This window comes from Meriones unguiculatus, chromosome 10, assembly GCF_030254825.1.
Source record: "Meriones unguiculatus strain TT.TT164.6M chromosome 10, Bangor_MerUng_6.1, whole genome shotgun sequence".
Lineage (NCBI taxonomy): Eukaryota > Metazoa > Chordata > Mammalia > Rodentia > Muridae > Meriones > Meriones unguiculatus.
Window position 1 is genome coordinate 6,047,457 of NC_083358.1, and position 127,689 is coordinate 6,175,145.

The following is a 127,689-nucleotide window of genomic DNA, read 5'->3' on the forward strand; positions in this document are numbered from 1 at the left end:
AGTTTGGACACTAGCCAGGTGGCGGTGGCAACAGTGGACTCCTTTAATCCCAGCATTCCTGAGGCAGAGGCAGGCAGATCTCTGAATAAGGTCAGCCTGGTCTACAAAGTGAGCTTCAGGACAGCCAGAATTACACAGAGAAACCCTGTCTCAAAAAAAAAAAAAGTTTAGACGCTAAAGTTTAAAAATGACAGCATAATAATTCCTTTGTGAAATTAATGCCGAGTTGGTGCCATTTTTAGACTAAGAAACAATTTGTTCTGCTTTGGTATTTCTGCTTATTTTGAGACCCAGAAACGGCTCTTCTTTGCCGTGAAGGGCGCATAGGGATTCTGGAAAAAGCAGCCATTTGCTGGCTTGCAGCCCCGTTGGGAGATCAGAGCCAGGGAGAGTCCTATCTGCACATCCAGCCACTGGAACCCTGTTTCCCTTCCTGTAAAGCACCACTGGTGGGGCCATCTCTGTCATGAATGAAGAGTGAAGCAGATGTCATGCAGACACAGTGACATCCAAGGCTATCTGTGTGTGTGTGTGTGTGTGTGTGTGTGTGTGTGTGTATACACGCAGATGCAAGAGGAGGCCAGAGGTTGATGTCAGAAACAGTTGAGACTGTTAATTCCAATAATGAAAAAATTAAAATCAGTGTGTCTGACAAAAAAATAAGAAAGTACAGCAAGACAGAACCCTGTGTAACCTGAAGTGGCTACTGACAGCTCTCTGGGTTGTGTAGTCAGGGGACTTGGGCCCTGTGGGCTGGGGATTGTCCTTTCTCTCTTCTCTCTCTCTCTCTCTCTCTCTCTCTCTCTCTCTCTCTCTCTCTCTGCTGGGAACTGAACTCAGGACCTTTGGAAGAGCAGCCAGCGTTCTTAACCTCCGAGCCGTCTCTCCAGCCCTGGGGATTGTCCTTTCTAACCTCAACTCTCAGGACTCAGCCTGGCTCTTAATCCTCTTTGATGAACTAAGTAAGATAGGGTCTCATGTAGCCCCGTGAGTGTGGGGGTCTTGGCTGTCCAATCTTGCAGAGTGGAGGGTCATTCCTGACAGCGCAGCCAGTGTTTAGGGTGCAGCTCTGCTGTCCCACAGGTCACCGCAGAGTGAGGGACCTCCAGCCCCTGCCCTTTGCCAGAGCACCACACCCAACTCCACCCCACTGTGATTCTCAAGGGAGAGGGACCCGTTTTCCTTCACAGAGGCAGTCATCCCGCCTCCCCGCCCGCCGCCTCCTTCTGAGGGATGGCCCAGGGTGGCTGGCAGACAGACACAGCTTGATTAGTACAACTGTGGAAGCAGCAGCAGGCAGGTGACCTGTTTGCCCACGTAGGCAGGGGCTCACTTTCCTCTGGGGACAGAGCTAAAAATGGAGCTCCAGGGAGCAGCTATAATTCTGTGATGTGTACCCTCCCTCCCTCCTCTCTCCCTGCCCCCTTCCTCCATCCTCTATTTTCTTCACTCCCATAGTCCTTTCTCTTTCTTCCCCCAATTTCTTCATGGACCCTCTGCTTTTGAAACACCTTTCTTTTTTCCTTCTTTCTCTCTCTCTTTCTCTCTCTCTTTCTTTCTTTCTCTCTTTCCTCCCAAACCTGGGAAATGGAGACTAAAAACATCAAGGCTGATCTGACAGAGGGTTCTGCATGCTGGCTCTCCCTGTAGCCTTGTGAGGAGGATGAGGCCACGCTGCTGAGAAGGGGCTGGCCGCTCATAGGGCTGTGATGGACAGGCCTGGATCCACCAGGTTGTGGCCCCTCACTCTGATGAGGCTGAGGAGTCAGCTGTGAGGCTCACGCTTGTTACCACTCTCTCTGTACCGGTAGCCCCACGTGTCTGGCCTAGCCACCCCCTGAGCAGCTAGAGAGTGCAACTCCTGGTAAATCCGCTAGATACCTACAGTCCTCTGGAGTAGACGTAGTGGGGACCGTCTTGTTATTTCGGGACAGTCCTCTGAGCTGCCTTTTCCATCCCCACCACACAGTCCATTGTACCTCCAAGGATTGTGGGCCCTCAGGACAAAGTGCTCCTCCTAGGCTTTTACCACTGCTCCGGGGCTCTGTCCCATGAGGGATCTTTGTGTTAGGAGAGGAATTGGTGTGTATATCCCTGTCTGGGATCTGGGGCCTGGATGGAGAATGTCCAAGCCCTCCACCCCAACTCCAGGTCTTGTGATAGTCTAGCTCTCTTGGCCTGGCCATGCTGTGGGCTGGGCTGACATGTCCAGTGTTCATTTGCGGAGGATGTGGAGTCCTGCTGCGCAGAAAGCCTTGGTGCACAGAGGGCCTTTCTCTCACGAAGCCCAAGGAGCTGGGCAGTGTCCCCCCAGGAATCGTGCTCACCTACCTCCCCAGCCTGCTCTATTGACAATAAGGGCTTAGAAGGCACAAGAAGGCAAGAGTGGAGGTGGAGCAAAGAGAGAGGGTCCTCTGTTCCAAGGCTGTCAGGAGAGGCAGGCCAGGAGGGGCAAAGGAAAGAGGTTTGGAAACGGAGAGCTAGAGACCCCTGGGAGGGAGTGTGGCAGGATCGTCCCTGAAAGCATGGGCCTGGTGATGATGAGGGCAGGACTCTCAGGGCTATGGGGCGGGGGGGCTCCACTAGGAAAGAGGATCCCCAGGGCAGTCTTTCGGAACTGGAGCAGGTGTCTGTGGTTGACAGTGGGCATGGCAGGGCCGGGGACCAGGTCCTGCACTGTGGAACCTGCCAGCTGTGACTCAGCAGTGGGAACAGGAGGCGGCTCTTTGTCTCCACTTCTCCCTACCATCCACATGCACAGTCACAAACCTGTTTACCCCAGTGGATACCCACAACACTTCCCAGAAAGGAACAGGGATACAGCAATGAGGAGGGAGGCCCAGGGGCCATGCCCATCCACCACCCAGACCCTGAAGCTTTGGGGAGAGGTCTGTCCTTGGATGCCCAGTAATTTCCCCTAGAAAGTAGGGTGTCTCATGGGAGCCCCAGCAGGCTTCCACGTCTAAGTCTCAGGATTCTGTGGTTGATGTATTTTATTAGGCCCCTGGAAGAAACACAGCTGACTGCGGAGCTGTCAGTGACTCTGAATATTGTGCAGTGTGACTCTGAGATGCTGTTAATGTGAGCTTCAGCCTTGCTGCCGGCACTGCCTGGCTGCACTGGGGTTCTCTGTCCTTGGCTAGCCTCAGGGGAAGAAAGACTGCTCCGGAAGCATACTGTAGCCCTCCTCCTCCTCCCTGGCCAGCGAGTGTTCTTAGAGGGCTGAAGCGAGCCACAAATACCTGTGAAAAGGCAGGACAACAGGAACAGAGGCCCCCTAGCTGAGTACACAGACATCTACCGGGGCTGTGCCCTGGTGAGCTGGGATAGAAAGTCACCTTCCACAGCAAGCCAGCCACACCCCTGTCCACTCCTGGCGGGTGCTTCCGTGATGACTTTGGTCTAATGCTGAGTAGGAAGAGAGCTGTCAGCACACACATACACATATCATGCCTGCGCATAGGCTGTATTGAACACGCTGGGGGGGGGACACGACACTGGGCTTGTCCTAACGGAGGGAAATGGAGACTCTGTGCCATTGCAGTGCCCTCCAGCAGTGTAGGCATGTAGTCCTATAGAGAGCCTGGGCTTCCTGGCAGGCCCCAGCCCAGCCCCATTGCCCTTGTGCAGCTGGGACCGTAACCCTGTGGCTGGGTGTTTTTTTGGGTTCCAAGATGTGACAGGCACATTGCTCAGGAGCCTATGAGTGCAGGGACAGGAGTTTGGAAGCAAATTTCTAATGTAACGAGGAAGTAACAGACTCTGCAGTCTTTCCCCAGGTACCCCGCCACAGCCCAGCTCCTGCAGCTGACAAGAATGCCATTTGTTATCCAGGTGCAAGATGAGGTGGTGCAGGCTCAGCGTGAAATAGGGGGCTGTGCTCCTGAGAAGAACAGGAGAGCCGTGACTCAGCACAGGGAACCTTAGCAACGACACCGCGCAGGGCACGTGGGCGCCCAGATGCCCACTCAGACACATGCAGCAAATGCATTCAAAGAGAGAGAGGTGTGGGCGGCGGAGTGACCTCAAAGCTGCCTACAGCCCGTCTGGGTTGAAGTGGAATAGCTATTCCTCCGAAGCTGATGCTGGGTGAGTGAGAGGTGACAAGGCTCTTATCAGTAGAGGAAGGGGGAGGGCGAGAAGAGTCTTGGCTCTGAAGAGGGAGGAGCCGCTGGCTCAGGAGTGCAGAGGCTTCTAGAGCTTGGTTCCCAACTCTCCTCATGCTGCTGCCCTCCTACCACTAAGGAGGAAGAGGCAAGCAGGTGGATCTCTGTGAGTTTGAGGCCATCCTGGTCTACATACCAAGTTCTTGGCCAGTCAGGGCTCCTTAGCCATACCCTGTCTCAAGAAGACAAAAAGCAGGAGTTGGGGAGATGGCTCAGTGGTTAAGAGCACTTGCTGCTCTTGCAGAGGACCCAGGGTTAGTTCCCAGCATGCACATGGTGGCTCACAACTCCATCTCCAGTGGATTGATTACCCTCTCCTGACCTCAACTGGCACCAGGCATGCATGTGGTACACATGTATACATGCAGGCAAAACACCACACAATAAAATAAAATACATCTAAAACAACCCAACATTAAGTAAAAATTTAAAATTTAAGGAAGGCGGCTAGGGAAAAGGCCTAATGAGTTCCAAGGAAAACAGGAAAATAAAACAGAGGTGTAGGTAAAATAGGGTTAAAATATATGTAAACATAAGGGAGCGGGATACAGCTGGGATACAGAGTTAATAAAATGTAACTAATAATAAAAAAATAAAATTAAATTAAAAAATATATATGTAAACAAGATGGCAGGAACCTCTTTAAGTGTATCTGGAGCCAACATGGCTCTAGTCCTAAAATGGACACTGAGGACAAGCAGATGGATGCTGTCCCCATGGGCACCCAGGCCTCACTGCCCACACCTATGGACCCGTGAGATTCCAAGGCTAAAGGAAGCAGGAAGAGCACCCTAAAGTACTTGGGAGTCCCACTGTGGTAGGAGGGTCCTCATGCATGGGTGGGAGAGGCTGGGTTCCACCCCAAGTTGGTTGCGTGTGCCCTCGTGTAGACCATCTGACCTCTGGGGAAGCCGGCTGTGCTAATGGATCCCAGAGTTTCAGAATGAAGTTAGCGTACAAGGTCCACTCCCGCCCCTACTCTCTGACCGCTTGGGACTTGGGGGCCAACCTGAAGCAATTCGAATGCACAGGCCGCTTCAAGCACACCCGGATGTGACTCTGCCCCTCCCCCTAATCCCTGGTAAACTCACTCTGATCAGTTCCAGGACAAGCCTCCTCCAGCTGTCCTCTGGTGTGCCTCAGTGGGCCTGCTTCCTGGATGTCCCGTGCCCTTGGCGAGGGCAGAGGCTTCTCATGTTCATGCCCAGGATGGGTGAAGGACAGAAGGTCAGAGTGGAGCTGCCGTGTAAGCGGCCATGTTACCTTGGATGAAAGTTCGGGTCCCTCCCCCGGGGCTGAGGAAAGTGTTTCCAGCAGGTGGGCTCTATACCTGCTCATGAGGTTTTCAAGGACGGAGCTAGCAGTGAGCACCTGTGCAGCAGCCTGGGCAGGTGACGGAGGTCCCTGAGCAGGCTGGAACCCTGCGTCTAAAAGCTCCCGTGGCATGTGTGTGCTCAGGCATTGCTAGGCACACGATGCAGACAAGCGTGCTCTCTGAGGATCTGCCCACCTCTACCCTTCGCCTCGAGGAGCCGCCAGCCCAAATGCTGGGCTCATAATTTTCTTCTCGGGCCTGCTGGGCTTGCTCCTCTGTATTTCACAGCTCCTCCAGGAGTCTGGGAGGCATTGGCAGGGTATGAAGAGGGTGGTGGGGGTGCCTTTCCCTTCCCTCCTTTCTCTTCCTCAGGGCTCATGACGTACTTAATGACGGGCAGGCAGCACTAGCTAAGTGTGTTGGCAGGCCATCACTGCCCTCTACTGTCCTGGGTCCCACTAGTGTTGAAACCAAGAGCAGTGCTTTGGAGGAGGGGGTATGGTCTGCTCTAGATGGGGTCCCCAGAAGATCCAACGGATGGTACATATTACCTCAGACATGTAGGTGGGGCCTTCAGTGGGGGACACGCTGGCAGCAGCATGGGGCTGCAATCCAGCCCTTCCCTGGTCAGCTAGGTGGATTTCTACAGGGCTGAGCTCTACCGTGTTGTCTCATGGGCACTCACATGCCCAGCATCATGAGGTGGTGAGATGGTCCAGGGGCAGATGGACTCCTTCAAGCCCTGGTGCCAGCTGCTTGGCCAGCAGAGGCCTACAGCAGAGGCCTCTGAGTGGAGTATTGTGAAGGGAAGGCAGAGGCTGCTTGCAGGGCCTTGGTTACAGGCAGACCGTGGTGCTCTGGGGCTCTGTGGACGGGAGGGTGTGACAGGCAAGGCCGAAGGAGGCCACCGTGGCTTAGCAGGCTCCTAGGAACTCGTGCAGCTCTGTCTGTGGTGCTCATAGATAGTGGACTGGGAACACGTTTATAGGAGGGTGGTCTGATGTCACATGAGAGGTGACATGCATGGGTGGTTTACTCGGGAGGCAGGTAGACCCAGGCAGACCATTTAGGAGGGCTGATGGTGACTGACTGGGAACTAACTGCTGGGTGTAGAAGAAGGTGGCTAGTGAGTGTGAACTCAATGGTTAGGGGTTCTTCTCTCAGGAACAGGCCAATGAGGGGCTAGAAAAGAGCTTGCCACCTTGAATGACCCTCATAACGATGTTAATGTAGCAGGAGGCCCATTGAGAGGTGCAAAGCTCATGTGGAGGGGAATCCCTTGGAGGCACTGTGGGGACCTGCAGCAGAGGAATATGGTGGCCTGAGCAGGGTTGGGCTTCTGACAGGGGACCACAGACAGTCTGTCCCTCTTGCAGTGGACCCCTACATTGTGAAGGCAAGGAAAGGAGTCTGCAGTGCAAGGGTGGAGAAAGGGGTTTACGGGGCAACTGAGGCCAGAGGCCAGGCCTTGGACATGGGCATCAGGAAGGCGGGAGAAAGTATGGCATGCTGGGGCGATGTGGATGGGGCCTCTAAGAGGAGACCTGGAGGAGTGTTCCAGACTGGAGGAATGGGATGTAGATATGGGATGTAGACCAATATCGAGTTACATCTACAAAAAGTGCAGCAGGTGAGCTGGTGCCTTCATCACCATAGCATGAGGGGCAGAGGTTCACAGTGGGGTGGAATAAGTCCTAGGGAAACTTTGGATATGCTTCCTGGGCAGGAAGTCAAGAGCCCAAATGAAGAGAAATGATCAGACTTGACAAACTCAAGGGTGTGCCCACAGCCCCTTCAAATCTTTAAAAGAAGGGAGGCTGAGACAGATCTTTCATAGAGTACAGCCCCCAGGAAGCAGGGGCGGACACCCAGGGGAGGCGTGTGGAGTGTCAGTTGGCTGTCTCCTTATGGTAGCTACGCCTGTAAGGGGCGAAGGCCATAGAGCAGGGGTTGAAAACCCCTTGGGCCAAGGTGATCTCGGGGAGAGCAGAGTGGGACATGGACTTGAGGGCACACAGGAATTGTTGTCATCTGTGGAAGCCCGCCAGGACGGAGCGAGTTCTAAGCATAGGTGTTTTTGGACCGAGCACATGCGCAGGGGTGAGCAGCTGGTTCCCGGCCACACACTGTGGGAAGCTGCCCATTGCAGTGTCCACAGGAAGCTCACAGGACTGCTCAAGAGCCTTCTATCAGCCATGGCAACACTCTCTTACAGCCCAAGGTGGGGACAGTGGGTGGCAGGAGGGACCTCCTGGTGCCAGCCTGCGGCCAGACCTGCAGCTCAGCTTGAATGACATCACAGGGTCCCTTCCCTGAGTTTCCAATCCTGTTTTACAGGCATGGAAACTGAGGCAGGGCTGGACACGGCGAGCCTGTGGTACAGGGCCTTGTCTTCAGTTCTGCAGCTGTGTATGGGATGGGGATCAAGGCAGGGGTCACCTTGGGCTTTCTCTCATTCAAGCATCTATTACCCATGGGGCTATCTCCCTCATGTTCTCCATCACCTTGAAGCAGCTTCAGGTCCACACTGTGAAACTATTGTCTGAACTGCTAGGGGATAGTGGGAGCAGACTTGGAAGGCATTTGCCTTCTACCAGGCTGTGAACGGAAACCAGAACCCTTCATGTAAATTCATACACACAATGGAGATGGGTAGGGCAGAGGGTCTGTGGCTTCTGTGATTTCCCGCTGGCTTTTGTGAAAAGGGGACCAAGATAGAGGCTGCCTGATTTCTCAGGGCCCTTGGCTAGCCGTCACCCTTCCCCTGCAGTTGGGGGTGTGTGGCTACTGGAAAGGTGTGGCTTTTACTGTGCCCCCTGTGGAAAGTTGGGCCTGTGAATGCCTCTCAGGAACATTTATCTATTCTTGTATAAACCCAGACCCAGCAGCAGGTCACCTTAGAGGGCTGGGTGAGAGGCAGACTGGCCAGCAGGTCCCCAGGGGTACTTCCTGAGTTCACTTTCAGCCTTCAGAGCTGCTGGTTAAGACTTAGAGTTGGAGAACAGGCATGTTTGCTTTCCCAGGGGACCAAGCAGAGGCCAAGGCAATGGCTAGACTGCAGTTGATTTGGTTCTGCCAGACATGGCCTACAGCCAGGCAGCGACAGGCTACAGGTGGTACACCCAGTGCCAACTCAGTAGTCATGGGTACCCACCCAGGTTGTGACGGGCCCTTTGGGACTTGGTGCCCTTCCTTGAGGACTCAGCAAATGCAACACGGTTTCATTCTCCCTAACGGTTTGCAGTTGGATACACACAGTAGCAGGGCTGGGGGTGAGCTGGAAGCAGAGGAAAAGAGCTCTGCGTTGGGCGGTTGAGCCCCCGGAGTGGGCTAGGTCCTGGAGGAAACAGTGGGGTGCCCGTTGCAGGTATGCGTGGGCTGGGGTATGGACCGAGGCCCACCGGATCTAAGACAACAGGCTGGCCCGCCAGCGAACTTAACACACTGAACGTCTTTATTAAGTGCCAAGGGTCCGGGTGGTGCGGCCCCGCAGGCTCACTTCACGTGCTCAGCGGCGTGAGAGGAGCAGTAATACTTCTTATGTGCGATGAAGGTGGACAGGCTGCTGAACCTGATGTTGCACAGGCGACAGTAGCGGTGGCCGCCGCCGCCACCAGCCGGCGCAAGTGTAGGCGCAGACTGGCCCTTGCAGGGCGCCCGCGCGCCTTGATCGACTGGGTCAGAAGGCGTGTTCTCAGGAGCCGGGGACGGGGACGGGGACGGGGAGCGCGGCGCGCGGCCGTCGGGGCTGTCACGCGGGGCACGCTCGGCAGGTGTGCGGGGCTCAGCGCCCGAGCTGGCCGCCGGCTTGGTCACCTGCAGGCCGTGTGCCTGGCGCAAATGCTCGACCAGGTCGCCGCGAACGCGCCCGTTGGGCGGGCAGTAGGGGCAGAGGGCGGCGGTGCGCAGAGGCGCGGAAGGACACGAGTACTTCTTGTGAGCCAGATAAGCTTCGAGGCTGTGGAAGCTTACGCGACAGGCGGTGCACTCGTGGTAGTCGGCCAGCGCAGGCAGAACTGCAGGCGTGTCCGGGGTCTGGCGGCGCGGCCGCTTGCTCAAGTCTATGGGCCCGTCGGGCGCCGGGCTAGGAGAGGGCGTGGGGGCGGGGCCGGCGCTCGCGCTCGCTGGTCTGGGAGGAGACGGCAACTCCGCCGCAGGGGCCGGGACAGCGGGCACGGGGGCGGGGCCTGCTGCGGGGGGCGGGGCGCCGGCTGCGGGCAGCTCGTACAGCTTGCGACGCCGGCGCGTGCGCACGGGCGGAGCTGTCAGCGCGGGAGCTGCGGCTCCCGCGGCCGGCGTGGGTGCGGGTGGCCGGCGCGGTGGCGGGTCGTGGCGGGAGGCGCAGTAGTAGCGCTTGTGCACAATGTAGGTTTCGTGGCGGCTGAACCGGATGTTGCAGGCCTCGCACAACGTACGGCTGGGGTCGTCCTCGGCGTCGTCCACCGAGCTGCTCGGGCTCTGGCTGCCCTCGCTGCCCCGGCCCGCGGCCTCGGCCTCTGGAGTGGTGGCGCCACTCGCCTCTTCTTCTCGTGGCCCGGGCCCCGGCGGTGAGCGTGGCGGGTCTGGCTCTGCAGCGGCACCTGGGGGCGCGCGGGCTGGCCCCGTGGCTGCCTTGGGTCTGCGCGCAGCGGGCGGGTCCTCGGGCGCGCGGCGGCCCGAGCAGTAGAGGCGCTTGTGCACGTAATAGTTGTTGATGTTGTTGAAGGTGATCTCGCACTCGAAGCACGTGGCGCCCTTAGTGCCAGCGAAGAGGCCGGTGGGCGTTCCGGCCGCGGCCGGACTCCCCACGCCCTGCTGCAGCCGGCCTTGCACCATCTCGGACATCTTGGCCAAGATATCTGAGGCCTGCGGCGCTGCAGGGATGGTGGTCGTGCCTGCGTCCGGACCGAACACATACTGTGGCAGGAAGAGCGTCCCGGCCACTGTTAGCTCTCCCGGCCCCGGGCTGGAGCCAGGCGTGGGGCTGGACAGTTCTGCCTTCACCCTGACTGGAGTGGGGCTGTGTGGTGAAGGTGTCCGAGACGGTGCCTGGGGACCTGGCTCTCCCGGACCTGAGGCACGGGTGGCTTCGGGCTCCTCTGCGGCTTCCACTTTGATGGTCTTGGGGGCTGCGGGAGAGTCGCTGCTACCTCCGTTTTGGGGGGACACTCTGGTCTCTCCGTTGGTGACTTCGGCCAAGGCCTTACTGTCCAGGCCTGAGGATGGGGTGGGTACCTTGTCAGCGGGAGCCAGGGGGCTGTGCATCAGAGAGTGCTGTTGGAAGCCTGCCAGGCTGTCTACAAAAACACAGGAGGACTGCACGTCAGGCCTTGGGCAGGCCCAAAGTGGGCTGGGGTAGGCAGAAGGGATTTAGGGCCATGGCTGACGAGGTCACCACTTGCTGCCTATGGACAAGTCCCCTCCCCTCCCACTCATCAGGGCCCACGAAGCCACAGCACGGCAGCTTACCTGGAGGAAGTTTGGCCGCTGGGTGTCCAGCCCCCGGAGCGTAGATCTCGCCTTTAGAGCCTGGCTGGCACACCATGTGACTTGTCACCAGGTGGCTGTAGAGGATGTCCCTTGTGGTGGATATGAAGCCACAGTTGTGACAGACACCTGCAGGCCATGCTTTTGTGGTCAGGTTCTAGGGACTGAGCCATGCCCCGGAGACCCCATCCCAACCCTCTCCAGCCCACCTACCGCTGAGCGTGTCTGTGTGCACCTTGAGGTGGCGTTCACAGTTGGCCTTGGTGGTGAAGGCTGACAGGCAGATGAGACACACAAAGGGGCGCTCTCCTGGAACACAGAGCGGTTGGCTTGGGTCCCAGTGACAAGGAAGGAACACTGGACCCCGGCCCTTTTTAGTTTGACACCAGCCGCATGCCTCCCAGGGTCTGCCGTATACCCAGCCAGTATTGTGTGCAGGTTGCCACAAGTAAGCCTTGTGTGAGGCTGTGGAAGAGGGACAGGAGAGCTGCATGGCACACGGTGGCAGAGCAGGCTTTCCTGAGCGCCCGTCTGGCTTGGTGCTCGGCTATGCCAGGGCGGTGAGGGGCACTCACCACTGTGGCTGCGCATGTGGATCTCCAGCGAGCTGGCACTGGGGCAGCTCTTTCGGCACTGGGGGAAGGGGCAGACACGCTCATTGGGGTAGGACTCCTTGGGCTTTTCCTCAGCGGCCGACACCGGGGAGCCTGCGCGCTGGCGGCTGGCGCAGTAGTAGAGCAGGTGGGCTTGCAGGTTCCGCTCACTGCGGTACCAGATCCCGCAGTCTTTGCAGGGGAAGACGTCTTCTGGTGGGGGTGGAAGTGGGGGTAAGGTACCGCCCAATGGTGGGGACCTGGCAGCAGGGAGGTTCTGGCTTTTGTTGTCCCCGATGGCTAGGGTCCTACCAGGAGTGGGATCTCTGACTGATCGCCCAGGTCACCCCTGTCTCATTTTAGGACTCACCCAGGCTCTGGGGATTCCTCCTGCCTCTGCACTGGAGACTCAGCTCCTTCTGTTGCCTTAGGGCAAACATATGCCCCACCCTCGGTCTTCCTACTGGGTGTTTCTCATGGGACCTGCACCCAGATCCCCCAGAGGCTGAGCCTTCCCTACCTTAGCAGGCCACATGCAACCTTCTGGCACTCAGGTCACCCTGCATTAGCGAGGTACTGTGTGTGTGTGTGTCTGTGTCTGTAAGCTGGACTTCTTGCATGCTGAACACCCAGAACCTCTAAGTTAGGCTGCAGCCCTGCTCTTTGACTTGAGCGTCACCCGAAGTCTGCCCCAGGGAGACTTACTGTTGATGACTGCGGTAGCGAGGATGGATGCCATGCCAGCCTGCTGGGGCAGCAGCTGGATGTCTGTGTGCACCGGGGCTGAGCCTCCAGGGTCTACTGGTTCCTGCACAGGGAGTCTGGGAGGACTGTGGGGCTCGGTCACGAGGAGCGCTCGTAGTAGTCCGCCGGAGGGCACCGCCTTGGTAACCCTGCACCAGAGGGCGTCATCTGTAGGGTGGAGGCATTTATGATGATGGGACCAATGATTCTGGGCTTACAATTGGGGCCCTTCCCTGTGTCTCCACATTGGGGCCTGCTGTACTGCCAGGGATGGGTGAGGCCAGGCAAATGGCAGGAAGTGGGCTGTGTTCAGGTTCACAGTTGTGGCTGGCTATTGTGTACCTGAGAAAGGATTAGGGGATGTTCCATTTCCAGTAAAAGAGTGGACATGGGGCTGGCAGAGATAATTGAGGGGGTCTTGCGTAGCCACTTGGCTGGCGTAGAGGAGTGTCCTGATGTCGCCCCCCCACCCCCCAAGACCCAGCCCTTCATACTGTTGGGAATGGCCAGGTGCTGTTCCCATAATAGCCTGTAGAGGGCAGCCTCCATCAACAAAACCCAGGTGTCCTGGGCCCGCAGTTTACCTCCTGGCCCGAAGTCCTTCCCTGTGAGGTGTGGGCAGGGACACTGCTTCCAGCCCCAGCCCAAAGCCACTCCCAGCCAGCAGAAAGTGGGAAAAGAAAGGGGAGTGTGTCTGTCCTAAGGCAGGAGTAGGAGCTGAGCTGCAGTGTAAAGCCTGGGTAAGTCCCATTATAGGGGTAAGGGTGATATAGAAAAAAAAAAAAAAAAAAAAAAAAAAAAAACCACTCATCAAAGTCCATAGGATTTCTGTGGTCATTATGACCCAGTCTGCTTGGCTTGGATTTTCCAAAGCTCAAGCCCAGATCATGTCACTTTTATTAGCATCAGCCCTATAAGGACCCTTGTCTTTTGTAGAAAGTACACTTGGGCAGGGGCAGGCTTGTTTTTGCAAGAACATGGCTGACTGCTTGCCAGCATCCAATCGGGTGTTAGGGCGTGTTCCTTCCTATTACAGACTGCCTTCTGGCTGCTCCCTCCAGTCCCATTGGCAGGGTTGGGAACATGATCCTCTCTCCCTACAGAGAGCACCAAAGCTACACACACACACACACACACACGATGAAGGTTGGCACAGGTCCCATATACCTGACCCCAACTCTCAATACCTTTGGACCTTGGGAAGGTGCTCTGCTTCCGCTGAGGGCCTACTCAGGAGTTGACTTTAAGGACAAAACTTCCAGAACATTTTAGCAAATAGGATGAGCTGAGGGGAGACCTCTTTCGCAACCCCCAGTCTTAGAAGGTTGGACAGAGGGGGTCAGTTAGGATGAAATAATTTGGCCACAGCTAGACCACCTCTTCCATTTTCTAGATGGAACAACAACCTGGAAGTCAAGGGACTTAGCCTTGGTAGTAAAGGGCGGGTCTGGGTCTGAACACAGCTGGTCTCACAGAACCCAGGCTCTGCCTAAGCCCAGGAGAAGAAGCAGTGATCTCAGTGGCCACAGAGGGGCCCAGGGCAGTCCATCTAGCTCTGTGTCAATAGATATTATTCGTAGCTCCTAAGATTGTCATCCTCTCACATCGGGTTCTGGGCGTTCTCTCAGTCAGGTTGACTGTCACCCAGATAGCCTTTAAGTGCTGGGCCATACAGAGCTGAGTGACCCCCACCCTCTGAAAGACCTTGGAGGGGAGGGAGGCAAGCAGGTGAGGCACAGACCCTTCCTGTAGATCTCTGAGTTGGCTTCAGCTTCCGTCAGGGCCTGGGGTAGCACCCTTAGCCAGCAGGACTCATCCACCTGCAGGGTCACAGCCGGGCCCTAGGGGAGAGCAGGGATAAGAGAGGATCAGCCCACATAAGAGTGCCTAATGAGGTTTTGCTGTGCAGTGGTACTCTAGCCTGGCAGCTCATAGGGCTGTGTGCAGTCCAAACACTGTGATCCTGGGAGGCACAGGAGGGACCTCTGCTCCCCAAGGTTAGGCATTAGTCTGTCTTGGAAACAAAGGTCCAGAGAGATGAAGCAGTGTGCCCAAGGGCACACAGCTCAAGATTCTAGAGCCTGCAGATGTGTGTTCCGCACTGCAGCAGTGGAGCTGCTGGCACCAGGGGTATGGGCCATGCCATATAGCTGCTGGATGCCTGCAGGGATACCAGTTCTGAGAGAGAGAGAGAGAGGAGAGAGAGAGGTAGGGGAGCTACAAGGGAGAGCCAGCCTTGTATCTCCCTAAAGTAGAGCTTTCCTCTGGTGCATGTTGGACCTTTTATCCCTGTCCATTCATTGGCAGCACTGTCCCTTCCCTGTGGTTGGCCACCCCAGCCCAAGACAAGCTGTGTTACTGAAGCAGAGTAAAGGGGAGGGAGTAGCCGAGGCTCTATGCCCTCTTGACCATTATATAGGCAAGGAAGCTGAGGCAAGAGTAGGGGTTGGGGGTAGAATGTCTATCTAGCTTAGGGCTACCATGCACTTCCTCTGCAGCTCTGTCTGAACCTGGAAGAAAAGAGCTCTGGGCTCAGTCCCCCAGGGCCACCAAAGCTGCTAGCTTCCTGCCCCTTACACCCTGGCTCTCAGCCCAGCAGCAGAGGAAGTATACATGGCCATGTCTCAGCGCAGACCAGGCTAGAAGGCTGGGCTGGGGTTTAGTCTCCCGTGGAGGACGAGGCACAGCCAGTGGCAGACAGGGGCAGCACAAGCCAGTCCTGTTGATGCTTGGAGGGTGGGTGACTATTGCCATCTAAGGCATCTCCTCGCTGCGGAGCTGGATCTGAGTTCCTGGACCCAGCTACGGGGGCACATGTTTAAAAGTACAGAGCATGCCCATGTATTATTCTGTCAGCCACTTGCTGTTTTATTCAAATAAATCAGAAACCTGCACCTCGTGAACTTTTACCGGAAGGCTCAGAGCCACTGCTCATTCTTAAGAACCCCTGTGGTGTTCATGGCAATTGGCTCACTGGGTAGGAAAGATAAACAACTGGCTGGGATAGCGGGAGAATCAGGCTGCTGATTATGTGGGGCACCACCCTGCCAGGGCTATGTTTGGCATTCCTGGGCTTCCTTGTGTGTGGTGTCCGTATACGGGCCAACCATGAGGGTCTGGTTGAGGTTTGGTCTTTCCCCTGTGGCTCTTGTAGACCAACTCTTCAGAGACCCCATTCACACAGCATATACGGAGCCAGCAAGATAAGGCCTACTAGCTGGGAACTCCCAGTGACCATGTACCATGAGCTCACGACAGTCCAGCCAGGTGGCTTCCACGTCACCTGCTTGCTGCCACGTGGCTTGTCCTAGAGCAGAGAGTGGAGATAAGCTGGTTCTGCAGGGGAACCCTGGAGTCCTGGCAGAAGACACCTGCACCTGTGGTCTCAGTTTTCCATATACCAGCAGGTGAGGCCCACATGACAACGTTGTTGTGAAGATAGGGGGAGGGAATCCCCTGCTGGCTGTGGACTCCTCCTTGTCCTGCCATCAGGAGTGGGGCAGGCAGGCCCTTTCTGCCCTGGACACATAAGTATGGGCATGCAGGGAGCCCTCGGAGCTGCACATACTAGCATGGCTGCCTTACTTATGCACTGCTTGAAGGATGCCAAGAACAGGAAGGTATCTCTGGGCCTGGGTATGAGCTTAGGTCCTGGGCCAGGCTGACAATTGCCAGAAGCCCACTGAGGGAGTGCATTCTACCCAAGAGCCTGCCTCAGGTCTGTTGGTGTCAGGATGGTGGCTCACTCTTAATGGGTATCTTGCTGACTCCCAGGGATGGAGGGGATTGGTGTGCCTTCAGGGTCACAGTTGGATACCCCTAGAGCAGACCCCAGGGGTTTGCAGCACGTGGGATGTGGCACCCACGTTGGGGACTGAGCAGCTGGCTGTCAGCGAGGTGGCTGGATCTGGCCCTCCCTGCCTCAGCCTTCCACGTCTCTAATGAATATTAATGAGCGGAGGAGGGTGAGAAAATTAATCTGCCTGATCCTCTGATGGGTGCTGTGGTAACGATATGAAATCTAATTATTCGTCCCAATATTTCTAAACCCTCAAACTGAGATTGACAGCCTCGCGGTCGGTTTAACGCTTATCGCTCTCTGGAGCAGCATGTTCACGGCATGATAAAAACACGCGAGCGCGCACGCCACTTTGCTGACGCTGCACAAGCTGCTCTTTCTGTGGAGGTCCCACTGCAGGGAACACCATACCACCCCCCCGTCCCCCGCTGCAGCATTGTGGCATGGGGTACACCCTTAGGGAGCAGAGCAAGGGGGCTAGGGGCTGCTGTGTATAATCCCATCAACAACCTGGGGAGACAGGTAATGCGATCCTGGCCGCCCCCAAACACACGTCCTGGGCCTCCATCCGTGGTCCCTTCTCTGTTTCCAGGGGGCCTGTCGTCCCAGTGTCAGGATGTCCATGTCAGGGGTTGGGACAGGGCTTTACATTTACTCTTCTTCCTGTCTGGTTCTCTTAGGCCCCGGAGGAGTGAGTTCAACTCGACCCCACCTGACATCCAGGGCCAGCTCCCTGCCTGGCCCAGCCTCCACTGGGTCTGTGGAGGTGTGTCTAGGGTCAGAGAAGGGCCTTGGCATTCATCTCACATGCTACCCCTCAAGTCATCATTTGTCTCTCCCTCCTGGCTCCAACTCCCCCTACCCCCAGCCTAGGATGACGTCAGGCACTTTAAATTCTCCTGTGGATCTGAGCCTGCTCCTGTTCCCCTAACAAAGAGGTCAGTGTCTCGATTCTGTGGGCTGATAACTATCGGGAAACCGTATCTGTGCACCATCCGCTATGACAACTTTATCTGAGGCTGTTCCCAAACCTTGCTGTCCAACTCGTAAAGCCATTTATAGGGAAGGTAGGCCCTTTCAGGTGGGCAGCTTAGCTCAGAAATGCTATCCCAAACGGCTGCCTGGTCCTCATGTCTCCACAGGCTGGAGAACCAGGGCTGAGTCCTGTGGCCACAGGGTGACTCCAATTAGGACCCCTCTCCTGACCCATTGACCTGTGCTAAGATTTTATTGATCCACTCATCTTCCACAGTGATGGCAGCTCCTTTCTTCTCCCCAGATGCCCATGGCCCACCTCACAGGTGCAGGGCCGAGGCCCACTGAGACTATGAACACTCTGCACATAGGACTAGAACCAAGGTCTGAGAAGCTCTGCCCCATCCCACTGGCCTTACAGTCATATTTGTTCATTCATGCTCTCACCCCTCAGACAGTCCCTGAAGGCCAGCTGTGTCAGGTGCTGGGGACACAGTAAAGAGGAAGGACCAGGGCCTATCAAGGGCCAGGGACAATAGGACCAGCAAGTGTCAGGCCTGGGCTTGCTGTTAACTGGGCTCTGTGTTGGGAAAAGAAGCAAGGATGGTGCTGAGCCATCACAGGCAGAGAACTGCAGTGACTGACCCAGGGAAGGTCACAGGTGTTATGATTTATGCCATCCTTGCCAGCCATCCTTCTGGCTCCCAGCCTTTTATCTCAGGGTGGCTTTGGGGTCCAAGGACGGAGCTGGCTGCAGGAGGGCCTGAGGCCATAGTTCCCCTGGCAAAGGAGCAATTTGGAGAGGCGGGAGCCCGAGGTATTTCCTAAGCTTCTACCACACCAGACAGGGAAACTGAGGCATGGAGAAGAAGGGCCCCAGGCCCCCACAAGGCCAGCAGCAAGCCTGGACTATAAGTCCATTTCTACTTCTGCCTGGTGTCCCAACCAAATGATACCCCTGACCATCCTAGTCTCTGTAGAGTCGGCAGAATGGTGGCTTCACAGATGATACCAGAATTGTGACAGCGTTGTCACTTAGAGAAAGGGTCTTTGCAAATCTGAGTTCAGAATCTCAAAATGAAAATATGAAAGTATCTGGAACATGGTAGTCCCAGGCCCAATAATGAGTGACATAAAATGAGGCAAGGGGAGACGGGAGCCACATGCAGACAGCAGCAGACAGACAAGGCCAAGGGTCCTGGGCCACCAGAGGCCTCAGGCAGACTCTGCCTCAGAGACCCAGAGGACCTGCTCTGCCCCTTAGGACAGTGGCCTCTTCAGGCATGAAGAGTGTAACTGAGACGCCAGGTTGTAGCCCCAGGGTCCATCTATGGGAGGTCCTGCCTGCTGTCAGGGTACATCAGACGGCCATTTTCCAGCTGAGGTTCCTAAGGCTGGGCTGCAGTCTCTAAGGCAGGGCCTGGGATGCCTCAGCAGGCGAGCAAAGCAGGGCTCAAACTTAGTACCTCCCTGTCTGGGTAAAGCAGCAGTGTGCACAGCTGGGCTGCGTGTCCTGGAGGGGAGGGTGTCCTGGGCACTTTTCCCTTCCCGTTTAGAGTTGTGGCTAAAAACCAAGTTCCCCCAGTACCCCTAAAGTCCCAGCTAGGATGGGACCCAAGGTGAGTTTGGGCTTTACCATGCCAGCCGAGGCTCTCTAGCTCCATCCCCAGGTGTGAGGGCCCTAGATCATGAGGGGTTGACCTAAAGGCTGTTCCACACTCACTTAAGTGAACACTTGCCCAAAGCCATGTGAAGGCTGGGCCCAGATGGTCCCACTTCAGTCTCGCTAGCATCTTTTCTTACTGTGTCCACCACCCTGCCTTGCAGTCATGGGCTATCCCCTGGCCTCACTGATGCTATGGTGGGCTCTGGGACAAAGTAAGTAAGTGGAGGGGGACAATGATGAGGCAGAAGCAGCGTGGCCAGGTTGGGGTAAATGGCTGTGCACTCACCATTCATCTATCCGTCCACCCATTTATGAATATGTCTACACATAATTATCCATTGATGCATCCACTATTCATTCACCCACTCATCTAAAATCATCTACTCATCTTTCCATCCATTTCTATTCATTCATCCATCCACTTACCACCCATCTTCTCGTGCACCCAGTCTTTATCTGTGCACCATCCATCCACCCATCTACTCTAATTTACCCATTCACTCCCTCATGCATTCACTTTACCCAACTTTCTGTGCTCTCCCACTCGTTCATCCATCCACCATCAATCCAGCCATCCACAGCCTCATCTTCCCCCTCATCATCCATTTATTCTGGGCTTCGACCCTAAGAAGCCTTTTCAACTGTCCTCTTTTACAGGCATGGAAACCGTGTCAAATGATAGAGTCAAGACTACCGGCTCTCCACTCAGGGTGGTGTGACTCAGTTTCCTTCCTGGATACGAACCCTGGATATCTGATATGAATGGGAGCGTTGGGGGAGATTTCCCTTTCTACTTATCCCCATGGTGGGCAGCCCCCAACTTAAGAGAAGCCTGGGGAAGCAGCCGGCCATATCTACGTGTGCTCCCCCCTTCTTCTCTAAGGGGAGAGGAAGAACTGCCTGGCGGCTGATAGGGCCATGGGGCAGGAGGCGACTCCTTCCTCAGGCTGCGGGGAGAACTGGGGCCCATCAGCCGAACTTGATAAGAGCCCGCTGAATGTTAGCAAAAATATTTAGACAATAAACGAAGTATCGCAAAGGCGCCCATATCTTTCAGAAATCAATCATCTGTGCCGTGTGTCTGGACGCTTGGCGCCAAGGAGGAGATAGTGCCTTGCTGGGGAGATAAGGGTTAATCAAGGATTTAATTCTGTGAGATAGAGGGGAGTGAGGGAGGTGCTTCCTCCCTCTCTGGGAGCCTCAGAGGCATTGTGACTGCACTCCTTTGGCTAGCATCTCACACCTGGGTGGGGATTCTACCTTCCTGCCACCTTCTCGGGCTGAGCTATGCCAGGAGACAAACTAGATGCAGAGGGGGCAGGGGCAGGGGCTCTTGTGGAAAAGGGTGGCTTGCATATGGCAGGACAGGAGTTTCAGCACAGCTAGACTGGCTTCTAATTCTCCCTTAGCTCTCTGGATCCTGGTGACTTGGGCCAGAACCTCAGAGCCTTAGCTTTGTCACCTGTAAAATGGGGGCATTTGGGGCTAACGAGATGGCTCAGTGGGTAAAGCCTCTAAGGCTGGCAATAAGGGTTCAATACCCAGGGCCCACAAGGTAGGAAGAATAAATCAACTACTCTAAGTTGTTCTCTGACCTCTACGTAAGTGTGCTGGCATGTGTGGATGGATAGACGAAGAAAGAGAGAGAGAGAGAGAGAGAGAGAGAGAGAGAGAGAGAGAGAGAGAAATTAAAAAAAAATTCTGGACAGTGGTCTGCCTCCTACTCATCTTTCTATCCATTTCTATTCATTCATCCATCCACTTACCACCCATCTTCTCGTGCACCCAGTCTTTATCTGTGCACCATCCATCCACCCATCTACTCTAATTTACCCATTCACTCCCTCATGCATTCACTTTACCCTAGGGTCGGGGGAGGATGTCATGTGGAGTGTGCCTGGGGCATACTTAGTTGTCCTAACTTAGGCTGACCATACCAATGGGAACAGAGGAGACGGACACTGGGCACACGGAGGCCTGGGATCCAGTCCTGGGCAGACCTGCCTTTGCTGCTGTTGCTACATGTGGGTTTTGCTGACTGGAGTCTGGAGACAGGGGTTCCAGATTCCTGCCTGCACACGGACTCCTCCTTCTGCTAACCAGTGCCAATGGTCTCTAAGTCACTTGCTGACCACTGTACACAATGTCCCTGCAGAGCCACTCTGAGTGGCCTGGCTTCCTTCCTCCAGGACCTTAATCAGCTGTGCTGTGCATCATGACACTCCCTGGACCTTGGGCCAGTCTCCTTCCGCAGACTGTACTGAGCATGGACAGGGTTAAGTACCACCCCAGGCCTAGCTCACTTAATCCACAAAGCCACCAGCAGGCAAAGGGATCAATTCCTAACTCATAGAGCACAGCCTGGCCATGTCTTCTCTGCAGGCCTAGGCCTAAAGGAAGCCTCTGGGTTCCATGTGACCTGTCTGTGGTCCCAGGGAAACAGTGGCTCTGGGCAGGACAGGATCTGTCTGAGACAAAGCAAGAAGACCCCAGGTGGACAAGCTCTGTCCAGTGCCAGCTCCTGTTCTTACTGCACAGCCTGAGACAAGTGTATCACTCCTGTTGTGTTGGTGGTTGGTCTGATGCTTGTATTTTGATGCTAATTACTGGCCCTCAAGATCTGCCTGGATAAACCTATCCTTGTTGTGTGAACCTGCCTAAGACATTATACCTGAATGGTTGATTAAAGGCCTAAAACCTGGGCAGGGCAGAATGGGGTAGGCGTGGCTAAGGTTCCTGGGCTTGGGGTTCAAGAGAATCCTGGGAGAGAGATGGATAGGAAGAGAGGAGGAAGAAAGATGCCATGATGGGTTATCTAGGAAAAGGAACCATGTGGAATGGTAGGAGAGACTCCAAGGATGGCACGGATGGAGAGAACACCAAGATGAAAAATACAAGCAAGTCTCTTGGGATTATGGATGGAAGGTAGCCCAGATGAGAATGGTTAAGGCAGATGGCATCGGATGGGGGCTGGGAGGTGGATGGTGAGGTTATTGAGACAGTGCAGGTAGAATATCTGCCCAGCCCAAGGTAAATAAGGCTATTATAAAATCTAACAGGTGTCTATGTCTTATTTGATTGAAACAGTGGGTTAAATAATGCTGCTGTAATAATTATAGCCTAATAATAAACATTTGTTAGGCCACGCCTTTTAAATTTACAACAACACTGGTATCTGAAAGACAGTGTGGCCGGGCCACAAGCCTCAGTAGGTGGCATGTTTGAACCTACTGAGCCTTTTCCAACATGGGACAGCCTACCCCAACACAGAGATTTTGAGTCAGCTCATATGGCTAGTACAGCAGGGGCTGTGAGTGGTGGTGGTCTGCTGCTCCCCACCTGGACACTCCTGGGACGTTTCCAAAGATGACATTGTGTGCACACATGTGCGCAGCATCCTGGCCTCCAGGTGCAGGGGAAATACAGCCCTCAGCCTCACCTGCCAAGGGCACTAAGAAGGCAGCCTTAGACCCTCAGACCAAGGAACCCAGCAGCATGTGCCACTGGCCAGCCATGCACACAATGAGTATTTTGGATCAAGCCACACCCAAATGCCACATCAGAAAACAGGCCCTATACCACAGCACTCTGGCAGCAAGACACCTCATCCTAGGACTAGCCAAGGAACCTATGGCTGGCCCAGGCCTTTGCCATTCTATGTCTCTGGACATCACACAAGCCCCTCCAATTCCTGCTCATTTGTTGCCTACATGGCTGTCTCGTTTGTATTCCGATCTCTGTGTCCTGGTATCTGTTTCCTTCTGAAATGATTTCAAAGGAGCCCACACAGACCATCAGGAGGAAGCCAGGCCGACTTGCCATAACAGAAGCAGCCTCAGAAGCAAGTCCAAGACAAACGACAGTGTAGTCGTGTGTTGGGAAGGAGGCTGCCCTAGGAAATCTCTGCCCAGGCAGGGCTGCAGTGGTGAGCAAGCTGAGCCACTGCCTGAAAGCCACACCCACCCCAGCACCTGTTGCTGTGTGGGAAGGAACTTCTTACCTTCTGAGGCTCCCCTTCACTCAAGCTGCTGCCCAGCCCTGGCCACCTTTCCCTCCCAACTCAGTGGGCACCCTGTTCCTTGCTGCTTACTCCCTTTGGACCCCTCTTCCTTTTCTCTGTGGGGCTCCACTTCCTGTTCCTCTAGGATGTCCCCTTGGGATCCCCAAAGCACAGTATCAACCCCTTCAGAGGCTTCCTAGGAAGTCCCTCCCTCTTACTCTTGCCTCTTCGGGTTCCACCAAAGCTCCCCTCGGAAAGGCAAGAGGTTTGGTTGGTCAGTTGGGGTTCAGCTCCTTACCGGTTCTTCCTGCTCAGGGGATAAGGCTCTGGTCTGGAGGCTCCCGTGGAATGGGCCCCAGGACAGGCCCTCAGTGAGGCTCAGCCGGGCCCGCACACATCTCTGCCCATTCTGCAGTGCCAGCTCCAGCTCCTCTGAAGAGAAACAAGTGGGGTAAGGTGGCTGCTTGGTGACCCCAGCCCACTTCTATCCCATGACCCCCACTCTGGCCTGGTTCTAGACCCAGGCCTTTGCCCTTTCTGAAGACACACAGGGCTGCAGAATGACCATGGAGCAGCAGAGAGGCAGGCCACACCATGACCCTGGTCACAGTCTGCAGCTGTGTATGTGCTGCACACAAGGTGCAGGACCTTGTGTGCTAGGCTGAATGGTGGCCCTTCACGGGACATCACCCATGACTGTGAATGTCCCTTGCATGTAGGTTAAGGTCTGCAGGCATGACTGAATTAAAGATCATGAGATAAGATCACCCTGGATTAGCAGGTGCTTCTAAATAAAAGACAGTGTCCTTCAGAAAGGCTGATGGAGAAGACAGGGCAGAGGGTTCGCCACACGGGGCCTCTAGAACTTCTGGTAGATCATGGCCTGTAGAATACTGGGTGGGGCTGCTGGCCTCAGGCTGGAACAAGGAGACCCTTGGTTGTACTAATTGGTGTTAGCTGTGGAACACACAGACATCTGGCCAGCCACCTGCCCTACTTGAGCCTCCATTTCTTTAAAGGATGTGGGAGCGTGGTCATTCCCTCAAAGGGTGCTATTTCCCCAGGCCACACACCCTCGGCTACCCAGGCTGCCAGGCCTCACATGGCCTGGCCTGGTCCCCTGGCCAGAGTGCTGTGGCGGCCCCACTTCCTGGAGCCCCATCAGGCAGGCTGTGGCCTTAATGGGCGCGATCATCAGATAACTGGCCAGCTAATGGTGGAGATAAGGTGTAAATACGCCAGGAGGCCCCGTGGAGAGCTGTAACTAGGCCTTTGTCTTCCCCGGGCTGATAAGATGGCAGTGGACCAGGACTGGAGGCCAAGGAGGCCTGCGCCCCTTTATCAGCCTGGGAGTGGGAGAGGGGCTGAGGGGCCAGAAGGCAGGCTTTACCCTTCATAAAAGCGACCAATCCTCTGTAGCTCACCCAGGATGCTGTCCAGGTGCAGGGCTGTCCCACTGGCTCCCCCTCCCTCACTTTTTCTTGCCCCACAGGGCATGGCCCAAAGCTGACACCGGGATGGTCAGTGCCATCTACAGGAGCAGGGACAAGGTCTGGGCAGCACTGTCCTAGGAGAGATATAGAAACTGGCCCCTGTGAAGTTTATTTCCAGTGTAGAAGAGGAAACTGAGGCCCTAAAAGGCCCACTGCTGGCAGCAGGTGTCAGGACCCAAACCTGGCACTGACCACAGAGCCCTTTACCCGCTGCTGTGATGCGCCCTGCCACTCTCCCTTGTTTTCGGCGCCTTTCTTCCCTACCTGATCGCCCTCAGGGCAGAAATGGAATTAGAGTCCACGCTTACAGCTCGGCCACCTAGAATCCCACCCAGGTGTCGGAAAGGGCAGAGAAGCTCTATCCTGAGAAGGGTGTGCCTGGACCTTGAGACAGACAGCTAAGTCACCTACTCCCGCCTGATTCTACTCTGTGTTTAGAACATTCCGTGGGGGATGGGGCCTGGCCCCTGTCAGGAGCTCCCTCTTGCTCTGAGGCTGTGTCCTCAGAAACTGAGACACAAGGTGGAGAGGCAGTTGATGCAGGTCGCCCTGAGGGCGTGGTATGGCATGGGCAGACCCACAGACACACCCATCCAGGCTGCTACCCGTGGCAACCAGGCCCTCGTGGACTTGTCTGCAGCCCCCCTGGGGAAGGAGGCAGCCGGCGCCACCCCCTTGCTTACCCACCAGCAAACGGCCCCGCACCCTAATCAGAGTTCACGGCCATGGCCCAGCCTTCCAGATAAGAGCATGGCTGGCATTTCCCACGGCAGCCACCCCATCCTCTGGGTATCACGCACTGCCAGAGAGGGCTGGTTGTTGATAAGGGCTGTGGTCCCTCTCCCAGGGGAGCAGCACCACCATTCTGCCCTCGGGGACTGGGGAGGCCTGGGAGAGGTGCGGATTACAACAATCACTGTGGTAACATACCTCTCTGGCTCGGGGTCCAGGTCAGCCAGACCGAGGGTCCCTCTTGAGGCAGATTGATAAGGGGAGGGCAGCTGACGTCAGCCTCAGCTCACCCCAGCATTTTTTTATAGGGCAACCAGTGCAACTGTCCACAGCAGCTCTGGTGATATTCAACATTCAGTTACTTAGATAACCTAGTTCCTGCCCCAACCCCTTGCAGCCAAAAGAGAGTTAGCACCCCGAAAAGATGTGCCTGCAGCAAGTAAAACAACACAAGAAAAGCAGGGCTTGGAGAAGCTGTTCCTTTTCCAAGGACCCTGAGACTGAGAGCACAAGAAGAAAAGCCCAGGGCTTAGGGATGGGACGCCATACTGGGTGATTTGGCAGACATGAGGTCGGAAAGAGTTTTCCAGAAAAGCTCCACAGTGGTGACAGGGAACTTGGGCTGGATGAGGCATAATCTAGTCTTTGGGTTTGTGGCGCATGCTCACTATCACAGAACCCTAAGGGGTGACTGGGGTCCATGGCCTCTACCCTGGGGAATTCCAGCAACAAGATAATGTCCAGATGCCTTCAAAGGCACAGGAGCTCCCGTGGTAGGCTGTCATGGTGGGTTCCAACCTGGTTCAGGCTCTGGCCACCTATTCCCTCATATGGAGAATAGTGAGTGTGTCTTTGTCTCTTACAACTTGCAGTCCTAACGTGACCACTGGCCTCATCTTCTGTGCCACAGCCCATCGCCGGGCATGACTTGCAGGGTTCCTCCTGGCATACCTGGGAGGCTGAGGCTCAGAGCGAGCCTGGAGTGCACATGTCAGTGGGGCCTTGCCACACAGCGTCAGTATCTGTTTAAGGGATGAGGTGGAAGGGAGCAGCTGGCTTCTTCCAGGCCTGAAATATTCTGACTCTGGCCTCAGTTTCCCTATGCTCCCTGGCTGGACCCTTGACAGGAACCAGACTGTCATCACAGGTCCAGCACTGGGTCAAGGGTTAGTCTATTCAGGTAAACAACTGTACACATTGCTTCTAGAACACGTGCTGGGACTTAATTGCATTCCCCAGAAGCACCTTCAAGGAACCTAACGCATATTTATCTGTTGACAATGTCAGTCATGCATGGCCCCCGGGGCACTCACCCCGGCAGGAACAGAAGCCCAGGATTTACCTCCTCAGCTGGAGCCTGGCTGAAGATGGGGTAGCTCTGCACATTGTTGAGGTGCTGTGGGTGGCAGAACTGGTGTTCAAACCAACAGGCCGAGTCCTGACACTGCCCTAGTGTCTGTGGTCCTGTCCTGCCGGAGCCTCAGTTTACTGTGTTGTGGAAGGGGTACTCACACGTCATCTTGAAGAGTCTGTGTCTGTGAGGCTAAGGGGGCGTGTTTATTACAGGGCTGAGACCAGTCTCACAGGTGGTGCCCCTGGAGCCCCTCGACCTGACTTGAGGCCCCTGAACTCCAACCCTGCCTTGAAACCTAAGCGGTGTCCTCTGGCAGTGTGCACCACGCTACCTAGTACTGGTGTGGGCCTCCTCTCTCTGCAGGCGAAGGAGCCCAGTGATCTTAAGCAAATTCCCCAAGTTCTCATCCCCAAGGGGGCCACTCCTTTTCAAATGTTTTATTTATAGTGTGTGTATGTCTGTGTGTATGAATGCCACGTGTGTATCTAGGTGCCCACAGAGGCCAGAAGAGGATGTCAGATCCCTTGGGGCTGAAGCTTCCTGACACGATGGCTGAGAACAAAACTTGGGTCCCCTTAACCATTGAACCACCCCTCCAGCTCCCAAGTATGGCCACTCTCAAGCCCTGACCTTAGAATGCCCTTCTGATGGGACCCGAGTCACCCCAATTTGCCCATGTGAATCGTGGTTGACTTGCAAGTCTACAACAGGAGGCTTCGGTGTGTAGGAGAGTCAGGAAGGGGCTTCCTCAGCTCAAATGGGCCAGACCCCTTGTGCCAATAGCCAGGGCCTCTGGAGCACCAAGCCAACCACCCAAAGCCCCCAGCATGCCCTGTGGGGACTGTGGTTGGTATGTGGGTGCCCACCGGCTCACCACCAGCACCTACTTATCTAATCAGCCCATCGTTCCTGCCAACCCGCCCTGTGGCTCCCACAGGACCGCTGGGGAGTGGCCCCTATCACAAGGATCACCCTGTTTGCTTTTGATAAAAGTCATAGGAAAGAAAGAAAGAAAGAAAGAAAGAAAGAAAGAAAGAAAGAAAGAAAGAAAGAAAGAAAGAGACATGAAAGGGGAGGAAGGGAAGCCCCAGTCTGGTGGGTTCTAGAAGACTCTGCAGGTATGAACAGGGGAGGCAAACTGGCCCAGAAGACATCTGCTCCCACTAAAACTGAGGCCCAGAAAGGGCAAGTGACTCCCTAGAGTCACACAGCAGATGAAGAAAGGGTGAGAGAGCAGCTGGAATAGGCTCTCTGGATCAAGCCACACTGAAAGACAAATCTGGCTTTAAAGAGGGGCCTGTGTGTTATGTCTGCCCTTGCTCTGTTGCTGAGGCGTCAGATTCTCTGTCTGCTAAATAATTTTTAGGGAAGACAGGGGCGTTGAAAGCAATCTTCGAGAGGTCAAGGGAAGGGACTCTCCTGAAGTTATAGCCAGTAGAAGCTGGTTATGCCAGACCTTAACCACAACATTTCCCATTGACAGATAGGAATGTGAAAAGCAATAGGGGTAGGAAATGATCCTGAAAGCCCAGCAGGAACCCAGGCTCACTTGCAGGGAAGTAGACAGGGACTTCCAAGCCTGTGGCCACTGGCACAGCCAAGATGGAAAGAATTTCTGCTAGGTGTTCTGCAGAGGGATAAGATGGCTCCTGTCAGATAAGCTGCAGAGTAATAGACATTGTGGACACAAGCTTGAGCACCGCCTTCGGAAGCGGAGGGCTGACGTGAGCTCCCAGGGAAATGGCAGGGTCCTCTGCCCTGCCCTGCCCTTGGGGGCTAGTTTCTGACCTCACAGAGCACCTGGAGTTGCCAGTCACTAGGAAATGGGGATCAGTCAGTTGGTTTTGTTAAAGTCTGATTTCTGACACCATCTGGTATTTCTAGCCATGCTGAGATGACTGGAGGCCACTGGAAAGCTGGGTTCAAGCCCCGTAAGGATTTGACCCATTCCTACCAGGGAGCAGCTCTGCTCTGAAGCACACATCCCCTCTTGAGAAGGCAGCAAGGGATGGTGCAGAGCAGTGCCCACAACGGGTTAGGGTGGGCCTGTCCACGGGGCGCTGCGCCAGATCCTGGAAAGCCTCAGGCTGTACTCCTCTTCTCTTCGTGCCCGAGTCCTCTCACCTCACTGTTCTCAGAGGCTCAAACCTCAGAGGTAACAGGTGTCAGCTCCCTAGACTGCCATCCCTCAGGAATGTTCTGGGCACCGCAGGTCCCAGACCCAGGAGGGTGTCATGTCTGGGAGAAGGGGAAGCTGTCTCAGGGGGTGGACGAGCACCCCTGCTTCAGTTCCCTATCCATGTGAGCTTCGTTGCCTGGCCATCCAGCCTCTCCTCAGGTCCAGCCACCACTGTGGTGGCCCTGGGGAAGAAAAGGCCAGCCTCATGCTTCCTGTCTGGGGGAAAAATAAAAGATGCAGGATAGGATATGTGTGTGTGGTGTGTTTGGCCTGGGGTCTGGGTCACTGGGAAACCTAAACACTGGACACTGGTACTGGGTGGAGGGCTGGTCCAGGTGCTGGAGCCCTGTCCCTTCCAGGTAGCCCACGGCCCCTCCTTGGTCTCTGGGACTGTGCCTGTTGAGTATTGATTTTTTGACATGGAACAACAGCCAGCCAGCCTTTATCGGCTGAACCCTGGCCCTTGCTAATGGCAGATCTGGGTCCACCTGGGAAGAGCAGACTATACAGGGTGGGGCTTTCCCTTCCAGGGATCTGTAGGGGCCTCTCACCACCTGGGGTAACTGAGCTTGTTCTGGGGGAGGGTTGGCTCTCACAGAAGGTGCATCTGTAATGGGTCAAGGGATGTCTTCCCCTGTATGGTTCAGAGCCAGGATCTAGGTCTGATCACCACTGCTGAACCTGGAGGCAGGACTCCTTGGAGAGGGACACTACCTCTGTCCCTTCAGGGCACAACCAAAGCTGCCAGACCAGCGGGAAGAACCCTGGCAATAGTGACCTGAGCACCCACTACTCCCTCAACACACACACAGATACCTTAGCAGCTTATGTGCCTTCCCCAGGCAGAGAGCTCTTTCTTACCCACCCCACATGCCTGAGGAGGCTGAGAGTCATGGCTTCCAGGCTGCCTGAAGCACAGAGCTCTAAGCTAGACACTCCACCATCTTCCCCCTGGGATAGGGGCAGAGGAAACCCCATCAGCTTAGAGCCCCTCCCCCTCCTCCCTGCCTACTTTTGACAGCACGACACTCTGGTCTCGCCCGGGGCCTGGCTTCACCTGGCTCTGGCTCAGTGCACCCATCCACCTTGTCTTCATCCCTTCGCCCTCTGGTGCCACAGTTTCTGGTCTAAGTGGTCGGAGGGTGGGTATGAGGGCATGTGAAGGTCTGGGAAGTGGCTGCTCTCCTTCCTGGAGTGACAGCTGCCTGCCCTGCCTATAGCACTCACATCCTTGGGCCAACAGCTGACAGTGTGGCAGGTGATGGGAGGCCAGTAAGTCAGGAAAAGGCTACCACCTAGAGCACACTGGTCCCTCAGGGCCTGAGCACAAAGACCAGAGGCCCCTATAAAGGAGGTATACGCAAGTGGGGAGACTGAGGCCTTGGCTACAGGGTGAGTCAGGCAATGTGGAGGTTGGGAGACAAGGAGGACTAGGGGCTTGTTAGCATCTTCTCTCAGAAGAACCCTCTGTAATATCCTTTGTCTTCAAAGCCTGTCAACTTTACCTCACACTTGGAGGCTGGGGTCACAATGGGACACCAGCAGTTCAAGAGTTCAAACTGAAGCCTCTGTCCTTCCTCATGCTCCCTGACGGGGAAAGGGAAGAGGGATCCATGGCATGGGCAGGAACTGGTGCGTGCTCAGGAAAAGGGAGCACCAAGCAGGTTGGTCCTGGCCTAGATCCATGTGTCTCTTACAGCAGCTCCCTGCTGACCCTGGAATTGGGCACCCAGCATGGCTGGGCATTGGAGCTGGTGATCCTGGGGTACCTTCCCACAGTCTGCATGTGATCTAGAATACGTGGAGCCTTCAGGGTAGGCCTGGGGAGAGGGAAAACTGGGGCAGAACTAGCCAAAGGCAGGGATGGGATACCATGCAGCTTGGTGTCTCCATGTAAGGGCCAGCAGGGCTGTGGTCAAGCACAGGCTCAGGGGCTTCCTACAGCATCCTATGGAATCTGCATCTCTCAAAATGGTTTCTGCTCTCTTCCATTTTTTTTTTTTTCAAGACGGGGTTTCTCTGTATAGCCCTGGCTGTCCTGGATCTCGCTCTGTAGACCAGGCTGGCCTCGAACTCAGAGATCCGCCTGCCTCTGCCTCCTGAGTGCTGGGATTAAAGGTGTGCACCACCACTGCCCAACTCTTGTAGAGATGTTTTAAGAGTCAAATATGTCCTCTGGCTTTACTGCAATGGCCATCCTTGCAGTCCACACTCATGGTCTTTCTGGATAAAGTCCCAGGGCCCCATCAAGTGCCTGCTTAGGCAGCAAAGGGCTGTGGCAGGTCTTGGTTAGTGTGCCCTAATACACTCCACAGCACTAGTCACGTGGGGTGGGGCATGAAGGCTCAGTGGATTGAAGGACGAATCCAAGGCCTATAGTGATTCCAGAGGACCTGGATATCCCAGCTGGGGGCAGGGCCGGGTGGGCAGGGCCCCATGAGACACAATAAGGTATGATAGCATCTAGACTCATCTCAGGCCGCGCTGGGCCCTTGCGTGCAGGATATGACCAGCCCTCGAGCCGACGGCGGCCCCTTTGTCCCATCTCTGGGGACCGATCTTATCGGCTTCGTCCACCGCCTCCATAATGGAAAAAAAGCAGCGAGGAAATCAAAAGTTACGCACAGAGATAGAGAGGTAATAAATAAATAAATAAATAAGGAGCTGTCGTGGCTATGGGGAAGGGGTGCCTCTCAAAGAACAGCAATGTCACAGGGCTGGCTGGGAGTGGGTGGGGGCTGCTTCCTGGCTCCTATCCTGGGTCTGGGTGAATCTTGACAGCATGCTTGGTCTCATGGCAGAGGTCAGGGAGGTTCTCATAAATGCTGCTCACACGAGGGCAGTGTTACCCACAACAAAGCAGAACTGCCTCAGTGTCCCTTCTGAGGCAGCGGAAGACTAAGAGAGAGGAGGGAACATGTCTCAGTATCCGTGGGTCTCAGTACTGTGCCTCGGACCCCGGACCCATATGGATCCCAGTCGTGGGTATAGGGAAGTGCAAGTTTGCCCCACTTCTGCAGCTGTGCCTTGCTGCAGTCACCCTGTCCATATCCCACAGAGAAAGGGCAGCTTTCTGGATGAGGCGATCACTGCTACCGGTAGAAATGAGGACGCAGACCCGAGGTCACCTCGTACCCATATCTTATTTCTACTAGGTACTGTGGTCATGGTAGAAATAATTGGTGCAGATGTGGCTCAGGCCAGGATGGGGCATGAGGGCCAGAAAAGAAGAGCGGGCTGGCTGGCAGGCAGAGTTGGCTCTGACACCTGTGATGATGGTGCCACCAAGAGTGATTTGCCAGCGATGGCCACGGTGCTGGGGGCTCTGATCATCAGGGCACCCGTGGCCAGTGAGCCAGCATCAGTGTTAAAGACAGTCACAACACCGGGGCTGAGAGCAGTGGCCGTGACCACACAATAGCTGTCCCCTACCACACACACTGCTCATCCAGCGCAGCCCAGCCTTTGTGGGTCCCAAGGCAGACCTATGCCACCATTCTGGGGAGGCCATGACTCTTGGGGTTGAAATGACACGTGGACCTTATAAGCAGGGAGGGGACAGGAGGGAAACTGCTGGGAGGCAGTGGTTGAAGCTCCCCTGGCAAGGATGGGACCTGCCTGGCTGATGTCTGGGCCAGCTGTGGGGCCACTAGCTGGGCAGGAAGCCGGTGGGAGGGTGGAGAAGGAAGCAACTTGATTAGTGCCGCCACCAAGATAGCCTGCCCTGGCCACAGACAGCGGCTCCCGGAAGCGGGTGAGGTCAGTAGGCCACGCGTGGTGGGCAGCCAGGCCTGGGGACCCCTCTAGGGCTCCACCTGCATTTTCCACTAGTTGTCCTATTGTCTGTGCACTTACCCTCTGCCTACAGTGTCCACTGGGAGCTTCTTGGGCTGAGACTTCATGGTAGGTAACAGACACTCCTAAGTAGTTCGACCCAGTCTTCCCCAGAGCTGCCCATCTTGCTTGTCTGCCTCAGTTTCTACATCTGTAATGGGGTACGACAGTGCCTCCTGCTGCCTGGACAGTGTGCTCTCACGTTTTCTGAGTGGTCTTCTGGGTTCCATTTCTACCCATGCAGCAGTCAGTGGGAGCTGCTTCCAGAGCAGGCCTGCCTGGCATGCTTGGTCCCCTTCTGCTCCTGATGCCATTACCAGCTGTGCCTTAGGGGCCATTCATCAAGTGTCAGAAGGAGCTCTGTGAGAATCCTGGGCACTGGAATGCATAACCATTGGCCCTGTCTCCATGTCTCAGCTGTGTTTCTGTTCCTCGGTGATTGGCTGCTGCCCAGATGGAGTCATCAACCCCAAGATCTGTCATGTACTAGAAGCTCAGTGCATGAGAAGACAGGAAGAGACCACATGGGGAGAAGGGCAGTCTGATGGGTTGTCTGTGTGTAATATTACTAGTGTGAGCCCCCTCCTCTGCAGTTTCTGGGTGCAAGGCCCAAGGCCAGTTGTCAAGGTGGAATCTGAGCCAGAGATAGCCCAGGACTCATGTGGACAGGCCAGCAGACAGCCAGGGTGTCCATCTCCATCTGTCAGCTATCCTCCTATGGCCTATGCTGAACCAAGGCTGTGACCTCTAAACCTTGTTTCAAGGACAATCACCTACTTACCACCACCTCGATGGGGGTCCCCTACCTCTGAGCCAATTTTCTCCTCACCCTGCATTTAGACCCAGCTGTGTACACTCGGCTTAGGCCCTTCATAGCGTCTTCTGCCCCAACCCACATTCCTGATGTGGTAGCTGATGGCGTGCTGGGCAGAAAGCCCCACTTCAACAGCATCTAGAATCATCTCTGGCCTTGGACACTGGGGTGGTGGTGTTTCCAATGCATCCCGGGAGGGCAAGGCCATCCTTGTGTGTCTCCAGCCCCTGAGTGTGCCTGCCCCTGGAGATGCTCATGACTGTTCAGGAAGAATATTCCTGAGAGTAAAGATACAATTTCCTTAGGTCTTTTCACTCATCTCCTAGCTTTAGATTGTTCATAGCAACCCTGGGGTCTCAGAAAAACATGAGTCTTCAAAGGGGCTCGAAGCTGCTGGGCTGGTCTCTGAGGCTGACCCTAAAGTGACCCCTATCATCTACCAGTACCCCATCCCCCGCTGACTAATCTTAGACAAATAGACCTATCACCCGCCACGCCAGGCCCCATGATAACGCAAAATAGCTGGAATGATTTTTCCCACCCACACATGCCAGCCAGTCGGTCTCGGGGAGGGGAGCATGGCCAGCTATCGGCCCATCTCCCAGGCTGTCCATCAGGACGAGCCGTCCTGCCTCAGCCGCCAGATAACAGGCCTTGAGGTTCACACAGAAACCCCGGGCCTGTGAGATTAGTCAGCCGGACACAGTCTAGATAACAAGCTACCGCTCCATGGGAGGGAGGGGTCCCCGTCTCCAGCTTCCCTGGGACCCTGGGCAGAAGATCTGACCAGGGCCTTCAACAGGAAATGGCTAACAACACCTCCTGTGGTCCTAGCAGCAGCCCCCTCCACTCCAAGACCCTGGGATGCTCAAACTCTGATCTGTTCTCCCAGGCAGCTGATCAAATACCCCCAATGTCTTTCAGCATCTTCACTGTGTAGCCAAGAATTCTGGGATTGGGCATGGTTCAGAGGTGAAGTGCTTTCCTAGTGTGTTTGAGAGCCAGGATTCTAGTACAAGACAAGGTTGTGAGGGCTGTACCCAGGTCTATGGCTCATAACCTGGATCCTGACCCGTCTGTGCCCTGCACTATCTCTCCCCATGCTCGCTCTAGCCCTAAGGCTCCATCATGCTATGACCCCAATGCCTCAGGACCTTTGCACATTCCAGACCCTTGCCTGAGTATCTCCCTCCATGCTAATTTGCCTTTCAGTCATCAGCTTAGAGATGGGGATCATCTCCAGTGCTGCCACCCGCTCTCCACTTGGCCTTGACACTCAGGCACCCCTGTGCTGACTGACATTGCTCAGGGACACAATGGCCTGGTACACGGCCAGCCTTCCTGGCCCTGCCTCTAGGAACTAGGATGGACTGAATGGCTCTCACTCAGTTCATAGCAGCTCCTGGAAAGAGTTCTGGGCTCCAAAAAACTGGGTGGAAGAAACACAGACCTTTTGGCTTTTTCTTTCCTCTATATCCTGCCCTAGTTAGGCAGCCTGACTCTGGAGCCTCAGCACAACAGCTGGGCTCCCTCAAGCCAGGACTGTGGGGTCAGCTGGGCGACTTGATCTCAGCTGGAAGGAACCACAGGGCTCTCCTTCCCTGCTCTCCTTGGTTTCTGGAGCCGGGAGCATGGCATCCTTACAAGTCCTAACCCTTCCCAAGGACCACGTGCTCCGTTAAGGATTCTCCTGTCATGTCCTTTCCAAAAATGTGCATGGGAAGGTGCTGCCTGTCTCCAGCCAACTCTCCCCTCTTCCACATCCTCCCTAGGCCTCAGGATGCTGCCAGACCTTGACCTAGCACCTGACCCTGGGGAAGCCACCCTACCCTCATGGCTTGTCTGCTTATTCTCTCTGTCCCTGGCCCTCAACCCCGAAGGCCTGACTCTCTGTCGAGATCCTCCCAGAAGGCCAGGCTAGTATGCAACTAGCCCACTGTGTATCCTCACATGGATTCAGGGCAGTGAGCCTGTGGGGGTTGGGTGGCTCTCCTGCTGACTTGGGTTGGGTGAAGCGATGGTCCTGGGCCACCTGGCACATTCATGTGGTGCTGGTGTGCTCAGTGTAGCCTTCCTAAGTTATCCTGTGGTCCTCTTGCACGTCACTTTATGGTCTGCCTTAATTTCAGGCTCCGACCCTGGATCCTGCTCTCAGAGAGTGGGGACCAGAATTAGTTCCATGCTCAGACACTCATAGGGCAGAAGAACACCGCTGAAACCCTGGGGATAATGACAGCTGGAGGACTCTTTGAGCCTCTCCATTCACTTTACAGGAAAGCACACCCCAGCGGACGGTTTGGAGGTCCCGTAGGGACTCAGTTTACCCTCCCATCCTAGCACCTGCACTGGCTTTCCAGACAGACACTCAGAGGGGCCTGGAGAGAGGCTCATTATAGATGGAGTGTCATTTTGCTGACAGGCAGACATCACATTGGTGTACTGATGGCATGCATGCAACCTCTGGGGGACCTGGGAAGGTCATGGTACCTCTGTGTCCCACATTCCCCAGGTCTGAGGAGTCTTTTGGAAGGAACTAGGTGGTCTGTCAATTCCTTGGCCGAGGCCAACCCTGAGGGAATCCCTAGGAAGAGGACCCCACACAGTGATACCTGACAGGAGCCTCTGGGCCTGTTTCAGTCACTATTCAAGACATGCCAGGGGGCTAGGGGTGAGTGACAGGGTTGGATGGGACTTGTATCCTGACAGGGCTGGTGTGTTTGCAAGTCATGTCCTTCTGACTTAAGGGGAAGGTAATAGAAAGAGTATGACATTAGGTGGCACCAAGCACCGGGGACAGGTCCCCACATCCCGCAGCAAAGCAGCTAGCTATGCCAGGTTTCAGATACTACTTCCAAGTCACCTGCATGGCTGGATCTGAAACAACCATCGCACCTGCACATAAGGTCATTACAAAGACAACAACTCAGACTCTCTCCCTCTCTCTTCTTCCCAGTTAGAATTCAGCTGAGAGCCAAGGGAAGCCAGCCATGGGGCTCAGCAAGGGCATCCCTGAGCCCTGGACACAATTTTCCAGAGTGGTCTGTGGCCCATCACACCCAGGGTGTGGCCCTGATGTGCCCCCCTGGGGCACAGAAGCCCTCTTGCCCTGGTTCCTCCTATCTTCCCCTCATCTGTTGGGCTGAGACTCAAAACCACAGGGCCCTGGGCTGAAGCCCCTCCAGCTCTACTCTCCCTTGGCTCATGGACTGAGCAGGCTCCAAGTCAGAGGGGCCTTTGCATGGCCATTCCTTTCTTGTAGGCTCCCCTCTGTGGCATCTCCAAACCCCTCTGACAGCAAGATGCAGCATGCCTTAGAAGGCCCATCCAGGCCACTCTCCTCTGGCAGAGCACTAACAGCAAGGCTGCCCTGTTTTGTGCACTTAATGGGCTTTTGTCACACGGACTCGGAAGGCTCTTTCCTGGCATCTTCCTTGGGTTTTATAAACTGTTTGGGGCTACACCATTCCCACTGCCCAGAGGAACGTACTGAGACCATACTGTGGGGTCACTGCGAAGCAGGACTCTGGGCAGAGTGTGGCCATCAGAGCTACAGACAAGACATTGTCCACTGTGTTGCTCTGGTGGAAATGTAATACAAAATCAGCTGCTGGAGGGGTTTCTGAATTTGCTTGTACCCCCAAGTGAGGAAAACGACGCTGTCTAGTTGGAAGCCACAAAGATTCTTCCCATCTCTATTTTAAAGAACATGAAAGTGAGGTCTAGAGGTAGGTCTTCAGTCCACCACACTCAGCAGAGCAAGGCTCCTGCCTCTCACAGCAGCAGCGCTGAAGAACAGAGTGGCCGGTATCTGCAGAGCAAGACAAAACTCTTGACCACAGACAAAAACTTCATCGTGCCCTACCCAGACTGCACAGCGCTACAGTCACCGAGGACCAGGCCAGGGCTGGGCCGCAACAGAGCCAGGAGAGGAGAGGAATCACAACAGTGAGGGTGATTTATACAACTTTGGGGCTGCACTCTAGTGTTTATAGAAAAACGCTCTTGAGCAAGTAAGACTATGCTTGGGTCTGCAGCAGTCAAGTGAGCGTTCCTGGACATCACCTGGCAGCATGGGAACTAGGGGGCCAATGGGGGGGGGTCCCAGGGGGTGTTTTTTTCCCTTTTTCCATGTGTGCATGTAGGCCCAAGGTTGATGCTGGGAGTCATCCTTGCTCACTCTCCCACCTTATTCACTGAGGCAGGGTCTCTCAAGCAGAGGTTACTAATATGGCCAGTACTGATAGCTACCTTACTCTGTGGATCCTCTGTCTCCACCTGCAACTACAGGTGGGTAGCTACATCTACCTGGCACTTACGTAAAACACCAATCTTCATGGTTATGTGGCAAACACTTTAACTGCTAAGCCATTTGCCAGCCCTTCCTGGCCTGGACCATCAGATGAGTTGTCTCGTGGACGCACAGCTGCTATGAGGAAGCAACAAGATCAGGCTCTGTGATACCTGCTTTCTGGGGCCTGGTTAAGTCATGTGTCATGTAGACAGGAGCTTGGTGGGTGCCCCTGGATACTTACAAGCCTGAGAGCATCCTCAGATGGTGAGGATGAGCAGAGCCCTCTGGAGATCCCAGCCCTGGACTCTCAGCTCTGTCATGGGTCCAGGGACCACCTCATCTCAGGCAGAGCAGATGGGAACAGAGCCAGACGGCCAGAGGAAGACTTGGAGTCCAAGCCAGCTCTGTACCTTCTCTCTAGAGAGGGACAGTAGCAGATGCTTCTCAGGCAGGGTCCCTGGGACAGGCAGGGTGGATGCTGGGACCTGCTGGGGCAGGGCTACAGGCCAGAGGTCAGGAAGAGTCACAGGCAACCAATAAGGCAAAAGTGACCACTTGGTCTGTCACCAGGCTGGGCACTGCCTTCAGGCCTTAACCCTACAACCCATCACAGGCTTGGGCGGCCCTGGAGATAAGAGGCCCCTGGGCCTCTCCAGCAGCTTCCCTACTGGGTGATAAGCGCAGTCTGTGCGGGAGCTGATAGGCAATGGCTACCACGGCGGTTGGCCAGCGGCCACTTATCAACCCCATCGCTGCCCACTGCACAGAAATTCCTATCTGTGGGAGCTGATAGGGCACCGCCTGGCCCCTGAGGATGCAAATAACTCTGGAAGCCGGGGTGCACCCTGACCCCAAACCACAGCCCATGAGGCATGGCTTTCACAGGGGGCAGGGCCGGCCTTGCTTTTCCATCTAAGAAAAGAAGTAATAACGCTTATGTTGGTGAGGACGGTGGTAATGTTTGACACTGTGGTAGATGACCTCGCATCTGGACGTCTGTAGCAACATGCATTTCCTAGCCAGTGATGTGGACTGCCTTTCCCTGCCCTCCACTCAAGTGGGCATGACACTGTGTGGCTCCATGAGGCTGATGTAAGGACCATTCTTGCCTTCAACCTACTTAGCAGCCACTGAGGTCCATAGACACACAAGGATCCCTGTCCTGCCCAGCAGGCATTCTCCACTTTATGCGTGTGGACACGGAATAGGACCCACAGGGCTCCTGGTGCTGGGTCAGTGCTCATGGAACCCCTTCTGTCTGGAGAAGCTGAGTCAGCTTAGGGCTGGTTAGAAGCTGGGCAGTCTGAACACAAGGCTGTGCCCAGCTCCATGGCTTTGGACACTGACCTGAGTGGAAAAGGCTCTGGGACTCATGTGATCTGGTACAATTACTCCCACCATGGTACTGAGATCTGGGGACACTGGCCTCTACTGAGACAGGACCCTGGGTCAGTACCCAACTCCTCCCAGGAACTCCAGGAGGAATGGACATCTTCACCATACACTTCCACCAGGCCACCTAGAGCCCTGCAAGGTGGCTAAGCATCTGGCCTGCTAAGGGGTGGCAGAGGGGAGTACTCTGTGACAAGCAGCTATGGGACATTCTGAGTGGATCAATTTCCACACAGGGTCCAAGTCCCCATTCTGGCTGTGGCCTTCTAGGTCAGCCCTCCCTCTCTGGTCTCAGGCTGTCACTCCACTGCGCACCCCTCAGCTATACCTGCCACTCATTTTCTTTCACACTGGTGGCAGACATCATCAATTGACCTCTGCACTCTTCTAATGCCTTAGGACTCCACAAAAACGTCCATATGTTCAGTTAAGAGTCCGTTTCTATCCCTTTTCAATTTGGTTCTCAAGTTCTCCAGAGGAGGGGCAGAGTGTCTGACCTGGGAAAGCATTCTCTGATCCTTCAGCAAGACAAGACCCTTGGCATGCCCCCTATCTGCAGGCCGGAGTCTGGATGTGATCCGCCCACGCAGGAACTGTGCGCACATGTGCCGCCCACCCAGGTGCTCAGCACCTGTCCCGCTCCTCCCTCATTGAGGACCACACCACTTAACCTTCTTCACCTACTTGCGCTGTACAGTGGCTCTCGGCCCTCAGTAAGAGCCCTGGAAACCACTGAAGCCCCAACTATGCTCCCAGGCCATGGCATCTGTTTATCAGATGCAAGGGCACCATGACTGCCACATTCTGGGGCCTGCGAGGTCTGAGATCCAGCTGCCGATGTGACCAGCAGCACACACTGCCTGAAGATGTGCAGAGGTACAGGCTTGACTGGCTTTTTGTGGGGCAGGTGGTAACCAGGAACCTCAGATGGGCTGCAGCCCCCAAGAAGAGCAGGTCTCCATCTCACGCAAACCTGAGCCCACCTGGGCACTAGCCAGCTTAGAATATCAACCATCTGCTGCTGGGAAGGCCTCAGACCAGCAGCTCCAGACACATCCTCTAGATACCCCTCCAGGCACCTGTTCCTGCCATCTCTCAGTTTTCATGGCCAGCCACACCAGACCTTCCAAATGCTTCTGTCTACACCACAGGCTCTGGGCATGGGCACCCTGGAAACCAACTCATACCACATTGCTTGGGCCAACTACATAAAGATGGGCACCAGTGGTCTCCAAGAACCCAAGATCCCTGGATAGCCTAGTCCCCAGCTGTCCAAGGTACACTGGGGGTCCCAGAACTGCTGTATTGGGCTAGTCGGCCTGGTTACCTGGCCCACTCCAGGGACTAGCCATGGCTGCCTCTTCTTTTTTTTCCTCTCCCTCTTCATCCTGGGGCCTCATCTCCAACTCCTGCTCCTCCACATCCTCAGGATCTTCTGGGGACTCAAGGGGTGCTGGCACTGTCGGTGGACTCACATCTGTAGAGAGAAAAATATTGTCAGGTCCTTGCTGGGCTAGCCTGTGACCAGGAGGGAAACTAAGGCTAGGGGGAAGTCACCTGCCCTCCTGCCTTATCTAACACTTCAGGTTTCCTCTGAGCCTTGTAAAGTCCTCAGCCCCACTGATACGGCAGTAATAATTGTCCCTTAGCTGCTGTCTGTCACAGCCCAGCGCCCACCCGGTGCACCTAGGCCTGTGGCCTCTGACTCACTGGTCTCTGCAACAGCTGGGCCCCTCCATCAGCCCTGCACCCAATTCTAGCCCAAAGGGCATGTTTGCCTTCCTGGCGGGCCAGATAACCAGTGTGGCCCCCGATCGATGAGCTCCTGTAAAGCCCCCTGGATGACGTCATGGGACCAGCAGATTATTAATACCACGATAAGGCTGTGATTAACATCAAATAAATCAATCCCACGGTATAAAAGTCCTATTATTTTTGGCTATAAATCAAAGTGGCTGGCATCTGAGCTCCAGCCACCGAGAGGAGCCGTGCTGGACCCGCCTGAACGTCAGATATGCTCTTGCACCGTTATCACGCCCATCACTGCTTTATCACGGCTGCGGTGCCAGGTGCAGGCCTGGCTGTTTGTCCCAGATCCTTCCCGGCCCCACCCGCCTACCCCCTCAGCAGCCCCAAGTCCCCAATCAGATAAAGGCCAGCTCCCCAGGAAGCTATGGGTCAAAGTCCAGCAGCCGCCAGCCACTTGCCCTTTGGCAGCTCGGCCACGGGCTGCATTAGTGTAGCTCCTGCTGGTAGCGCTGATGGTGAAGGAGATAAGGTGCTATGAGCATGGCACCTGCTCTCCCGGAGGCCACCCAGTAGAAGCTGAGGCTGAGAGGTGGTCTAGGCCCAGCCATAGCTTCATCCCTCATGCTGTATGCCAGGAAAAGAAAAGAAAACAGCAACAGTGAATAAGGTCTCGACCAGAGACTGGCCTGGCACCTGTCACCCACCTGGGTGGGTGACCCCAGGAAGCTGAGGGTGATGGAAGTCAGGGTTTGACCCCCAGGGCTGTTGCCAAGGAGAAGCCAGACTCTTAGGCTGGGTGCTGGGCTTGGAATGAAAAAGGGAAGGAGGAGGGACCCTGGCCTGTAGCCACTCTGTCAGGGACTGATACACTGGTGGGGTGCACAGTGAGGAGCCTCCAGGGATGAAGGACTGTCTGGAATATCTGTTCCCATTCAGACTCCTGAAGATCTCCCTGATGAACCCTTCTGTCATCACTGTCATCCTAGCCCTCTTCCTCCCTCCTCCCCTCCACACTTTGTGTTTGTGTATATGTGTGTGCGCCTTTTCATGTGTGGTGGCTAAAGAACAAACTTGGAAGTCCTTCCTTAGATACTGTCTGTCATTGGCTTAGGACTCGCCAATCTGGCCAGACTGGCTAGTGAACCCCAGGGACACACCATGTCCACCTTCCCAGTGTGGAGATCATAAGATGCAGCATGCACCTGGACTTTGCAGAAATGCTGAGGCTCAAATCAGGTCCTCAAGCCAGTGTGGCAAGCATGTTGCTAACTGAGCCCTTTCCCCAGCCAGGCCCAGAGCACACTGCCATCCCTCTTGAACTCAGTGGCCTCCAAAACACAGGCGAAGTGCTGATCTCCCAAATACTCTGCCTCCTCGAGGTCCTTTTTCCCAGGGCCTCAGGGGGCATCTGAAGTCTCAATGCTCTACATCCAGCACCTGGCCTGAACTGGTCTCCTAGAGTCTGGGTGGTGTGGGGGTCTGTGGGGTTTTATTCTGTGGCCTCTTCTCAGCTTCAGAAATGCGCTGACCTGGAAAACGGCAACCAGGAGGCCCTATTGAGTCTGAAGAGGTCACGTGGGTGAGAAAAGGAGTTGATGTGACAGTGGGGTGCATCTAAATCCAGACCTAGATTGGATCCTTGTTAGAGTGTGGGCTGTGTGACCCCAGACAAGCCTCTTAACCCTTCCGGGCCTCAGTCCTGCAGTGCGGCACACACAGTATGTTCCTTTCTTCTATAGAGCCTCACACTCTATAGACGAGTGTGCAGCTTGATGCTGGGTATGGAGCCCGAGCCACAGCCAGCAGATCTGATGGACACCCTTTCACAGATGTAAACAGGCTATACCAGGTGGCTGTGTGGCTCAGTCATCTTAGCATAAGTCTGAACCTCAAACTCTTGCTTGCCCAGCAGATGCCCTCCCTACCCTGGCTCCCTCTAGGTCCTAAGGGCAGCAGCCTGCTGAGACCCTCTGTCCTCCCATGAGCTCTAGGCAGGATGTTGATCTGCACACTCACCTTCTCCGGGTGGACTTGGGGGCTCCTCTATGGCCGGGGGCTCTGGAGCTGTGGCTTTCTGCTCCATGGTGCTGATGTCCATGGCTTGGGCTTCCTCTCCAGCCTCCATGTCTCTGAGGGAACCTGTGGACATGAGCCCCAGGAAATCATAAGCTGCTTCTGGATAAGGCTACCCTGGTTTCACACAGCCTCAGCTTTGGTGCCCTGGGTGGAGTGGGTAGCAGGATAAGGGCAAGGCCAGCCACCCACTGAGACAAAGGCTATGACATCTTCTGGGTTCCCTGGCACCTAGCATGTGAGCTTCACTTCATGTTTTCTCCCACTCCACAACAATTCCCAAGCTTTGGGGTCACCTGATACATGTTCTGTCCTTGCCCTTCCTGTTGTCTGTCACCCACCCACCCCCAACAGCAGGTAATGGACACCCTTCTTGCCCTTCCCAACCAGACCCTACCAACAGAAATCAACATGGGGTCCTTGTGGGCTCAGACGGGTGCTGCAGGCCTTCCTGCCTCACAGGCTCACACAGACTCATAGGGCCACACGGTAGGCGTGTCTGCTTACGGCTTTCTGCAGGAAAACTCTCAGGCCCCACAAGTCAAGCCACCCTGCACTTGGGGTTTGGTCCAGGGTTCCCCCAAGAGTAAGTTCTTGTGCCCACAATATTGGGAAAAACACGATGGACACAAACGTGGCAAATGTATGACGTGTGCACTGGGTCAGAATGCAGGTAACCTTCACAGAGGTGGGCTAAGCATCTTCCCTCCCTCCAGAGGAGCTGGGGCATCCATCGTACAGTGGGAGATGGGTAGGCTGGAATAGGCCCCCATAGTTCCACAATGACTCCCAGAGGACCCAGGCTAGGAGCGATGCAATCAATGAAGTCACCATAGGGTTTCAGCGACGGGGACAGAGAACTGAAGCTCACATGGAATCCTCACCTAGCCTGGCCCCTACTTCATGCTCTTTAGCCACAGCTTCCAGGGGGCTACACCTGTCCTGACATTTTGTGGTCACTGAGGAGGGAAGAGCCTGAGTCTTGGACACACCCATTGGCATGGGAGAAGCCTTGAGTCTCACAGCAGCCAGACCTCAGGGCACTAGAGAAAATAAACCACAAGGCCATGTGTCAGAGTGCCTGAGGACACCTGAGGGTGAGGTGCCTGCTCCAGGGTAGAGAGGCAGGCAGAGGGCATGCAAGGGCCATCTTTGGTTTTTTTTTTTTCAGACAGGGTCCCATGTATTCCAGGCTGGCCTTGACCTTACTGTGTCAGTGGTTCTCAACCTGTGGGTCGCAAATCCTTTTGAGGGGATTGAATGATCCTTTCACATTGGTCCCCTAAGACCACTGGAAAACACAGATATTTACATTACGATTCATAACAGTAGCAAAATTACAGTTATAAAGTAGAATGAAAGTAATTTTATGGTTGGGGGGTTCTCCACAACATGAGGAATGGTATTGACGGGCTGCAGGATTAGGAGGTTGGGAATCTCTGTTCTGTGTAGCAGAGGCTCCCACTTCCACCCCTGAGTGCTGCTGGGATTACAGGCATGCACCATCACACTGCAGTGCGGGGGACCTAGCCCAGGGCTTTGTGGATGGTAGACAAGTGCTCTACCAACTAAGCCATGGTCCTCACCACTTCAGAGGCATTTCTGGAGGTCAGCCAGGGGATGGACTAGGATGCACCCCTTTGATGCTTAGGGGTTCCCAGCCTTTCCCAGCCAATGAAACCTGACTCTCCCCAGAACCATGGCTCAGACTGCCCCTTCTCAGGAGGAATGAAGGTTCCATGGGAAACCTGCAGGCTTGTGATAGGGCCATCAATGTCAACACGTTTTAGCCTGCACCCAATACTGAAGCCAGTGTGGGATCCATGGTATTGGTCATGTCAATGGCATGGGGACCCATGAGGATGGAATAGAGGCCATCTTTCAGATGGGGGGGGGGCAGATTTCTGTGTCTGAAGGACTATGGTGGCTGTAATCCTGACCACACAACTGGGGTCAGTGCCGTTCTGTTCACACTGGCCTCACATGGCCAGAAACCATTCTAGGGTATGGGGTCTCATGTCACTGGACATTGCTTGTGGCTGGGTGCAGGACAACCAAAGAACCACAGTTGCTCCTAAGCCAGGATTAAGCACAAGTACAGGGGGTGAGGCCAGGGGCTATGATGTGTGGGAGAAGGTAGCTGTGACGGTGTGTGGTGGGCGGGAGTGAGAGGTTCAAGTCAGGTACTGTTGGGCTCTGAGGTCTAGAAAGGAGGGAGTCTGTCTTCAGCCGGGGCACGGAGGTGCCATCACAAGTCTCAGGAAGGTGCAATAAGGTAGGTTTCTTAGCTGTAATTGTGTGGGTGCTAGTTCTAGGCCCAGCCTCCTAGAATCTGTCCCAGCTATACTGCTATAGAAGGGTGGCAGGCAGGACCCAGGTCTTCCAGAAACAGGGCTACGGCCCACAGTGGCAGACTCAGGGTAGGCTGGACACATGCCTTGACCCTTATGACCTCACACCAGGGCTGGAAAACAGTGCTGTGGGGGGGGACCCACCCTGAGCAGAGCCACTGTTTAGGCTGCTCAAGACTGTCTTGCTGAAAGCCATGCACCTGTCCCCCTGAAGGAGCTTTTTGCCTCTCCAGGGGCTGGAAGACACCCAGAGTCTCAGTTGCCTGTTCCAGCAAATGGGATTAAGCCTGTTCTCAGGAACTCTGGGGCTGACACTGAGCTGGATCAATGAGGGGCACAGCTGAAGCATCCTTCCCCTGTAATGTTATAGAGACCAACCTGCTGCCCACCCAGGTGGCTCTCCCACACCCAGGCGCCTGGAGCTGGGATGTTCCTCCATTTACAAGAACAAAGGCGACCGTTCCTCACAAAGCCGTGTGGATGAGCGTGGAGAAAGGAGCCGGGCTGCAAGGCGGCTCATTCTGATGTTGTTAATTCAGTTCCAGAACAATTAAAATAGCTCTGATAATTCAGGAGACAATCACCACTGGCAAACAGAGTGAGCCCATGGATGAGACGTGACACTCCTGCCTGGGGAACCATGGCTTCCTGAGCCCTCATTTGGTTCCAATGGAGCCTAAGCTGGCACTGGGCCCTCAGGCACACCTAGAACAGGGGAGGCTATCGGGAGTAGAAAAGGGGGAACTTGGCCCTCTGTGAACCATGGCTGGACACTGACCCCCCCCCAGATGTCCTGTGCTAGGGTCCCTTGGGGAACCTTACTGTCCCCAACCAGGCAGAATGACAGATAAAAATGGTGTCCTTGCTCTGTGACCTTGGGCAAGCTGCTCTACCTTTCTGTACTCCATCTCCTCAGCTACGAATGGAAACTACACAGCTGCAGCCTCCCAGGAGGGCTTGCCGGCACTATCAGAGTGAAGCTTAGGGTGCTGGGGGCCAGTGCTTTGCAAACACCAGCTGTCACTGGTTACTGCCACCAATAGCTCAACAGGGCCAAGAGATGGGGAAAGCAGTTACTAAGCACAAACTGTGTACTAGGGGCCTTGGCTCAGAACTTCAAAAATGTCCTTCTTTGACCCTTCCCACTTACATAGCCTAGTGAGGTCATCTTACAGTCCTGTCTCAGATGGGGAAACTAAGGCACAGAGGGTTCATGCTGGATTAGATCTTGGAATGTAGAGGTCATACACAATATGTAATATGAGCCAGACTGGGTGCCATGGGAGTGGGGGCAAAGAAAATCGAGGGTGTACAGTGGGGAACCTGAGGCCAGTCCCATCTAAATTCCATTTCCATAAGCAGCCAATCACCACCCCCTCCAAGGGAAGTCTGAGTCATACCAACTTTATGGATGGGTACACTGAGGCCCATCCAACTAAGGCAAGACAGCTTGCCCATGGTCCTCAAGGAAGAGGCAAGTGGATGCTGCCAGGAGAGAAAGGAATTGGGACCACATTCAGATGTGCAGAGGCAGACAGGCTGCCTCTGCAGCACAGTGTGGAGCCATGCCTCCTATTACCTGTAGTGAGGCCCTGCTGTGTGGCTGCTCTCCAGGCTGGAGAGGTCTGAGTACAAGACTGCACTTCTCAGCGGCATCCACAGGCTACCATGGTGGTCACCCACAGCCAGGGCAGCGCTGGGAGCAGCCCCCATAGTGCCCTGAGCCCCTTGGTTATCACAAGGCACAGACGCCCAAGCGCCCATCCGTCTCCTGCTCATTAAGCCGGACGCCGCTTGGGAATGAAAACATAATAGCTATTTGATTGGGGGTGAGATATTTTGCATATTGGCTCGGAGCTGATAGCGGAATTTCATCAACTCCCTTTTTCATGCTTTAAAACTGAATTATGGAGACAGCTCCGTGTGGCAGGCTGATGGCCACTGCCTTCCAAGTCCCTGTACATGTGAGGACGAGGACAGCCCTTCTCCCAGCTTTGAGGAAGGGTGGTGGTGGTCATTTTGAAACCGCCACATGGAGGTCACTGTAGATCCTGGAAGAGGGACTAAATCTGTGTCCCCCAGGCAGCATGGAGGGGTGTCCTTAGCCCAGGTAGGATTCTTCTCCTCATGGGTGAGCCTCCTATAGAGCACCATGTGGGCATGGGAACCCCTTAAGAGCCACAGCAGCCCCCATCTTTCCAAACTCAGCTGGAGTCACCAGGCCACAGCCCCCACTGAGCCCTGCCAGGCACAGGGTCCTTCCTTAGGGTCACCCAGAGATTCTCTCTTCCCTTCCCAAAGACAGAACAAAGACGATCAGCAACAGCTGCCTGCCCATCTGGGGCAACAGATCTCAGATCTCAGATCTCAGAGAGGGATCCCAGGAAGACACCGGAGAACAGGCAGTCTCATTCCTAATCACGGTGGTTTCACCTACGTAGATTCACCGATTCATCCATCAAACCTCTCTCATGCCCTCGTGCCAGATTCAGGACCAGGAGCTGGAGGCGAGGCACTGACTAAACTTCTTTCCCCAAAGGGGGGAAAAAAAAGGTGCTAATGTGCATGGCCAAGAAGGGGAGGAGAGGTATTGTGAGAGGAGGCTTCCTGGAGGAGGTGGCAAAGACTGACAAGAGGAGAGGTTCTGTGCCAAGGCAGCCAGGGAAAAAACAGTGAGGTCCAGGCACATGCAAGGCAGGACCATTCTCCCATGGAAAATGACAGCAGGCTCTTGTGGAGGCTGGAGTCCACATAGCCATATGGGATAGTGGCTGGGGGCACAGCCCGGGGGCTATTGTGACAGGACTGGGGAGGACCATTAGGAGGAATAGGAAGCCCCCACCTTGGTTGGTAGAACCTCCTCACTTCACTGGAATGGCTTGGCACTGCCAGGAGGGAGACCCTGGCCTCCAGCACGACCCAGCTGCCAGATAAGGCCCTGATAGCAGAGAGAAAATAGCAACAGATACAGACTTTCCCACCACTTGGCAGCGGGCAGCTAGAGCCACGGTGGGGACAGACAGGCGGCAAGATAGCCCTGCCCTCCCTGAGGAGCTGAGTTTAGGGAGCTTGGCATCACAGGACTCAGCCCAGTGGAGACTATGGCTAAACAGCTATGGGCCTGCATCTCAGGTCTAAGTTCTAAAGCCTTACTTCTTGGCTGGCAGCCACCATGACCTCTGACGGTAGGTCCTGGTCAGCAGGACTAGCTGGAATCCAGGCCCCATCTACATAGGGATTCTGATCTAGGGCATGGAAACTGAGGCACCTGGCATCCTAGAGCTGCACTGGTACACAGCCCAAGCTCCTCAGACAGGCTTGGCTTCACTTTAGTTCTAATAGCTGATACCTCCTCAGTCAAAAAGCACTGGCAGGGGTGTGCTGAGGAGCCTTGGAGGTAACTCCAGTCCCATTGCCTCAGGTCCTCAGGATCATCTCAGGCCACATTATGTATATCCAGTGCAGTGGGGGCAGGGCTCTCACGGTAGAGTCCCCTTCACCTCCAGTCATGGCCCAAAGCTGTCCTGCCAGTGAGGGAAGGTCCAGGACCCTCAGCATACCCCCAGTTTACATGCTTTCCACATAGGGCGTCCGTCACCAGTGTCCAGACCTGTCCTTGAATGGCTGCTGACCTCTGCACTGCATCCCCTCAGCCTATTTAAGGACTCCTTTCCTTCAGAGTCCACACACCCAGTGAGGTGGTCTGTCTCTTCCTGGACTACCAGCTTGTCACAGTTGCACACGATAGATTCAGAGACCCTTGTGGTCCTCAAGGCTTAGCAGGTGCTCAGTGTGCCTGGGAAGGGTGAAGGGCCACCTGAAGGTCAGTGTTCATCTCAACCTTGACCTCAACCAACTTTGGATGCCACTGAGGAGGTGCTAAAGAGATAGCACCAGCGGTAGTTGAGATGAGGATGCTGTTGGAGGTACGCCATCATACAGAGCTGGGAGGGGGCACTGCCCACAACCAGGCTGCTAGAGAGCATTGCTTGCTCGCTTGAGCACACACTCTGCTTCAGCAAGGAGAGGCACGTCCGCTCTCCGGGGTTCCCAAAGATTGCAGTCAAGCTGGAGCTGCCATCCAGAGTCCACCATCTTTGAGTCTGTGACCTGGACACTGATACTGTTCGTTGTGTGAGTGGCACCGGGGTTGTACAGATATGGATTGGGACAGTAGACTTTGTTTCTCATCCAGTGTATCACAGAGGGTGCTCCCACAGATCACGGGGCGGGGAGCTCACTTCTCTTTCTGAGGAGTCTAAGTCCTATGACCGTCTATGTCTTGCCTGACTCTCTCTCCCCTGTTGTGGACTGACCTGCTGACTGTTTCTGTGCCTGGCTGTGAGCATCAGGAGAGCCTATTCCAGTTGGCATGGGCCTCAGGACACCCTGGAAGGTGATACTTACCTTCTTCCTCAGTCACTGGGCCGTCTCACAGAGGCACCAAGCAGGGGGTCTGACCGAGAGTCAAGACTCAACATCCTAGTAAACACGGGCCCAGACAGACCTCAGCATTCAAACCCTGAAAAGATCCTATCGAGATAGGATTCACACACAATAAAATACAGGCTTTTCCTGCTTCTTGGCTTTTAAAGGCATGGATCCTACTGGAAAAAAAAAAAAAAAAAAACGGGTGTGTGTGGGTGGCACGCAGCCCAAATAAAACGCAGAGCTCTGCGTGACACTGTCTCATGAAAAGAAACACACTCTGGTGACCTGAGGTCAAATTGGTTCCAAAACCTTTAAAAGGAATCTCTGAAAATCTCTGCCATCAATCAACTTCCCTTGCCTGTCTCCAGAGGGCCCAGGGCTTCACACAGCTGTGAACCTACCCAGGGCGTGGGCTGCCCAGTGCTCTCCCCTCCTGGAAAGTTGTTCCCCTCCTGTTCCCAACCTTCACAGAGAAGCCAGCTCTGTTAATGGACCGAAGGTGGCGGGTTCATATTATCCAATCCGTATTTGTACAAGCTCTATGCCACTCAATCAATGAACAGCTGTTGCTGTTGTGGCTAGTCCAAGTGTAGTCAGTGGCCCTCTGGAAGCCTCCAAGGACCTGAGCACCTCAGGCACGTGCTTCAAGTGTCTTCACACTGTACCAGTGACCAGAGACAGTGCCAGGGAACTCTGGCCCGGGCCTTGCGATGAGGAAGGGCTGCCAGAGCCCTGGGCTTTCTAACGCTAATGGCCTTGACTTGTACTAGCTCTCCAACTTAGTGCTACCCGGCTTTAAGTATGGGACATAGGCACAGAGTAAGAAGGTCTTGACCGGTGAATCCTGCCTTCTGCAGGCCTGGTTCAAGGTGATGAGAAGTAGGGAGGGCCTTGCCTAGAGTTACTGAGTAGGATTCAGACACAGGTCCATGAGGTTTTTGGAACTAAGGTCTTGCTGCTCTCCTTGTTGGGCCTTAGTTTAACCTCCCTAATCCCTCATCCTCCTTCTCAGCTCAGCTTCTGACCACCATTGGTCCAATCTCTGTTCCTGGAACCAGAGTCTGGGCTCTGCCAGCTGCTCCTGGCACAGTTGGAGTCAGGACACCCCTCTGTTCTGTGAGGGTGTCCCCTGCCCCCTCCTTCAGCTACGGCTCCTTCAGCCCAGATCCCTGCAGACACACGCACATTGCCCTCAACTGCTCCCTTGGGTCTGTCAGCACCTTACCAGCACCACGTGCAGGAATTTTGATTCCATAAACAGATGAGGAAACTGAGGCAGAAGGCAGCTATCCTAGCCACCACCTGGCCTAATGGCAGCTGCCTGCACTGCTATTCAGGGACATAAAGAATGGAGACCCAGCTGGGCTGCAAGGTCTGGGGACCTACATCTGACCTTCCAGGGCCCTGGTGAAGAGTGGATAGAGGGGCACTGGAGGCATCAGGAAGTTCCAGGAAGGGTCCCTCCCTGGCTGGGGACTGACTGTGCAGACGAGAGAGAGGGCATTTAGTCTGGGAAAGAGCAGAGATGTAGACCTCTGTACCTAGGAGGCCTGGCTCCATCCACAGGGGGTGTGGGAGTACTGGGGCTTCTCGAGGAAGTGGCATTTAAACTAAGAGACCACCTCAGGGAGGACACTCACAAATTGTATACAGAAAGACCTAGGGTGGGGAGCAGGCATAGAAAGTCCCAATTGAGCTTCCAGGGCTAAAGGCCTGGGAGGGAGCTGAGGTTTACTCGGGTTCAGTGAGCAGCACTACCATACCCCAAGCCTAAAGACACAGGACCTGTCAAGGGTGAGGTGTGTACTGGGCCCTTGCTCCCTGAGGTTTCAACAACTGCCTCTGTGAGCTCCCTCAGGATCTTCCTCTTGGCCTGAGCCTGGTTCCTCTCTCAGGACAGATCTAACCAGCAATCTGGTCCCCTATCCTGTCCCCAAGGACAGGGGCCTGGGTGGGGCAAGGCTGAGAGAAAAAGAGGCTAGGAGGAGGGAAGAGGGCTGGGGGCCTGAGAAAGCCCAGCCTGGCTGATAGAGAGAGATTGGTTTCAGCCGGAGCCTAGGGCCTGCCAAGTCCACATCCTATCTGCGGCCTGCGCTTACTCAACATTCATCACAGCTGAACTCGGAAACTTTATCAACGCTAAAGGTTGGCGCCATCTCTAGGCCCAGCCACTCCCGTCCCTCCCCTCGATGGGCCTGATAGCCACTGATAGATTACACAAGATTGTTTCACTCCGGGAACCCATGGCCTGTGCTTCTGGGGGAGGGGTGGCATGGGGGAGGACCCAGGATATCATAGAGGCTGGAGTTGTGTGTCCCAAGGATGGTCAGTGCACTGGGGGCCCTGTGCTAGGATGGGGTCTGGGGCTGTTGAGGCCATGTGCCAGGCAAGGGCGGCTGAGGCCACAGCTCAGGGCCTGGAGCAAAAGAGAAGGAAACAAAACAGTGGAGATGGGCGCTGAGGCCTGGAGTGATCCTTTCTCTAGATGGGTGATAAGAGCTGAGCGATGTGAGCAGGTTTCACTAATGGAGCCGTCGCTGCACGGCACGGGTCAGAGGGGTGGAGGCAGATGGCTGCTCGGGAGGGGGTGGTCCTGTGTGACAAGCCTTCTGCTCAGCACTCCTCCCCACCTGGAGCCCGCAGTGGCTGTGGCAGCCAGGCACAGCACAGTGCTCCCAGCACTTAGCCCAAACCCACCGTGGGTACTCCGTCCTCTGAGTGCCCGCTTACACCCGAGGCCCTGCGCTATGCGTCGTTCACATCCTCGCCATCAGTGCCCCAGTCATGGCTCCTACCCTCTCTATCAGAGCGCTTGGTCAGTCCCTCAGGGCTCCTCAGGCTCCTCTGTCTGTGGTGATGCCAGCTTCTCAGACTGACCTGACCCCTAGTTCCTTTCCTCCTTCCTTTTCCTCTAGAGACAGGCAAGGCTGATCCAGAAACCAAGCAGGTAGCTTTTATCCAGTAATATGCGCTCTGTGCTTTTGGGGGAGGGCAGAGCTGCCCAAGGGAGTGTGCTTTTGGGGGAGGGCAGAGCTGCCCAAGGGAGCCAGAGGCCCTTTGGCAGAGACTGGAAGGCTGCCTGGAAGGCCTTGTGATGGGAGTATAGGCATGTGCTTCTTCTGACCCTCACACACAGTTTATAAAAACAGGCGACAGAGACCCAGAGTGTGGTGGCCAGGACTGAGGTCATGACATCATGAAGTCACTCCTGACCCTTCTTCACCCTTACATCTCAGTCCAAGCTCTCCAGTGGACCTTGTCCCACCATTATTTTGCACTTACACATAAAAAACAACCAACCAACCAACCAACCAACAACAAAAAACACCCATAACTGTGGTTGTCGGATCAGAGGCTCGATGGTGCTGTGGGAGTCAACTCCCCCCCTCCCCCGCTGTGACTATGGCTCCAATTCTGCCGTGCAGTACATTGAGTGGAAAGGATGGAGGCAGAGCAGATTCCCATCTCCACAGGCATAAGAACAGGTATGGAATGGGCAACTCTAGAATGGCCCCATGACGTGGGTGGGGAAACTGAGGCCTGGCGCAGGGTAGGGGTCCAGAAACCATCCTGGCAGTGGAGGGACTGGGTTCCTTTCCCGTTTTTTTCTTTTTTTTTTTTTTACTGATTAGGAAACTGAGATGTAACAAATGGGGAGCCCTGGCCTGGCCAGAGCCTGGGGCCACAGGGGTCTGACCAGCAAGTGAATCAGGGGGGATGAGGAGGAGATGGGGACAACATGGGTAGGGATGGAGGGAGGGAGGAGAGCCGCCCCCCCTTTGCTGTCTGTTCCCGCTTCATTTCTCACCTCCCCGTTCTCATTTGGCACGGGAGGTGACTGCACTGTTTGTGGAATGCCCAGGTCCTGGCGTCTGAGGGCGTGAGGTTAGAAGAGGTTACTCAAAGGCCGGCCTGTCCAAGGCAAACACAAGGTTTCTGAAGAAGGTTCAGAAGCCTGGGAGGACTTCCACTCTGTGGGTCTAGGATGGACAGGTATACACTCGCAATTCAAGGTAAGGCCACGCCCTCTCCCTGGAACTTTAGCCAATCCCCGAGCCTCCAGTCTTCTCATTTGCACACTCTATTTTCATTGGCTGCTAGCAGGGGGCGGGGGCTCAGCGGGGCTGCTCTTGGGAACCCAGGAAGTTGTTAAGACAATGGAAAGGGCTTTGGAGTTTTCAGGGGAGGCAAAGATGGGACTGGACCTTGGGGATGTTCTAGGAAGTTTTAGATGTGTGACCCGAGGAAGATTCAGGCAGAAAGGAACTTTGTGGGGAAAGCTGGTCTCACCCAGGCCCTACTAAACCTATCCTAGAAACTTAAATCCATCCTGGGTGCCTCAGAGGGAAGATACTGACCCAAGGTCACACAGCTGTGGGAACCTCCCCCATCCCTAGGCAACCCCTCCTGGACAAGTCCATCTCAGCTGCCATGTCTCAGAATGGGCCATTTGGGTTTTCCTTTTACAGAATGATGAGGGTAAGGAACCTCAACTTTCCCTTTAGATTTCGGGGCCATCTTTCCTGGCAGCCCTGAGTTGGGCCATGGGCTTGGCAATATGTGTAAGTCTGCAACGCTTTTGTTCCTGGCATTTGGAGGGGTGAGATAAGGGGAAAGAACCGCGAGTGAGCAGGCAGATAGATGGGGCGATAGCGGCTCCTCCACGCATGGCGCCTATCGCTCTTTTTATCAAGGTTCCCTTTCTTTCTTCTTTTTGTTGGGGGCCTGGGAGGGCGGAACACACCCACCCCGTTCCCTCCCACACCCGTGGAGCTTAAGGAGGAGGCCTCTCTCTTTTTCAGGCACCAGGCAGAAAGGCAGACACAGGCCTTGAGAAGAACCTGGGGGGAGAGGGTGTCCCACCTATCTGCCAGGATCCCAGGGTTCCCAAGGTCTGTCTCATCAGCTCCTCACAAGGACCCCCAAGGACACTCACCGCCTTGTTTTATGTGTGAGGTAGCCAGGCCCAGTGAAGTGAAGTGCCTGGACCAAGGTCACACAGCCAGGGCAGATGGAGCTGAGAGCCTAGCAGTGCCTCTCTGGCGGCCAGCAGTATGGTTAGGAACTGGTGGGCGCAGCTGTGGGTAGCAGACCGATGGGATAGCCAGAGAATATGGATAGAGGTTCTGAGGAGCAGGTCCAAGACTGTAGGGCAATCTTAGCATCCATAGCCCTGTTTTACAGATATGGAAACTGAGGTTCAGAACAGGGAGCTGCCTGAAGGGTGATGGGCAGGCTGGACCCTAACCATCCCCCAGTCCCTGGGCTGGGTGGTTCAGTGTGTGTGAATCCTGTGACACTCCAGGTATGATATTCTAGTGATTAATGAGGGGAGGATAATGACCCAGGGTGACAAAGACAAGCCTAGAATTATGCAGGTGGCAGTGGTCAGAAACCCTGAACCTGACACCTGAGTGGGATACCCTCAGCACTGGGACTAGAGGTACATACTCCCATGCCTGGCTCTTTTATATGGGGGCCCAGTGAGCTGAACTCAGGTCCTTACACTTGTATGGAGAGCACATTACCGACCAAGTTGTCTCTCCAGCCCCTCGAGCCAACTTTCTCACTGAAGGAGCCTATTTTGTGGGAGCAAATGAAATGGTTACAGTAAGCAAGAGTAAAGACACACCATTTTAGCCAAGCATGGTGGTGCTCGGGAGGCAGAGACAGGAGGGTCCCTGAATCCAAGGCCAGCCAGATCAGTTCTAAATTGATCCAGAGACAGAGCTGGGTAATCCTGAACATTTGCCTTCTCTGTGCCCATGCCTCCTTCCCTTTGAAGTGGAGGGACCAGGCCCCTTTACAGAGGTGTGTGTGTGTCTGCAAATACCCCCAAACCTCCAGGTAGATGGAGACTCAGATCTGGACAGAGCCCCTGGTCAGGGTGCCCTGCCACTCCCATGCTGTGTGACCTTGAGTCATTAGAAGAGAAGTGAGGGATAATGGGAGAACTCAGTGCCATAGGCAGGATAAGCCCAAGGGTGCATACACAACTCAGGTGAGATGGCTATCCTCAGTGTGGCCATCACTGGAATCATTATATCTGGGGAGACCCAGGGCCACACAGGAAAGTCCCTGCCCTCCTCAGGCCTTCCCCTTTCTGGGACTCCAGAGTTTCGGTTCTCGGGAATGATTTTACATACACAGGATAGGGAAAAATGCTGAGTGACCCCACTGGGCCCAGCAGGGCTTGTGCGGCGCTCTCTTTCAGTGGGGCTAGCTTGGCCTGGCTACCACCCCAAGTGGTGTCTAAGGCCGACAGACTTTGGTTTCTGTTCTCACACAGCAGGTGCCTCACTCCCCCATGGCTGCCTCACCTGTCCCTCAGCAGGAGGATTAGCCTGGCGCAGCCCTAATCTTGGCGCATCACACCATCAGCGAGGATCTCGGATCAGCTGAAGGAGGCAGCTTTATCCAGACAAGCTCGCAATGGCACCTGAGTCCCATCTGGGTGCTGCCTGTCACAAGTGGCAGCTGGGCCGAGCTGGGAGGCACGATGGCTGGGGACAGGCCTGGAGCTCATTGGGCTTCTGAGTGCTGTGGGGCCCTCACAGCTGGTGGGCATGGCTGTGCATGGGCACACTGATACTTACTGAGCCACCTATGGTCTAAACAGGCATGGCAGGGTAGCAGGGCACACAGGCTAAGCTGCCTGGCGAGGTTGCAGAGGCACCGTGTCTGCTGCTCAAACAAGGCCATGTTGGATCTGTCCAAAGATGTGTGTGTGCTGGGCGGACAGCTACCAGTCCTGCAGGCTGGGCCCTATGGTCTGGGAGTCTCTGGATCAGAATCTGCTCTGAGTGGAGCCTGCTGGGCCTAACTGGGTCTGGCCCCAGTTTCAGTGACATTTGGTGGCTACCAGCTTGGGCTAGAGGCTGGGAGGGCCATCTCCTGAGAGTCGGCCAAGGGCTCCCCTCTAGGGCCCCCTTCTTTCCACCCTCCTCCCTACCTTCCTTTTCAAAAACATAATTTATCTGTGTATTATCAAGAAATCCAGACACTTTAATCAGCGAGCTATGAAGTCAGAATTTCCATTCTTATCTGCGGGAGGAGTGGAAGGAGAGGAGATAGCGCGGCTCGCTGGTGGGGAATGTTAATGGGCGGGAGCCCAGGCCGCTGGCCACCGAGACGTGGGTATCTCCTCCATTATCGAGCCATATCTTGCCAACCATCTCAGTGCAGTAATGGGGCCAGTTCAACTTTCCGAGTTATCTCAGGAGCTGAAACCTGCGCCGGAGGAGGCCGGGACCGGAGACAGTACAAGGGAGGACCAGGTTGCGGCTGCTTCAGGAGAGGGCTGGCTGGCCAACTAGGTGAAGGCCTGGTGCCCATGGACTGTCCAGGCTGCCTGTCCAGTGTTGGGATGTCCCTGTCCTTGTGCAGCTGTACTTGGTCAAGCTGCGTGTGGGACTCAGTAGGGAGACCGAAGCAGGAGGTGCTGCGGTGGACTGGGATGTGGGACGGAAAACCTCATAAAGGCAGTAGAGGAGTGAAACCCAGCTCGTCTGCTGCAGCTCTGATCTTTACTAAAACCTTGGCCCAAAGTCACACATAGTGGAGAGCAGTGTTGAGACCAGAGCTGGCTGTGGTTTAGACCGGCTTGAGAGCCTCAGACTCTGGGCTTGAAAATGGGTGTGGCTGTCCCCCACCCCCGCTGCCCCGGCAACCAGTGGCCACTGCTCTTTCCCTCACCAAACATCCACATGGCGGCTCTCCCACGGATCTGATCTTTGAAAGTTCTAAGCCTTGGTCTGCTCAGACTGGTGGGACCCAGACACAAAGCTGGGCTGGAATGCAGTCAGTGTGTGCTTGCAAGGATACCCGGAAGCTGAGCTGAGCGTGGGGAGACTGGGTGAGGTGCCCAGGGCTTTGAACCTCAGCTTTCCTTCCCATCACAAATCTCTGTGTGCCAGAAGCCGGATGGGTGTTAGAGAGGTAGCTGCAGGCCTTGACCCTCACTGGGGGCCTGTCCAGCAAGGTAGGGATAAATATCTTGTCCCTGAACATCAATGAAGTTCTGCAGGAAGGAACCAAGACCCTTAGCCCGGGCCCCTTCCTCCTAGGATGAGAAAATAGGCAGCTGAGGCAGGTGTAAGCCTAGGGGCAGATGGGAAAGCTATAGGACTCGAAGTCAGATGTCAAGAGGAACTGGCAAGCTGTCTCAGGGGACAAAGAATTGCAGATACCCGAAAGCTGGCCATCAGCGACAGGGGGAGAGGACAGTGGCCCCTTTCCTTCCTCATTGGCTCTAGAGTCCATGTCTCCTCTGCAGTTCTCTTTAATCCTTGCTTCCCACCAGGTAGGCATCACAGTGCCATATGTAGCAGGGAAACAGAGGCTCAGAAGGTTGGGACTTGCATAAGGGCCCAAGAGGCCCTACAGTGCACCCACCCTACAGTGGGAGCAGACAGGGCTGCACATACCATCCCAGGCAGGCTCTGTCATCATGCATGGCTGTGACACCCTGGGGCAGCCTCTCCGATATTCCACGTCTTGTGGGAGAAATAAAGAGAAAAAAGATAACCGATCCTCTATTTCTTCTGTGTGAAGGGGAGGACCCCAACCCAAGGAAGTCCCTAGAGAGATGCATAGGGATGGTGACACGGCCAGGGGCTATGGCAGTCCTTGCTCAGGACATGGACCAGCCTATGCCTCACTGCACTCCACACTCACTCCACACCACCACTCACTCCACAGATGGAAGAGCTGAGGCTTAGAGGTCACAGTGAGTTGGAGCAGGTAAGGGGCAAGGGGTACTTGAGGTGTGTGCATGGGAAGAGTGGCCGCTGAGGGAGAGAGGGAGAGGTCAGCTTGCAGACAGGCTCCAGAGACATGCCAGATGGGGCTAAGCCTGTGGGCTATAGGCTGCTCAGGAGCTCTCCACCCTGGCCACAGACCCAGCTTCTGTGATAGTTGGCCTCAGAGTGCCTTGATGTTCTCATCCAGAACAGGGCCGGGAAAAGGCCACGAGGCTTCTGCATATGCCAGCACCGAAAGTCAGCAGGTGCCCAGCTGGTAACAAGTCATCTGGCACTTCAGTGTTTACCTCTAAGCTCCTCCTATGGCTCTAACAAGGAGGTGCTCTTCTTATGTAGAAAGTGAGGTGGGAGGGGCCCTTCCACACAGGTCTCCTGAGAAGCCAGGCTGACCCCTGGTCTGTGGGGGACCCCTCTGTGGCTGTGAGGGCTAGCTTGTAGTCCAGAGTCCACAGGCGATGGGAGTCCCATCATCAAGGGTCCTTTGGTTGAGTCTACTCTGAATGGCGAGTGATCCTTAAGAAGCTATTGTATACCACTCCCACCTAGGTGGGGAACACCACTGGGCAGGGCAGGACCTGCTGTCCCACTCCATAGGTGAGAGAACTGGGCTGCTGGGCACCAGGATGTCAGACTGAGGCCCCTGGGAAGAAGCTGAGGCTGGGAGCTGAGTGTCTTAAAGTTAGGGCCATAGAGTAAGGATGAACAGCTGGAATGGGAAGGCAGGGGAGACAGGCCTCTTAGAAACAGCCCTCAAGGCTGACATGGGGACAGCCCTAGCCAGCACTGCTGGCATCACCAGACTCCAGTGTGGGGCTGCTTCTGTTTGCCCAGGCTCTCAGCAGGCCCTGTGGTTTGCTGGGTCCTGGTCAGGGCCTTGACAACCTTATGTGAAGTTGGACGGGGGCATTTTCCTGTTAGGCCAAGTGACCTTGGCAAGCTTCATTACTGTGGGGATCACCACTCTCACATGTGTCGTTAGTGGGAGAGCCAGTCCATAGGTAAGAGCTTAGTTTCCTGTTACAAATGTGTACACGACCCTCACTGGGGTAGAGGCGGCCCACTGAGGGCCTGTGCTCCAGCTGAGACATGGAGGGCTCTGTTCAGGCAACGCTACATGTCATGGACAGCAACGTGACCTTCCCATGTTGGTGGCCCCAAACCCAGCCCCATTATGCCCAAGCTTTCTCTCCCTCACCAGACTACAGTTCTTCCATTAGAACAGGCACTAACCTGGGAGATCCAAGGGATTCCACTTGGCTGCCTAGATCTTGCCCACTACAGAGCAGAAGGGAGAAGAGGACAGAGGTGCGTGAAGGAAGATCACAGAAGGCTCCTCTCTTGTCCTCTCTGACAAGGGATCATAGGTCACAGAAGGCAAGCAACACACCAAGGCTGCACAGTCCAGGGGCTCCCTTAGCAAGCCTGTGTGAACACGCAGGAGGCCAGGGCTGGCCAGCAATGACATCATACCAGGACCTCACATCTACCCCACATCTGTGGGCCAAAGGCAGACCCTGTGTGTGATGTGCTGAGATCTCATGGAAAGAGCTTGGGAACAAGGATATCCCATCCCGGATAAGCTGGAAACCTCAGACCTGACCTGAAGGAAGGAAGGAAGGCGAGAAAAGGAAAGGAAGGGGGCAGTAGGGGAGGGGCTACAGCTGCTTTTGGAGACAGGCACTGTTACCCCACATTGTGGGTGGGAAAGCAAGGTTCATAACCTGCTCTCATAACAGGCCTTTCCCACGGCCCTGTGGGCAAGAAGAGGCAGAACTCCCCAGCATGTATATGGCTCAGGTGGGCCCAAGGGGTGGGGCATGACTGAGTCAGACTACTCCTCTGAAGCCTGAGGAGCTGAGTGGCAGCCGAGTGTCCCAGAGTATGAGGGACAACAGGGCCTCAGAGCAGCCCTGAAAAGCACCGAGGCTGATGATGCCTGAACGGAGCTTTCCATGTCTACTGGGCTGCCTCTACCATTGAAGCCCCCCCACCACTTGTAACCTATAGGCAGTGGAGCTCTTACCTATTGCCTGGTTCCCCCACTAATGGCACATGGTGAGCATGTGAGCCACACAGGAATGGGGCTTGCCAAAGACACGTGGCTTGACAGATGGGAGGGGCGAGATGTGTATGACATTATTCCTGAAGGTGCTGCTGTCTCCCACTCTGCCACACCTCCACCAGAAGAGGTCTGCAAGGCAATGTGTGGCTGTGGCCTCAGTTTCCCCATCTGTGAAATGGGAACAGGGACCCTAAGTACCTCCAGGTGACCTCCAGGGGACGGTGGGCAGGTGGGCTGGAGCCAGCCCAGGCCTGAGTATAACCAGGCAGCTCCATGTGGGCTGGGTCCATGGGTTTTGTGATACCAATCGGGAGGCAACAGCTGCCTCCGTGAGGCCTGTCGATGGCAGATAGGCCGGCCTGGAGTATTATTCACGAGCCGTCAAGCCCCGGGACCGTCTGGTTGGCATAGAAACAGGAGATAAGGGGCACAATTAATGGCATCACATTCCTCCTCCTTTCTCCCCAACTGACCCACTTAAATCGGTGCCATACTGGGTTCCTTTGACCTCCGGGGAGGGGCCTGGACCAGTGGGACTGGGTCCCAGGCTCAGGCCAGGGTAGGGCTGGGTGAGGCTTTCCCAGGGGCTGTCCTTGAGTTGAAGCATTTCAGAGATGAGCACTAGGATGGCAAGAGCAGCTTGGAAAGGACCACAGAGGCCTCCATCCTCCCACAGGTCCACTGTACAGATGTGAAAATTGAGGACTAGGACTGGGAGCAGGCAGAAGCCAGAGGGTAGTGAGACGCCTTGATGGGCTTCCTGGTCCCAACAGCAAGGGGCAGCACCCGTTTTATACTTCCAACTCTGGCTTCACTACTTTCTGGGACACAAAGTTGATTTTTTTTTTTTTTTTTTAGCACTTATTTCCCTGGAGCTACAACAATGTGAGCATGGGACCTGTATTGGTCCATTCAGGGAGGGCACAGAGTAAGTACTTGGTTGTCATCCATGACCAGTGATGCTGCGGCCTTTGCCCGGGCTGTCCATCTATTGTCCTCTCAGGCTCCAGGAAGGTAGGAAAGCCACTGGCAGGTGGGATCAGAAGGCCCAACAAGCACTGGAGACTCTTATGCGGGCTCCAGAGAGTCAAGAAAGGGTTGACCACAGAGCGCCTCCTGCCTTGGGCCCCTCTGCGTAGGCTCCATGCTTGCCCTCTAGTACTCTGGAGGACCACAACATCAAGAACCAGGCCAGTGCTAATGACCAGGGCTTGGGGCAGCAGGGTCACGGCTGGAGGGGGCAGCTTTTAGTCCCTTGCTTACACACTGACAAAGGGAAGGTGAGGAAGCAGAATAATCTCCAGGAGGTGCCAGGGGCCACCAAAGCCCTTGGGGACCTCACCCCAGGCGTCTCTTATACTTACAAAGGGGCATGGGGACTGCTCTGTGTAAACTGTCCCTTCTATGTCCATACAATGTGGCTAAAACCACCTAGCTGCTATTGGGGCTTCACCCTGGCTCTCTTGGGAATGGGGCTGTCCCCTGCTGCGGCACCACCAGCCCTGTGGGTGGGTGTGAGGTGTTAGAGGGAACCGGTAGATGGCTTCTGAGTGTGGAGTAAATTAGTCATCCTGTGGCTACCAACAATTTGCTTAACTGAACTGTAAGAATGTGTGAAAACACCTCCTCAGAGACAGGGCGGTTGCACCAGGTGGGAAGGTCCTAGACTCCTCCTCCAATGCTTATCTCGGTTTACCTTATTTCAAAGAGGGAAACTGAGGCCAGCCCCGCATGGCTGACTATCTTGTCTTTCTGCTCTTCACATCACATTCCCAACAGCCCGATTTCCCAAAGTAGAAAACTGAGGCCAGGTTACTATCAATGGAAGTGCAACCATGGCTGGCTCTTCTTGACAGTCTAGAAGACAGCTGCTGAGAAGTGACCCCCGACTCTTGCCTCTGCTTTCTGTTCCTTTGCTCATATTGTGGATACAGCTGAGCCAGTGCTTGCCTAGAGCAGGTGCTCACTAAATACAGAACTGCATACAGCAGGAGCACAATAAACACTCCACTGCACACAGCACACAATAAGCTCTCAATAACCACTTGTCTGCTCAGGCAGATCTATTCCGATGTGTACCTACTGGGCTTCCCAAAAGCAGCCAGGTTGGTGGAAACCACCTCGAGTTTTTCTTCAATAAAACTCCACACAGGTCATACCTAAGACTTGCCAGGAACCAAGAGCAACCCAGCCTGATTCAGGGGAAAGCACCCTTAGCAGGTGACAAACTGCCTCTGGCCTCTGAATGCCACCTAATTGGAATTAGGGGCGGGTGTCCTCTCTCTCTCCCTTCTCTCAGGCAGCACGAAGTCAGTTTTCTTTCATTTTGATGGACTGTACCACTGGCCGCAGGGGGAAGATCAACTTCTTGCCAATTAAGTGTGTTTGGGGAAAGTGTCCCAGATGGACGCCCCAGGTTGTTCCCTCATTTGCTGCTCAGGCCCCCTGCTGCCGCCGGACGCCCCCACACTGCTGTTGCCTTGAACCTGGCGGGGCCTGGTGGCCGTAGATAAGGCCTCTTATCACTCTTGGCAATCGCCATTGGGCGGACTGGCCCACGCTTCGGCCCCCACTTATCAGAACTTACATCGACTGGGCAAGAGGAAAGCTGGCGAGCCGGGGCACCGGGGGTCCCGAGCTACACCCTGCCCCTCGCTCCCTCCAGGGGCCTGGCCTATCGGGTTAGCCATCTGGCCGGCTAAGGCCTCGCTCCTGCCTCGCCCTCCCCCCCTCCTACGTTTGAAGTTAATAAATGGAAGCGCTATCGCGGCTGCCATCGGTTGCAAGCCTTATCAGCACGGCACATCTATCTTTGCGCAGAACAAAAGGCGCACAGAGGCGCGGGCAGCTGCAACCCGGCTTCGGTGGGGGCGTGGAGGGCGTCGGCCCCTAGAGCTCAGCCCGCCTCCCCTCCGTACCCTGAGACCCGCCACAGGTGAGGCCAGGGCAGCAGCAGCACAGCTGTGAGGGCCTCACGCACGGCCTTGGGCAGGGAGCGGGCGGGCAGGCGCCTCAGCTTGGTGATAATCAGCGTTCGCATCTTAACGCGTTTCGATCTGCTAGGGGAGGAGGAGCCCAGGCCACGAGTTGCACTGAGGGCTCAGGGCCCCGCCCCCCCACCCACCCCGGCCTCTTTTCCTCTGCTTAAGTCATGGGGCACTGTGAGGGGGTCGCAGGGGCTTTCTTGCACAGTCCGGGTCCCGGTTCTCAGAGTGCGGGGTTTTGCTGACCCAAGTGGGTTGGGCTCTGCTGGGCTCCGGCGGGCTTATCAGCGCTGGCGATCGGTTCCCAACCTGAGATCTCCCTGCCCTTAGCTATCTGCATTTCTCATCAAGCTGAAACACACACACACGCTCACGCACACACACATACACGCGAGAACAGAGCCCGGCAGAGGCGCACAGGGGAGGAGGGGAAAAAGAAACCAGAGAACCAGCACAGATCGGGACCTGTGGGTGGCTTTAATACCTGAGTTGACATGATAGAAGGAGACTTTCGGAAAACAGGTCCGGCTCGCATTTGGAGAGTCGGGTTACTAGAACCCAGATTCCTGCCTGCGTGCCCCTCTCCCGAGACCTCAGTGGTAGGAACACACTTACAAGCGAAAATGCACATTGGGTCTGGTGGCAGCGTCGTGTGGGCAGTGGAGGCAGCTCAGGCGTCTGCAGCTGGGAAGCCGGATGCGCGCCCCCCCCTCCCCGCTCCCGTTCACCTCGTGGGCAGCCCAGATGACCTGTCTCTCCCGCCAGGGGGAAGCTCCAGGGAGGAAGCCCCGCGCCCTGCCGGGAGAGGCGCGAAGTTATTATCGGTGTGGCGTGGGGAGGAGCTCTTCCTGTGTGCTTGCTCGCTTCTTGTGCGGCCAAGCGGCCCCGCAACCTGGTGGCCCAGAGGGCACAAGGGGCTCTTATTGTGGGGGCATGGGTGATGTAGGAGTGCAGGGCCTATCCTGCTAGGAAAAGTGCCCACGGGAGGACCTGCGAGAAACTTCGACGCACACAGACAGGAACGACACTTGAGTCCCTGAGGTCTCTCGCTGGTTCAGAATAACCCCTCGGATGCGGGATTGGCAGAAGTGGTGCCCGCAGGCACACAAGGGTTCCATTTGCCCGCGTAGCGTTGTTAGGGGCAGTTAGTGGGCCGGACCTCCACATGTCTCCAAGCAGGCAGAGATGGGATCGAAAACTCCAGAGCCCGGGCGGATAAAGAGGGTTTGGTCAGCCAGTGCTGAGCGCCTGGGCTGCAGCAGCCGCCGCTACCAATCCCCGCAGCCACGCCGCTCTGCAGCCAAGGCGCTGCGGTGGGCACCGGCCGGTCCCCGCAGCCCTAGTTCCACTCACTCCCAGGTCTTTCTCCTTCTGCCTCTAGATACAAAGCCTGGGAGAGTCAAGCGCGCCAGATAAGATCACAATTTCAGCCCGTCCCGACAGAGCGATCTTATCAGGATGGGACTTGCAGAATGGAATATTTTAAACTTTATCTGAGCCCAGATCGGGGCCGCCCTATCGCCGCACCATCTCGGAGATGCGGGGGGAGGTGCAGGCCGCGAGGTGGCCGGGCTCTGCCGGAGCCGCGCCCCCAGCCACTCTCCTTCCGGCTCTCGGGACCCGCCACCCTGTCCGGGGCCCGGACCCCCTGGGTGCCCAGGCCGAGACGCGGGGGCCCTGCCCGCCGGCAGATTAGATTACCGCGCGCTTGGCACTCGGCGCGGGGGGCGCGGCGCGGGGTGAAGGTCGCGGGCGCCGTGGGGCCGGTCGGCCGCCTCGGGACGGCGCAGGGCGGCCGGCGCGAGCGGGGGTCCGGCGGGCACCGCGGGCAAAGTTTGACTCACGCTTGATCTGCCGGGGATTGCTCTGTTTCCTCCTGGACATGTCTCCGGCGCCGCGCGCCCTCGCGGCGGCCGCCTCTAGCCCCTGGCGGGCGGCGGCGGGCGGCAGGGGCGCGGCGGGGCGGCGGGGCGGTTCATGCCCCCGGCCGGTGGACTCCACGGCTGCCTCGGCCCGCGCCCCCAGCCCGCCGCGCCGCGCGTGGGCCGCCGGCGCCGCCGCGGAGGCCCGAGGCCACGGCCCTGCGCTCGGGCGCACGGACTGCCCGGCGGGCGGCGGGCTGGTGGCGGCTCCTCTGCTCCGGCGCAGACGCCGCCGCCGCCGCTCAGCTTTTCTCAATGGAACCTGCGAGCCGCGAGCGATCCGGCGGCCGCCGCCAGGGCGCTCCCGGCAGGCTGGCCAGGCGGGCGGGGCCTCCGCGTAGCTGGCTGCGGCCCCGCCTCTCGCCCCTCCCCGCCCGTCCTCCGCGGTCGCGCCTTCCCTCCCCGCTGGCGCCGCCCCCAGACCGTCCTCCCCGCTGGCCCCGCCCCGAAGCGTCGCTCAGCTCTTCTCTGCCCGCCGCGGCTTCCGCGTACTCGCCCAGCCTCTGCCCGGCCTTCTTTCCCTGCGCGGGCTCCACCCCTCGCCGTCCGCCCCGCCCCTCAGTCGATTCTCCTCACATTGACCCCGCCCCTCAGCTCCTTCTCCTCACACTGACCCCGCCCCTCAGCCTCCTCCTCACACTGACTCCACTTCTGAGCCCAGCCTCCTCACGTTGACCCCGCCCCTAGCCCGTCCTCCTCACACTGACCCCGCCCCTCAGTCCATCCTCCTCACACTGACCCTCATTCTGACCTCTTCATATTGACCCCAGCCCCTCAGCTACGCTTCTCATGCTCCGCCCTCAGCTCGTCCTTCTCTAAGGAACACAACCACAGCTGTCCTCACACCGACCCCGCCCCCTTGCTCGTCCTTCCCACGAGCCCCGCCCCTGAATTCCCTGCTACCCCGTGCTGGCCCCGCCCACAGCCCGTTCGTCCTGGTGCTGGCTCCGCCCTCGCCCCGCCTCAGCAGGACCGCCCTCCTCCCTGGCCCCGCCCCTTCCCTGTAGTCCTTCTCACAAGGCTGGTCCTTCCCCCGTCCCCCACCCTGGCCTTGCCCACGTCTGCCCAGTCCTCAGCCCTGTCCTCACCTCCTCCGGGCTGACCTCAGGCCGCACTGGTCCTGCCCCGCATTCCCACTCTCGGTTCTAGGTAGACATCTACCCTCCTTCGCTAGTTCCAGTTTCCTGAGGCGATGTCCACAGGCCTGTTTAGGACTTAGAGACCTGTCCTGCCCCGCCGCCCAGCAGCCCAGGCCCCTGGCCTGTCTGGCCACGCCCCCTCCGCTCTGGAGCTCCGCCCCCATGGCCTAAGACGTGCTGCCCCTTGCAGCTGTGCGGTTCAGGGAGCCGCGGTGGGGTCCGGATGTCCGAGGCTGGGACACAGAATTTGTTGTGCTGGGCTTGGAGTGCGACAGAGCTTCTGGTCCGGAAGGAGGCGGCTTCCGATGGCTGTGGCCTCAAGTGGTTCACTCTTATGCCTAATGGGGTGGGGAACCTCAGGTTTTCCCTCTTGAACTCAGACCTGCCTGGAAATCAGGAAGGAGCCAGAGGTCAGTTAGCCTTCCTGCTTAACTGCAGCCGAGGCTAAAGTGGACATCTGCCAGGAAGGTGTTTCCCCAACACCCCCAGCCTTTCCTGCTCTCGACGCCCAAGCAGGCAGTTTTGCAGTGCCCACGCAGTGTGCTCTAAACCCGAGTCAAGAATGCACCTCTTGTTCTTTGAAATATTGAAACTTGAGACCTGCTCAAGATTGCACAGCCGGAGCCTGGAGAGGTGGCTCAGAGGTTAAGAGCACCGGCTGATCTTCCAAAGGTCCTGAGTTCAATTTCCAGCAACCGCATGGTGGCTCACAACCATCTCTAACGAGATCTGTATACATAGTAAAATAATTTAAAAAAACAAAAACAAAAACACACCGCTGGGGATGGACATCATGTCCTCTAGTAACGGAGCTTCCAAGTGGTCATTGTAGATGGCTACTGCCCCTCTTTATGGCACACAGGGAAACAGAGAGGCCTCCACAGAGCAGATACCTGGCCACCACCTACCTGGCAAGCAGTCTTCAGTTGGTAAAACTGTCACCATCCATGTCCCCCTGGAAGTTTGCCAGCTGCCAGGTGTTCTGGGTGTGAGACCTCTCTCCCTTCCAGCTTCTGTTACTGAGGTCCTTGCAAAGAGGAGAGAGCGGCCGCCTCTTCCCTGACACCACTTTCCATCAGTGAAGGCTGCTGTGCAGGACTGGCTAGTGGGACAGGATGCAGCGTGCATTGGCCATACAGAAGCACCAAGGCCAGGATCCAAGATTTTCACAAGGCTGCCCAGCTTCCCAGCTCTTCCCAGAGGAACTGTCCTTTCCTAGCTGGGGACCCCAGGTGTGTTGGGTGTCCTCAGTCTAGGAGCCCCAAAATGATCACGCACTGGTCAAGGCATAGCTCTTGTCTATTTCCTTGAGCACTGCCTCTTCTCAAAGGGAAGGGCACTTTTCAGGTTGGAGCGTAGGAGCTGGGAGTCCTGGCATGTAGGGTAGGGGTGAGAAGATGGGTACTCAGAGAGTAGCACCCAGGCTGGAGGTGCTGGATAGGATCTGTGTTGAGTGGGAATCTGAGAGTCATGGGAGAAAACTGTGGTTTTCGATTAGTAATGTCTGCCTGGGATGCAGGAGAATGAGATGGAATCTCTGTGGGCCCTTCTTTGCCTGACCTGATTTACTTGTATGATGCTATGTATACAGAGTCCAGGCTGGGACAGAAGGACGTACTCATTTCATCCAGACGACCAGGACAGGTTGCATCATTTGTGGGGCCCAAAGCAAAATGAAAACATGAGACTCTTGTTTAAAAATAAAGAATCCTGGCCTAGTGACAGCATACAGCCTCCCATCACAGGCCATGTGTCCTCCAGGACTCTGTGCCTAACAGGAAGTCTGTCACTGACCAGGCTTGCAGCTTCCTGATTGCCTTCCTCCCCTCTGTCTTCCACAGGCTCCCACTGTGGCCCCCAATTTCCCCTGCCTCTGAGTGTCTACTGGGAGTGGACATGGCCAGAGTCAGCAGTGAAACAGGATTGCTTCAGTTAAGGGCTTTGTAGTGGATTCTCTGTCCAGAGCAGGGAAACCCTGCTGTGGTTTCAGAGACTCTTGCCTTCCTGGGGACCCAAGGCTTAGTGACAGGTCCTCAGCTTTGCCTAGAGATGCCAAGATGCCAGTACCCACTGTGGGCACACAGGATGGGTGAAGGCTTTGCCACTGTAGCACTTCCTGAGCCCCCTTCACAGCTGTCTTGGGCTTTCTCCTGGGACCCTGGGTAGGCCTCAAAGGCTTCTACCATGGAGAAGGCCTCTTCCAGGTGGAAAGCGGCAGGGTGGCTCCAGGACATACTGCTTTGGTGATGGCCCAGGGATGCCACAGATGCTGAAACCGAGGCTTGGAAAGGCCCAGATCCTTTCTGAGAATCTGGTTCAAGAGAGAGAAGGCTGGGATGTGGCCTTAGAAGCAACCCCAGAGACCTCTGCCGAATTTCGGGCTGGACACAGGTCCAACTGCCTTGGATCCTCTTCTATTGTTCTGAGGGGCAGGACCCTGGGAAGGGCTTTGGTTTCCTCCTTGGCCACTGGTGGTGGACATGGGTTACAATAGCCCAGGGCTCCCCCAGCCCTGGTGGCTTTAGGTTCATGTCTTCTGTGGCCACAGTTCCTCTGCCTTATAGCTGGCTCCTCTGTCTGGTAGTCATGTTCTGTGATGATTCACCCCCTACACCGGCTTTTGGACTCTGACCAAGAGACTCAAAGTATGTTTTAGAAACTTATGCTAGACTTTGAAGGACAAAGAGGATGCTCAGGCCAGAGTAATGGGAGATGCGCTGACACAGAAGTGGGGAGGGGTGAGCAGGCAGCTGACTCAAAAGAGATGTGGGGAATGAGGCCTTGAGTCAGAGGTCACGGCTGCGGGATGACAGTCTACGCAGGCTCCTCTGTCCCTTCCAAGCCCACTTGCTACTGCAGTCACCCAGTCCCAGTGGCTTCAACCCCTGGTGGCTCCGAGTCCCTATGACTTGGCTTTCTCTCCATCTCTCTAGACCGCCTTTATTGTCCTGACCGCTGTCCCCAGCTCCAGCTGCTCCGTACCCACTCATACCCCCACTAGAGGCTGAAGCAGTGGGACCTTCCTGAGAGACATGATGTTAACTACACCAACATTTTCCTTAGCTGGCTGTGGTGGTACACGTCTCTAATCTCATTACTAGGGAGGCTGAGACAGGAGGATTGCCACGAGTTCCAGTATTAGCTTGAGTGAGACCCCCTCTTTTATTTTATTCCCCCCCGCCTTCTAAAGGTCCTATATGTGGGTCCCAGAGTCCTATGGCCACTGGGCCTTTGCACTAATTGTTTGGGTGCTGTGGACATCCCTCTCTCCCATTGCCTGACTTCCTTTCTCACCTTTCCTGAGGAAATCCCTGTTCCTCTCTGTTCCAGCTTGTAAGGGAGCTGCAGGGAGCCCTATCACTAGGCTTTGCCACCTTCGCTAGCAGCTGCAAGGAAGGGCATCATGGAGGAATATCATGGTACAAGCCTCCATGCTGAGCACTGCCTTGTTCTCGAATTGATCACAACAGCTTTCTGAAGGAGGAACTGATAGAATTACCACTTGCCAGGTGGATAAATGTCTGCTCAGAGAGGTGAAGTCACTTGCCTTGAGCCACACAGCAGGTAAAGGTGGGGCTGGATTCCTTCTGGGAAATGCCCATAATCTGCCTTAGAATGGACGTGGGATGCTGTTTTGGGGGACAGGCCCAGGCTTTTCCCTTATTCCTTTCCTGGATCAGGCCTTTCTTCCTCTATTGCCAGTCATCCTGGGCCCTGGAGACATCAGGCAGACGTGCCAAGGGCCCAGCTCTGTGAAGGCTTTAATTAACTTCCTGTTTCAATGGAGGATAATGAGTTTTAAACACCATGTGACTCCCTGAAGAGGTCAAAATGGCAGCCAGGATGTCAAAATAAATTAAGTTAGGAACAGGGAGGCCACTGAAGGAGTCAGGTCTAGTAGTGCTGGCTCCCCCATCTGGCTGGCTGGCTGGGCTGTGTGGGCTTCTGGCTTTCACTGGCTCTGGGGAGAGGGTTGAGGCAGTCCTGTCCCTTTCTTGGCCACCACAGAGGCCAGAAGACAGCATGGGTAGAAAGAGCTGGCTTGGGCCAGCTGTATAAGCGCTCCCCCTGGCCTCCAGGGTCATGTATTCCGCCAAGGTCTCTAACGAGCATTGCCCCCTGACAGCCAGGGGCCACAGGCTTATGACTAGATGCTGTCTTTGGGTACTGTTACTTCCCGTGTGACTTCCGTTTCCCCTCCAGGCAGGGGTGAGGACAGAAATACACCCTTCCCTGGACATCAGCTATGTCTGAGCTCCAGGTTAGGAGACCACGACACCAGCAGGACCCGCCTCCTTCTGCTTCACCTCTCCTTCCGCTCCTCACATTTGTCCTGCTTCCATCACACTCCGGACTTTCTTTCCTTCCTTCTCCCCACAAAAGGTGATGGGACAAGTTGAGGTACTGAGATGAAGCAGTGAGCCTCAGACATCCCTGCCACTGGGGTGCAGGTTAGAGAAAGAGAGAGACAATGAATGGAAGGAATGGGTGGTATGGACCACACGGGGAGGTCAGATGCAGGGGCTGGATGTAGGATACACTGAAAGGGGGAAGCGAAGATGGGGGATACTGCAGCTGGGGGATGCCATGGGGGTGCTGGGAAGCTGAGTCTCCCCTAATTCCTACGTTGGATTTCTTTCTCACATGGCAATGTTTGGAGGTACTGAGACCATTTCAAGTTACAGGCCAGTAGAGGCCCTTTGGTCACTGGGATGTACTCAAAAGAACAGGGAGTCCCTATCCCCGCCACGTCTCTCTCTGTTCCTAATCAACATGTGAGTTTTGTTTTTCCCGTGATCTCTGGCCATGGATGCCCCCTCACCCATTTCCCTCCAGAAATAGGTGGATGCAGGTGCTTGCCTGTCCTGAACCTCGGAGCTGAGCTAATTGGAGTCTTTTTTCTTTCTCTCTGCGTGGTTGCCTCAGGTATTTTGTTGTGGCAATGCAAAGCCTCAGTATAGCTAGGGGAAGGCTAATGATAAAATGACTAGAATAGGAGGCAAGGGAGGAAGCTGGATACCTAGGGGAGGCCAGGTGCAGGCTGAGTAGGCCACACCTCCCAGCCCTCACGCAGTCCTCCTAGGACCACCCACATTCTGGCCACAAGACCTGCTTCAGCCAATAGGAAGTCAGCAAGGATGAAAAACGTGTACTTTTTAAACCGTTGGGCAATGGACTGGCCTGAGGCAGATGTCACTAGGAAGCTTTCTTGGGCTTTCAGCCACCTCAGCTGACTGTAGCTGCTGGAGGAAGGCGGGGGGTGGAGCAGAAGCAGGACCTGCTCAGTCAGCACCCAGAACCAGCACCTGTGTTGAATCCTTCTGTATTCAGCAGTGACTGAACAGGGCAATGGTTCCAGGGCAGCAGCCTGCCAGCTGTGGGACCAGCTGCAGATGAAGGCTGGAAGTGGCCTTTCTGGACATCCAGGGCCATCAGCCATACTCTACGCATGGGAGCCTATGGGATGCAAGGTGCCAAGGAACTCAGGGCATGGCCAGCTACCGCCAGGCTGGATATTCACATGCTGTAACTCCCATAGTTGCTTATAATAAGGTGCTGGGGAACAAACTGTTATTTTCAAGCAGAACACAAGAATTCCAATATGCCAGGTTGAAAGATAGCACCATGGGACCCCTCAGAGAGATGGCTTCACACTGGAGTGTGTGTCCAGGATGTGGTCATGAGGTCCTTGGTGCAAATGAAAGCCAAGATTCTCTGGGTAGCTGCAGGCATGGACAGAGTCCCCAGGTCTCTGCCAACTCTCGGCTCTGCTCAAGTAGAGGGAGGGAGGTCTGCCTGGCAGCCATAGCTATCTCAGGGAAGCAATGGACAGTCTGTTGGGAACAGGACCTCAAGAGCAAAGCTAGACCCAGTCACTTTCATGGGGCTCAGTAGTGTTGGAACAAGGAGACCAGCATCACCTGGCTGCATCTCCAAACTGCTCTTAGCCTGCAGCTGCTGTGTGTTACCATTCTCCACAAGGGAGCATGGATGGCCTTTGTCTTATGTCCTGTTCCACACCATGGCAGGGGCCCATCCTGGCCTGGTGGGGACTGTGGCAGCCATGCCTGATGTCACTCTGAGGCCTGCAGTAGGAGTGCAGAGCAGCGCGGATCACCTGTTTTCTGCTTTCTTTTAGGGTGAGTGCTTGTCGTGGGGATAAGCCCAGAGCCTCACCAATGCCACTTTCTTCCATCTCACAACCTCTCTGAGATCTCAGAGCCCATTTAAGTCCAAGGCTTTGTTGTGAAATCCAGATGTTCTGGGCCAGCCAGCTTCCACCTGGACTTGGGGTTGAGGAGAAAGCTACTGAATGCCAAGGTGGCAGGATGTGTGTGGAGCCTGATGCCCATTTAGGGCCGGAGGAAACAGCCAAACCCTGCCATGATCATGGTGGCAAAGTCATATGCTCCCATCCCGGGGCCCCTGAAACAGCACGGGGGGGAGGGAGGCTTGGACAAGGAAGACTGAGATACTGTTTATCCATTCCCAGGCAAACCCTGGGCCTCAGTGGAATACCCCTGCCACTTCTCCCTGCTTCCATAGGGCTGGAGACCAGAGGCCTTGACCTTCTACCCTCAAGGCCGTGCCAGCAGCCAGGGAGGCAGACAGTGATCTGTGTGAAAGTGGCCTGTGACCTTGGGCTGCCTTGCAAACTGGGAGGGCAACAGTACAGGGTTCATTGTGTCTGCCTCTGGTGTCCCACCCCCGGGGTGTTGGGGACTGTGGCTTGAGGCAGATCCTGGCTCACTCACCTCAGCTGCTGGAAGTTGGACGAATATGTGCGTGGCAGCTGGGTCTGCCTGGCCGTGTACCGGGGACAAGTGTACATTTTCTGTGGTCTCTGGAGTCTTCAAGCCTCAGTGCCCCATGGGAATACTACAAGGAACCCAGCCAGAGGCACCTGGCAGCTCACTGCCCTCTTCCATACCCAGGCAGCTTCTGTTCCCCTAAAGGTACCTTCTGGATCCTGTCTTTTTTTTTCTTTTTAAATTTATTATTGTTTTGTGTGTGTGTGTGTGTGTGTGAGAATGTGTGTGTGTGTGAATGTGTGTATGTGTGTGTGAGAGAGCGCATGTGTGTGTGTGTTGAGGTCAGAGGACGCCGGAGCTGGCTCTCTCCTTCCACCTTTATGTGGGTTCTGGGGATTGAACACCAGCCACCAGGCTTGCACACTGAGTGGCCCGTCTTTACCTTCTGCTTGGAGCCATCTTGCCTGCCCGATTCTGTCCTTTCAGTTCTTCCATTCGGGCCACACTTTCCTAGACCCAGGATCACAGATTCTGCAATGTGCTGCAGCAAGCCAAGGAAAGCCCCAAAACCGCCTGTAGGAGGCAGGGGAGCTCTGATGTGTGAGGTCCCTAGTGAAGGTGTTGTCGACATGGGCACGGCCATGCCAAGGACCCTAGCCTCAGAACCAGAGGGAAAGGGCAAAGCCTTTCTTCTGTTTCCAATGTGATCCTTGGCAGTGTGTGCAGAAAACGGCAGCCATAGCTTTCTCCCGGTGAGTGTCTACAGCCTGAACACAACCCACCTACTGGGACTAGCTAAGCCTGCCTCCTCCATCCAGCTGTGCGCCATAAGCCCTGCCCCCTTTTCAGCTGTATGCAATAACTCCGCCTCTCGGCCCAACTCTATATAATAAACACGCTGGGCTTCCTGGGGACTGCAGTTCCTCCATCAGAGAACCCAGACCACCTGAGCCCAGCTCTTCCTGGGTGTCTGTCTGTGTCTGCCTTTTCTTCATTTCCTCACCCCTCCAGTCAGGTCAATCCCTAGATGCACGCTGGACATAGCAGCAGATATTTCCAGGAGCCTCCAGCCTCAGTTCTCCAGGGACGATGGGCTCAACCCATAGAAATGCCAAGAGTGGCTGCCCATGCTGCCAGGGCTCTCTTGAACCTCTTGCTGTTGGGCCCCCAGTGAAAACTCAGTTTCTACCTGTCCCCTGTCCTCCATCTGATCCTGGGTCAACCTCCCTCCTCCCTAGGCAGGCCGAGATAGAGAAAGATTTGGAGGCTTGATGCAATGGAAAGCTATAGTCTGCTTACTCCTTCCCTGGAGGCAGGTCCGGAGGGGAAATGGCAGCCAAGAGGGACCTCAGAGCCAGGGGTGATGAAGCACTGCCTAAGGGTAAGGGAAAGGTCCCGATGATTCCCAGGGCTGGGACTCTGCAGTCACCCTTGGCTCTCATTGTGTTCTTCGGGGAAACCGACTCCCAGCTGACCACCAGATAAACATCCCACATGCATCCGGGTATTTGCCGGGTGGGCAGCGGGCACCTGGGATGTATCTTGGAGGCTGAGCAAGTGTGCTTTCAGAGAGCCTGTATGTGTGTGAACACTGTGGTGAGGGCCCTGTGTGCAGTGTGTGCGTGTTGGTGCAGACACTGTACCTGGCTGTCCGATGCATCTGTTTGGAGATCTCAAGCTCTGGGCACAGTTGGCAAGTCAGGCTCCCTGTTTGGGTGGATGCTGCCCTCTGGTGGTCAGGCTAGGGTCATGCCCTCCCTGTGTCTACGGGTCACCGAATGGCCTCGGGGCAGGGAGAGCATGGGGGTAGGCTTGTCTGCACTGGGCTGAGCTTGCTCCTGTCAAGCTCTGAGCACCGCCTAGATGGCTCTGAGAAACTGCCCTCAGATTAAGAGTCAGCTCTTAAGGGTGTGTGAGAGGGAAGAGTTCCATCAGTCTGTGACATGGGACCTGACCCTAGCTGAGGGACCCTAGTGGAGTAACTGAGGTATTATGAGAATCTCGCTAAGAGGAAAGGATGCGGTGGGATGGTGGACCTCCTTGCTCCACTGGCTCTTTACCTGGAGCCCATCAAACCTTTTCTAAGGCCCAGACAGCTACTCCCCTGAGCGTCCAAACACTAGGTTTTTATTCACTTCTGTATGGTCAAACCCCTTCCCTGCCACTTCCTGGTCCTGTTCATGCCACATCACCCTGTTTTCCTAAATCCATCTTAGATAGTGGATTGCTATCCCACTTCAGTCCCTCTTGGATCCAGAGTGTCCCCACAACTTGGCTTGGCTCACAGCACACATTGGCCCTAGGAAATGACCATCAGAATAAATGCTTCTTAGGCCACATCTGGGCTCCAATGAGAAGCAGGAGCTTGGACAGATGCCACATAGCCAAGAGGTTTCTGCGAAAATAGTGGGAATATATTTGAAAAGATGAGTTAGCTGTGACTTTTACAGTACGACCTCAGGGGACCCCTGCCCATGTCTTTATCCATTTGAAAGAGGCATTTTGAAAGACCCCAGCACCTTCTACGGAGGCAGTTTGGGCTTGATTTGGTCTTGTTTAAAATGTCAAAATAAAACCTTTTGACACTCACATTGTACCCAAGCTATTAAAAACACACACACACAAAAACAACTACACAACAAAATAAGTCAGGAATCTCTAAGACTCCTGGAGAAACAGGAATCTCCTGCCCATTTTCATACACAACGCTGGATCGGCAGGTGTGCAGTCGGCAAGCTCATGCCAGTGCACATGCCATACCCACAGCCTAGCCTTAGGGTCCCTTCACTGCTGGGACCGTGGGGCTGGAGCTCAATTGGGAAGACTGGTGAGGTGCTCTCAAGTCCTGGGCTGTAGCCGCTCCGGCTAGGTCTCCCCACCCTAATCATCCCATGGTTCAAAGAAGACCAGGGAGCCTGTATTCACATTACAGCATGGAAATAGCACCAGAACCTTTGGATCAGGCTTTCTGGGACCTAGAGACGGAGCCCCATGGAGGGGAGGAAGGCACTAGGAAGGGGTCATAGGGCTGAGGAATCCACCAGGCACTGGCCAAGGAGCGGCATTCTTTGTATTCTCTGTAGGAACCTGGTTCCCGGGGCAAGGTGCTGGAAACATCAGCAGTGCACTTGGAGGCCAGTGTGACTTTGTGGCTGGGGGTGATGGTCCTGTCACACTCTCAAAGACCAGGTGGCTCAGAAATGGCCCAAGTAGAGAGCATAGTCCTCTCCCATATGACTTCCAAGGTCACTTTGGAATCTTAGCAACATTAGCAAGGCAGCTGCCAGTGTCCGCCTGGCTGCCTTAATGTGTGCTTCCCTGCTAGGCGGTGGGGACCCTGTGCAAACCTTCAAACATGAGTTTTACAGCATGAGGCACCAGGCTAACAGGGCATGGTGGCAGGGGTGGGCTGCGAGCCATTTTCTTCAAGCACTTGCTACCAAGGAAGCAGGTGCAAGATCTCATAGCAGGTGGAGGCTGGTTCTTCCCTCAATCCTAGCCTCCAGCAAAAGGCCCTATTCCTGGCAGCGCACTCTCAAGCTCCTGAATCTGTTAGAGAACCCGTGGGAAGTCAGGAGCAGAGAAACAGACAAATAAGTGGTCTCAAACTGTCTCTCCGAAGGCCAGGCAGGCATCCTCTCCTGTGGGTCACTGGGGATTGTCTTTCTTCAGGGGGATTTTGAAGCTGGTCAGTTTCTGTCCAAACAGCTGGCTGAGGAGGTCACTCTGGGCCTCTGCAGTCCGGTGGTCTCGGGGCTCCATGGGTTCAACCCCATGGACAGCTCTGACCCTTTTGTAGGGCCTGGACAGGTGTCTCGCCTGGGGGAAGGAGGCCTTTTCTGAACCGTGGCCCAGGTCCCCTTTCCGCTGTGCTGATGGCTGGGGCCTGGTCCTGCTGCTCTGGCCGCTGAGTCTAGACTTGACAGGGGGAACCCGGCTGGGAGTTGCTTGCTTTCGTGGAGCCCTAGATAACTTGTCAGGGGCTGAGGGGGCTCGCCCAGTGCTCGCCATGATGCCATGTCTGGCCAGCCCCAGGGCCTGGGACTTCCTCTTTTTTTCATTGTTTTCTCTTTTCTCCCTGGGACTGGAATGCACTTGGACCCCGTGATGATCAGCTTCTCTGGGCCCCCTGGTGCTACCCTTGGTGTGGGCTCGAGGTGGGGGCTGGTCAGGGGTGGAGCTCCCCCCACTGGGGTTGCTGGGCTCAGTGGGAGTGGAGGCCATCTCACTTTGCAGCTGCCCGCTGGTTGGCTGGGGCTGGCTGCCACCCCCTGTCTGAGTACTAGGCTGTAGCCCTCCACTGCACTGAGAGCTGGGTCTCGGCTTAGCCTTAGACGTGCTGGGTTTGACCCTGTCCTCAGGGCTCAGGACCAGCTCTCCCGGTGCTGGGTTCCCCAACCCTGGTTTTCTGGCTGGTGCTGGGAGTTTCGGTACTTTGTTGGGGGGCGCGGGTGATCTTTGCTTAGAAGTACTGGAGCAGGCACTGCCCTTCTGGGAGGAGTCCTCTCTTCTACCCTCAGGTACTATGTGGTGTGTGGTCACCAGCCTCTCCCTCTGGAGCCAGGAGGGGTCTCCCGGGGAACATGCAGGGGCATCCTTCCCCCGGGTGCCCGGCCTCCTGTGTTTTCCTGAGAATAGGCGAAGGGCCCTCTTTTCCCCCACCAGGCTTTGCCACTCACATGGCTCAAGGCTGCCTAAGAAAGCCTCACTTTCTGGTTTCTCCAGCTTGCAGCCACTGGTACCTTCAGCTGAGGCAGCTGAGAAAGGAGACAGAGATGGAGGCGGGAGGTCCTGGTCACTCAGTGGTGGGTTGTTCCCCCTGGGTGAGTGGTCCACCTGGTCCACGGGCCTCTCTTGAGTACTGGGCTGCTCTAAGATGAGGCTAGGAGCTGTCTCTGAACAGATCAGGGGCAGTGCAGGGAGGGAGACCTCGCTTGGGTTAGGGCTCCTGGTGGGTAGGATTCCGTCAGTGCTGAGTTCAGGGGAGCCGGAGGGCACCACCACCCCGTGCCGCCTACTGGGTAGCCCGTCTTGGGGGACCTGGGTCTTCCTCCTAGGGACCCCTGGCCGCCTAACGCTTCGGAGTGAGAAGGGCTGCTGGCCGCTCCTCAGGTGCTTGTCCATGTGTCTGTCAAACTGCTCCTTCTTGGCAAAGGTGTAGTTGCAGGAGCTGCAGACAAAGGACCTCCTGATGACGTGCATGACGTTGGCGCAGAGCTCACAGGCGTAGAGAGGCATGTGTGGTAGCTCCCTCTCCTCTGTCACGCCGTGGGTCAGGCCCAGGTGCGCCCTCAGCTCCCAGTGCTCCGGGTAGACCTGTGGGCACTGGGGACACAGGTAGACGCGCTGTGGGCTGTGCACCGCCAGGTGGCGCTGCAGCTTGAAGGGCTTGGGGAACTGCTTTCCACAGTGGTGGCAGTCACGGGAGGGGTCCTTGCAGTCCTCGTGCACTGGGACAGCTTGGAGCGGGGACTCACTGTGGGACCAAGGGTCTGGGGATGGAGTCGGGGGCGTCTTGGCCGAGCCGGAGCAGGTGGCAGATCTGTCAGTCAAAATGGAGGGGCTGCCTCCTTCTATTGACCCACCGAGCGACAGCAAGGCGCCATCTTGGCTGGGGGTCACTGAGTCAAGCATCTTGTGCTTCACCCTTCTCCTTGAGATTTTCTTCCCAGGTTCTCCTTCCTGCTCCGACGCCTCCCGGCTGGCCTTGCCAATTGAGTGCTTGGCCTTCTGGGGCTTGGATGCTTGCTCTACAATGCTGTTCAGGAAGTGTGTGAGAGTGCCTTCCCCTTCCAAGCCCCCGGGCAGGTCTCCCAGGGTTCGCCGTGCCTGTCCATTCCGGGCAAAGCGGGCTGCATGCTCCCGGAGGTGCTGGTTGTACATCCAGACGTCGGCCACCTCCTTCAGGCACATGCCGCAGGCCCAGGGCCCTGCTTTGCCCTGCACGTGCTTCTCCCACAGGTGCTCCCGCAGGAGCTCCCGGGAGCTGAACCTGCGCTCCACGCACATGTAGCAGGTGGGGGGTGGTGAGGGGCTGTGTGCCAGCTTGTGCAGATCCAGCTCGCCCAGGCTGTGGAAGCGCCGGAAACACACCCTGCACTTGTAGGAAGCCCTCCTGCCCTTCACCGTCCGCTCTCTGCCTTTGGCTCGTCTGGCCCCGGCAGCTTCCTTCATTCTTCGGTTTGGAGGCCCCTGTGAATTTGCTGTGGCCTGGAGGTCTAGGAGCCCTGGGTTGGGCAGGTCAGAGAGGTCATCACAGGGTCCTAGGAAGCACAGGTCTTGTATCTCCAGCTGGGTGCTAAGAACCTCGAAGTCTTTAATGTACAGGGTGGGCAGGCTGGTATTCCCAGGTAGCCTGTTGTCATGTTCTCTTTCCAGGTTGGGGGGCTCCGGGCTCGCGTCTCCGAGGGAAGAGGCTGTTTCACAGGCAGGGCTGCACAGCTCCAGGTCTCGCCAGGCTGCTGGGACCATGTGCAGCTGAGGGATGGGCTCTGACCATTCTTCTTGGTTCTCAGTCAAGCAGGAGGCCTCCTCCTCCATGTAGCTGGCCTCCTGGTTGGATTCCAGGGCCCACAGGCTGAGGCTGGGGGTCCAGGGGTCAAGGCCAGCTGTCTTACTGCTCAGGAGCCCATCTGGGAGGAGGGACTCAGGCAGACTCATGGCTTCATCATCCCACAGGAACTCTTCCTCACGGGACAGGCACAGGGAGCCCGAGTCACTGAGATCTGTGGGCAGGCGTATGGAGCAGAGAGAGCCGCTGTCTGCCACCTCAGCCCTGGGCTCCTTTGGTGATGGGTGTTTTGGCCTTTTGCAGCGCTTCCCATAGACACGTAGATTCTTCTGAGTGAGGCGGCCATCCAGGGGGAAGAGCTGAGAAAAGGAGACCTCGTCATCAAACAAGTCTGGAAGTTCCCTGTGATGCGGGCCGAGGGTTTCAGGAGTGGTGACCTTGGACCCCCGAGCCCCACCCTGGGTGTCAAGGTCATCGACAGAACCCTGGGGGAAGCTGCTGATGGTGCTGTCTGCTTCAAGACTGTGTGTGCTGTCAGGGAAGTCAGGTGTCCCTTTCCCAGTGCCCCCGTCTGACCTGCCCTTGGCGTCTCTGCTGTCCCCTGCAGGCTGGCTCTCAACAGCCTTCGATGGTTCTCCACTAATGTCCAATGCCCTGGCCTCTCCTGGGCCCCAGAACCACTGCGTCCAGGCAGCCTCCTGTTCCATTGGATGTTCCTTCTCTATCGTCCCTTGACAGACTCTCCCCTCTGGGAGGGCCTTCTGTGCTGGCACCTCCTCTGTACACAGGGTCCCTTTGCTCATGTCTTCTGAATCCTCCAGTGCTCTGGGTCCTACTGTGGGGGGTGGAGGGGATGGTCTAACAGCTGTCCTGCGTTCTCCCCCAGGTGAGAGGCTTCGAGGGGTGAGATGATAGCCACATGCGGCAGATGGCTCTGAGAGGTGCTTGCCTGAAGTCATGTGGGTAGTGTCTCTAGGACCATGCTTCTTCCTCCTCACTCCCAGCTTTCCCCCTTTCCTGTTTGATTTCCTCTCTGAGTGGCTGGGGGAATTGGCAGGCTCCCCACCTTGCCTCCGGCCCCTCATCTCTGCCTGTTTAGGGTGGACCTGGTCTGCTTGCCACCCATCCATTCTCCTTGGCTTTGAGGCCGGAACCTTCGTACTTTTTCCTTGCTCGCTCGGGCCTGGCATGGGTGGCTGCTGATTGAGGGGAGTGTCTGGTGTCCCTGCTCCCTCAGATTTCTCACTAGTCACTTTCAATATCTCAGGACCAGGACCCATGGTGTCCTCCAGTGCTTCGGGAGGTCTTGGCCTTTCTTTCCCAGGCACCTTGCAGATTTTCTTCCCAGGAGTCTGGCGTGCTTGGGTCATGGGATCTGGAGGCTGGCAAGCTGGCAGGATCATGGGGCTCAGCAGGGATCTAGCAGCCTCCTTGTGTGGCCGGTGCTTCCTGGCTTTGTGCCGGCTTAGGCCCGCTCTGGAGCGGAAGGAAGCGGAACAGAGCTCGCAGGCTATGGGCAGCCCAGCTGGAGTCTTCTCTGTGGGCTCCGGCTTTTTCCTCAAGCTGCGGGGCCTCCGCCGTTTATGGTCTGGCGGACTGAAGGGGTCCTTCTGGGGAGGGTGATGAGAGATGCTGATACAGCATTGAGGAGAGTCGGACCTGACGTCACTGGATGTGCACCTCAGAGAAGTTGCTGGAGCCAAGGGGAGACCCATGGGCATGCCTCGGGCACTGGCTCTGGGTACCTTTGTCACATCACAGTGTCTTGTCCCAGGTGTTCCTGGGTTGTCCTGTTCCTCGATGCTGGCTCCTGCCTCATCTTCTTGGCTGATCTGAGAGTCTGGTCTTGTAGTCCCCGGTGTGGCAAGGTCTGTGGACACATTGATGATGCCAGGGCAGGGAGTGCTGCTCTGGGGCCCTAAGGAAGCGTCCGTGGAGTATGTCCTTTCTGAGCTGTTGAGGGGTGGGACTCCCATGCAGTGGGGGTCTGGCACCTCAAGTCTCTCGCCTGAATCTAGACCATCTTTGGTCAGAGGGGCAGCTTTGATGGTCATTTTGGGGGAGCTGGGAATCCCTGGGGGAGGGGCAGTGGCATGGGCAGGAGATATCCCCATCTCCTCTTTTCCAGAATCTTCTAATGTTCTTACTGCAATGCCTTTGGGGCTGTCCCTCTCCAGTACAGCAGGGGCTAAGAAACTGATGGGGCCAAGTGGATCTGAGGGAGGGTCTTTGGGACTGTTGGTCCCCAGCGGAGAGCAGCGAGATAAAGTCTCTTCACAGCTACAGCTGCTCGCTATCAATGATGTAGAGGTTGCTGGGGGCCCAGCATCTCTGGTGGCTTGGCCATGACCGGCCTTTCCCAGAGGCTCCAAGACAGGACAGGCTGGCTGATGGTAGTAGCTGGGTAGGTCTCTGTGAGAGGATAGTGCTGGTTGCCCAGTAGAATTGACTCTGGCCCCAGGATCTTCTGGTGGTAGGGGCTCAAGGTCACTGGCAGTAGGTGTGGCTGAGGAGATAGTGAAGAGGGCACCTGTGGTCAGGCCCCCGTTGGGAGGAGCTGGATTCTCCTGGCTAAACAACAGCTGTGGGCTGGCTCCCTTCTCTGGGCTTCTCTCTGCAGGCCCCATCTGGAGAGGGAATTCGGTCAGGTTGGAAACCAAGGCCATGCCATCAGGCAGGGCGGGGCTTGTGGAGGGCAGCGTTTGTTTCCTGAGGCCCCGGGATGCTCTGTTGCTCTGACGTGGCCCTCTGCTCCTGGCTGGCCTAGCTTCCAAATGGGCACTGACCTTGGTGAGTGTGTCTGGCTTCCCCAGGCTCCCCCAGTTATTTGTCCAAAGCCTGTTGGCTTGACTCTGATGCTTGGTCTTTTCAGCTTGACCGGGTGAGCCCAGATGTCCACCTGCCTTGGACCTCAGCTGCTTTTGGATGTCTGTAGGAAGAGCTGACATTTTTATAGCCCCTGAGGAATCCTCTTTTGCACTGGCTCCTCCTGTCACTGAGGGGTCCCCAGGTTGAAGGCCCTGGGCATTGTCTTCACTCTTGGCTGTAGCATCCAGGACCTGGAGTAGAGGAAAGGAACAACAGGCTGGTTCCTGGAGCCCCTGTCCAAGCTGGGCACTGGGTACCCAGGGAGGATCTGGCATGGGATGAGGCCAAGCCCTGCCACTGTGGAGGGTGGATAGTGCAGAGGCTCCTGTAGGCACAGACTCGTCCTTAAAGCCGGGATCCTTTGCAATAGGGTTGGTAAGTATAGCTCCTATGGGACTCCCTGCTGGGTCGTCAAGGTGTCCCTTAGGGTCGTGGCTGAGACTGGCACTTGGAGGGGAGGTGACATCCTTAAGCATCAAGCTGGGTTCTAGGGCCAGATGGGCATTGGGGTTGTTGAATCCATCTAGAGCAGAGGAATTTGGGCAGGGCTCCTGGGCCTCACGGGGGTCTGGAGAATGTCCTCTCATATGTTTGTCGGGAAACAACAGTGGGGCATTCTCCTTCTGTGTCCCTGAAGCATCATTATTTTTAGAAAACGAAAGCTCACTGTTTGGGCTATACTTGGCTAAACTCTCAGCATGTAGCAAGGGTGCCCGATGCTTGCTAGAGTCCGGCAGATGGTCACTAAGGGGGACCTGACTTTCTGTGTTGGAGATGGTGGTCTCCTGAACTGTCTGAAAACTGAGGGTGAAGCCTACAGGGCTGAGAGGAGCTCCAGAACCCGGGTCTTCCTGGGTACCTGGGGGAGGAGCTGCTTTTTCTGTTTGGCAGGGGGCCGGGTAGGACCACTCTTTCTGGGGGTTCCTGGGGGCCCCTTCCTGCTGTGAACTTGATCCCTCAAGACATGTAAGGCTGGCTGCTGGCTCCCTCTGGGCTGAGGCAGCCTGAAGTGTGGGCAGCAAGGAGGCCTGTTTTGGGCTTGGGTCTGTCTTGCCTTCATGTACAGCTTCCTCAGGCTCTCCCAAGACCCCATGTGCACTCCCCCTTCCTTGCAGTTGGCTTTCTAATTCAGTTACCAATCTTTTGATCTCTAGTTCGTCCTCGCACAGATTGCTCATAAGGGTAACGCTACATTCGCTTCCCTTTTCAGGCCCAGGGGGAGGGCTGGGAGGGACTGTCTGTTCAAAGGGGCACTCTTTGCTGAGTGCTTTTCCCTTGGAGAGGCCAGGAAAGGGGCCAGGCAGCACGGGAGAAACTTCCTCCAGCAGCAAGAATGGGGGATAGAGAGAATCTTCCAGGGGCTTCTTAGGGGGAGGGCCAGAACACACCAGCGGTACATGGGCGACCCTGTTTGCAGACAAGCTGTCATAGAGTGGTGAGTCAAAGCCATCCTCAGGTAGCCCCGCAAACAGGGATGTGGAGTCCAAGGTCAGTGGCGAATGCACCTTGCCTGGGTCTGTTTCGGCTGGGTAGGGCGGCTCCTTCCGTGGTGCTGACTCAATAGTCTCCATACTGTCCTGGCTAAGGTAGCAGCTGCGGGCAGGCAGTGTGTCCATATCTAAAGGCTTGGAGTACAAATCTTCAGGGAAGCAGTTAGCTAGGTCCTTGGAGCCAAGGAACAATTCACAGGGAGTGTGGTTGTTAGGCAGGGGTCCTCTTTTGGCATCTGGACACCCTATAGAGTGCCTGTCACAGTGGTCAGGGTTGCAACCAGGACTAGAGTTCTTGAAAACTGGGATGCTGGGTTCAGTGTAGAAAGCATCTGCCACCTTACCAATGGGTAGCAGGCCCCCTCCAGGCTGGGAAGCAGAAGAGTTATCCCTGGTGTGCAAACTGGGGGACTTCATGCATCCGGAAGTACCCAGCAGACAGCCTGCTTCTGGTGCTGGCATGCTCTTTCCCGATAGTGTTTCAGGGTGGCTCCCTGATGGCCTAGGGCTGCCAGCCTGTGCTGGCACTGCAGCGTTGGGGCCGGGGCTCTCACCGCCACAACTAGCTGGAGAACCAGACCTCTCTCCAAGTTCTGTGCCCTGACGGTGTAACTCAGCAGCAACTCCAGGTTCCTTGGCCTCCTGGGGGAAGCCCAGGGCTGCATGGATTTCCTCTGGGGTCTTGTTGGTGGTGAGGACCTGTGAAGGATGTTTTGGGGTTTCTATGGGGTGACCGGTATGCTCAGGGCCTCTTTCCATGGGATCCTCTGTAGCATCCAAGCTCTGCAACAGGCTGTGTGTCCTTCTTGGAGTGGGAGAGCCCCTGTTCTCACCAGCCTCCTGCCTCATGACCTTTCTTGGGTTCTGGGCTAAATCTTCCTTCTTCCTCTTCTTGCCCTGGCGCCACCGTTGGCGACTGTGACGGGAGCAGCCTTGGACAGGAGCCTCCAAATTTCGCTGCTGCACACTGCCCTCCTCCTCAGATTCAGAGGTACAGCCATGCCCCCTGAGCCTGCCCTCCTGGGTGCTAGGTGGTCTGGTGGGCAGCACTGGGACATGGGAGACCTGGCTGCATGGGGCTTGCCGCCTGGGGCCCCTGTTTTTCTGCTGTACTATCTTATGGATGAGCTCCTTGCTCCAGGAGCCACCCCGACCCCTCCTTTTCCTGGAGTCCTTCCCAGAGGGCAGTTGCAGGTGCTTGGAGCTCCTGGTCTCTTTAGAGGCGGCTCTGGGGATGCTGTGTTCTGCATGGCCATGGCTCTTGCGAAGCCTGCCTCTCGGATCCTGGGGCCGGGGCCGCTCAGCACTTCGGCCCTTTCTCCTTGGCCTCAGGCAGATGGCTCTGGCCGGATTGTTAGTGCCCTTGATCACACCTGGCTCTTTCCGAAACAACTTGAATTGCTTCCCTCTCCTCTGCTGCCTCACCAGGGTGGTTGCATGAGCTTCTGCAGCTGCCAGGCCCAGAGAGCGGGTTTTGGGCCTGCTTCGGGCTGGGCACCCCCCGCCTCCAGTGCAGGGAGTTTGGGGTTCTGGCACAGCAGCTCTGGATGGGAGCTGGGGCTGGGTACCATTCTTGGGAGTTGCTCCCACTTGGGTGTTGAGGGGATGCCCAGCACTGGGCCCCCTGGAGCCTGAAGGCTCCTCATCAGCAAAGACATCAATGAAGCTGCTGTCTATCTCAGGGTTGTCTGATTGGTACTCCATGCCATTGAGTGCCTCTGTGATGAGCCTGTCCAGCTTCGCATCATCTTCCATGTCAAGGTCCGAGGAGGGAAGTGGGAAGGAGTTAGCAGCCAGGCCAGGCAGGAAGCTTGTTCTCAGGGAGTCATCTCTGCTGTCCCCCTGGTCATCTCTGGTTAGTAGGAAGGGGGCAGCCTGGTTGTGTTCAAGCAAGGCTGAGTGTGCATCGGTTGATGCCTTTGAGGTGGTGGTGGGTGTGGGGAGCCCTGGGGGCAGCAGGGAGCCATCCTTGTTCTTGGCCAGCAGCAGGCTGCACAGCGGCCTGTGTTCCAGGAAGGCTGCTAGGCTGCTGTAGTTGCGATCACACTGCCTGCAGGTCAGCAGAACATCTAGCTGGTCCAGGCTGGCACTGCTCAGGGAGAAGTGCTGGGCAGAGTATGGTGGCGGCTCTGGAGGAAGGCCCTGCAGCCTGTCTCTGCCCAGCGAGGGGCTCTTGTCGGGGAGTGGGGCTCCCTCCAGGCCCTGGAAGGCATCCTCAGCTCCTGGCCCCTCTGTGGGGAGTGGGAAGGCTTTGGCCGACTCTGACTGGTAGCGTGTGGGGAGGGTGTGTGTGGGCTCTGGGGAAGGGAAGGGGCTGCTGATCTCCTGCGAATGGGTGGGGGGCAGGAAGAAGGCTGAGGGCCTGAGGGGTCCAGGCTGCTGGCTGTCCTCAGAGCTGGGGTTGGCTGGGCTACTGGATGGTGGCGACAGGGATGAGCAGGTGCTGCTGCTGGCTGTGTTGGTTGCAGGTGAGGGAAGAGGAGACTCATTGGGAGAGGCTCCCACCACCCTGGGAGGGGGCAGGCTGAGGGTCCCTTGGGGTGACACCTGGGGTTGGGCTCCCCCAAAGAACAGGGGCTGCGTCCCAGGGTCCTTTAGCCCACCATAGGCTAGCAGCCTTGGGGAGCTACTTGGCTGAACGGGGCTGCTCCTGAGAGCTGACAGTGTCTCCCCAGGCCTGGGCATTGTATTCAAAGCACCTAGGGCTCCCTGGCTGTCCCCCTGCCACTCAGAAGACCCCCTGGGGAAAGTCAGTTGGTTCAGTACCCCCATTTGGTGAGAATTTGGCCCAGGGGTCGTAAGCACCGGGGACCAGGGCAGGGGGGGACTCTGGGGGAGGCAGAGCTGCTGGCCTTTGAAGAAGGAAGTCCTGGCAGAAACTGCAGGGCCCAGGGTCGACATGGGATAAGGAGCCGTGGAATCCCACAGGTGGGGAAGATGGGTGGGTGGTGGTCCAGGGGTGGGCAGCTCTGTGTCCAGAGGTGTCGGGCTGGTGCCAACTCCATTAGCTCCATACCCCTGCCCTGGAAAGTGTCTTTGGGGTGGAGGATTGGGGGTACCCCTGGGGCTCCCCAGTCCATCATGAGTGGGAGGGGGCCCTTCAGGAAGACCTTTGGTCAGGCTTTTGTGCAAACTTTCGTGGAAGGGGCTTGGGACCAAGTGAGCAGCACCAGGTGGGGAGAGGGCACCTCCAAGATCACTGGGGGTGCTGGTGCCCCCTGACTGGCCTGGGTTGCAGGGCAGGGATGGGTAGGCAGGGTTCGTATCCAGAGCCTCCTCAGACCATGCTACCAGGGGCTGGTGGAAGGTGAACAACACTGTCCCAGCTGCCTGCTCATGTTGTGCCGTTTCTACGGGGAAGGGGTAAAGGACAGAGACCCCCTGGGGGCTGCTAGGCTTGCTGCCTTCAGGGAAGGGCTTGGGCTCTGTAGAGGGGATCCCAAAATTAGCACCTGGAAAGCTGTTTTCAGCAGCAGGAGGCCAGGGGTTGGTCCCAATGGCCTGGAGGTTAGTGCCAGAAGCAGGCCTATGGGGGCTGGTGCCACTGCTCTGGGAAGCCCGCCGGGGCAAGGGCCTGGGAGTGGCACTTGGTGAGGTACAGTTGGTGGAGGTAAAGCTGGAAGGGGCCTCCTGAAAGCACCGTTGGGAGCCATTCTCTTTTGGGGAGGGCAGGGCCTCGGCCCTTGGGATGCTGGGCCTGGGGCGGGCTCTGGTCTTTGGGCCCCGGGGAGCCTTGGTCTCTGACACCTGGGGGGCTTTATGCTGCAGGTCCTTAGGTGGCTCATCCAGGATGCATCTGATCCTTGAAGTGCTTAGGCTGTGGAGCTGTGGGTGACCGCTCTCCATCCTGCTGGCCAGCCATGAGTATGCTTGTGCACAGCTCCGTCCTTCTGGGACCTGCGTTCTCAGTAGCAGGTCCTCCTGCTCCACCTCTTTGGCCTGATTCAGCTGGGCCTCAGGGGAACCTTCGGCCTTGTTGCCTTCATCTCTCATGCCCTGGGTGGTCCTGCTGGCAGAGCTGTGGTCTTTGAGGGGGTGCTGAGAGGGGCACCCTAGGCTCCTGGAAACTTCGCAGGGCTGTAAGTCTCTGGGCAAAGTTGGGGGCCGCTCTCCTGGCATGGCCCCGCTGTCCCGGGTGCTAGGAGGATGCAGTGGTTGGAGGAGGAGCCCCGGTAATGGGCTGGGTGGCCATCCTCACCCCTTGTCGGGGCTCAGGGAAGCCTATATTCATGGTGCTATGTGGAGCCTGCAAGGAAAGGACACAAGTGAGTTGCAGGTACGTGGTGGCTGGAGCTCCTGCGGGGAGGGGCAGGAAGCCTGTGCCGGACTTTGTAGCCTCCTGTGGAGGCTGTGTCCAGGCCGGAAGCAGCAGTCACTTGTGTGGCTGTCTCAGAAGACCCTGTCTCAGAAAAGAGGCTGACTGGCTTGAACAGCAGGATCCCTGACAAACAGAGCCAGGAGTACTAGTATGGTATAGAAAAAGGTGTGTGTGGGGAAATAGAAAAGGAAGAGGGGTCTGAATATCAGAGAGGACAACTTGCTTTCACAAGAGGAGTCCCAATAGCTACCTGCTGGGAATGAAAGGCCTGTCCCGGAGCTTCAGGGTAGATGCAGTTCCACCGTCCACCAGCAGTGGGCAGCACACCCTTTACACTGGGTGGTAACCACAGAAGCCCAGAGAGCAGGGAAGAATGGTTTGTGGCTGGTGGGATAGGGGTTACAGCACAGGACTTCATCCTCTGCCCAATCGAGGCTTCTCTCCAGCCTACCCACCTGGAGGAGGGTCTCCTCCCTTTTCTGGTCCTCAGTGCCATGGGCAACTGGGTCCTTGGGAAGGGCTTGTTTGTTGACTGGTTACGAGATACCAGCACTGTACTGCTGAACGCCCTGACAGTGGCTCAGTCAGAACAACTTCTGTCACGTCTGGTGATGGGTGAGGAACCCAGGCAACTTTCCCAAGGCCTCACTGCTCAGAGCGAAGGGAGCAGGTCCTCCACATGGGCACCTCCTAGTCTTTTGCAGAACTTAGCCATATCGCACTGGGTCCAGAAACTCCCAGGGGCTGGCTGGCCTAGGTGGCTAGGCCAGGGTCCTGAGAGCAGGAGGCCTTATGGAGGGTTGGGGGGGGGGACTCCTGGTGAACCTCTTGGCTTCAGAAAGGGCAGAACTGAGCTCCGCTGGTGGGTGGGAGGTTGTGCAGGCCAGTCTACACAGCTGTGCTCTAAACACTACATGCCCCAGGAGCTGTCAGAGCTGAAGGTCTGCTCGGTCTCAGTGGCCCGAGATGATGCCACTATCTACCCTGCTCAGAGCTCCAGACTGCCCGTTAGCTCCAGGACAGAGCTCTCAAGGAGCCAGCAGGCACCCCAAATTATTGTCTAGGCAGGAGATAGGAACAGGTGTTCTGGAGTGGAGGGAGCCTCGGGGACAAGCACCTCCGCCAGTCGGTGGTGGCTCTCCATACACACTTTTGCTGTATTCATCACACACCTGGGGATCTGGCGCCCTTCACTGGGTGTCTGGACAATTCCCTGGGGAACAGGATCTTCTTGGCTGCAAAGAGAGAGAGGACAGTGTGTTAGAATTTGGGGTGCCCTGTCTCCTCCAGAAAGCCCTTGCTTTGCCTGCACGAGCTGGGAGCCCCAAGGGAACTTTGTCCCTTACTTGCTGTCACTGTGCGTGAGCCTTAGTGCCCACCTACTCCACAGCACTCAAGATCCCATTAGCTTCCTCCTCTGTACCCCCCCATGGCTGCCTCCAGGTCCAGAGCCTCCAGGGATGCTGGGCAGGCTCTTACCTTGGCCTCTGCACATGGTGAAGGTGACCTGAATGGCGGTGGCCCGTGGGATTCCTAATTTGGAGAGATATATGGTTTCAAATACAGAAAGGAGCTGCCAAGGGGCTGCAAGCAAGGGTACTTGCCACCACACCCGATAACCAAAGTGTGTCTCCTGGAACCCACATGGTGGAAGGAGAGGACTAACGTCTACAAAAGTCATCTTCTGACCCTGTGCAGGCCATACCCCAGCTCTCTGATTGCACACTTGAGGAATGACATAGAGTGAGCATCTGGAGTAAGTACCACCTAGGTGGTGGACTGGGGCCCAGCTGAGCCTCTGATGGACTGGGACCGAGAACACTGGGCTGTAGCCTTGTGAGACACCAGCTACACCTTCACTCCTGGCTCCAGAGGTGACCAGACCCTGAGGACCTTTCTCATATTGCTGTTGCTGAATGGATGGGTGCTCAGTGGTACATGCCCAGGAGGGACACATGCTTCCTCACAGCTTTAGGTTCTAGGCAGCTTGGCCTTTTTCTGAGATGGCAGCAGAGGCTGGAAGAGGTGGAAGCTGGCAGGGGCCACAGAGGGCTCTATTCACCCACCCAACATCCACCCATGCACCTACCATCCTTCCATCCACCCACCCATCTGTCCATCTACCACCCATCTGTCAACCCACTCATGCATCCATCCATGCATCCATCCATGCATCCATCCATCCATGCATCCATCCATCCTCCATCCATCCTCCATCCACTAGTCTACATCCACACCAGATGCTGTACCAGGCAGGCATGAGGTATTGTTCATTCGTGGCTTCCAGGTTTACTGGAAAGATGGGCAACAAAACAGCTATAGATGATGGAAATAAAGGCTAAGAGAGGCCCGTGACTTGCCCAAGATGACATGGTGGGAACATTGTCGAGCAGTGACATAAATGCAGGCAGCATGTGCCATTGTGTCTCTGGCACCCAACAATGCCAGGGTCCCTGGTCTCGGCACCTGCATCCTCACGCTTTCTACCCCAGCTGGTCCCAGTTCTTGAGCTCTGTTTTCACTTGGTCAGCCTGTGGTAAAACTCAGGCTACCCTGTCCTTGGTCTCTGTACCCACATTCTGCTACCAGCACCCTAGGCCTAGAGCACCAGTCCTTGGCTCCCTGTCCAGGTACAAAGACTACAGGCAGCATGAACAGGGCTCTCTCCCTGCCTGGGCTCTTGGCAAAGCCTCTCAGTGCTGTTGCATTGGTATGGGTTTCAGCAGGCCAGGACCTCTTTGAACTGGAGGAAAGATCCAAACCCAAGATCCCCAGCTGGCCCCAGCATCCCTGGAGGGGTGGGGCATTCCTTTTCTCTCCAAGCTGGGCAGCAGCCCCCTCAGCTGCCCGAGCTGCCCAGCGTCCCAGGGAGGGGCTGCAGTTGCCATGCCTTGATGTTTCTTTCAGTGATTCCTCTTTCCTGTTTCTTCAAAAGCTGCCGCTTTCCTTACAAACTGTTACCCGAGCGCTCAGATAAACCTCTGCAGGTAAAATTATATCTGAGATGTGGCCCAGAGGGTGCGCTTAAGAACACGGTGCACCTTATCAGCTGCATTTATCTTAATTACTCCGGGGAAAGTAGAGGCTGGCATTGGGAAGGGGCTGGGAAGCAGGGACTGTGCTGCCTTATCGGGGCGCATATTTGAGATCCTTTAGCAGGAGGGAGATAAGGGAGTGTGGGGGGGACAATAATGTTGTCCAAGATGACAAGGAGGTATAGCAGTGGGCAAGGCAAGCTTCCCGCTTGAAGGCAGTGCCACACCACTTCCCAGACAGCTGGGAGCTGGCATGGGGCAAGGCCAGGTACCGACCACCCGCTGCTCATCTCTTTGTGCTACAGAGGCATGATGCTGGTCCTGAGACGGGGTGCTCATTCAGACTCCGTATATCAGCAATGCACAAGACTGCCAGGACCTCACTCAGTGACTGCACCCAGGGTCCTCTGCTAACTACAGCGTCCCAGGACCAGCCTTCAGACCAGGAAGTCCTCCCTAACCAGAGTGTGTGCTGCAACAGCCCAAGCTCATGATATAGCTCTCCAAGGCCCATGCCAGTTGCTTATGCTTCTCAGGCACCAAGGAGCATAGGGTTAACTCTGTGTCTAGAGGTGCCCAATGGCAAGAGGGCACGTGCCCTGGCACATAGCTCACATCTCCCTGTCAATACAAAGCTTAGCCACTATGCCATTTCCCACTGCTGTCTTGAGCATCCTTGGGCTCAGTGGTCCTGGGAGCTCCAAGTGAGGCCATTGTGGGTCATGCTTTAGGACACGGACAGCCTGGGCTCTACCTGGACTGGACATCTGTTCACTGAGGGGGCTGCACCTGCCTTCCATAGCCCCAGCACCTGGGTTGATAGCCCAGAGTGCCTCCCATGATTATCCTGGCTGCACTGCCTGGCTCTCTCAGTGGTCTTAAGCCTAGGCTGGGCCAAGGCATGCAGTAGAAAGCACGCATGATGCCACACAGAGTCTCATGATCTAGTGTGTGATGTGGCAAGAGGGCGGACATGAGGTGGCCTGGATACCTTCCCACCTTCCTACAGGCTGGGGGTTGTATCCAAACCAGGTCACAGACGAGGGGGCTGAGGCTGCCTGGGGTAAGTGGCAGGAGACAGTATTTGCAGAGCTTAGGGGTCCCTCTTTTGGAACAAGGTGACCTGGTGATCATCTGTGCCTGTCTCCTTCCTGAGGCTCACAATGGCAGCATATGTGTCCCCAGGAATGAGGCTAACACACTCCACGAAGAATTGCCTGTGGTTCTCATTCCTGTGCCGCATCTCATTCCTGAACCTAGCTACCTTTTTTCAGGTGATTATAATTTTGTTTCCTGAGGATGTGAGGGTCATCAGAGGCTGGAGGAGGTTGAGTGGAGGCCAGGGCAGTAGGCTGGCACTGCTTGGAGCCACAAACTTGGCCTGGCTACAGGAAGAAGCCTCCGAGTGCTGGCCGACTGTGTGTGTGTGTGTGGACAAGCTCACGCGAGGCAATCGGGGTAGGGAGGTCCCTGTTGCAGCCACACTCCTGGAAGCGAGCACCCATTCCTCAAGTCCAGATAAGGAACGGAGGCTCAGAGAGCGGGTGTGGGCCCCAGGTCATACGCTGTCACCCAGGCTGTACTCTCTCCAGCTGTGGCCACTCTCAGGCTCCAGCCACCATTTCTGCCTCTTGCCAGCTCCTGGACAAGCTGGTCTCAGTGGCTGCCTGGACTGTGGTGGCAATCCCAGGGACTGTCTGTGGAGTGAGACTGAGGGGCCCCTGCTTCTGGGTTGGGGAACAAGAGGAAGGTCCCGATCTTCCGTGGGAGGCATGGCTGCACCCCTCCCATGGCAGCATCCCAACCAGCTCTGTGGTGCAGGCCCAGCTTAGGGGTCCTGGCCTCAATGTGCTCACTTCTAAAATGGGTGCCTCCCATGGCACATGGCTCCTGGATGGGATGCTCTGAGCCACACCCAGCTTTCCCTCTGTCCTCTGGGGCTGGCCCTTGTGGATCTGGCAGAGGTTTGAGAGGCCAAGGGAGGCAGTGGGTGAGCCTAGCCTTGTCCGCCAACAGGAATGGCCCCTCTTTGTCAACGCTCCAGCCCAGCTGTAACCAGCAATGGCTCAAGGCCTGGGCTGCCACATCCATCTTTTCTAACATTCTGCTGTTCCTTACTACCTAGGTGAGGAACAGAGAGGCAAGTGCCTCTTGCAAGGCCACAGAGCAGGATTTGAGGCTTCTGGGGACAGGAACTTCCTAGTGGCTCTGAGGAGGGGCCTTCTCAATGGCAGCCATCCTAGTCAGGGTGTACCAGCCAGTTAGCCCACTGTTACTGGTTGTTGTGGCCTCGCCCAATCACTGGGCAGCAGATTCTAGTGGCCTGGCTTCATGCTCTCGATTGGCCAAGCAATGATGTCTGGGAACAGTTAAGAGTGTCAATCTCTATGGGTGGGGAATGCCATCAGAGAGACCATTTGGGGAGATGGAGGATTGCCAGTGGATCACCCAGGCTTGGTCCTGCCCTTTGCCCAGGCTCCTGTGAAGCTGTAACCGGCCCTGGTCTCAAGGCCCAGGATGTCACATGTGACCCTCTGACTATACTAGCTTGGGGAGGGGTGGCCCAGTGCCGATTCTTTTCTTTCTTTCTTTCTTTCTTTCTTTCTTTCTTTCTTTCTTTCTTCCTTCCTTCCTTCCTTCCTTCCTTCCTTCCTTTCTTTCTTTCTTTTTCTTTTTCCGCATTAAACTAGTTTTAATGGGTCTCAAAATTCTTATCAGTGGTGGAAGAATGGCAGGGGAAGCCTTCTGGCCTCCCATACTGGCTTCCTACTGCAGAGCCTGCCCACTGTCCTCTCCTAGGAGCCTTCTTTGCTTCTGATCTTGCTGAGTCACATGGGCCTGTCCCTAATACCCCTACATGCTCCTGTTACTGGCTGTGAGACCCACCTCTTCGCTGTGTTCTTCCTGGAAGTCGCACCTCACCCATGGCTCCCCTGGCTTCTCTGCTCTCTCTGTCTGTCTCTCTGTCTCTCATGTTCAGGATTCCACTCCATGTGCACCTTCTGCCATTCCTCCCAGGGGTCCAAGGGCACAGGGGCTGATAGGACTCTGAGGTCCCAGAGACTCCTCCTCTCATAGCCAGGGCTTTCCTGACTGCACAGCAAAACCAGGCTACCCTCTGCTCCCAGATACACTCCTCAGCTGGGTCACTGACCCTGGACCCCTTTCTTTACCCCCAATTCTCTCCACATCAGATGATCATAGCCCCAAGACTGGCCTGCTCCCAACACACACAGCCAGGGCTTGCTAGACTGTCCAAACGCACAAATGCCACCACAGCAGGATACCCCAAGACCTTGCCCCTCCATGCATGATTTTGCAGAGGCCTGGGCCTACAGGTGGACAGGATGAGCTCTCACCATGTCCTTCCCCCCAGGCCTCAGCAGGCGTCACACAGCCCGGAGCTCCCTCTGCCAGCTCTTCCGGTCTACCACAGTCCTTCCCAGTGCCGCGGCCCCACGCAGCCCGTAATTTGCTGTCTGCGTGGCTCCTCTGCATCCTGGGGCTTGGAACCCTGGGCAGGCTGGATATCCCAGCCATCCAGGCTTGTAACGCCAAGGGCCGCTGAGGGGCTGCTGTTGGGGAGGGAAGGAGCAGTGACGCTGCGGGGCCATCTATGTGGCTGCAGGTGTGTCCTGCCTCTTGCTGTCCTTTGGGTCTCTACGTGAAAGGCACCTGCTGAGCCCACCCATGTCCAGGATCTCTCACCTCCCTGGTGCTGACCTTCTCTGGGTGACCACCCTTGGCCGTCCCTGGCTTTGCTCGGCTCCTGTTCTGCCACTGTACTCTGAGTAGGCACAGCTGTGTCTTCCAGTGCTGGGGACGCTGCCCGGGATAAAGGACATGGCCAGCGTGTGCTGGAGGAAAGGGCATGACGGATGCCTCACCTACCCCTGCAGCTGTGGAGATGCCCAGGTTCGCCTCTCTGTACTACTGGGCCTCCCCCTTCCCAGGCCCTCCTGGGTTGGTGGGTGCTGTGGTAGCCTGGCTGCTGGTGGCTGTCAGGAAGCTTAAGGACAGAGCAGGCATCCTGATTTTTTCAGGAAAAGTCTGAAATCCAAGTTTTAAAGTGAAACCTTCCCATTTTAAAAGCTGGCAATGAATTCACCTAAAACAAAATAACTACTGTGTGGGCTGAAGCCGACGGCTGGATTCAGCCTGTGGTTTGCCGTCTGTGAACTTCCTGCAGGCACACAGGTCCAGTTGTGCTTGCCCAAGCTGATTCACACACTCACACCCCCACTCGCTCATTCACACACTCACGCATCCATGCATTCACTCACTCATTTAGTCACACGCTCGTATCCTTGCTCTCTCATTCATATGCATTCATTCAGTGCTCACTTATCCACACACTCACCTGCTCACTCACTTGTTCGCGTACTCACTCTATGCACGAATTCACCCACTCATCCACATACCCGCTCACTCATTCATTCACATACATGCTCACTCGTTTATTAATTTGCTTTCTCACTTATTCACTCACTCACACACTCACTCATTGACCCACACAATACAATACACTCCGCCTCGGTAATGGAGTTGCTGTGACTGAGGCTGAGCGGTCCCACTGGCCCAGTTGGGATACCCTCAGAGGCCTCCCTGGAACGTTCTAGGGACTTGACAACTGCTGTTGGGGCAGGAAGTCCTTTACTGGAGGAGCACCTTGTAGGCTGTGTGTGCAGCGGAGCTCACGGGTGCCCGGCCATGTGCCAAAGGAGGCACAGAGGCTGTGGAAAGGGCCCTATAAGGGTGTGCTCTGGGGCTGTGGCAGGGACTGGGGGTTGACAGGCTCTGTGGACTTAGAAGCCTGGGTCTTGCCAAGCTGCCAGCAGCTCAGGCTATCCCTGCTGTCTGCTGCTTCAAGCCTTTCGCCCAGCCAGTGAGCAGTGAAGGCCCCTGACTGGAGCCACACGTCCTGTTCCAAACAGCTCTGTCTCCAGAGCTCCAGCTTTCTCCTCTACCCAGGAAACACATGCAAGACGTGGTACAAGGCACGAGTGCACACAGCACACACGAAGCCTTCAGCACATCATCAGCGCGTCATCAGCGCATCATCTCCTGAAGCCCACTACGGTCTTCTGCAGGCTAAGCAGGTCTGCTTATCCACACTGAGTCCCCTCCGCACCATGGGGTTCCTCATCCCTTCCTCAGGGTCCCCGTCTCCCCTCCCACCACGAGGTCTTCCTATTCCTATCACAAGGTCACTCCTCCCCACTGGGATCTCCCCCTGCCCCGGCGTGGATGGGTCTCCAGCCTGCATCCCCGCTGTGGGTCCTGCTGAAGTCACAGAATGTACGACTGAGCCCTGGCCCACACACCCACTCTGGCTCTGTGGGGCTCTTCAAGGCCCTGTCACCACCCCACTTTTGCAGGTGAGGAAACTGAGGCACAATGGGGCCAGGAATTTCCTTACCTGGCACACTGACCTGAATCTGGGTCCCAACAACTCCAGGTCACAACACTGTGGTCATGGGTCATGTGACCCACTCATGCAGAGGGGCCTTAGCAGGGATGCCCTTCACTGGGCTCAGCCCCAGCTCCCAGCAGCTGGCTACAGAGGGGCCGTTTGAGGGAAATGGGGTGCTGCTGAATAAGGCTAACATTCATCTCTCAGGCAGCTCCATGGCCTGCAGGGTTGTGTTGGCCGGAGCTCCCTTTTCCCTCTTTCCCCTCCTCCCCCCTGCTCTGCCTCCCTTTCTTCTCTGTGGTGTTTTCCTCTTCCAGTTGGAGGCTGTTTGCTGGGCTGGGGTGCACAGAGGCCTGGGAGTTAGGTGAAGAGGATGGGGCCCAGCTTGAGGCCCCACATGGAAGGACCCAGGCAAAGGACAGGGCAGTCTCAGAAGCCCATGAGAACAGGAGGCTGGAAAGAGGCAGAGGAAGGAGCTGGGAGTTTATAGTTTATTTCTGTGCATACACTGGTGCTTTATAAATGAGTGCAAGATGGATTTCTAGTCAGCTGGCCTTCTTGAGGCTTGTCCTCACAACGGCCCACGGTGGTAGCTTCCCCCTTTATTCCTTAGTCTTCCCATTCCAGCCATTTCTTCAAATCCCGCACTCCCTCTGCCCAAAAGCAAGCTTCGAGAGGGTGATCACAAAGTGCTTACAACCTGAAGAATGCCTTACGGGCGGAGCTTACTGGCAACCAGGGACAAAGGGAATGCGTCACAGTGAGCTTGTCTGCCACTCTCTGTCCAAAGGGACGTGAGTACAGGAGAGAGGCAGTGGTCTCTGAGAACTCTTCTAACGAATCTTGGCCTCACAGCATGTGGTGAAGAGGCGGAGTATCACACACACACACACACGCACACACACACTCGCCAACACTGATCAGTGTATTCCACATCACAGGTGCAGTAACACCTTTTCACCGTGCTGCCACATCTGAATAGATGCCATGAGCCCAGGTCATGACAAGTCCCCTGTCACTCAGCTCAGACCCTGCACAAACCGAATGGGGTAGCTACAGGGTAACCATGGGCGCGGGGTCCTAACATAGGTAGTGGAGTAGTCACCTCACGTAAGAGCGGCAGGAGGGGTGCCAGGATGGTCTGTGCACCTATAGCCTGCAGAGCTTGCTGCTCTGGGAGTCCAAAGCCATGCTGGAGGTGACGCTCCACCGCCAAGACGGAAGGCATGGCGGCACATGTTCACGAACCCGGTCTCCCGGAGGGCCTGGGATGTGACTTATCACACAGACAAGGGACCTAACTTCAGATGACAGTCCCTGATGCGTGGTCCTGATGTCTGGTCTTTATCAGCCAAAGTACAGAAAACCTGGAGAATAATAGGGCCCTGGCCCCACGCATCTGCCATTAATCCTTCTTGGTAGCTTTTAGTTCAAGAACTGGCTCTGCACTGTCTTGCTGAGCAACTACAGGTAACTGACCGGCTTCTCTGAGCCTCATGTGCCACCTGCAAACAGGTCTGAAAAGTGTTCTGCCTCTTAGACACATCGCTGAGCAGGTGACAGTTCTCAATGATGCTGGCTGTGGCTTCACCACGGTTTGTGTATTCGTCTGTCCCCATTGCACTAGGGTGGCAGAGATGGGCCTGAAAATGGAATGGATGTGGCCAGGCTGTAGGTAGGGGTAGGGTATAGTCAAAACCCATTTATCTCACATGAGTGAGGACCTGGGTTCCTCGCCCAGCACTGGAGGGAAGCAAAAGGGGGTAATTTAAGAACAGTGGAGGGCTGGGGCTGGGGCACAGCTGGGAGAGTGCCTGCCCCGAGTGCATGAAGTCCGGGGTTTGATTCTCAGAAACACAGTTTTAAAAACCCAGAAAATAAACCCCAATTGTGGTGGTGCACACCTGTAATCCCAGCACTCACAAGAAGCAGCTGGACTAGAAGTTCAAAGTCATTCTCAGCTACAGGAGATTGTGTGTCTCTCTCACACACGCTCATGCACACATATAAACACGCACACGCGGACACAGGAGCCAGAACCTCATTATGTTCTAGAGCGGACATGAAACTCCCTCTTTATGTATATAACTCAGCCTTTATAGGCATGTGCTACCTGTCTAGCTCAAATTAAAACAATGACAAAAACTTCCTTTCAAGAGTCCGTTTTTCCCACCAGAAAAACGGGTATGACAGATCTCGCTGGCCCTCGCTGTGAAGCCGAGGCCTGCTCAGCACTGGTTTTCTTCTACCTGGATTCTGGGGAGGCAGCCAGTCTCCTCTTGGCTCGTTGAGACACCCAACGCTGCACTAAGGAAAGGGAGACCCAGGTGGGTCTACACAGAGGAATGCTGCTGTGGCTTGGATCTGAAACTCCACCATAGACTCTTGCCTTGAGTCCAGCTATTTTGGGAGGCTCTAGGAACTCCAAGAGGTGGGGCCTGGCTAGCAGAAGTGGATCACCAAAGCAGGCCATGCAAGGCTGTATCGGCCACTGGTTCCTGCTGTGCTCTCTGCTTCCTGGTCCATGGTGATGTGAACGGCCTCTGCCCCACATTCCCACTGCCATGAACGGAGCCATCTGCCAGGCTCCCCACAAGGGTGGGAAGGAACCTTTTGCAAGTGTGAGTCAAAAGAAACCGGTCCTTTTTTCTTCTGTCAGATACGGTGGTCAAGTGAGATGGAAAACTAACATGGACATTAGTTCTGGCCCTAGCCACGGAAGCCGATCAGAGCTCTCTGCTGCCTGGGTGTGCACAGTCAGGGAGGGGAGAGTGCCCGTGGAGGTGGACACTGGGGGTCTTCTCACCACATCATCCCCTCTGGACAGCGGGCACACACAGGGGACGCTTTAACAATGTAAAGTCCAAGGGCCGATTGTTCCGAAGAGTCCTGTGAACACAGCGCTGGCTGACAAAGCTGAATGGCTCACCCTGACCCTGCACACAGGTCCTTCTGGGATGGAGGGCAGCACCCAGTTGAGCAAATGCAGCAGGGTACCCTTGGATGGAGGGTAAACTGAGGCACATACACACAGGACCACTCTGAAAGTCACACATCCCATGAGCACACTTACAAACACAGTCACGTGACACACATGCTCACATACATGCACAATGGCCCCCAAAACATACCGCACCGCTGCCCATTTCCTGTGGTCAGCCCCCTATCCCAGAGAAGGGCAATCCCTGCCAGTGCCTCCTCTAGCTGGGCTGAGGTGGACGAGGTGGGACAGGTGCCCAGCAAGGCTCCCTGGACACAGCACAGAGGCAGCGGGCCACTGTGAGGGCCTCTGTACCCCCCACATCCTGTGGAAAGCGCCCCTGGCTCCCCACCTCCCAGTTCTCACATCTCAGCTGGTTTTAATTAGTTTCCTTCAAAGTCCCCCAAAGCCATTCAGCCACGTTAGCGCTCTCCAGCTGCCAAAAGCTCTGGGGTGTGTCAGGGCGGGGGTCGGGGGAACACAGGGCCACATGGAGCTCCAGGGCTTTCTGCTTCTGGGCCAAGAGCAGAGGGCAGGTCTGGCCTGGGCAATGGCAGGGGTGGGGGAAGGTTTTAGAAGAAAGGGCTAGGGACAGGTCAGAGGAGGCAGCTCCCCACCATGGAGGTGCAGAAGGGTTGGCTTTGGGGTCTGGAGACCTCAAGATCTGTTGGCATTTCCTGGGGTCGGGGGCGGCTCTAAAATCCTTTGTCCTCTGCTAAACTCACTGCAGACCTGTGTCCATTCCCTGGATACTCCCTGTAGCAAGGTCCACTGGGCCGGGATGCCTACATGCTGGGTGAGGGGGAAACAGGCAGTGATGGAGATGCCGGACAGTGTGAGAACAGCCACTCCACAGGTATTGGTGCCATGTTTGGCACGTCTCTCCTGCTTCTACAGAAGCTTGGGCAGGCTTGTGGGCTTGCAGTATTTTTAAGAGAGCTTGTGGCTGGAGCAGTCACGCGGTGGGTGGGTGTGGCTCTGGCTGCCACTCTGCACTCAGGGGTCTTCCTATTCTCTCTGCCTTCTTTCCAACCTGGCATGTCCTTGTGGCTGTAAAAGGCCCTTCGTTGTGTGTATCTGTCCCTTGTCCCTCTCCCATCTCCCAGTTTCCTCTGAGGAGTTTCCCAATCTCTTCTCTCAGGCCATGTTTGAGCACCTGGATTTAGCTACACCCGAAGGACTCCCCCAAAGCCAGGCTGCATGCTTTCTTCTAAACCTTCTTTGAGGTGGGTTCTTCTTTCCTATGTCTCACAAACCTGAGCCTATGTGGGGACTCACTGCTGGGTGCTCACTGCTGTGTCCTGGCTCTGTTACACGGCCATGGGGATTAAGCCTCACAACCACACTAGACCTCATTCAACACCTGCTTGCCTCACCTTGGTGGTCCGTGGCTCCTTTCCATAGCATCCCTCTGGTTCACACCCCACATTCACAAACCCAGAAGGCACAAGCCACCTGGCGAACGTGTTCGGCTATGCTTTGGCCCATGTGTGAGTGCTCAGGAATTCTCTAGTCTCACGAGTTTCCAGGTGGCCCCAGAGCCTGCCTTGTGTCTGGGGTAGGGTCTCCTCATGGTCCTTCTTCTTTCCAAGAGGCAGGGGAAAGATTACCAGCACTGCTTTAGTTGAAATTGCACAGGTGACCAACTCATGCTGGTAGCTTGTCAGCACACATGCGGTGTCAGCCCCGTCTCTCAGGCCTGTCAGGTACATCTCAGGATGTACCACCTGTCTGTCTGGTGGCCGGGTGTGGGGCATGAGATACCCCTATGGCTGCTTTTTCAAAAGTTTAAAAATGACCTACAGTAAAAACACGAGGACAACCATCACTGGGGAAGCCCTGGCTGTTTTTGGAAGGATTCAGAGTTGCCACAATCAAGTCCCATTGGTGTGAGACTGTGGTGATGTGGATGGCAGCATCTCCCTGTCTGTCTCCCACTGCTCCTCAGACAGCAGCCGGCCTGCGGTGTGTGCGACAGTGGTCACCATGACCGTCCTGTCTGATTTCACCGCAGCTGAGACAGTCTTGTGTATCCCCAGGGACATGCACCAGTCTAGGGGGGTTCAGAGACCGTCAAACCATCAAACTGAGTTAACACAGGAAAGACTTGGTCAGCTAGGATGGAGCCTCAGGGAAGCCATGACATGTGGCCACCCTGATGGACACACAGAGGAAAACATTCGATTCATGTATAGGAGTGAGTCCTTGGCTCACCACAGGCCAGGGTGAATCTATACCAGGCAGGAAACTCCAGGGGTGAGGCAGGGGCAAAACCTCGTACATGGTCACCAGCTTGGCCCCCAATTCCTTTTTTGCCTCTCACACCCTTCTTGCTCCTCCTTGCCCCTCTTCTCTGTGTTTTCAGTTTTTGTCCCCTCTCTTGCATTCACAGCTTTGCTTTCTGATGTAAACGGCTGGTAGTTTCTGCTGCCATCTCCCTAGAGCGCAGGGCTTCCTGTTCTCAGCCACAGACAGCCATTGGTGAGCAGAGCCCTGGGCTAGCCTAAAAGAATCAGTGTCTCTGGGCGGGCTCTCTGGCCTCAGTTTCCCCTCTGGGAAAATGAAGTGGTTAGGGGAGCCAATTGAGAGATGAGCAAGCCCAGCTTCGTGCAGGCACAGACTCCACATACTGCAAAGGAGTCAAAGCTGGGGTAAATAAACACATACATATGGTAAACTGAGTCAGGGACACATCCATCTACATGGGGTTCTTCAGATGCAATATGGCCATGTAGCACCCTCTCCCCACAGGTACCCTAGGCCCCTCCTCTTGCTGCACATCTGTGAGTCTGCAGTCCTGTTGCAGTGTCTGCTCAGAATGCAAAGAACTTAGCATGGACAGGAGCAAGTCCCCAGTCCATCAGGGCTAGGGTGGGACTGCCCCCAAATAGCCCAATCTCAGACTCTAAGAGGGCCAACTGGCTGGAGGTTTCATGACCCACAGCAGTCCAGATGAAGCTCCTTCCTAGCCTGACTGACAGTCCAAAAGGTAATACTAGGAAAGCAGAGGCTGAGCCTGGGCCCTGGCCTGTCTGCCATTTGGGAGAGCAGCTGCTGTCCCAGCTGGCTAGGCCATCAGCCATTCTGTGAGCTGCAGTGTATGCAGCTTTTTTCTGGAGTCCTGGTGGCAGGGCTATAGGGAGACAAGGTCTTAAAGGTTGTGTTTTAGGGTCACGCACCCATCCATCCATCCATCCATCCATCCATCCATCCATCCCATCAAAGGATGGAAGCTCAGGATCTCTCCCTGCACTGAATCCAACTCAGGCTCTAAAGCCTAGAATCCAGGCTCTCTGCAGACTCCAGGCCTCAGCAATGGTCCTGGAACACAGTGACAGAAGTGCTTACCCCACAAAAAAGATGCCGCCCTAAATGCTACCCTGACCTCATGATCCTCTGCCACATCTGGGCTGACTCTTGCATTAATCCTTGCCAAGGCAGCAATGACATAATCCCTGGGTTCCTGGTTCCATAAAGAATCCAGGTCCAGACCTGTACAGCAGCAGGTACACAGTACACAGCATCCTGGGGCAGAGCCACCGAGCTTCTACCACCTGAGGCCAAAGCAGGGACTGGAAGGTGCTTTTCCCACCACTTTATTCTCTTGCTCCAGACTTCAGTCCATCTGCACATCTGCTAAGCCCAGCATGGCAGAGCCCTGGGGAAAGGCAATGAGGGAGGAGGCTGCTGCCCAGGGTCCTGGCTTCTACTTACCCAGCCTGAGACTTCAGTGAGGGGAAGGTGAGGGCATCTGCTGTAGCCACCCCCACCGAGGCACGGACTAGTAGATGTATAGATATGGAGCTGACATCACAGACAGTGCAGACATCAGGTTCCTGTGTCACGGAAGGGCATCTCTGCCATGCCACTGCCCCTCCATGTGCTCATGTCCCTCTATGCCCCAGGCCACTTTACACCACCCAAGCCTAGTACTGCCATCTTCAAACCTGGTGACTTCACAGGGAACATCATGTGTACCAAGGATGTGTAGCACCTCAAGTCAAGACAGAGACTGTGCCCTTCCCAGGATCCAGGCTGGCCCTGACCTGTTTTGACCAACATACATAGAAGGAAGTGACACACATTCCCATGGGTATTTGCACCAAATTCATGCCCATAGGATGGCTAATATTGCCATTTTGGCAGAGGCACACTCTTGCCCTCCGGACCTAGATTGATTTCACCAACCAGCCTCTCTTCCCCAACCCTGTATCTTCCCCGGCAGACATCTTGGTCAAAACAACAGCCTTAGAGATCTGGGGACAAAGAAGTGCAAGGTTGGGGGGGCACGCCCACCCTGGATCCCTGGGTGGGGCTGATCACACTACAGGTCTCAGAAATAGAAATGACAGGGAGCTGCAGACGCTCTCTAGCTGCAGAAGAGCTAGTCCACTGTGCATCAGGTGATTGGTTGAGGCGTGTAGCCTCTGACCCTCTCAAGGGGGTCTCTGGAGACTAGAGCAGAGGAAAGGGAATGCTGCCAGGGAACCTGGATATACCTCTGTCTGAAATCCCCTCAGTGCACGTATCTCAGGACCCTAAGACAGTATCTCCCCTTCTGTGGTGTCTGAATTGTATTTCTATTGTTCACAGTTGAGCCCCTGAGTACAAGGTCAGCCAACTAAAGGGCAGGGTCGCAGAGAGAAAGGAGACAGGGTCAAATGTACAGCAGGACCTAGAAATGACAGATGAGCTTGGCGCTTTCTGAGAACCTCTATGTGCTGAGTGTGGGAACCTGGGCGCAAGCAGCAGATGACCTCATCCTGTCCTGCCCTTTGGACACTGTCAGTGACTCACTCTGCCCTGCCAAGTCCACCTGCACAGCTAGGGCCATATCAGTCGGGCACAGTGCTGCAGACAAAGCACTACATCTCTCGATGTAGCACCCGCCTTTAACTGACCCAGGCCTAAGATGGAAGCTGACTGCTTGCAATCTGCCCCAGGCCCAGGCCCCCGTATCTTTGCTGGGTTGCAGATAACCCAGTGCAGAGTGCAGGAGACTCACTTTAGAATCTATGCATTAGTAGTCATCCTGTGTGCCTGCAGGTCATGCATCCCAGAGTGTCACACGGCATCCCCTGATCCCCAAGTGGGAATTGGCATGTTATTAATGTCACCTGCCACAGGGTGACTATGAAGGGACAGGCACCAAAAATCGGGGCAAAGTCCTGCACAATGTTTGATATAGACAAGAATGGCATACTCAATAACCCGGGAATAATAAAAATGTATGGTACACATGTGTGACAGAATATACATGTACCTATAGTTATGTGTTATTTAGGTAATAACATGCATAGGATATAGCTACATAATTATACATGTTTACAAGGATGTATGAAATGTATCGATCCACCTACCCAGGAAGCTTCCTGATAGGCTTACCATAGTCATAAGAGAAACTTTCTGTTTTCTGAAACTCTCTCTTCAGATGAAAAGTCCCCTGGGAGATGACTCACTCCCAGGGGAACCATGGGAGGGACCCCAGAGCTGCATGAAGCAAGCTGATAGTAAAGCCTGATCCCAGAAGAGAGAAGCTGGTGCAGGTAAAGCTGCTGCAGGGGACGAGGCATAGTAAAGGCACCTGTAGAAGGGGGGAGGGGAGAGGACAGGCTGCTGGAGGGTCAAGGTTACAGTAGACACGGTGTCTGCAGTGACCACAGACCACAGGAGGAACCACACTGAAAAGACTCCAGCGCCACTCTGAACGCCTGATGTCCCCTCTGCTGCAGAACCAAGTCAGTGACAAGGCACAGCTGGTGTCCTGGGGATGCCATGCAGGGACAACTCTAGGAATAGCCTGAAGAGCCAGGGCTGGGCTATCTGTCCTGTGTCCCCCAGATCTGCCCCTCATTGCCCCCTGCTATGGGTGGCTCCCAAGATACAACATACATAAACCCTTGCCTTTGAAGCTGGAAGTTAAAAAAAGAAAACCTATCTCAGATACTTAAAAACACAGATTCCATGAGAAATATAGCAGTTTGGGTTATAAATAACATCCGTCAAGGCCCTGCCACTTATTTCTTTTCCTCATGTAGTCAGTAAAACTTAAGAACACCGGATCTTGCATCCATCTTGCTAACTGGCGCGGGTGAGGATGTGATCCTTCCTGCCCAGGCTCTGGGAGCCCTGGTGACCTTGGCTAGACACATGGATGTAACATACCCCTGAGTGAGAGTCCGGTGACAGTGCCAGATCTACTTTTTGTTGGGACAATCACATGAGGTTCCAGGACCAGCCCACGGTGTGCACAGACTTTTAGAGCAGCAGCCAGCCTCACCCTGCTCAAAAGGGCGGGGCCTGTGACCTCCGGATGAATGCGGGAATCTAGAGGCTCCAAGAGGTAACTACTTCAACAAAACTTACAGCTTCAGGGCTGACCCAACTCCAAGCCCCCTCCTGCCGAATGCTGGCGGTTCAGCCTGGGCCAAACCCACTCTTACCCTTTCCCCAAGAAAGTCCCTAGCTCTGCCAGCACTGGTGCCCAGACCCTGGCCACCCAAGGCAGGCAGGCCCCTTGGAGACTCTAATTACTCCCCAGGCTTCAGTCTGGCATAAACACAGCCTAGACATCCAAGAAAAGCAGGCTGCCGGCACGGGAGCCTTTCCCCAAGCTAAATGCAGACACCGGTGCTGGGCAGGCTGTGGGTACTCAGATAACAATCGGATGCTGCAAGCCCCGAGCTGACCTCAGGGTGGACATATTCCCACTTGCCAGGAGTGACTGCCTGGCCAGGCGCAAGGCCCCTGGCGGCCTGTCTTCCGCTGGGAGGGCACTTGGGGTGCGGAGGCAGGAATGCATGTGGGCTGGTGTCGTTCAGAATATATTTATAGACTGGTCACAGCTGCCATCTGAGTGGTGCCCACAAGGTCAGGTTCCTGCCGGGCCCTGTGGCCAGATGTTTACTGAGATTGTAGGGACCAACTTGTCCACCCACATCCCAGCTCATCCCACATCCACGCCCAGAGGCTCCTCTGCCCAGGGCTTGGTTGGGTCCCTAACTGAAGGATGACAGCCCTCAACTGGTGTCATGGTCCAGGAACTTGAGAAAGGGGACGAGTGAGAAAATCAAAAGAATAACAAAGGCATCATGCTAGGCCTGTCATGTCTGTGACCCACGGCTTCTGCCTTTGGGTCACCTGAGTAGATTATGCTGTATTTTGAGCAGCTCTGAGCAGCGCCTGCATAGTGTTTGGACATTCTAAGACTTCCCAGATCAACTACTGCCCATGCTCCACAGTGAGAGAATTCACAGGAAAGCCTCCAAGGTGGCTGTAGGCAAGGCTTGTGAATGCAGACTCTTGACTCCCTGAAGATCCAGAAGCCTTCTCTGGAGTAGGGTGGGTCAGACTGAGAGGCAGATCCTGGACTCTTTCATTTGTTAGGGTGACCCCCAGACTGATCATGATGTTCCTAGGATGGCAATGGAGACAGCACAATCTGGGAGGTTTCTCTTGGTCCATAGGCCCCTCGGCCTGCTGTCCCAAGGGCTTTACTCAAAGGCAGACCCAGACCAGGGATGCCAGGGCTGAGGGACATGGACAGCCAAATTCATAGCACATGGATCCTAAATTGTCCCAGAATGACTTGACTTTGCTCTAGAACACTTCTGAGTCCCTTCCACTGGTGACAATGCAGTCCCCATTGGGACTCCGCATATACTCTGGGCACCTCAATTCTCCCCACGTTGCTACATCCTGTCTCTCTATTGGGAAACTAAGAAAATAGGTTCTCAACATGTATGGCTTTGCTGGCTTTTCATAGGTAGTGGGTAACACGGAGCCCACAGCTCCATTCCACTCGCTAATTTGTAACATCACTATAGAGTTCAGCTGTTGTGGGTTGCTACAGATGGGAGCATGATTAGCTGTGGACAAGGAACACCAGGGGTTCAGGAACACCAGGGGTTCGGGACCAGCAGTAGGGATGTATCTCTGGGCCTTTGCACATGCTGCTTCCTTTTCCTGGATTCCTCTATCCTATTATGAATGTTTAGCAAACTTCCAGTCACCCTTCAAAACTCAGCTCAGAGACCTTTAGCTCCAGGGGGCTTTTCCTAGGTCCCCAGGAAACTTGAGTCCTCAAGAACTGTCTTCTTGGGCTCCAAAGGGGATGACAGGGATACAGCTCACCCTGAGGCTGGCCAACCAGCAGGCTAGGTGATTCTGAGCAAAAGCATGATGGGGCAGAACACTGTGACCGTTAGTCCGCAGGTGAAGGCACTGGACACTCTCAGTGCACAGCCATGAGCCAAGCAGATAGCATGACAAGGGGAATCACAGAGGTGGAAGGAGAGTGTACCATCCAGCACCAACTCATAAAGTAAAACCCTTCTATATCAATGTACTAAGTACAGCAGCCAGAATGAATGGCCAGGGCTGGGGCGATGACTCAGTCAGAAAGGCGCGTGAGCATGAGAACCCAACTTCCAACCCCAGGACCCTCAAGAAAAGTCAGGCATGGTGGTGCACGCTTGTAATCCCAGCGTGGGTAATGCGGTGACAGGTGGGGTCCCTGCCAGCAAGCCTAGCTGAACTGGTAAATTCTAGGCTGGTGAGAGCCCCTGTCTCAAAAAAGCAGTGGTGGATGGTGGCGGAGGTTGATCTCTAACACACACACACACACACACACACACACACACAACACACACACACACACACACACACACACACACACAACTACCGCAGTGAATAGACATTCATACTTTTGGGATAAAGTATGTTCCAGCCACAGCCACGTCCTGTTCTCAGGCCGAGGCAGTACAAGTACCACAAGCCTGACCTGAGGTCCACAAAGCAAGCCCTAGGGGACAAACCCCAGCACAACCCTGGTGGCCTCACCTTGGGCCAGTACCCACTGGAGCAGCACTTTGCAGAGAAACTTTTATGAGTGAGCTTCGTGCACAAGGACACAGGCCCTGGGCTCCTGGGATGGCAGACATAACTCTTTCCTGGTTAGGTCCCTTCGTTTTCTGTTCCTCAGTTTCCTCACCTATAAAAGAGGACAACAGCAGCCTGCTCATGGGAAAACAACCATCTCAGGTAGAGTGCTACCACCCCTGCAGACCTTGTCTCTGGCACCTCCCCTTGGCTGATCTCTGGGCCCTCAAGCTGGGGAAGTCCCTTGGCTACGGGTGTGCACCGGCTCGGGCTCCGAGGCAGGCTGTCCATGTTCTCCTGGCTTTTCCTGGGACTACCTGCGGTCCTTCTTTCTCCTCTTGCCCACATTGCTGCTGGGTCCACGCTCCTCCTTCCCCAGCCTGTGTTCCTGGCACAGTGAACGGTCACAGTGCTTGTCCCCGCACTGCAGCCTGGCTTCCAGGCCCTCCCTGGAGAGGTTCTTGATGCCAACATTCGGGCCCTGTCATTTAAGCCTGGCTCTCTCCCTGTCAAACCCCCATTTGCCTGACATGGCTGCCCTGGCTACATCAGCAAGAATACGTGATACAGTGGCAGCCTCCTGTCTAGGGCCCACAGGGGTCCCTTTGACCGTCATTACTTATCCCTGGCAGCTCGGTTCAGGTGCCACACCAATAGTTGTGTGAACCCAGGCCACTTGGTCCGCCACTCCTGAATACAGCCCAAGGCCAGATGGAGGTCTGCAGGCTCGAATGGGTCACTGACCTCTGAAAGCCCCTTCCTAGGCACAAGGCAAGAAGATCTCCCACACTCAACGGCAGTTCAGAGCCAGTATCAAGTGGCTCCCCAAGGCTCTGCCTTGCCCCTGGCTTTAACTCAACAGTGATCCTAGTCAGCAGACGGCTCCCTGGAAGGAGGCTGTGAGAAAGATTTACAGGATGTGTTTTTTGATCATGTTCTAGGGTCCCTCCTCAAGGACCAGTCTCCTGCAGGAGTCTGGGCAGTTCAGCGTCTCATGAGGAAGACACTGCATGCTTTATGCAGGACTTGAGAAAGTGGAGGCCCTAGCATCCCAGGAGGAGACTCTTGCAGCATAGAACTGTCCCCTAGACATGGCTCACCCAGTCCTGACCATTGCTCTCTTTGCCTTGATGTCGATATCTGGGACTGAGTGGGAATCTGACCCTGAACAATGCTTGACCCCTACAGTCCATGGCCCTCAATCTCAGAGAGGAGCTCCTACTGCTCACTGACTTGTGGGAAGCAAAGTTTGGTGGCTCTCCCTGAGTGGCCATGGGCCCAGCACCTCCATGAGGAAGGTAAACAAAAACACACACCCACACAAACACTTGAACACAAATGTCCAATTGCAGCGGGATGCATAATGACCGCCCAGCTACTGCAGTGATGGGTACACGGAGCTCACAGCAGGACCCTGTCCTCCCGGACACAGGCCAAAGCCCTGACAGAGGCATCTCCTCGAGCCCTGAACACATGACATCCAGTGAGTGGTGCCAGACAAAGGAAGCCGCAGAGCATGAGTGTATGTGCACAAAACGTCCAGAATAAGCAAGTCCATGGAGGCAGAGAGAGAGAGGAGACTGGCAGTTGTTGGAGGCTGGGAGGAGTTGGGGGAGGGGTGGAATGTTCTAGAACTAGATCATGATTGCACAGCTCTGTGAGCGTTCTAAAGCCCACAGAGCCTTACACTTTGAAAGGGTGCTGTGTGGTAAGTGGAAAAAAAAAAGCCCCTGTCTTGTAGGCTGCCATGGACGGTGATGGTGCCCACCACGCCTGCACCCCAGTCTCTGCCAAAAGAGCCGTTTCTTCCAGGATCAGACCAGCATCCTGGCTCCTGGCCTGGACAAGCCATGATCTCAGCACTCCACGCTCCTGCCCCTGTGGTGCCCAGTGGCTGCATCTGGGTCCTGCCAGAGCAGCCTGTTTACACACGGCCAAGGCCACATTGGCCGGGTGGCCCCCGAGGAATGTAGAAAATGCCGCTCAGGGGCGCTCCTAATGGTCACATTCTGCAGTGCCCCAGCCGTTTGGGGCCTTGACTCCTGCTCATGAATGTTGACTCTGTTAGATGGCTGGCGGAGATGCCAGCCCTGGAGCAACCAAAGACAGGACAGACGCAGTGAGAGGCAGCCAGGGGACGGAATGTCCCCCATTCTGTCACTGGCACCCGCACCAGCAGGAGGAGCCGAAACGGGAGGGGAAGCTTCCTCAGTCTGTCTCCTGTGCACCATCTCTAGTGACTCACATGTGTGGCCATTCACCATGGCTCTCACCTGTCTTTGGTCGGTTGCATAGCCTGTTCAGTAACCCTGGTCCTAGGTCAGGGAAGGGGTAGGCAGAGTGCTCTCCCATTCCTGGCTTCTTTTATGCTGACCAGGGCTCCAAGCCTGTTCTGGTCTTGCACACTAAAAAGGCCAGGAGAGATGAAACTAGGCCTGGAGCTCTGAAGCTCCTAAGCTCATATTCTTTTCACCCACGGGCTCACCCCGCTGGTCTAGAAGAAGCAGGACTGAGGGGATATTCGGTGGAGGGTCAGAGTCACTGAGGGAAAGAGGAGAACTTGGATCCCACTCCCAGCAGACAGTGGGTGCCTCTTCTTTTAGGGGCTGGGTGATGGGAAACACTCATCTAGGATAGCCGGGTGTTGGGTGCATGGCCAGGGTCCTCAGACAAGCTTCTCTCAGCCTCTCCATGCTCATGAGCAAAACTTAGTCTGGGCGTTGCCTTCCTAGGGCAGGCTCCACTTAAACAACAGTGTAATCCCCGAGACCGCTTCAATCCTGCCAGGCTGGACATGGAAGCATATGGTTTGGAGACAGGTCACAGCCCTCAGCCCCACTCTGCCAGCCACCCTTGCTCCAGTTTGGACTCAGGACAAGCTTCTGCAGCAGCAGCAGCAGAGAGACAGAGATCAGCCCTGGAAGAGGATCTGGAGGCAGGGACTCGCTGCTGACCACAGCTACGCCAGGCCCCTCTGGCTCCTGGACCGTAGCCTCATGGCCTGTTCCATACCTTTCCCCATAGCTCGGAGGGAGAGAGAGAGGTACACTAAAAGACAACGCCTGAGGAAGGGATCCCAAGTCAGAAAAGATGGCTGCCTTGGCTCTTTGGGTGTCTGGGTAGAGAGGTCATTTCCCAATATGCACAATTGACTAGTTTGAATGCAGTCCTTGGAAACAGAAATGGCAGCTCCCACATAGCACAGACATTATGGGGACAGTGTGGGGGCTTTGATCTATAAGATGAGGTGCCCTTGGGTGTGTGGAGTCTTGGTGAGCAAAGTGTCCTAGTGCAGCAAACCACTACCCACCTGTACTCACCTACTTCCTACCATTGGAAATGGTAGACCATTAGCAGACTTCATGATGGGACTTCGGGACACTAGAAAGCTTCTGCTGCCCCAGCCACAGCTCCCATGGTGAATGGCAAGCATAAATAGAGAGGGAGAGGCCAAAGAAAACTTTCCTGGAAATGGCTGGGTCATCTCACCCCAACACAAAACCCGGAGCTCTTTGGAATCTTCATCCTGCTGGGCTTGGGTCTAGGGTACACTGGGACAGCTCCACAGCGAATGAGGCCGAGGGGGTCAGTCATAGGAGGGGGCAGAATGTTATTTAGTGATGGGCTGGACCATGTTGGGATTGCTGTTCCTTTGGGGGAGGGGACACAGTTTTACCTGCTCTGTTGATAGCCAGTGAGTATGGGGACAGAATGGGAGGTATTCCAAGAAGGAAGGGAAATGAGTGTCCTGGGCAGGTGTGTGCGGGGGGGGGGGGTGAGGGGGGTGGGGCTGTACTGGGGGCAATCCAGGAGGAAATGAGGTGAAGGTGGCATATGGAAGGCTGCTGAGGAAGAGAAGAAGCAGATGATGTCGAGTGTCCCTGCCACCTGCCTCCATGTAGGCCATGGAGCCTTACTCTTTTGCAAGTCTTTCCTATCTTTCTGCTACCCAGGTCCAAAGAGGTTTAGTGACCTGCCCCGGGCCATACAACCTTGCCTTAAATGTTCCCAGCCTGGGTCCTCTAGTGCAGACGTGCCCATCCCCCACATTCTGTTACGGCTCTAGTAGAGGAAACAGACACAGAAATGGAATTCTTCCCATGAGGGGTGGGAGGGCTGGCCCAGAAGCCCAGGCTGCAGATGAGTTTCATTGTGTGGCTTGGCCTCTGTTCCCAGGCCACCCTGGTACTCAGTAAGGGTGAGGGGCATACAAAGAAAGCCCAGGGCACGTCTCCCGAGGGCAGGTGGCAGGACGCTTCCTGGCCTGCAGTGCCGACTCAGAAAAGTACACAGTCCAAAGACCTGGTGGGAAGTGGCATGCTGCTAACATCCCCAAGGGCAGCTTACTGTGCTGCCTGTCACTCCAGATGATTGACAGCTAAGAGCTCTGGGCTGGACTGAAACAAGATTCTCCACCAGTGGCAGGACAGCCGGCTCAGGCTGCTGCAAAGGGGTGAATCCCATCACGGGAGACATACAGGCAGTCAGTGACCTGGAGGGTGGGCTCTTGTAGAGACTGGACCATTGATAAGGGCTGTAATTTCATGATCTCGGAGCCCTCTGTGGCTCTGAGATCCTGGAACTTGATGGCCTCCACAATGCCCTGCTAGAGTCTGCTCACTTGTTCTCACCTGCATCTCCCAGGCTGAACCTCACTCACAGGGACCCTGGGCTCTTCTGCCCTTCTCCCATTCACAATAAGGAAGGCACTTTCTGCTGGCTCTGCCCAGATGTTTGGGACCCGCCAGGCCAAGGCTGCCATCCTGAAGGGACTCTTGCCTAGCTCCTGTTCTCCCCGACTGGCCCTGTCAATACGCCCAGGCATTTTACTTGCTTGCCTTGTTATTTTCCGGACTTGGGTGTTGGCTGAGGCAAGACAGTTGGGACAGTGCAGGACACAGAGGCCTCAACACACCTCTGTCCCTCTAACGGGCCCGCGGTCAACTGGCAGCGTGGGCACACACTGTCAGCACCTCTGCTGCCTTCCAGCTGTGCAACACAGGCCACTCTCACCCTCACTTTCTTCATCTAGAGCATGGGGTTCCACCCATTTCACCACTGAAGATTAAATGCAGTAGTAACACGTGGCATAGTCCCCTCACAGTTCGGTCAGAAGGGCCCCAGAGCGGTCCGTTGCCACAGTCGGAGCCGAGCCCTACAGCAGCCCAACTACCCCTTTCCACCGTCTCCCCCGAGTGCAACGCTGTTTCCACCCCAGGGTCCGCGTTGCAGGATAGGGTCCGGGCGGCCACTGGAAGTCCGGACGATCCCGATACCCTCCCCTTCCAGCCATCGCCACGAGGGGCGCAGTGTCCCCGCGCTCCGCTCAGCTTAACTCCGTGGACTTCTCCAACGGAGCTGCCCCAAAGCACAGGGTGGGTGGGGGCGCGATGGGCCTCCTGGCCGGAAGCAACAGCGTGGCGACCCTCAAATTCCCTAACAGCACCCCATCCTGCCCGCGGCATCAGACCTTAGAGTGTCCCGAGCGGGCGGCCTTGGGGTAGCAGACCAACGCTCCAAGATGCAATGAATGAGCTACCGAGTCACCTCCCGCAGCCCCGAGGCTTCGATTCCCCAGGGCGCTGGCGACGCTCGCTCTGCTCTTCGCAGCGCGCGGGCGAGATCACCATCCCTCTCTTTTAGCCCCAGCCAGGCCGCCCCAAGTTCGGTGCTCGGCGCATGCAGCTCTCCAGAGTGGGAACCCGAGGCGGGCCGTGTGCCTGGAGCGCAGCGCGGTGACCGCACCCGTCCCGCACGCCCCAGCTCCGCGCACTCACCTCCGCCCGGGCCGCGCGTAGCTCCAGCTCCCGGGACGTGCGGGGCGCCCGCGCCCGGCCCGCGCAGCCCCAGAGCTCATCCCCGCCCGCAGCGTCCCGGCCGCCCGCCCGCCGGGCACCGAGCCGCAGCGCTGCGCCTGGGGCGGGGTGCGAGCAGAGGGCCGCCTCCCGGGCCGGTCCGCGGGCAGCGCTCGCGCGGAGGCCGGACGCGCAGCCCGACAGCAGCGCCCCGGCTTGGGTTACACGCTTGCCCCCCGCCCCGCCCCGGCTATTTTTAGCATAGCTTTTCCTAGGTGTTGGTTTCATGGGATCCACCTAGCCACGCCGGCCTGGTGGGAAACTCTCTCCCCGGCCACCAACCCCCCTCCACGCTCCTTGGCCAGTCCTACAGCTGGCACGCCGCTGGGCGGAAAGCCTGGCTTCTGCGCAACTTTGGAAACGGCTGCCACCATTCCACCGTGTGGCTTCCAGTCGTAGCTCTATCCGTCCCTCGCTCCTCCCAGCCCGTGGGCCACCGAAAGCAGCTGAACCTCTTCCTCTGGCTTCCGGCCTGGAAGGTCAGAGCCCGGGTCACAACCGGCACCTGTTTAGGGGAAACCAGCTTGAGCACCCCACTTCCCCTCCAATACACAAGTCTGACATTCCAAGGCGCTGCTGTCCTAGGGGTTCTTGTCACGAAACCGGAGCTTACAGTCACCAACCCTAGCAGCTTCCTGCTGGGCCATCTTCCAGCCTGGGACTGGGCACACTGAAACACACTGGGGAAGGAAGGAACCATTTAGGTTCCTAGTGAGGGAGGAGCCCCTTTAAGATCCTCTGAGCAAACGCTGCATCCAACAGACGAACCTAAGCTTCCCAGATCCGGGACCTGGAAGAGCTTATGTTAAGACGTTGAGCTCAGCATGAGGATCTGAGTCCCAGGACCCCAGCCCTAGGTAAAAAGCAAGGTGTGGTCCCTGTTTGAAATCCCAGGGCTGAGGAAGCAGTGCCAGACAGATCCCTGGGGCTTGCTGGCCATGCAGCATAGCTTACTTGCTGAGTTCCAGGGCAACGAGGGACCCTGTCTCCCCAAGCAAAGTGGACGGCATCTGATAGACGACACCCGACAATGACCGGAAGAATGCACACCATACAAGATGTGAGCTCACAGAGCCAGGGCCAGAGAGAGATGGGACCATTGAGGCAATTCCCCACTTCAGATGAACCAGCTCGCTGACCATGGATTTGTGGGCTTCTCAGCGGTAACCGACCCAGTGAAGGCCATTCACAGAAAGAGAGCCAGTCAGAGTGAGTCCTTCAACTGCCCCCACCCCTACAGTGGGTCTAGCTGCCACTCAGAAGTTCCGGTTTCACACCTCCTGAGAACACCTTTATCATGCAAAGCAAGGCTCCACACAGGCTTCCAGGCTGCTTCCTGGGAAACTCCTGGCCTTGGGCAGGTCCCAAGACCCATACTGAACAACTCACCTGTGATTTGCTATGAGCTGCAGTGAACTGCAGAGCCAAGTTGATCTCCCTGGGACTGTTCACTGTGGCACGTGACAGCGAGCCAGAAATGGCTGCAAAAGTGAATGGAATCCGGGCTGGGGCTGAGAGGCCCCCACCCTGCCCTGTACCCCAGCTCTGGGACTCCGATCCCATTTCTGCAGTATCATTCTGTGCCTGTGGATCCAGGATTCTCTGCTCCTCAGAAACCCCCCCAGGAAGGGTCTAAGCAACAGGAGGGGGGAGGTGCCCCAGCAACTGGGCTTTCCAGTCCCTTCTGCTAGTGTCCCCACCCTGGAGACCTTGGAAGACATCACCTTCTTTTCCTTTCGGTACCTGTTGTGACTTTAAGAAAGGCCAGGATTTCAAAATATACCCGTGTGTTTGTGAGGACACATGCATATGTCCAGGCATCTGTACCTATGTATGCGTGTGCAAGTACACACATATACACATGTGTGTACATATGTATGTATATGTGTGCACACACACAGTGTATGGACACACAATGTATTCTCCAGCTTTGTGCCTCCGGACGCTGCCCAGACTACAGACACAATAGACAAGGTCACTGGTGACCTCACCTGTTGCCACAGCCAAAATAGTGATTCCTGGAGCCAGGTAGATGTGAGGCCTATGATCCTGCCCTCCTGCCCAGGAGGCCATAAGCAAGGCAGTCCTCCTCTGCTCTGCAAGCTACTGGTCCTTTCCGGGCTCCTGTGCTGTCTGTCTGTCTGTCTTCAGTCCTCTGACTGGAGGAAGCCTGCCCCATCTCCTGTATCTACCTGTTAATGACCAGTGATGTTGAGGTTGGCACCAGCGGGAGGTGTGCGTGTCATAGTGATACTGCGAAGCCTCAGTGTGCACAGGATGGCTAAGGTAGGGCCTTCTTCCACTCTAGACATCAGTCACGTGAGCACGGGAACTGTTCTGTGGCTTTTCTGGGCGACAGTGCCCTCATGGCTGCCTTGGGCTTATCTCCAGGAGCCTTACCACTCACTCTCATCCTGAACAAGGGCCAGGATTCCTGACAGTGTGGCCTGTTTGCCCTGGGAGGAACACACATACGCCTGGGGTGTAGAGAAGAGGCTCCTGGGGAGCATGGGCCTCTCTGTTCCTGCCCTTCACCCCAGCATGAAGTGTTTGGAAAGGGCTGGGAGTTCTGAGCCTCCATTCTCCGGGGAACACACGGCTCAGCCAGAGTGACTAACTTGATTCATCCAGCCACACTGGTAGAGTCTGGGGCTCTGGCCTGACCAAGCCCCTACTTAACCCAGCACTCAAGACCAGCTCTGGCAGAGGCTTCCTGGCTCTGGGGCGTCCAGGGAGCCAGCAGTGCTCCTGAGTCATCGCCTTGACTTCTGCCTGATGCAGAAACAAACCACAGCAGCGGCACCAGGGCAGGCAGGGAGGAGCAGAAGCCTCTGGCGGATTCCAGGGCTACACTGTCACACGCCAGCAGCTTGACCCCAGCTACCTCAGCTTTGGTCAAAAGTCAAACATACATACATACACAGACACACACACAGACAAACACAGACACACATAGACACATACACACAGACACACACACATAGATACATACCACAGACACACACAGACACACATACACAGAGACACACACAGAGACACGCATACACAGACACACCACAGACAAACACACATACAAACAGACACACCCACAGACACACACATACCACAGACATACACAGACACACACATACCACAGACATACACACACAGACACACACCACAGACACACACACAGACATACACATACCACAGACACACACACAGATACGATAGACACACACAAAGACACAGAGACACACACAGACACACCCACAGACACACACAGACACACACATACCACAGACACACACGACAGACACACACACACACACAGACGCACACATACACAGCCCTCAAAGGCTGGTTCTCACCAGGTCCCACATGCTTGCACCAGACACGTGGGAGGATCAGGACACTCACTGTAGTGAGTGTTGAGAGGCCGTGCTCCACCCTGTAGACCAGCCCCAACCAGAGACCTGAGCGACTGTGTGCTCCTGGGATTCCTCTGAGCATTTTCAAAGCTGGCTGCTGGAGCGGAGAAACTGAGGCTGGGAAAGCGAAGCAGCCTACCCAGAAAGAGGCACGGGAGGCGGGCGGGACACACTGGGCACAACTATTACAGTGCTTTGCCTGTCTTGCCTGCCACCAGGGTAGAGTGGGAACAGCCTGGGCACTGGGATTGGGGGTCAAGCTGCTCCCCGGCCCTGGCCAGCGGAGCGCCTCAGGCAACAGAGAACCCAAAGGGACAGTGGCGCTCTGACATCATGGGATGCATGCCTAGGCAGATCCACACTCTGTCCTGAGCCTTGTGACCTGTGGAGGGCCCTGTTCCTCATCAGGTGATCTCTAGGAACCACCACCAGGCCAGTGCTGAGTGTACTGGTGGGGGAGGGGTGCTGGAGGGAAGCAGAGGGGTGCTGGTGTGGCCCACTGGGAGCACAGCCAGTGTGCGTGGACCCCACTGGTCTGTAGCCATCCAGAGAGCCCACTAGAGGCCCTGGCTCCACGCCTTCCCACCTCCCCACCCCCACTTCCTGCCAGCTCTGTGTCCTGGAGAAGTCAGCAACCTCTCTGAATTTCCACTTGCTCTTCTGGTTGGCAGCTATCTCGACATCCCCTGGTCAGAAGGGCACAGCTGCCAGAGGCCTTGGTGTCTCTCTGTCCTCACATGCCCTGCCACAGGCAGGGCCTTAGGGTCAAGATCAGTTGTACATAGCAACTGCTATCCAAGGCAGGAGGAGCATGTGGACCTCCTGAACACGTGGGGTGCCAGCCCTGGCAACAGCTTTCTCTGATCCCCAAGGCTTCCCTGGTCCTGAGTATCTGGTCACAGCTGGGGCCAAGTTTCCCCCTGGCATCAGAAAACAAAATCCAGGCTCTGGGGTAGAGGAAGGAAATGAAATGGGAATGAATAAACCTCAGTGCTGCTCTCTCTCAGCTCATCTCCTAACTCTGCAGATTATAAGGGGCCTGTTGTACCTTGAGAGGGAGCCTGGAGAGGGGAGGATGGAGGGAAGGAAGGAGATGGAAGGATGGGAAGAGAGGAAGGATAGTGGTGAAAAGGTTGGAGGGAAGGGAAGAAGGAGGGATTGAGGGATGGAGAGGAGAGAGAGGAAGGAGAGGTCTGTCTATGGTCATACCACCCTCATCTCATCTGAACTGGGGAGCTATGCTGGTCAGGCCCAGCTAGGGTGGGTGGATGCTGAGTGATGGCTGCTGGGCCAGGAGAAATTCCAGACAGACGGTGGCGCATGACTCAGAGCCCTGAGCAAGACTCTTTTTCTGCCTAGCTTCCAAGTGGTCTCATTTTTTTTTTAAGAGGGGGAAGGGCAAAGATGTCACTTCTGAGAGTGCTTTGCATATGGACAGTGCACACCCACCCACGTCCACTTAGCATGAGGCTAGTCAAGGCTGCTGACCTTCGATGGCAGAAGGTCTTCTGGGTGGGAGGCCCAGCAGCATTTTAAACCCCAACTCTTAGGGCTCCTAGGCTAATATCTCCTTCAGGAAGCCATCCCTCTTAGTTCCCACAGGGCTTCTCAGGAGCACTGCCTAAGGTCCTTGTTCGCCTCTCTCCACACTGGTGTGAAAGGTCTGAATACCTGTATGAACCTCTGGAAAGTTCTTTTTAGGAGTGGCTGAGGCGACATTGCAGGAGCCAGGCCTGTGCCAGGCCCTCCATTCTCCTAGCCCTGGTAAACACTGTTCCTGTGTATAGGATAGGAGGCCTGGTCCCTAGAGGCCCTGGACATTTCTAAAAGAAGCCAGAGCCCTGCTGGATCTAAGCATTCATCTCCTCGGAGCCTGCCTCCTGGCTGCCCCTGAGCCCTTCTGAATGTCTGAGGTACCATAGCAGCTGGTGGCCTAAGTCCAAACCACCACCCTGTGGCCATGTGGCCTCAGTTTCCCTGTCTGCCATCCAGTGGCTGTGCTAGGGCCTACGGGTGACTCTTCTATCCAGACACCCGCTCTGGAGCATCCCTGACTCAGCCAAGCACAGACCTTCAGGACTGCAGCTCTAATGAAAAGAAAATAGAGGCAGCGGAGAGCAGAGGCTGCAGTAACCCAAGCCAGCAGCCAGGGCATGAATGGGCCCTTTCATGAGTCACAGCCAGAGTGAGGCCTAGCTGAGGCACCAGGCTGGGTCCAAGGAGTGGCAGTTTCTTGGGCAGGGAAAAGAGGGACAGCAGCCTGGGGCCAGCCTCCATCCCTCCTCTGCATCCCAACCCGGCTCATGAAGGGACTTGGATGTGCTCTGTCCAAATCATCATGCCTTTATTTTTCTGTAATTCTGTGGCTCTACGCGTCCCGGGCCATCACTCACTCGGAGTGCCGGGAAGGTCTGTGAGAAAGGTCTGTGTAAAAGGCACTTTGAGGAGTGTTTTTGTTCATCCGCAGGGTGCCCACTGAGTGGGCCAGACAACTGGCTCTTTGAGGGTCTGTGGTGAACAGCAGCGTCCTTCTCTCTGCCACCTGGGTCTGCGTCAGCACCCTGAATGGCCTCAGTGTGCCCAAGCTGTCTTTTCCATACCTGGCCCCAGAGGCTTCCAACATTCTTTTAGAAAAAAATGTGGCAGAGTTCCTGGGATCTTTTTCTCTCCAGATAACTTATCCATCTCAGGTCAGCCAGACTCAAGGCAGCCAGCGCCTCTTTCCTTTGGCGACACTAAAGAAAAGCCATGCTTCCGTTTTGCCACCTGCTGCTATGGCCCGAACAATGGTCCCCTCTGACTTTACATGGACAGGATAGCAGTCAGCAGACTTCCTTCTGTGCGACTGTGAAGGCTGATGGCCCCGGTCCAGCCAGTGGCAGTGACTCTAGGGCCCAGAGCATGCCTGGCATGCAGAATAGCTTGTGTTTGTTGAATGAATACACGAACAGAAATCCAAAAACAGGCAGAACGAAACCTATGAGGAACAAGCTGAGTCTTCAGGTGGGAGGTATGGACTCCACTGTGATAACAATGAAAGCTCTGGCCCCTTTCGGGGGGTGTTTCTTGCAAAGATCTGGGACCTGGGCACTTGTCGACCTCACTGTCAAGGCGTCATGAGCTTGAGAGACTCCAGGTTCAAATTCCAACACTGTCTTGCTTCCCCATGCCTCGGTTTCCCCAGCCATGTCATCACAGGGATTAAGGACAACTTGCTTTGAGTTCTCTGAGTAGTCTAGGATATGTTCTTATGTATTAATTCTTACTAGTCTTAGTGGCCTGTGCTTTGTGTGCATGCACACGTGTATGTACTCACTTGAACACGTGTTTCTACGTGTGTGTGTGGAGGCCAGAGTCCTCTACCACGTCCATTCAGTCTTTTTCCTTTTCTTCCTTTTTCTTTTTTCTATCCTTTTCTTTCTTTCTATTTTTTAATTTTTTTTAAATTTTATTTGGTTTTTCAAGACACAGTTTCTCTGTGTAGCCTTGGCTGTCTTGTACTCACTTTGTAGACCAGGCTGGCCTCGAACTCACAGAGATCTGCCTGCCTCTGCCTCCCAAGCGCTGGAATTACAGGTGTGCCACCGAGCCCAGCTTTTACTTTCAGTCTTAATTTTCGGCAAGGCCTTTCACTGAAACTGGGGCTTGCCCCTTAAGCTAGACAGTCTGGCTGGTGAGCTGCAGGGATTCACCTGGCTGAGGAGAGAGAGCTGCATCGTGCTGGTGCTTCTACATGGGCGCTGGGGAGCCAAACTCAAGCCCTCAGCTTACCCAGTAAGCACTTTCCTGACTGAGCTCTGCTCGGGGCTTTCGTGGGTGACTTGTGCTCTCTTCCACTGTTCCACATTTCCACACTGGCCACAAACTAGACTTGATGATGATAAGAAGTCTAATGATGTCGATCACCCGCTACACATGTGAGCCCATTTCAGCACCAGGCCCGCCCTCGCCATGCTGCTGCCTGTTCGCGCACACAGCCCTGTGACTGTGGCATGAGGCCTCTCCCCACAAGTGCACAGCCATCACGCCACCAACACTCTAGTCACCGTGTCATTGCTAATGGGGGTCACTGTCAACCAGACAACATTGACAGAGATGTTCACTGACTCCCAGGGCAAGCCTTCTGCACTGCAGACTGCGGCTCTCAGTAGTGCCATGTGGCCTCCTGGCCCGCACAGGAAGGATTCATGCTCAGCTGCAGTGGTCTCAGGACCACTTCCCCTCATGCTAACTCACGCTTTATGAGCTGCGCTTTGTCAACTGAGCGTTCTTTTCACCCTTACACCTTGCTGACTCTCTATTTGATGCTCCCCTTTCTTGAAAAATTCCTTCAGCCTGCCACCTCTGCCAGCCCAGAAAACTCTTACTTATTCTTCAAGACCTGCACAGGTCACCTCCTCACACTGTGGCCTGTAGCTGTCTGTGCACTGCCTCCTCTGCGGAACCCTGGTGGTGGGCCCTCCTGCCCACCCCAGTGTAGAGGCCTAAACGTGAGCAGTGCTTTCTTCACCGCCTCTCCTCCTATCACCACCATCACTGTCATCATCAGGGTTGTCACCAGCACCATTATCCCCTAACCACTACTGTCATTAACAATGTTGTCATCACTACCACCATCACCACCACCACCACCACCATCATCATCATACGCTCACCGTCAATCACTGCAACAGCAGCTGCATCATCATGATCCCTCACCATCTCCCTCATCATTCCCAGCAGTAAAAGCATCCTCACCATCACCCCATCCCATCAATACCATTATCATTACCATAATCAATCACCATTATCACCATAATCCCAATCCTCATAATCACTGTCATCCCCACCCCCATCAGAACTATTGTCACCATCATCACATCATCATTACCATCACCACCGTCACAGCACTGCCATTGTCACCCTCACCATCACCATCACTGCTGCCATCATTATCACCATCATCCCCTTTCAATTACTGTCATCACCATCATCATCACCATCATTACTATTATCGCCATTTTCGTCACCACCACTACCACCATCAACCTCAACATCATCTCTGCTCTTCACCACCCTCACATATTGGGAAGAAAACGCTGCCTGCTGGCTCTGAGCCAGGTACTCCTTAAGCATTTTCTGTTATTTAACTAAATCTCATGACTATGCTTTGAGATGGCTTCAACATGTTAATTCTACTCTTCAAATGGAAAGGCTGAAGTTCCTATGGGGGGGTATGTGAGCGTGTGTGTGTGTGTGTGTGTGTGTGTGTGTGTGTGTGTGTGTGTGTAAGAAAAGCCTAGAGTAAGCTGCGCCCTTCAGCTTCTGGCACCGCTCGCTCTCCTCACAAGAGGAGATGTCAAGTTAAGCACAGAGGGCTTTCTGGCGGTACAGGCTCCCTGAGAAGACTTTAAAGGAGAGAAAGAGCTTCTGGTGTTAAAGATGAGAGCATTGCAAATAAAGAATAAGCAACAAGAAGTGTTTAGTCATTAGGGATGCCACTGAGGAAGAACTGGGCCAGGAAGGGCCAGCCGCATGTGCTCTGAGAAAGAGGGTTTGCTTGGCAGTATGGTCCTTTAGCTTATTTGCAGAAGACCTGGGCTTGAGTTCTGCCTCTGCAATGCATGGCTTGGGATCCAGATCACCTTTCCTTGCAGGGCTCATCATGATGATAAGACCCAAAGGGCTTCTGTCAGAGGACTATGGACATGTGCACTTTAGAGATAGGTTCTTGGGTTTTTTGAGTCCTCAGAGAAGATGGAGCCTGTCATAGAGTGTGTCTGGCAGGTGCTCCCTTCCACTTTCTGGGGGAGAAGCTGTCTCCCTGTAAGGTAGGTCTACACCCATACCCAGTACCTGAGAAGGTGACGCTGTGTAGAGACATATCTTCACAGGGATGACATAGGATGGGATCATGTTAGGCTGAGGTGAATATATAGAAATACCAGATAGGTGACACAGGCAAGGGGCGCATGTGGGGGGAGAGGCAAAGTCTAGAGTGGTGAAACCACAAAGTGAGAGGATGCTGGAAGAGACTGATTTGGACATCCATTGGAACCGTCAAAGGGCACTTTAGTGGAACACTCAGTAGCCACCAAACTTGGACCCAGCCCTCCCTCAAAAGCAAGGGAGAACCCATAAGCATTGCTGTCACTAATCCAGCATGTAGTGGTCTGTCATAGCACTTCCAGGGGCTCATACAGCGCTGTCCTGAAGACAACTGTCAGCACAGACAGGAGACATGAGTGAGGAATGCCAGAGGCCCCAGCGTCATGGAAACTCACCCTCTTTCAGTAGTTACCCTGGTCCTGCACTACTTTTATTGAAGGGCAATACAAAGACCAAAATTTACTCCTGGGAAGAGCGGGAACATTGTAGCCAGGTCAGCTGAGGGCAAGGGCTTCTGGGCTGCAGGATCTGTAACTGTGAACTCCTCTTGCTTGGGCTCTGCTGTTGTTTCTAGCCTTTGTGGAATGCACAGTGCTTCTGAAAAAGGAAAACAATGCCAATAAAAGCAACAGGCTTGGCTTAGAGCCCAAATGGCCAAAGCCATACTGCCTAGGCTGGCGAGTGCCAGGGCCCTGGGTGGCAGGGACAGACAGATGTGGCTTTGGAGTGTGATCAAACAGTGTGATGGCCAGTCTTGACAGGAGCTAAAATCACCTAAGAGATGAATCTCTGAGCGTGTCTGTGAGGGAGATTCTAAACTGGAAAGACTTCAGTGTGGCAGAGCCATCCCGGGGCCGAGGATCTAGACTGAATAAAGAGCAGAAGGTGAGCTGGGCACCAGCATTCCCCTATCCCTGCTTCCTAACTGCAAATGCCATGTGACCAACTGCTTTCTGCTCCTGCCATCAAGTCTTTCCCACCACAAAAGGTCCCCTCACACTGTGGTGAGCCCCAATAAGCCCTTTCTCCCTTAGGTTGCTTTGGTCAAGCATCTTTGCACAGCGACGAGAATAGGAATGAGTATAAGCACCTTGCCTTTACTTCCCTGGCTCTGAGATCCAGGACTGAACTTCCTCACCTCTTGGCTCATGTCTACCTAGTGTAGCTAGAGTAAGCCTGCTTCATCATCTGAGAATCAGGGGGTGGGGACCGTCCTGCCCTAGAGTGTCTGTGAGGACTGTCCTGCGAATCTGTTCTATTTTGTTTATTTTTGTTTTTGTTTTTGTTTTTCCAGACAGGGTTTCTCTGTGTAGCCAAGTCCTGGAACTTGCTCTGTATACCAGGCTGGCCTTGCACTCAGAGATCTGACTGCCTCTGCCTGCCTCCCTGAGTGCTGGGATTAGAGGTATGTGCCACCACCGCCAGGCTGTTCTGGAACTTGATACTCTCTAGCATCACCTCCTGAGAGGGGTGGAGGGCCACCCAGCAGAAGGCTAAGGGATGACTCTATGTTGTTCCCCCATGGCTTGGCTGCCTCCTGCTGGGAAGAATGGCAGCAGGTGACCCCTGTCGTGTGCTGTCCCCATTCTACAAACCGGAGCATGCTAAGGAGCTCCAGGAGGAAGTAAGGTGAACTCAAATGTCACCTGCACTCGTGTGCACACCAGGCTGGCACACAGTGATGTAGGGGGGGACAGAGGGGTCCCTGTGCTGAGTGTCTTGCCCACTTGCAAGGATCGGTTGGTTGGGGCCAAGGGGCTCTCTGGTTTGAGGGTCCAGGAGGATCCTGCATTGTCCAGCATGTGCAGGGGTCTTTTGTCCAGCCCTGTCCCCGCCACCATGTATTCACATGGCCATGACCTGTTGTTGAGCTATCCACGAAGGTACCGCTCCTCGATGCCCAGCTCCCTTCCTGGGCAGAACTGGGGCCATCAGCCTAAGGAGCAGCTTGTTTATGCTTGACATAAGCCCTGGATTGCTCCTCTCTCCACGGCTATTATGCAAAGGCAAGTCCTAAAATAATATTGAATTTCCTCTCATAATTTGGAGGGAGGATACTCATCCGGAATTAGGCTGGGACAGGGATGCTTTCATCTGTGGGCACAGGGGACTTCTGCACGGACTCTGGCTGGGGGTAAGAATGCGGGTCTGTTTGCGCCAGCCCAGGTCCACTGAGTTCACCGGAGTGGAGCTGCTTGGGAGAGCTGTGTTCTTGTGTTTTCATAACTATGTGTCTTGGAAAGCTGAACTCTTCATCCTATTGTTCTGAATTCCAGATGAGGACATGAGCCCCGGACCCCAGAGGCCAGAGCCAGAGCCCAGCTGGTGGCCAGCTAGCTGTGTGTCAGGCCCAGGAAGGTGCCCCTGGGACCAGCAGCGCCTGGTGCATAGTGGGTGGTCGATGCTCTCCCTTCAGCTCCGCACAAAGAATGCTCACAGCCTTCCATGGGTGGCTGAGGCCACTTGCCCCGCTTTAGAAATGCCTGCTTGAGTGTACCATGGACCCTCCTGAAGCCCTCCCAGATTTTCTGTTCCACAGTACACAGGCTTCCAGAGCAGACGGCTTTCTTCCTGGGCTTCCCTGAGGAGACAAGGCCAGGCCTCAGAGACAGCCAGACCGTGCTCAAATCCCAGCCCCATCACTAACTAGGTTTGGGAACTTGGGCTTAAACTCTCCAGTGCCTTGACTTTTCTTGTCTTTAACGTGAACATGAGCACTCACTGCAAGGGATCAGCACCTAACTCATTTCTTCATATTATTAAAATGTGGAACACGCACATTTATTACATTTACTTAACACGCCTTAGCCAAGCACATACACGCCAGTTGCTATGACAAATTCCGAGGGGACACAAAGAGAGAAGACATAGTTCCAGGCTTTGAGCAGAATAGGTGGAGTTCTGTGAGCTCAAGGCCAGCCTGTTCTACATAGCGAGTTCCAGGACAGCCACAGCTACATAACAGAGAAAACCTGTCTCAAAAGAAAAACAACAACAACAAAGAATTGTTCTGTTTTAGAAAAGTGCTTCTTATAAAAGCTAATTGCAAAATGCAGAGCCCTTTATAAGGATGAGATGTTCTTCCTTAAGTAGAAGAATGGGTGGGTTCTGGGGAATCGAGGCAGAGGGACAGACCAGGAACATCACTCAAGTTACTGTCCGGAAATAGCAATGAAGTGCATTTCCTGTCGAGAAACTCTAGCAGCGCAGTGTTTGCTAGTCTGTGCATGGGTCATCACGGCCTCTTTTAGTGGGAAAGTGATTTATTGCTGCAGAATTATTATTCTTCCCCAGTGAGGACCTCAGAACAGTTTTGAATCTGTCACTCTACCTGCAGACCTCACAGATGGCATGAGGGAGATACCCACAAACAAACACAAAAACCTGATCACAGAACCCCTCAAGAGAGGACAAAGCTTCTGAATGAAAAAGATGGGGCTCATAACGCTAGCTACAACTGAGCACCCAAGGCTTGTGTTGGTTGTTGGGGTTAGCTGGTCATTAAAACTGTGTAGATCCCTTCCTGCCCTTCTGTGACAGAAACACTGCTTGGTCCTCTTGCATGTACATAGCAGATGCACAGCCTGGTTTTCATGTGGATCCCCCAACAAAGGGAGCAGGGGTCCTCTCTGACTCTGCCTCCCTTTGGCTCTCTTTCCCCTAACAGGACTGCCTTGTCCGGCCTCAGCGAGAGAGGATGCACCTAGTTCTGCAGCGACTTAATGTGCCAGGGCAGGTTGGTACCCATAGGGGACCTTCCCCTTCTCTGAGGAGAAGGAAACAGAAGACTCAGGGAGGGGTAGGTGAGGGGGGAGGACTAGGAGGAGAATGGGGGCTGCAATCAGGGTACAAAGTGAATAAATAAATAAATACATTTAAAAAGCTCTACCTGCTGTAAGAGGCTGGAGCAACTGCATTACTGACAAAGAATTTTTTTTTAAGATTTATTTATTTATACATATGAGCACTCTATTTGCATGTGTGCCTTCATGACAGAAGAGAGCATCAGATCCCATTATAGAT

At 55.4% G+C, this 127,689-nt stretch overlaps 2 protein-coding genes and 1 long non-coding RNA gene across 6 annotated transcripts; 1 reads left to right on the plus strand and 2 right to left on the minus strand.

Moving 5' to 3' along the window:
• Positions 1-8,917: 8,917 nt before the first annotated feature.
• Positions 8,918-66,379, minus strand: Zfpm1 (zinc finger protein, FOG family member 1). Of its 4 annotated transcripts, none has more exons than XM_060391845.1 (10): positions 66,236-66,379; positions 42,579-42,701; positions 40,141-40,290; positions 23,023-23,156; positions 14,026-14,125; positions 12,246-12,452; positions 11,523-11,753; positions 11,161-11,256; positions 10,930-11,076; positions 8,918-10,757 (listed from the first exon to the last, which is right to left on the minus strand). In XM_060391845.1, the coding sequence occupies exons 2-10, from the start codon at positions 42,685-42,687 to the stop codon at positions 8,977-8,979; spliced, it is 2,955 nt and encodes a 984-aa protein (XP_060247828.1). In that variant the 5' UTR covers positions 42,688-42,701; positions 66,236-66,379; the 3' UTR covers positions 8,918-8,976. The 4 variants fall into 4 exon arrangements, with proteins under 4 accessions (XP_060247828.1, XP_021486841.1, XP_060247827.1 ...); XM_021631166.2 differs by lacking the exon at positions 66,236-66,379 and adding an exon at positions 65,070-65,446; XM_060391844.1 differs by lacking the exon at positions 66,236-66,379 and adding an exon at positions 45,365-45,440.
• LOC132656795 (uncharacterized) lies at positions 14,120-19,771 on the plus strand. The gene is made up of 3 exons (XR_009594513.1): positions 14,120-15,691; positions 16,764-17,021; positions 19,382-19,771. It is a non-coding gene; the product is annotated as an uncharacterized LOC132656795 (long non-coding RNA).
• A 9,193-nt stretch (positions 66,380-75,572) lies between the features above and the next one.
• Znf469 (zinc finger protein 469) lies at positions 75,573-114,421 on the minus strand. The gene is made up of 3 exons (XM_060391846.1): positions 114,311-114,421; positions 89,398-89,460; positions 75,573-88,153 (listed from the first exon to the last, which is right to left on the minus strand). Exon 3 carries the CDS (start codon positions 88,024-88,026, stop codon positions 76,687-76,689), a length of 11,340 nt encoding a protein of 3,779 aa, XP_060247829.1. The 5' UTR covers positions 88,027-88,153; positions 89,398-89,460; positions 114,311-114,421; the 3' UTR covers positions 75,573-76,686.
• Positions 114,422-127,689: the final 13,268 nt, after the last annotated feature.

Bases quoted from the DNA above. Each gene is read 5' to 3' on its own strand.
- Zfpm1 (XM_060391843.1), bottom strand. From the start codon at position 43,637: ATGCCAATGGGTGTGTCCAAGACTCAGGCTCTTCCCTCCTCAGTGACC. The intron at 42,702-43,519 runs GTGAGGATTCCA...TCATGTCCACAG, and splicing joins TGAAGTAGGGGCCAGGCTAG to GTTCCCTCAGAGACATGGAG. The intron at 14,126-23,022 runs GTAAGGAGCTGA...GCTCTCCCCTAG, and splicing joins CCCCTGAGCAGGAAGAACCG to GGCCCGGCTGTGACCCTGCA.
- Znf469 (XM_060391846.1), bottom strand. From the start codon at position 88,026: ATGCCAGGAGAGCGGCCCCCAACTTTGCCCAGAGACTTACAGCCCTGC.